A 144,179-nucleotide genomic window follows, 5' to 3' on the forward strand; every position below is an offset into this window, starting at 1 on the left:
TTAGCATATTTTTGCATGAAGATGCGATTTTCAACACCATGTTCTGTGGGAAAAAATGAAGCTTTTGACCTAATAGTGACATAGGGAAAGTTTGGTGCTTTTGTAAACTCTGTCCCCAAAACTTCAAATCATGGGCCTAAGGCCCCTGACTATAATCAACGTGGCCATTCTAGTCCGTGTTGTAACACAACTCTTTGTAAATTTTAGGGACACATCCGAAAATCGTTCGTCCTTTACCGCATCTTAAGTGCATCTTGAACTCGACCTTCTTCGCGCAAGCTAGCTAGATTGCCGTCAGCCTTCGAATTGAGCACCGTATCTTGGCCATAAAATTCCTCAAGTAATTCTGGTAATAATTACCCTACCTTGGGTCCTGATTCAAACAAAATGAAGTTCTTCGCTCGAACTTATTTCTCGAAACAAGACTATATTTGCAAGACCCCTTTTATATTTAAATTGTGAGCTGTAATTTCATATTTGAAAATGAATAATGTTTATTTTGCCCGGATTTACGTAGCTCCATTTAAGTAATTTCTTACAAATTAAATCAAATGCTGCATTCCATAAATAGACTGATATATTCTGCAGGTACGGCTATATTTATAAAGCTAAAATGGGAAATTATTTTCAAACATCCGGATTGCTCTCCCAAGAGACAACCAGGATTACAACAATCCCATCTTCCCAAGCTCAAGACGCTGTATATAACGTGACAATAACAATGGACAGTGATTGGTCACCGAGTTGCCCTACATCTCGCAATGATAAACTTGTCGAAGAGATGACGGATAGGATGAAATGAAGGCGACACTCATCTGCCCTCCAAACGACACGGTTTATACGTGTTTTCGTCGCCAAAAATAATAAACCTTTGGCTGGTTTAGGTCAATGACAAATCAGATTAACTCAACTAATAATCAATCCTGATAATCACGTATGGACAATTCTTTAGAAAATCGATTTCTTTTTTTTTAAATGAGGCAGAACCCTTCCTGTTCTTGGAGCTTAATTAATGATATCTTCAGGAAGTAAAATGAAAATTATCAATAATCAATTCTGATAATCACGTTATGGACTATTCTTTAGGAAATTGATTTCTTATTTTTAAAATGAGGCAGAACCCTTCCTGTTCTTGGAGCTTAATTAATGATCTCTTCAGGAGGTAAAGTGAAAATTATCAATGGAAACGTGTGAGGAAGTATAAGTAGAAGGTGGCAGAGAGAGAGAAAGAGAGAGAGGGAGATGTAGAGAGAAGAAAAAAAAGGGAGCGAAATTGAGAGATAGAGTGATCGAGAAAAGGAAAAGGGGGAGGAAAGAGAAAGGGATGGAGAGAGTATGTAAGGAAACTAAAGTAATTGAGAGAAAGACAGAGGGGGAGCAAGGGATTGAGGGAGTGTAGAAAGAAGGGGAGGAGGACGGGATAACGGTGGTAGAGAGAGAGAGAGGGGGGGAGATAGATTGATAGGACAGTCGGATGGGGGGGGCGGCGATACTGGTGATATATCTTGTGTGGCAGGTTAATTTTACGATATTTATCCATGAAACTGATCTATTCGTAAATAAAGTTTCATCGAAAATAATCCCGAAGATTGATATGATATCTCTTTGCTTTTATCATGATTAACAACCTCGTGATTGAAATGATGGAAGGGGGGGGGGGGGTCGTTCCTCAAGATCTTTACACTTTTTCTTAGAGAAAATACCAGCGCATTTCAAAGTTTACCTGCCAAAATAGGAGAGGTGAATAAAGCGGAGGAGAATGGTATGAGCAATAGCTCCATGGTATGAGTGTGGGCTAAGGGAAAAGATGGTTAAAAAGAAAAACAGAGCAGTCTGCGGTGGCTGTAACAGAGACTATCATGTAAACTGTTTATTATTTTTATTATTCATCTATTCATTCATTCGTCCATTTATAATAATAGTAATACGTTATGTTTTCATAAGTTTCTTCATGCATTTGTCATACGTTTATATTTCGGGATACATTTCAAGAAAAATAACGAGGAAGTATAAGAGTTTTTTAAAGACTGTTGTATATTTGCTATTATTGTAACTTCCATAGAAATATTGATAGTGATTGGCTGCTGAGCCATGTTGCCATGGTAGTTGTCATAATGGCAAAAGTTATAACAGTTGTAACTCACGAACTGGTCGCCGGGTCTCATACTGACAGGGGGGGGGGGTGGAGAAAAGAGGGGCTGGATGGAAGATATAGGGTTTATCATTTGGATAACCACATTTCATTATGAACGAGTGTAGGATGTAAACACTGTCAATCAGAATCTTACAGCAGAGGAAAAGGGAATAGGGTCAAACCATAGTCTAATTACCCAGACTTTACAATAAGATAAAGATACAAACATTTGACTTTGGAATCCCCTCGTTTGGTATACCATAAATAGACAGATGATGATGGTGTTCACCTTAAATAACCATTATTATATGAGTATTAAGATCATCATCTAATCCACCGGATTTTACCCAACTATTCTTAGAGCTCATACTCATTCAAAGATAGAACATAGGCGGAATTTTCGCCAGAAGTCAGACGAATAATAATCATGTGAACTTTTTTTGTCAAAATTATTTTGTGCTCCCAAGAATGATATAGCCCTACAATATAACTATTTCAGAAAGCACAAAATAATTTGACCAAGAAAAAATGTTTTCACTGTAATACAAAAATAGCCGCCCCATCAAAACAAAAATAAAGAAGGGAAATGACACTTCGACATAGTTCGTATGCACGCTCATGGAAGAAAATTAAAAAAATAAAAGAGGGACCTATTTTCGTCGTCACTTCGTAGGAGGCAACATTAAGAGGGGGAGGGGCGGAATTTTTTGAAACTATATTAGTGTTTATGAGATAAATAATCAAAGAATCGTAGGATTAAGAAATAGACCAACGACAAAGGGAAGGTTGGTTAAAAGTTGTATAAACATGATAAATATGAATCTTACACTAAAGATCATTTTAATCATCAGCACAGGCGGATTTATTTATTAATTGTAATCACTATAAACGTTGCTGAAAGTGTGTTGATTATCATCAAATACACTCTACCGAAAGACTACTCGATCTTCAACACAAATCCATGACCTTTCAGTGACCCTAGACCTAAGACTAGCGGTCAAGGAGTTGCCCGAATGTAGGTCAAGATGATTAGTTTGTCCACTCAACAATAGGGGGCGGTATTGCTAATTAGGAGACGATGTCGCCTACAGCCAGCAAGCAAATTTAATTGAAATTGTCTTGTCGATCTTCATCATAAAATACATCTTTGGAGATAACTTTTTGAAATACAGAGGAAAAATTAGCCTATGATTTTATGTGTAGAGGAAAGGTACCTGTTTTGCTACTTAGTAACATACTCATTTTCTCTTCTGCTATTTCTGCTCGTACTTCTATCTACACGCAATCCTACTTTATTTTATTTTTCGCTCGGACTCTCAGAGGGGTAATCAACAATCATGTCACAATATGCGAGCAATAATTGTAACCTACACAATGTCTGGATAAAGCCTATATAATATGTGAGTTATTATTTTTTTCCTATTCCTATACATAGGACCATGGACATATTACAGGTCCATGATAGGACTAACCAACTATGGACGACAGAGGTCATATTCGGGGCGAATGCTATAGAAGGGTCAAACCCTCTCCATTATTATTCTAAAGGAAGTAATTGTGCTCTCATTTCGATTTATTAACATCTTAGAATATTATGGATGCGGTCACTCATCGAAAAGGTTTGGAAATTACGTTACCAGCGTATCGCCTTGACCGCGGTATATACGGGTCATTATGTTTTAGTGACCATTATTGGTAATTCATATTGTTTATGACCCCTATTCCCCCCTTCCCCCCTCTCTCTTTCTCTCTCAGGTAGGAAACATGCATTCCTTTATATATGGCTTTACATTTCATTTAGGCCCTATATTGGTACACAATACTATCAATACAAGTTATTTTGTGCATGCGTGTGAGATATATAGATAGATAGATGGACGGACGGACAGACAGACAGACAGACAGACAGATGATAGATAGATAGATGGATAAATCGATATAGATAAATTGTTTGATAAAAATCATAGATCATGGCGGCCAAACCGAATTGTGATGCATTTGCATATGACTTAATACCAAACAATACATTAAAATGAAATACATAACATTGAATAATGATTATAGTATTAGGGCTATTTCGTATCTGATGCAGGATAGTTTTTTTTTACCGTGATGGAAAAATATAATTATTCATTTCTTTCTGATATATCAACACTCTGATATATCAATTCACAGGGCCTGCATCTCGCAATCAAGCGTATGATTACTTCCACTCGTCTTTTTCGTTTTCATTGTCATTCATTTCTATAATTATTTTTAAAGGATAATAGAGCGTATAATTTTATTTTCGATTCCCAAACCAATTCAAACCTTACCCCGCACATTTCAAACGTGTATGGTTTATCAGAGCGCATCCAATAAGTGTTTCCATTCCGAACCCGTTTAGCCAAACAATTATCATTTATTTATCAAGGGATTTTCGTCTCCGGTTGTGTATAAAGGTGTCAACACATTTTACGGGCAGTTTATTCCAAACTTATCGAGATGAAAATAGCTACATAATTACTCGCCCATATATTAGCGCTGATACTGGTTTATTTAACAAGCTCGTTTTCTTGTTAAATAACGGTCTGGTCATCAGCGCCGTGATGAAACGAAAATAATAGCACATCACCACATAATTTGGGTGTATTTTTCGAAGATAGCGAACACCTTTGACGGTGTTTACTTCAAAAAGGCTTGATAACGAGGGGTATTTGATCAGGTCGGATGGGGGTAAATAGTGTGACGATGTTTGCTCTTTTCTTCTCTTGTGGTTTTTTTTCATCATTTTTTTTTTTTTACTTTAATTATCCACCCCCCCCCCCCCTCTCCTGAAAAGACATGGGGGTGAATTTCATTTCATCTTTTCATACGATCCCCTGTTATGGTAAACATAAGTACGAACAATATGTTTGTTTTTTTTGGGGGGTGCATGAACTTATTCATATTCATGTCGTCCGTTGAGAGAAAAATATGGTTTGTGTAGGAATACACTGTAAGCTATATACAGAGATGAGCGATTTTATTTTCCTTACGCAATAAAAACGTCGTTTTAATTATTGTTTATACAACGCTATTTACTATAATTATGAACCTCACAGTAGTTGTTTAAATAGTTTAAAGAAGTGTTTTAAATCTTAAACAACAGAGTGCAAATGTTATAGGCACCTATAAGTATCAGTAAATTAAGCATGGTTGTTAAAACACTTTAGACAATTATACTGTAAGGTTCATATAGTCAAAAGCGTTGTTTGAAACAGCATTTTTACTGTGTAAGTCCATTCATTTTGATGAACACTGTTTGACTAAACAAAAAAAAGCTATGAGCGAGAAGCGTTCGAATAATTTTGTGGCAAGCGACCCTCTAACCTTTCGAATGATATGTGACAAATAAGGATATACGAACAATATATGAGAAATTGACCGCATATTTTTGGATCATATACCATGCGTTGACCTGGGAATTCACAGGTCAAGGGTCAAGTAGATTTCAATTTGTTTGAGCCTTTATAAGGTCAAGTTAAACCGGTCACGTGGGACACATTTATACGGACCGTGTGTATGCACATACATTGTGATCTAAAGATATATTATTCAGTCATAAACACATAAAATGAAACAGAGCGCATTTGGCCAATATTTTCCTTAAACGTGCCAAACTAAAATATGGGACGATGTTATATAGAGGGGCAAAATATAACCCCACCCCCTGAAAAAGAAGAAAGTTGCAAAGAGGGGGGTGGGGGGGGGGTGACATAGAAGATATAAAAAAGAAGAGTATCAAAAGATAGGTACGTATATATGTAACTCTATATTACTCTCAAAAATCAATTTAGAAAACAATCACATTACCGTTCGATTAATGTTTAACCTTTAATTTAACCGTTAATACTCTTTCAGAAATCAGAAAAACGCTTTACATGAATGTTGTTCGAATTAAAACATTTATGCAATATTCTCAACTACATTTGTCCCAAAAGACTAAAGACCAGCGTCGCGTCAAAATGTAAGTTGTTTTCGGTTTCGTAAATTATAGCGATTTATGCAGGATTTATGACCCGAATATTATTGCTCACTCGAAATATTTATTAAAGTTTTACCCAAACAAAGTGCTTTGGAATCAGGGAATGCAATGAAAATCAAATGAGCGGTTTAGTGATTCATTATAACAAATCACAACTTCGATAATTTATGGATATGAGAATAACAGAATTAAAGAAATTATGATTATAAAGGACTAATTTGGATAAAGAAAATACATATTATTGAACCAGTGGTATGCCATAAGTAAGAACGTATTAGCTTGTATGTCTTGTATTATAACCCAGGGTGACATAAAATGGGAAGTTCACCCTGACAATAATTATTTGACTTTAATAATTGCAGAAAAATTTGATAAAAATATTGGTGAAGGTTTGATGAAAACTCACGAAAGATAAGAGAGTTGTGACTGTTTCAAAATCCCTTTTTATATGTGACGTCATAATTATGCGAACAGCCCCCCCCCCCCCACCATCGGGTAAATATGAACTCCATAAATGAAACTCGTTTTTACTAATACATGTAAACGGGTATGTGTCTGATGATAATATCCACGACACAAATGAAGTCACTTTTATTTCATTGAACAAAATTGCATTTAATATATACTGTATATATACCAAAGGTCTGTGACGTAGCAAATTAATAATATTTCATAAATTCATATCAGTTGTTTTGGCGTCATTGGCTGGTATGACTTCACCATAGTGCTTGATGAAACAAACCATGTCAATCTATTTACCTCAATTTAGATGATTCTCGAGAAAATGTTATCATTGTTTACAATCACGATGGAGATAAAATGCACTTTTATGACTGTCGCTTGATGAATTAACGAGCAATTATTCCTCGTTAATACTCCGGCTATTTAACCTATGTCCACTGTTTGCTGTGTTGCTTAAGATACTAGTCAGGCTTAAGTTGATTCTAATTATAAAGAGAATTTAAGATTTCGGCGATAACCTCTTTCTATAACGGTAGAGTGACAGTTTGATGAGTTCAGATAAGATAAAATCGATTTGTTTTGAGTGAATAGAGTCGGGGACATTTTATCTAGTGAATGAAAAAACATGATTGCACATACCTCTGTACTTATGTGGATCGTTCCTTTATTTAAGGGCAATAGAAATTATAAAATAAAATGTATAATTGATGTGTGATTATTTTCGTTATAGGCGAAGTCATCACCCGGCCGATAAGTTGATTTAAACACAAGTGGAAAATATAAAAAAAAATACTAGTCATGCTAGTGAAGAATTGATAAAAATCCATCCAAGAATAAGAGAGTTACGATTTTTTGATTTGAAAATTTTGACGCCATTATGCAAGCAGCTTCTCCATTATGTACTATAAATGCCATTAATCCAAATAATGCAAATACTTTTCTTATAGAAGGGATTGGGGGTGAAATGATGTGTCTGATGATATATCCACCGCACAAAATATATTTTCTCTTTCAAATTTTTGCGAAAATTGTATTTTGTGTTTATATCACATGACATTGAGCAATGTTGGGAGTAGCTGTTCGTTTTTGACATCACAAAATCAAAATTTAAAAATGTCATAACTATTTGATTCTTTGGCGGATTTTCTTCAAACCTTTAGCAATAATTTTCTTCATTTTTTCTGCTTGTATTAAAGCTACATGTATTTTATTTATCAGGGTGAACTTCACATTTGAGATCATTGAGATGAGTCCTGAAAATCTAAAAAATAATACTGATAATAATAAAATTACCCAAAATATATCGTACATCTTATCATGATATATGCTGGTATATTCCTTTTTTCATTACCAAGTATCAATAAAAATAAGGACTTTTTTCAACTATAATTATTTTGATAAAAGTCATAGAGCTACTGAGTATGCACCATGGGATCTTGCACCTTTTTTAAATTTTTATTATTATTTTTTTTATTGTACTTTATTCAGGTTCTTTCGTTGTTTTCGGGCACTGTGCTAAGAAATCTTTCTTTTTTTAAACGCTTCAGTTTTTAATTTGTTGGTTTCTTTGTTTTCCCCATTTATTATCACACATATTTGTTGATATAGTTTGATTATCAATGCAATGAATGGGGTTTAGATGTATGTTGCAAACATTTTGATGAAACAGATAAGTGATAGGGAAAACGATTGGGGAGCTGAACTTAAACAGGGGTGGGGGGGGGGTCGGATCCGAGGTCGCCCGTCCCTGGAGTTAAGAGCCAGTGCAGCAGGCCAGGGGGAGGGGTACATGCGCAACAGATGGCCAGGGACGCGCAAAATTAACCGAACGCGTTGTAGCTGATTACGTAAGCAATCCCATTGTCTTATAAGAAGCGCATCATTAAAATAATATGCGCAGTTTTAATTAACATAATACGCGCAATCGTTTTCAAAATACATTATTGATGACACGTGAGAGAGGAAAAAAAGGAATCACCCCGATTTTTTTTTTATGGGGTCGGGGCGCTGATCCAAAGTCTTTTCTACATTCTAGGAATAGGATACACGTGCCAGGGGCATCAGTCCGGACCACAATCAGCGGTTTCCCTCGGTAAGGATTTGAATTCCTTCGATAGCTGCCCCCTCTCTTATTGGCTACATTTTTTACCCACATGAAAAGGGTTTTTAAAGCGCTATTTGCTCCAAAATGAATAGAGCGATTGGGATTACGAGTGACCGTTGAAGACGAGGGATTTTTCTGTCATTTATTCCTATTCACAACTGTAAATAGGGGATTTCAACAAGTGCATGGAGAATAAAAAAAAGCTCTATGGCAAACAGAAGAAGCTTTAAAGAAGCGGAAAATGCCCACTTAAATCCAACACCATGAATACAGCCCGTTGTTACATTGCCTGGCTACACGTAACAAATTCAAGCAACGCATCACGGGCACATCACCCAAAGGATGAACTTTGATTTCTTTTTTCTTTTATCTTAGCCATGTGAGGAGATTGATTTACCGGACGACCAGGGATTCGAGTAGGTGATCGACATGTCACGATTAAAGAGCATTGGTCGCTACTCGGTGGATGACCAAACGATTGGGAAGGGGAACTTCGCCGTGGTCGAGCTGGCAACGCACGCAGTCACCAAAACAAAGGTTGGTGGTCCAATTAACATTTGAAGTGACTCATTGGTCCCATCAGGGTAACTAACGACTGTTAAATTTGCCTTTTTATCTTGTCATTATCGACAATAGATAGATTTTATGATGGGTCTTGCAAATATCATTTTATTCATCTGGTTCATAGTGTTATCTGTAAACTCCAAGAATCACGGAGTAACTGTCCTTGGAAAACTTAGGCCTATATGAAATAGAGAAATTGATTGATGTCTACATAAACATGATAAAGGGCACCAATTTCAAAGTTGTTTCCTTTATTTTCTTCATACATTTCAAAATATTAATTATCACATAGGCCTAGGCCTAATGCAGACTAGAATTAAACAAGAGATAATTAGAAATTGATAATCAGAGAAAGAGGGAGTGAGAGAGGAGGGGGGGGGGGGTCGGTAGGAGAGAGAGGGGTGTGAGAAGGAGAGAGAGAGGGGGGGGGGGGAGAGAAACAGACAGACAGAAAAAGATGGAGATATATGGAAACATCATGTAAATTAGTGTTGTTTATGATATTTGTAGAGGGATAATCCCTTCTAATGAGAAGAATCTTTCTAAACTCAGCCTCATTAAACGATGTATCAACATCTCTCCGAGGAATCAAATTACAGTTATATTTAGCTTGACCAGCGGCAAAGTCTTGTCAATTATTAAATTGTCCAGCAAAACATTTAACTAGCTATTAACGGACATCATGGAACACTTCGTCAATCACACCTAAGTTTTTATCTATTTTATTGCCACTTATTTATCTTTCGGCGGAATGTAATCCGTGATTCATCTACATGTATACAGCGGATTTACATCACTTTATTCTTTGATATAATTTGCCGAACAACACGATGTTAATTATTCTTTATTCGGAGCAGTATCATTTGGGCCATTATATCATCATATGTTTACCTTATACGTTCGACCACGACTCTCCACATTTTATTGGATAATTCACTTAAAGGGGAATCCAGCCTTGGCCATTAAATGTTGTGTTGGGAAGGAGAAAAATAAATTAAACAGAATGGTGAAAGTTTGAAAGAAATCGGACAAGCAATAAGAAAGTTATAGCTGCTTTAAAATTGAGATCACTAATACTATGGAGATTTCAAATTGGCAACTGGGTAAGTAAATTATGACAAGGGGCAAGGACAACTTTCCCATAGGCCATGTACTTTATTATCAGGAATTTGTGGTTTTCTCCTAAGTACTAATTCCCCTGGGGCAGTAATCTAAATATAACCCAGGTAGTATATTGTCTTATGTCCTCATGAAAGAAAAATATAATTTGAAATAAAACTTTTGGGGAAAATGACATTTTAGCCATAATATGTATTGGAGTACATTGAAGAGTAGTCCTTGCCTTACATCACTATGACATCCCATATGCGGCCAATTTGAAGTCTCCATGGGTATAGTGATTACCAATATTTACAACTTTTAAAAATTCATAACTTTCTTGTTGTTTGTCCAATATTGTTCAAACCTTCACCGATCAACTTGTCTGATTTTTCTTTTCCTTATAAAATCAAGTTTTTATTTGGGTTGGATTCCCCTTTAATAAACTGACCAAGCCATGACAATTTGAGAGCATGTCATGATTTAATTTTAAAGCAATTTTTATACACAATTTGATTTATATGACTAAGAATGAAAACAACTATTCCTTAAACAAACAAAATATGAATGAAATCCGTCTCAATAATAATGACGATTCTATGCCCTACAAAATAAAGCAAAATAACCAGTCACATTTCATGTATTGTAATTATTTTAGAACACACGTCCTACGATATGGCTTTCATAGATATGCCATTATTATCAAACATTAGTTTATCTGCATCCTTTTATCGTATATCGTTCATGTTACTGTTAGATGACATTCGTTTATTATCAGACGTTAATTCCCTTCAATTCCAGATGATATTTTCCAGACGATTGTTCATTATAATCGCCTACCATGAACTAATATAATCCTATTTTTATATTTTGATAAGGGAAAATCATCGAACATTTTGTTTTATCGTATAGGGCCCGATTTTTTATATTGACTCTCATTTATTTTTATCTTTTACTTCTTTGCAGTTAATGCGGGTTATCAATTTTAGTGCAGTCATTTATAATTCAGCCTTGGGGTTTATGGGATGATTTCTGATGTATGGATAAAGACCATCATAGTTCAAAGAGTGTTGAATTATTAGCGATTGTTTTACGAAAAACACTTTGAACTCGCCAATTTCAGTTGGAACATTGAAATGTATTGCTGGTATAAAACAAGGCACTGTACTTTCATGACTTCGCAGCGATTATCGCATGGTGGTGATGGGTTGCTAAATTTTGCTTTCACTTTCATAATCATCATCACCACCACCACCACTACTACCATGACCACCTTCAATACTAGCACTACCACCACCAGCACTACCACCACCACTACCGCCATCACCACCCCCACTACCACCACGACTACGACCACCACCACCATTACCACACATTCTACCGCTTTCAATACCATCCCCACCACCGCCGTACCACCTCCGCCACTACCACCACCACCATCATCATCATCATCATCATCATCTTTATCAACATCTTCATCATTACCACCACCACCACCATCATCATCATCTTTATCATCATCATTACCCCCTCCACCACCGCCAAACCATCATCATGATCGCCCCAATTAGATTTCTATAAGAAAGTAATAATTTATTAACACAAATTATTTTTTTACATTTTGAAAATAAATAAAATAGGGCCTACACTGAATTGCAGTTTTATTTTATTTGCAGGTCTTTGGCAAATAATACAACGTGAGTACAGATTTCGGGTTAAGATACGAACCGAAATAGAGTTATTTGAAGAAATTTATGTTTTACCGATTTATTTTAGCTTATATCCATGTTTGGTAAACGTTGAATTTCGTCCTTGCGTTCCTCCTCGTGGAATGTACACGATTTAATAGGGCCAATCAGCTGATTCAGTTACCGGGCCATTTTTATCCTATTTACTCTCAATAACCTCCCCCCATCCCCCCTTCCCCCCTCTCTCCCCTCTCCCTCTCTTCATCTTCTGCTCTTTTTTTTTTGCTCCCCCTCTCTTCCACTCTCTCTCGCTCCTCCATTCTCCTTTTCTCCTTTCACCGGTTCTTTCATTCCATCAAAATGCCTTCCTCTGTAATGTCGCGGCTTCGAGAAAGTAGAGTCATCCTTTACTCCCTTTCCCCCTAAAATTTAGCTCGGCTACGAAATCGGTTGTGTTTCGTATAATATTTTTTTTTGTAAGTATAAAAGAGTGATTTATTATTGCAATGAAATTACGTTAATGCCGCTGAATTCAGGTAATAACTTCAAACTCAAATTCAACATAACAGAATCGGTGCCCGAACCTCTGACTGTCCACTATCCGACGCTAGATGGGGTACTTCACGAAATATGAACGGTGATTTATGTAGATAAAAAAAACAAAAGAATGAAAACATGTTTCGGGGCAATAACGTTTATACCACATGAACTATGGTGGGATACTATCCAATATGTTTCATTAATATTTTATTTAAATGGAGATAAATGCAAAACAGATTTTCAATATTTTATTTTTCCTATTATTCCGGATACCTGCATATGCAGGCAATAGACAAATATTGATTATGATTATTTTATAAACAGATTCGCACCTGTATTTCGCAGAAACATATTTTTGACTTGCTTATATATAGAGGAAATGAGGTTTCATTTTTTTCCAGTTTCCTAGAAGTTAAAAGAGTGGGCCTAATCGTTCACAAATGAAACTTTGATTTTGTATTGAATTTCTTATTTCTGTTTTGGTCGTCATTTTGTTCATGTATATTTCAACAGTTGCAATGACTGATTCAGTGGTAATAGTGCTTTGAGTTACGTATTCACGTTCTTATCTATGTTGGATTGATTTTCGTCTTGCATTCGTATAGGTTATTGATTAGTTGATTGATGTATTGAGGGATGAACGGATATTGATTTTAATTAACCTAACCCACTGAGACAATTGTTGACTGGAGGCTGACTAATCAAAATCTTGTATGAAAATTGCATTCTCATTCAGGAAGTACTGATCCCAATGATAGTGAAAATACTAACTCTTATTTACCCACTTAAGAACCGTTTTCCAGAGGGCCCCGCCGCTATGTGCATGTGTTTGGTAATACTAGATCAGAAGCGAACACAGAACCTTTATTTCACGAGGCGACGTTCTACCACTGACGCTGAGCCACCATCCGTTAACTAATTGATTGATTCAGTTATTGATTGCAGGATTGATTGTCCGACTGCCTTATTGGTTGATTGATAATCACAAGCCAGTATTATGGTTTAATCAATTAATCGATAATTACAATATCTTTTTTCATATTCTGATTATATTCGTTTCCTATATTGATAATGATTGATCGTACAATTGATAAACCAAAATGTACATGTATAAATCAATCAACAATAATATTGATCCCCCAACTTCATATTAATGAATAACGGTTTGTTTGTTTGATTGATTGATTCCGTTGGCTGATTGATTGATTGATTTATTGATTTACTGATTGATTGACTGGTTGATTGATTGATTGATTGATTGCTTGGTTAATTGTTTGACTTTGACTGGTTGATTGATTGGTTGATTGATAGATTGATTATTGATTGGTTGGTTGGTTGATCGGTCGATTGATTGATTGGTTTATTCATTCATTGATGATTAATTGATTGATTGATTGGTTGATTGATTGGTTGATTGATTGGTTGATTGATTGATTGATTGATTGATTAAAACTGATCAGTTGATAAATAAATAAGACTTAGTCTTGTACACTGATTTTTTTTTTGCAATTTTTTTTAAATTTTAAATGTAATTCATTATCAAACAAATCATGCATGTATCACAAAACATTACAAGACGAAATTAATATTGCAAATAATTATTAAAGGTGACATTTGATCACATAACATAAGACTAATATTATAAAACATTGTTTTATATTTTAAGTTCTAATCTACGTAATAATTTTGGAGCGTAATACATTTTGACTATATATAGTCAAACTCTACACCCTTGATTGACTGTTTGATTGATAGATTGATTTGTTTTTGTTCGATAGCTGGTAAATGTCTGTAATAGTCTGGTTTTATCTACATTGAATGATTGGCTCATCACTAAGACTGACCATTAAAATGTCAAAAATATTGTAATACATCGATGTATTCGACAAATAATTCAAATATCGTGCATTTTTTGAATGATGAGAAAGTTTCGACTGAAAATGATTGAAAGTGAAAGAGTGCTTGAAGGCAGAGCTATCGAATGGATCATTTTTCACCTAACTGATCTTCTTTCACGTCGTGTAAATAACTCATTTTCCTTCCTTTTAACAAACCCTTCATAATGATCGGGAATCGAGAGTTTTAGAAAAAACAACCGGTCGGAATTTTATGGAGTGTTTGGATAATGAATATGTATCATGATATTCCGGCTATACGTACAGTTCATTTTAGTGAGGGATTATAACCAAACTAACAATTCATTCATAAAAAGACATGTCTTGTGTCTGTCCTACATACAATGCAGCACGAACATGATACAAATGAGAAGATCTTCACAGGGGCAGGGCCCGGGAATTTTGAGGGGGGGGGGCTACCATTTTTCTTAGTTGATATTGAATTGTCGTGGTGATATATATTTACATGTCCAGCTAGAGATCTCTATTTGATGCTCGTCTTTCATATATCTTCCCTTTTTGTTCCTCTGTTGTTCTTTTTATTTATTTTTCACAACTTGACCATAGCGGGAAGGCCGCCCTCTGCTCTCCTTTAATCCCACCCGTGATCTTCATCCGAAAAAAATGAAGAGAGAATTTTTTTTTTTACTTCATCAGAAAGAAAATCGGGTAATGATATAGAGATTACATACGTACGAAGGGAACACTCAAGCAAGTACGTGGAGAAGGGCGGGTGGTGACAAGATGGGGGGGGGGGGGGGGGCTTGACCTTGACAGTGCCAGAATAGTTATGTGTCTTTTGGTCTCGATAAGTTTATGCCCAAACATGGGCAGAGAGTGTGCCAGACTGGGAGGAGAGCCGCTGGATTATATGCCTACATCTACTATTTGGGTCTAGAAACATGCGTACAGAACGCAAAAAATATCGGTGCTGGCAGTGGTCACTCATGATACTATCTCATTTTGTCTTGCAGCATTTTACCCATTATTACACATGTTTTCGCGAACTATTTTAATGAACAATACCTGTAGGCCTACCAAAATTCGTAAACCATATGCACCAATCATTTGAACTTACCATGTAGTTAAAATATCAGAAATCTCATAACTGCATGAAATCATGTTGGTCTGTTACATGATTTCTTTTTTAATTTAGCCTCTTCGTCTCCCTCTCCCTCACACACACACACTCTCTCTTAATTCGTTCTGTTGTATTTTTGAAAGCTCCATGGGGCTCCATGATTATGTCATGGATCTCCTTCTGACAATTTCCAACATAATTTATAAAGTTTGTCCGGGGCAGAATCCTGGCATGCCGGTAGATGCTGTAATATGCCTATATAAACCTAGAATGTCCAACATCATAACTATAATCATAAATTACGTCTCACCATTTCGGATGTATGGAGACTGATCAAATAAACGTTTTGAATTGAAGATTTATTAGCGCGGACCAAGTTTCCTTCGTACGATATAAATTATCCTAATACTGGTTTACGTGTATTTTATTCACACATTATACATTGGGCCTACATCAGAAATTATTATCTTTTAATGGCAATTTGGTGCGCGGACACCCGGATAAACCCTTGCATTTACAAATAGACTTTGAAAGGGAAAGTCACGGATCCACCATGCTTTAAATAGTTATGAAAATCCGATTGAGGGAATGGGATGATTTATTGGAAGACCCCCCTTTCCCGATGCAGGGACAACATGCGAAGTGATTTTAGAAGTAAAGGTTAGAAGTAAAAGTTCTGCAGAGGCTGAATAACTATGTCGAAAGTGCCACATTTATTGAATAACCATGATAGCAACGCACTCGTGAAAACATGTAACACGACATGTCAACATCTTCTACCCCCCCCCCCCAACTCCCCTATCCTTCATTTGTCGTCTGACGTCACTATGGCGTAACATACTGTTACAACAACTGTGAAAGTACTATATAAAAGCCCCCAAATTTTAACCATAAACAAAGTGTCGCCGCAAGTTGCAAAGAATTCGTCGTAAATAGCGTATTTATGTCAGTATATCTGTATATAGGGCCTGTTACAACCGATAATGTCGCAGCAACGCATAATGTCACACCAACGCATAATGTCGCAGATTGCGACATTATGCCAAAAGCGTCCAACGCATAATGTCGCAGTCAACGCATAATGTCGTAGCTTTTCTACTAACGCATAACGTCGCAAGTCTTAACGCATAATGTCGCAGCGGTATTCGCTTCAGCACTCGAGTTAAATATAAGACATAAATATTTTTTCACTGATTATTTGTGCAAGCTCTGTCATCTGAACGTTTTTTTAAGAGCGTGTTTGGTGGGGCAGGTGTGGATGCAGGGGAGGGGGTCAGTATCGAAATCATTGTCAGGAGAAGGGGGTGGACTTTGAAAAATTTTAATGTGTGGACTATAATAGTGAAACGCAAGTATACGCATACCACCAATCATCTGTGCATATCGCTCTACATGCAATTTAACTTATTTTACAAGAGAGTAAAGTCATCTAACTGAAAATTAAATCTAACTTTAATTACATTTCAATGTTGTTTTTGACATTTTAATAAAGAAATTATATTTTGCATTGTTAGTTACTCGGAATGTGCGATCAATATTTAACAAATTTAGCGCGCGATTCTCGCTCGCATATCTTATACTGCCAAAAACTGCTCAGAATGTTCATTGCTTTGGTCTAAATGCATCAAATATCCAAAAAATTGAGCTCGCGCTTCGCGCTCTCATTATCTATTTAGGCAATGTGAGATAGCCTATCTTGTTTGTAAGAATAAAGCTAATTAAGTGTACTTAAGACTTCAGTCTTTAGTTGGGACTACTCTCTCGATCTATAAACCAACAGCAAGAAATGGCTTGCGGCGGACGATCGGGAAAACATGAATGAAAACATTCTGCGCCTCACCCCCTTTTGGCGAAATCCCGCTGTATATATATATATACTGTATTAGAAACACGTATGTATGCGTGCTCTGCCCCTGGACTCCAGCAGGGACCCACTAGTTGGATCCAGCGCCCTAGTCACTGTCTAAGCTCGCGCTTCACACTCCATTTTGTGAAACATGCTAAATAAATTTTGTCCCCCCCCCCTCTTTTCCTTTGCCACCCACCAGTTTTAAGATCATGGTGCCGCCACTGCTCGGGGGCTCTTGTTATTTAAAAGAGAAACGAAAATAGGTTTTCAATGCATGTAAAACATTGTAATGCCCGGGTTTTTTTTAAAGAAATACATACGCATATTTTATTCTGTGAGGAGGAGTGTGAAAGACGAATCTTAAGTGATATTTAATGATTTCGTGCACATTTTATTAAATTTTGTGAAACTCTTCAGTAAGAAAGAAAGGTTTTCACTTTTTCCGGGGATGGGCATTAATTCTGCCCCTCACGCTACTTACCAACGCGTTTTTAATTTATCACGTGCTCCCCTCTCCCCCGGAGGAAATTGGTATAGGACCTATCGCTTATAAAATTATTGTCATACGGTACATTCCGAGTTACAATACGAAATATAATTTCTTTCTAAAATGTCATGAACAACGATAAAATATTAATTCTTTAAAAAGTGACCACTTTTCATCATAATGAATTCAATAATGCCCCCCCCCCCCTGTTTTCGCGCCTGTCCCACGAAACACACTTACTAAAATGTTCAAATGACAGAGCTTGAACAAATTACTGAGTGAAAACATATCTTATATCGAATCCTGAATAAAATACCGATGCGACACTATGCGTTAAGACTTGCGACGTTATGCGTTAGTAATTTAAGCTACGACATTATGCGTTGACTGTGACATTATGCCAAAATCATCCAACGCGTAATGTCACAATCAACGCATAATGTCGCAATTGCGACATTATGCGTCGCTGCGACATTATCGGTTGTAACAGGGCCTACCAAATAATTAGAATTCGTCAATTTCCTTTCTTTGCCTTTGGGATCTTGTACTAATCTTAACTGGACTATTTCAGACCAACATATCCGGGGGGGGGGGTCAATTTGGCCCCCCTCAGATCTCGGCCGTTGATTGCGCGATCGCCGCGAAAATTTGCACGCGCGTAGAGCCGGATGTAAACTACAAAACTATATAGTAAAATTTTCGAAAAGCAATTGCTTATATTTTTTATCAATCAATTATGCAAATAAGCGTATGAAATTTGCATAAATTTTTGTTTTTTGTGTATGTTTTTGCCTTTAACTCACTGTATATAGCTAGTAGAATGCTAATTTTTGGTGAATGTATAAATTTTTATATTTCTAACAAAATTCTATTAAAAAATTGCCGAAAAATAATTGATTTCCTATCTATGTTATTGTTTTTTTATTCTTATGTATTTCTTTGTTTTTTCAAACCTTTGGTTTTTTCCGATGAACTTTGTCGGGGACCATTTTGCGATCATAAATAACATAAATAAATCCATCTAAACCAACAAAAGTAAAAATATTCATACATTTGTATAATAATTTTTGGTTGAAAAACATAATTTACATTGACTTTGTACACGTAAATCACGTTTTTGAGCAATTTTGGGACCGACATGCGCTTACAAAATATTGCGTAATTTCGAAACCGCGTACCTGGGCGTCGCAAATTTGGTCTCAAGCGATGCGCAAGACTTGGAAGTAAAAAGTCAGCGAGTGGCGCGATCAAAAAAATTTGCGCGGCGGCAAAATTTGTCGAGGGGGGGGGGTCAAATATCCGAATTAAAGTAACAACATTTACTCATTTACCCATGTCTTACAGGTTGCCTTGAAGGTCATTGAGAAACGTAAAATCAGCAAGCCCTATGTGAAAAAGAATTTGACCCGGGAGGCAAGGATCATGTCACAACTCAGACACCCAAACATCGTAAGGCTCTATGAAACTATTACGGTATGTATTCAGACATCGTTAGACTATACGAAACTATTGCAATCCAAACATCGTACAAAATATGCATGGAACTGTAGGACTAAACATCGTACAACTGTTATGAAACTAACACGAAGTGTACTATGAGCTGCATGAAATAAACGCGATATGTATTCAAACATCGTACGACTATAGATAGATAGATAGATAGATAGATAGATAGATAGATAAATAAATTTTATTTTCACACGGTAAAAAACCCAAACAGATACAGAGTCTGATTTGCATTGGGGCCGTGCAATGAATAAAATGTACAAAGTAAAAGGCACCCAATCTTAAAAGAAACTAACACGATACGTCATGTACATGTACTTATACAAACATCGTACAACTACATGCAACTATACGACAGTACATATAAACATCATATATGAAAATAACAGAAATAATCGAGAAAAAAAATCGAATGAATTGCATGAAATTAACACGATATGTTTTCAAACATCGCACGACAATACGAAACTATCACGATACGTCATGTACGTATCCAAACATCGTACAACTACATGCAACTATACGACAGTACATATAAACCGCATACATTCGAAGCTTCGTTATTCCGAAGGTTCGGATATTCCGAAGGTTCGTTATTCCGAAGGTTCGTATTTCCGAAGGTTCGTAATTCCGAAGGTTCGTTAGTCCGAAACGAAATGAGGTCGTAATTCCGAAGGTTCGTTAGTCCGAAAACGAAGTGAGGTTCGTAATTCCGAAGGTTCGTTAATCCGAAAAAGAAATGAGGTTCGTAATTCCGAAGGTTCATTAGTCCGAAAACTAAATGAATACCTAACCTTATTTCGTTTTCGGACTAACGAACCTTCGGAACAACGAACCTTAATTCGTTTTCGGATTAACGAACCTTCGGAACATCGAACCTGATTTTGTTTTCGGATTATCGAACCTTCGGAATAACGAACCTTCGGAATAACGCCACAAATGTTCGGATTAACGAACCCTTTTACGTTTTCGGATTAACGAACATCGAGGTATAGGCAATTTACGTGTTTCGGAATTACGAACCTTCGGAATAAAGAACCTTCGGAATTACGAAGTGTAACCCATATAAACATCATATGGAGGATAGCTCTATGGTACAACTGCATGAAAATAACAGAAATTATCGAGAAAAAAAATCGAATGAATTGCATGAAATTAACACGATATGTATTCAAACATCGTACGACTATACGAAACTATCACGATACGTCATGTACGTATCCAAACATCGTACAACTACATGCAATCATACGACAGTACATATAAACATCATAATTATGGAGGATCGTACAACTGCATGAAAATAACAGAAATTATCGAGAAAAAAATTGAATGAATTGCATGAAATTAACACGATATGTATTCAAACATCGTACGACTATACGAAACTATCACGATGTGTATCCGTCATGGTGGGTACTTTGTAAATAAAGTTTACTTTTATTTATTTATAAGTAGTGGGGAGGGGACTAATGACATGACACACACACACACACACACACACACCCTCACACACAAATGGGACACAGACTGCCGACTTCACACCCCACCCTACCCCTCATTCTCTCTTTCTCTCATTTCCGCCCCTCCAGTTTCAGCATACCTCTCTTTCCATCTCTATATCCAGGGTAACGCAAATGAAAAACAAGCCACGCCCACTTTCATGTATAAATCACGCCTCCGGCCAACCCACGAACGACCCAGGCACGCGCACACTTTCATAAATTCAAACAACGAAAAAAGTCAACAAAACTCTTCTTCAATCAATAAGATAACAATTACTTCCAATTGCTTCCAAATAGTTCGAAACCTGAAACTAATACCTTACTCAACTACTTTGGCAAAATTCCCAAAGTAAAACGAATTTATCAAAAATCGTGAAAGGGCAAATGTAACCCGAATCTGAAATCGTTATTGTTTTTATGGCTTCAGTGTGGTATTTCCGGGTTCAAAGAGCCTAGCACACTTGTACTAAGGAGGACTTTAAAGAGGAGAGAGGGAATTAGGGTTCTAAATAAGAATGTTAATTCAATTTTGTATTTTCCCGTATTCATTCATTTATTTATTTTATTTATTTATTTACTTTTTTTTTGGGGGGGGGGTCTAATTAGATGGTCCACATCAAGTCACGATTTTTCATAGCCCCTTCCATAAAAACAATGTATTTGTTTCATTATAATTATTAGCATTATTATTATTATTATCATTTTTATTTCATTGACTGAATCACGTGTAAGTTTGATTTTCTTTTCAATTATATTTGGAAGGAGGAGCCCCCGACCGAAATACAAAATATAATTGAATTTATTTGAATTGGATCGAAATGACATACAGTCATTTGTTATCACTGTAACGTAATAAGTAGTATTTTGCAAATGATGCCAACATAATATATAGCGACATGCCCATCGATTTTTTTTCCTAACTAAATAATACAAATTAGGCAGCCGCACAGGTCCAACCCAACAAAAAGTTGATTTTGATAAAAAGAGAAAAATCCAACAAGCATAACACTGAAAATTTCATGAAAATCGGATGTTATAAGAAAGTTATGACATTTTTAAGTCTCCCTTATTTTCACAAAACAGTTATATGCACATCCGTGGTTGGAATGCAAATGTGGGGACTGATGACATCACTCACTCACTATTTCTTTTGTATTCTATTACATGAAATGTTCTAATTTTCTCCTCATTGTCTTATGTGAAACAAAGTTTTATTCTCTCATTTGCATGTGACTAAATTGTGCATATAACTATTTTGTGACAAATACGCAAAACTTTAGAATGTCATAACTTTCTTATTTTACATCTGGTTTTGATGAAATTTTCAGCATTATGCTTGTCTGATTTTTCTCTATTGATTCAAATCAACATTTTTTCTGGGGTGGACCTGACCTTTAATGAAATGAAACTTGTGAAAAATCATTTAATTATTTCAATTAAACATATTTTCACTGTTTCTGAAAAAAATACCACCATCATTTATAACAAACTTTCTTTCATGAAGTTACTTAATGTAGATCAATATGAGTAGATATCCTTTTTTTTTCTTTTTAGCAAATTGGTTTCAAACACCAATTAAAAGGGAAATGATCGCTTTCATTAGAAAGATTTTGTGATAAGGAGACTCGAAAGTAATAGTAAACTGGCATAGAATTTATCACAAAGCCACACAATATCGAAAACAAGTATTCGTTTTTCTCTTTGTTAATTATGATTGATGGTCATTTAATTTTGCTGATACTCCATGTTTCCAAACAAATGGAATGTTCAAAATGAAAATAAATGATCGTTGGGCGAGAGTGGTGACATATTTCTTTTAAATGTAGAAAACAAAGAAAGCACTTATCTTGTTGCATTGTTTTCTCCATATACCTTTGTCATGTTTATACTGAACGAGCAGTGCAATGGCTTTAGTTCTTGGGTAAATGCAATAATTTTTAACATCAATTGTGCAAGTTTGAAATCTTCACTCAAAATGCAAAAGAGATTTATAATCTGGTCTCTAATTATACTACTCTCGGAATAGGAAGATCCCACTCCATTCGGAGTAAGATTTGCATCTTTTGAGAGTGTATTTACCTCTTTTGGAGTGAACATGTAAAAAAAGATGCATAGTTTACTGTACTTCTTGAAAATAAATTTCTTCATATTTTTTCTTCCTAATTTCTGTTTGTTTAGTCACCTCAACTCTATTGCTTGGTCATGGAATACGTACCTGGCGGTGACCTTTTGACCCTTGTACGGGGTCAAAATGGAGGTCGATTAAAGGAGGGCGTGGCTAGGAGGTTCATTCGTCAGCTGGTTTCTGCTCTCCATCACATGCACGAACAGGGCATCGTTCACAGGTGAGGAAGAACGATGTCGAGTGTTTTGTTTTCTTCTTCTTTTTTCCTCTTTCTTTCTTTTTATTTGTTGAGTGGAATAGGGATGTATGAAATTATGGTTTTACACAAACTGTGCCAGAGCATGGGTGAATTTTTTTTTTCGTTGAACAGTGCTACTTTATAGATGTCTAATCCCATGATTAAATAGATTGACTGAGACGAGATAGAGTGGTGAAAATGAGTTTCCCAATAGTTGGCATTATCTGCATGGTCAGAAGGTAGTTTGCTGTCAATTCTCGAATTCACTCGAGAAAAGTGGTCTGAACATGCAGCCTAAAGTCATGAAAGTCCCCGCCATTGACTTGTGTACAGAAGGCAACCCTCATTCTGAAATTTAAAAAGCAAGTTGTATATGTGCTATTCTTTTGTAAAGAGACCCACTTGCTGATCAAAGTTTCAATCAGGGTCTGTGCATGCAGACGAGCCGGAGGAAGGGATTGAGGTCGTTTAGAACAGGCAGAATATAATGAATTGATAAACAGTGGTCGTTGCAAATGGGACTTCGTCAGTGGGTTTAAACTGCAGCGAAGAACCTCCACTGCATATTTTTACTTTATACATGTCTTTTGTGCATGTCAATTTTAGTCAATATTTAGTGTTCAAAGGTTTTCCGAATATATTATACTGAATTATAACATTATTGTCATTTGAACCTATGGCTGGCTGAAATGTAACCCGTTACAGCGAATTAGCAACAACAAACTCCATTCACCATGCATGGTTATCTTTCATGGAACAATATTGAATTTTAACACCATTGGATTTAAATGAAGATTTTTAATATTTTCCTTAGCTCGATAATAATTAAATAAAATCGTCAATTTTAGTGTTCATGTAGTTAATTGTAATGTTATTGATATTGTCACATCATGGGCGAGGTCTATTTCGCGTAACATTTAACACTACCCTTCCTAGCGGATCATGATGGTTCTGTTGAATTTTGGTGATTATTATTTTCTCCTTGAAAATATATTTTTTCATTTAATAAAATGTTTTATCGTTCTTACCGCATTTCCCTCTTCCGATTCAGGCAGAATTTGCCGTTTAGTATAATGTCAAGAGATCATAATGGTTATCAAATAAATAAAGAAGAGAGCCTTCATATTTCCTGATTATTTCGTATTTCCTTATTTACGCTCCCGAAATCCAGTCAGATTCACTTTCGATTATCATTAAATTATTACAATCCCAATCAGGACTAATCCGTGCATCTGCAATGACAATAGATATTAAAATTAATGATGAATAAATATATTCTATCTCGATAAACAATTTTCAGGAGCAGTAGGCCTATTAATCCATGACTATGAACAATGGTGAATGAAGGATTTCTTCACGAGGGGGGGGGGGGTATTTTCTACCATATTTTTTTTAAATTTAGCCCTTGTCACCCCGAAAAACCTCATTTACAGGGAAAAACATTAATTAGAAAATAAAAGACCACCCCCCCCCTATTTATAGGGGGTGTCTTTCTGTTCACACAAAACCCTCGACATATTATACTGACCATGGACTGCTCTATTACGACGATGTACGAGAGAATACCGAATCATTCATGCGAAGGAAAATAGGTAATACAACTACATTAAAAGATATATCTAAAAGTTGAATGTGCCTTTTTTAGAATTCCTTTGTTTATTGAAGTCTGAAAACATTTTAAGGAATCGAATCGAATTCTGCGCTCGTTTTGACTCCGATAAAAATGAACCCTTAATTTCCACTATTTGTACATCTTTATAAGAAATAAACAATACAAGCAAGGATACTCGACAGAAATAAACAATTTCTTAGATAAAGCGTGAGGGTTGAAGATGATCAACTTTGTAGTAAGCCTATATTTTTAAAGGGCAGCGTGTCCGAAAAAACCGAAATTAAGCGATTTGTTTTCTTTCTTGTTGTGTGTGTCTTCGATGACCGGTCAGTGATGCCGACAGTTTTTCAGAATTTCTCTATTTCATTATCTTTCTTTCAATACATTTCTCTTTAGTTTTCTCTGTATATTTTGTATATGTGTGCATATCTTTTTAATTATTATTTCCATGTACATATCTACACATGCACCATACACACACCCACATGCAACTCTCTCTCCCCTTCGCCCCCCCCCCCTCTCTCTCTCTATAACATTCCACATTCTTTCCTTGGATTCTGTATTGGGGGAGGGGGTGGACTCACTGTCCTCTGAATCGTTTATGCTACTCCTACACTTCTTCTTATATTTAATACCATGTCCCCCCCTACCCCATCCTCCTTCCCACCCCCTTTTCATTCTTTTTTCCTCAAGTCCTTCGTATTTTCTTTGATTTTCGTTCCTACCATTTCTTCCCTTCCCGTCCATGCAACTCGCTATTGCATTATGCTGGTCGTATTTCTATTCCGCACCTTATCGCCCTTTTCGCTTTTTATCTTTCCCCAATAACTATTTTTCACCCCTTTCCCCAATAGTTCTACCTTTCTTCGTCTTCATATTTATGTCCACTGTACTTTCGACACTGGTCACTTCAATACAAAGCAATATAAATCCAATAGCGGCATGTCTAAACCTAATATATTGGCTCAAGCATGCCAAAAGAAGACGCACACCAATCGATGCATCTTCATCAAAGGCTTATTTTGCTCAGGGAAATCTTCTGCTTGTACAGTCCGTTTCCGATCGACTCAACGTGAAATTGAACAAATCTCAAATTGTTTTCTCCAAATCAAAAGGAAATATTGGGTATGCATGAACGATGTAATTCATGTAGAGTTCAGCAAAAGTATAGGATGATAGGACATCGGGCATTTCGGGGATCGTCCCACTCGGAATACGAGTGACGGAGTACATCGTAGAGCAAGTCCACATGATCGCACCTGTTTCGTGGTATACTCGTGCTTGTGCCTATTTATACACTGAGTTTATACTTTATTGTCTATATTGTAGGACTCTAGGCGGGATGGGGGTATTACTAACCTTGTTTTTGTTTATTTTATTTTGTTTTCCACTACAATTATGTCTAGTCTATCTCATATCGCTTGGAGGGTTTAATTTGCACTCTTTGTGATCGCTGCATCTGAAATTGTTAAGACACCTCCTAGCCGTAAGGATATATCTCAATTTATTAATAAGCTTCATGTCATTCGCTCAAGACCCATCCACTCCTACCTCAGCCCCTTATCTGAACCCCCCACCCTTTGAGTCACTCCACCCCTCCCCCCTCTCTCTGTTCTCATTTGGGTCAAGGCTTCAAGTTCACATACCGGTCTCGGCTGCTGTAACAACTTTCGAGGTAACAGCGTCGCTTTGAACTTGAGGCAACTTAATTTCCAAGAAATTACCTTATGAAAACTTCTGATAAAAATGAATTGGCATGATCTAAATATTGTCTATAAATAGTTTCGAAATCTTCTAAAGTCTCCTAATTTTTACTGGAGGCACAGTTTCTGCTGTGTGATAATATCAGAATGGAATGCCCACCTCCCGATCTGTATGTCAATATTGATCAGAATTATTGAAGAATATTTTTAAGAGAAACATATTCGAAAAAACACATGCTATGAGATCCTAATTCGATAGGCGACATTCGTGAAATGTAATGTTGAGAAAGAAATGAGATATTAGCAGATTAGAGGGAGAGGAGAGGGGAGGAATGAATATGGTTTGGAATAGTAACATTTTAATTGAAATTATTTAGAAATCTTTTAGACCCAAACCTATGTACTGCGTGTAGGTTATCATTATGGATGAATATCAAGTAGTCCCCCCCCCCCCCCCCAGTTTTGATTGAGGTATCGTCGATAAATGAACCTAGTAAGTGCAAAAAAAGTATGAAAGTTAATAGTGCGCCCTCTTTTGATTGAATTGATATTTCCCCGTAATCGTCACAATCACAAAAAAGGCATCCTGCGCTATACAGCCAAATGGCTATTTATCAAGGGATTGACTCCTGTCAATTATAACTGTCTTCACTTTTCCCTGAAAATAATGTATAGGCCTTAGCCCTCATATAATTATTATGGCAATTAATCGTTTTGTGGTAATTTATTACACAAGACAAGTGACTGACATGAGAATCAGGCGAGAGCGGAAAGGGTTTTTGCTTTGTTTACTTTTTTATGCATGTAATACCGCACCCCAAATGAAGCTTATGTGATACATGTATTGAGGTATTGTATTTAGAAAAAAAGAAAGTCACTCCTTGGGATAGAAATAAGACAGTAACGTTCTCTTATTCAAATGAAATGGCCTTTAAAACACAGCCACAGAAGATAGCAATTACGAATTCCATTCTTTTCCAAACATCCCTTCCATCATCGTGTCAATCTTGGTAGCTTAGTGGTCAGTTTCTGTCATTCCAGTGGTGACCAACGCGAACAAGTGCTGATTCATCATTGGTGTGGTCGCCATGGTAACCTTCGTCAATCCCTACTGACCTCAGATTATGGTCACGTGACCAATACATTGATTAAAAGTCACAAATGTTTTTGAAATATAAAATTAAAGATACACGTAGAGTAATGATTGGAAATTGATTGTTTTTATTCCACATAAATTATATTTGCGTTTGTTTCAATGGCTTAAACTTTCTCATTATTTTATTTAATTTACCTTACGTGCTCTTTCAAAGAAAGCACGATTGGGTTTTATTAGGTTATGATGTGTCTAAATAATTTAAATGGGAATAAAATGATTAAATTAATGACTGGTTGATTGATTGATTGATTGATAAATGAATTATTGATTGATTGGTTAATTGATTGATTATTGATTGGTTGGTTGGTTGATTGATTGTTTGTTTGATTGATGAATGAATTATTGATTGATTGATTAATTGAGTGATTGATTATTGATTATTGATTGATTGGTTGATTGATTAGTTGGTTGGTTGGTTGGATTATTGATTGATTGGTTGGTTGATTGAATGAATGAATGAATGAAGGAATGCACGCATGATTTAATAAATGAATGGGCGGATGAATGAATGGAAGAATTGTTAAACAAATGAATGGATGGTGGATAGATGAATAATCTAATTGATAAATGGTGAAAGAAAGAAAGAAAGAAATGCAGATTGATTGAATGGCCATACAAGTCAAGTTTCAAAATGTCCACGTCATCCATGGAGCTCCATGCCTCATCTACAGAAATCATTTGAGTATTACCAATGATTACGTGTGGTCCCCTCTACTAGCTGGATGACTTACCACGTAAACCACAAACCAAAAAACTACACAAGAATGTCAAAGAAACAAAGGTCAATAGATCCAAAATTCTACTTAAAAAGATAGAAATACCTGCTGATCATCATCTAATGACGTTCTTTTATGGATAATGATTTTATTATTTCTTATTATATGTATCTAAAAACCTTTAAAAATTGAGAACTATGGTAAGTCGAAATTTGATCATATGGTATTCCACGTTTTGCATTTCTTCTTTTTTTTTCTTCAAGTTTGTTTTCTATTTAATAGCTTTTCTGGCTTTGCATTTGTAAAAATAAATTTTGACTTTGACAGAATATTCAACCCTCACCCCCCCCCCTCTTTCTGTCTTTCGTGTATCTATCTTTCTATCTACAATAGTTACAATAAGGACTCTTTCAGACAGTTTGACGCTCCAATCTTCTATTACAGCCCGAGGTGTTGCCTTTTTCACACTAGACCCGACGACCAATCGCGCGCCAAAGACAACCTAACCCCCCAAAAAAGTAAGGGAAAAAAGACATCTCGCGGTAAAAAAAATCTCGTCTGCAACGGGTTTTGAATTTCATCCCCACGCGCTTCATTTACCTTCCAAGAGTAAATTGGTAAAGAGTCTCGGAGACAAAATACCGAACGAATAAAGACAATCGCCGCATAAATTTCGAGTGATAGATGTAAACCCTTTCCGATGCTGTTATCATTGCAATAAATATGACGCATCGCGGGACTGATGTCGGAATAGTTTTGTCAACGCAGAGAAATTGTGATCTGTGAGATGGCCCTTATTATTTGCAGTGGCGCAGATAGTTGGCAACTTCTGCTCCGGCGGAATAAGGAGCAGGGCGATATAATGGATAATGTGCTACATGATTACCTCCCTCCCTTGGGCATGAGCATGAACTAATCAATAACGTGGGTTTGCGCTGGCGCGAAAAATCACAGTTACATCGCTCGATAATTTCAGTGTGGGTTAACGGGTTAATGAGATGCGAATGGATTGTGAAGTTAGACGCCAATTTCGGGGTTGTGGCTGTGTCGGGATTGAGGACTGCTGACACTTGAGGTGATTTCGCCCATTATTTCTTTATTTCATTCATTATTTTTCTGACCGTTGGATAGCTAGACATCTCGTCTTCTAATGATGACTCTTGGCTGTTTAACAGTTGAAAATTAACTGTTTCCGTAGCCATGGTTTTCGATGTTACATTAACCCACAAATTAATTACTCATGTGGGTGTGTGTGTGTGTGTCTGCTATATCCGTGTTTACAGACGTTTATGAATCAGGAATTATGTACGTCTGGAACCATATGTAACATCACCATCCGAAAGAAGCAACCAGGGCTCGACCCTCTGCTTCAATTCGTTACAGTTACTCCATGTTGCCAGGTGCACGCTCAACGTCAAGTTGTGGCGTTCGGCTATGAGCCTCTCGTCTTGCTCACCCCCCCCCCCCCCCTCCTTCCAGAATATATTGATGCGTTGTATAGAGGGGAAACAGATTTGATATCCTTTGGGCTGCGATAATGACAACGTGATTTTTTTTTTAATATTGATTATATATAACGCTTTGATGAGACACACTCTCGCTCAACTGTCGCTGAAATTCAAACGTAAATTATTATAAAGAAATTTTGAGGAATTGAAGAACGACATTCCATCAAGTAAGATTACCTATAATAGAGACGTACAGACGGACAGACAGACAGACAGACGACCTAGCGATCTCTGGGTGTTGCTCGCCCGCCTGTCTGACGCGTTTGCGCTACCAAATATTAGCAAAACGATTTCAAGTTGTAAAGTGATTCCAAAAAAGCAAAGATGAGTCACTCTGTTATCGCCACAATGGCAGATACTGGCGCGAAAGCGTGGAATACTAATAATCGCGAAATGTGCTGGCGATGTCGTCTGCTGGCCGCAACGCAAGCCGATACCTTTGCTCGGATTCAAAATATCGATCATTCGTTCGTGAGATGCGCGAACCTTTGAAGACGATACTAGTGCGATCAAATTTTATTGGCGACATGAGATCGATTATATGGAATCGCGTTTTGAGAAGATAATAAAACAGATTATCGGGATATCATTGTATTCAACGCAAACAGAACTGTGTTACTGTCTTAATATTGGATGTTTCACGTCAATTAAAATTACTATAGATGTTGTCTTAATTAGACTTTGCCTAGTGCCGACTGCAGGCGCCAAAAGCATTTTAAATATTGAAAACACGTACAGTCGACGTATAGACCTACATTATCACTAAATAATTTTTCTTGTATATTCTAAGCCGTTTCTCAGCATTTTGTACTTTGCCTAGTACTGCAGTTCGGGCGCCAAAAGCAGTTAAATATTTAAAATACGTAGACCTACTTTTATCACTAAATAATTGTTCTTTTATATTCTCTGCCGTTTCTCAGCAAATATTGTAATAGGGAGGGCTCGGTAATTATTGAATGAATAAATGGACAGATGGGTAGGTAGGCAGGTAGGTAGGTAGGTAGATAGAAAGAAAGATAGATAGATAGATAGATAGATAGATAGATAGATAGATAGATAGATAGATAGATAGATAGATAGATATACTTAAATGTATAGGTGCATAGATGATCAAGAAATATCGAAAAATATGTTTAAAGATTTAAATGATTAATTTTCAATAAGTCAAAGAACTAAAACTAATCAATCATAAGAAAACATTAATAAAAAAGAAAGAAACAACAAAATAAAATTGCACTTTTTAACTTTCCATTTTCACCAGAAATCAGCTTCTCGTGTATCGGCATGTCACTGTTATCCGGATAAAAATAAAGTTTTATGACTCTTATTAGGGGACGAAAGTGATCGGAAAACACATCCAGATTAACTTCCACAAGATAGTCTAGCGATTCAGTCACCTTTCACACACAAAAACCATTCCAAAAGTGAGCCCATTTTACATACTGATATTGAAAGAAAAAAATATGCATAAATTTAGATTTACCTGGGAGTTTATGAATGTTGAAACTTTTCTCACACTTTCTATTTATTGTTATTTTTTACCTTATTGGATGATGATGAGGCTTGTTTGCATCGCACAAAAATTAAAGGGAGTAAAATGCTTAAATACACGAAGATTATTTCAAATCTGCCACACAGTCGGTGATACGAGGGGGGGGGGGCAAAGGTAATAGACCTGCTTGGTGTTATTGGTAGCAGGAAAATGTGTCTCTTGATATTCAAGTCTAAATTGAGAGCACATGGATCTTGCGTCACTCTCTTTTTCGGTCAGATAAGATTTTAAAACTACTTTTTGTAAGTTAGACATTTCGAAACCATACAGAAGGGTTGGTAGGGGGTGGGTTAGTCTGCTGTGCAAACCCTTCACTCGAGTTAAGGGTCTGAATGTGCAACCTACTCATGCCTTGTGTGCTGAAGGCCCTCTCGCTGAATTGAAACAGCAAGTTTTGTATGTGCTAGTCTTTGTGTGGAGACACACTTGCTGATCAAAGTTTCAATCAGGGTCTGTGCCTGCAGACTAAGGGTGGGTTGGGAATGGAAGAGGAGGGATTGGATGAGAGAGAATGGGAAAGAAGGAGGGAGATGGGTGGTGGATGTACGAGTAATCCCATGCACCCCCATGCACTGATCCAGTAGAGATGGGACACTTGTTTTTCAGGATCCACGAGTCACTCGACTTTCGGCAAAACAGTCGCGTGCCGAGGTCAAGGGTCAAATTAGATCTTCTCGTTTTCAATCCATCCCATCACTTTGCTAGCGTGATAGCGAATTCCGATTTACATCTTAAATCATGCAAAATAAGCATTTTGGATGGAAAGTGAAATGAACACGGAGAAGGCCGTAATCTACACACACTTTGCATCGTTAAATTAAATGAGGTTTCACATGGTATTTCCTTGTTGCGATTCGGAGAAAGTCATAAATTCGTGTGTTTTTTTTTCTTTGATTACTGTACAGTTTTCTCTAATGTTATAATATATTGTATTTTTCATCTTTTTGTATAATTATTCCAGAGTAGGTTATGTTATGTATCACGACTTATCTCATAAGTTTTGCCTTTAAATGCCAAGGTCATACTGGTGAAGTGGACTCCGATCAAAGAGCTCGCGATATTTTCAATATACCACCAGTCGGTTTAAAATCCGTTTCAGGGTCGAACTATTTAGTTTTGTTGAATGTTTGCAGGCTTGCATTTTGATGTATCTGATCATGGACCTATAGGTCCATGATCTGATGTAACCGAACAAAAGGAGACGAATTTTATTATGATAGCAGAGTTAACACTCTTTCATTCGAAAGTTTAACACCACATGTGAACATAGACATGAAATAGCTAGGGCCTCGTTCTTCAAAACTTTAACCGAGAACTTTGTGACATGTATATTGATTTTACCATCATCGAAACGTCACGAACACTTTTTGGCATGCATTTTAGTAGATTTCTACATTCTTTTTTGCATAATGATGTTTCTTAGTTGAGTTTAGTGGCGCCAATTTTATACAAGCAAAAACATAATTCTTCTCGAAGTTTTGGAATAAGATTTTTTTGTTAAATGCACTCCGAACTCAAGATGCAATATGACTTTCAGCCAATGAGAAGCTTGTATTTGGCATGCGCATACGATTTGATTGTGCAAGGGCCTCCATACTGTCCCTATTTGAATTCACCTTTCTGTTTCAGTGTACAGGTATATAGCTTCTGTCTGTTTTCAAAGGCTGGTGGTATTGATAGAATTAACGTGACCTCAGAGGTCACGATAAGGTCACGGATGTCGCCATAGACGATTAAAGGTGACACGGAAATGACGTCAATAACGACGTCGTTTCCTGCCCGCATAACCAGGGGACCAAGCTGCCAACGCTAGATAACATCTTCCGTAAAACATCCGGGCTACTTTGGTCTTTTTTCTTTGATTGAATTCATGAATCTATATTTAGAGTTCCTGTTTGTGTTTTGACTTTATTTATAGACTACAATTTCCTTACCTGTATTTGATATAATAAACAAACTTGGTTTTATCATTGGCTAGTATGCGTGAGGATCGATGCCAATAAAAATATCACAATGTGAACTTAGTGAAGACAGTCCAAATTGTTGTGTCGTGGCATAGATCAGGAATTACAGTTGCATCCCATTTTATATGTTATGCGAAATAAAGAGGACCAATGAGGAAACTGTTATGTTCGCTACCTTGATACTTCTCATTTTCCAATTCTGATGTCCCCCAACATTGTCACATACGAATTCATTAAAGGGATTTTCTATGTATTAATTTCCTCTGTGTCGGTGTCTTTTTTTTTGCGTACAATTATTGTACAATAGGCCTGCAATGAACTGAATGCAAATATGTAGGTTTTTAAACATGTGGTATATAGCAAATGGGCAACGTTTGAAAAATTACCCGATGAAATTATCACACTTTTGCCATTTCCACCCTTTTTGAAAACAATTGTTTTTAAACTGATGAAATACAGAGAAAGGCGTGGGGTAGGGGAGGGGGGGGGGGAGAGAGAGAAGGGGATAATCGATTCGGCACGCGCCATTGTCATGATTGTTGTGAGTCGCATCCAAACTGAACCTTCTTCGGCGATAATGCAAATATGACGATTTGGAGAGCAAATAAAGATATAATCATTTCTGAAGAATGACAGCGATGGGATATGATTGATCCCTGAACACAATCACCCGTAAATATGCGGTCAGCTAAAAGTGCATAGCCCCAAATATGAATGGTCTACAAATTTCGCTGTGATTCCTTATTTTTTGAGTTATGAATAATGAATATTTACACGTCCTTACTATTCATCTTCAAAGGGAGATATTGGCCTCAATAAGAAGGGAAAACTAGATGAACTTCCTTCCTTTTTTCCCTGATTTGGACAAGAGTTCAAAACAAATAATGGATATCGTTGCTATTAACGTCATCTCTGCCAAACAATGGATTTGATTATTTTGAACACAATATTAATTGTGTCTTTATGTTGAGATTGCTTAAAGATTAAGTGATGCTGTTTGGGGCCATGGAAGTGTTCTATCTTTGGTAATGCAACTCCACATTTTAGTGATTTGGTATAAACTTGAAAACTAGAGAAAGGATGTAAGTGTTGGATGGAATTCGAATTACATGTATAATCTGTCAACAGATTTTCTCATTCGCGGGAAAATTGTACAACAACCATGACAAAGATGCCGGTTTCTTAATGCGTTTACCATGTTAATACTAGAAAATGAAGTGAAAATGCCCGTAGCTTCTTATTTTCCAGAGTGCTTTTCATTTCATTAACATTCTGTCATGCCATTCATAAAATCTCAACTCTGATTAGCCATCTTCGTGATGTGTCGGTCATGACATTGACAATTCGGCATCAAAACCCTTCATACCTTTCTGCCCTACAGCATTATGATGGAACGCATTAATGTTGCGGTCTAGAATCGATTTTCTCTATTGTTGCCCCACCTATTTAGATTCATGAAAGGTGTGCCTGGTCTAGTGAAGGCCTTGAACTTCAGTTGACATCGATCAAGAGAATACACACTTTACATGCTTGTTATTTGTAGCGTATTGAATTTCTGGATATGGTTTCCTCGAAGAGAGTCAAACCCCATTTTTTGGTTAGAGGTTTACAAAAGGACGGGGGCCAACGCGTGCGAAGTTCCATCGCCAGAGGGGCACGCGCTTACCCCCTATTGTACCCCTTGAAGACTCCTTAAACCATTTATGCTTTATTAACTTTGATGTGACTATCCACTTGCAATGCCATGAAAGGGGGCTTACCGTTGAAAGAGGTTTGAGTTGTTGTTGTTGTGTTTTGGAGAGGAGGGGTGAGATGGGTTTGACCTCTGAACCTGATTTGAACCTTTTTGATCGAGTATTTTAGTCGAGAAGTTTTTAATCCTTCTTGCACCTGCCGATCTCCTTTGCAGAGCTAAAAGGTTCGATAATATTCGGGTAAAACTCCCTTATTGATAGGTCACTTCAAGTTCAGATACACTCTTCCCTCTCCCCCCCCCCCCCTCTCTCTACCCCTCCCCTCTTTTATCTCCTTCTCTTCCTTCTCATTCCAACAAACTCTAAAATTAGTTTATTCATGGACCTATTTCGTAATAGGTCCATGGTTTATTCAAGTCAGCTTCCAAAATGTCCCTATTCCTGCTTGTGCCCAGGTGCAGGGTCTAACTAGTAACTCACACGGTTCCAAATGTATAGGGTTTACTACAAAATTAACAATTCCATTGTTCCAATATCAATCTAATATAGGCCTACTCACTATCATATTTTGATGCCATAATTATGAAGGAACATATCCATGCATCCATTCGACGATCAGAGAGCCAAAATCTTATACTAACGTGTTCTCCGGTAGGATGTGGGAGTGGCATTCCTTAGGTGGGCGTGGCACCTGTACGTTTCCATACATTTTACCCTATGCTTGATAGCATAGACCGGATATCTACATTTTCCACGTTTCTGTATTTTACTATTTAAAAAACAATTTGTGAAGAACACGAAGAACGGGCTGTGTTTTGAAAACTAGATTGCATACATTATTCACCCGTATGAACGATTTGATATTTATTAGGTGATGTAAAATCTCTCAGACCATGAAAAAAACCCGTGTTGATTGCAGTTACTCGTTGAAGTGAATGTATGTTTTCTATTTATGCTCCTCATGAATATTCATTGCCGCACGTGGGTGCGTGCGAGCCGATCCAAATTGTACATTGACATATTTCCTTTACCGAATTTTCAGAGGGAGTAAGTTCGATATCCTTAATCACTTCAGTGATCGGGTCAACATGGTCTCTTTTTCTTCAATCTCTGTGTCCAAATTTGACCCCCAGGTAACCCGAATAATGGCCCAATTTCACAGATTCGATCACCATTTTTGAGAGGCAGGAAATAAAATTATCACGTATATCGGTCCTTTATTTCCACTCTTGACGAGGACTAAAAAATTACTTACGATAGTTGTTTATACTTATTGTGTCTATTTATTTGGTATGTTTGATGGGGGATAGGGGCAGTTTCTGTTTCATCCCACCATAAGGGATTTAATTTTCAATTTTAAGCAAACCTATCAAAGACACGGTTGTAAACGAAATAAAACGCACTTGGCGTATTATACTCGCCTAAGAACATTGAACAGCAATTGCTTTATTTTAATATGAAATACAATAATGAAGTCATGATGGCCGTATAGCAACGCATTAAATTTAAAGACTACAATAAGTACATGAATACTACAAATAAATGTGTTTTACAACGTCTGTAACTAGAAACAACTGAAAGAAATGATCTCTTACTGCGATCAATACTAATTTTATTTCGCATTTTTATTGAGGGTAGTCTGAATAAATTATCCACTTGTTCCAGAAATAGATACTCGAGCAGTCGATATTTCTCTGTAATGTTGGTACACTTCTTCTGCAACAAGTGCTTTACATACATAGCGAAAAGGAGAACTCGTAAAGAGGGTGAGCTAGAATGAAGTACAACTACTTCCCTATGAGTGTGATTTTATTTCTTTTCATATGTTGTGCCATTTTCGAACCCTGCCAAATCAGTATCATTACCATGATTACCCATTAATAAATCCACATGGAACTAGTAAAAACTCAACAATAGCCAAAAAATAAATAGATATTGATAACACACATGAATATATTGATGAATTATTAAAAGGAGTTATAAGATATACAAATGACAATGATACTGAATGATATGAAATTATTTTAAATACACAAACTGGAAAACATCTCTTTTTCTCAAACACCATCCTTTTTACCTCCTCTTTCCCTTCTCTCTGTCTTATCCTCACTATTCTGCAGCGACGCTGTCTGCATAATTGTATTTTTTTCTCAACAGTAAAATCAGTTTTTAGCTCGCTTCAAGAGTTCTTAAATGGTAACTCCACGGTGCTTGCAACTCTTCTTGCATTTGGCGCCGAAATCCAAACGCCTGGATGCCTCTTGTTGACCTCGTCTCAAGCAGATGGACTCTACTACGAGACCTGTAGATGTTTTGTGAGAAGTGATCGCCATGGCTACCTAAAGTATCTTTTCCAAACCCATGTCAGGATGATTGGAAATGTTCTACATTTTCGAGGTTGGCCAGCTTAGAAAGAAGCTTTCATTTCACCACCCCTTCTAAAAAAATATATAGAATAACACTTAAAATCTTTATGTCACTGATTAATAGTCATCGACAGAGGACTCGGGATGTTATCACTTTCTCACTCTCTCTTATTTCGCAGACACCTGCAAAACATAATCACTACATCCACTAGCTCCATTTACCCCCCCCCCCCCCTTTAATGCCCTACCCCTTCCATTTCAAAACCACTTCCAGTATAAAATAGAATGTTTTTTACACAAAATATACAATTCTTAAACTACTAGTATATCATTTTCAAATATAAATATATGATATTTAAGGAGAGTGGAGGTGTATAATGTACCACCTTTCTGCCCTTGTAAGGTGCTGAAAAAAAGGGAGTAACAAAAATACAACTTGCAAATCGTATTATACCTCGCATTATATCGTATTATAAATCCAATGTTTTGAACTGTAGTATGATTTGCTCACCTCTTGTCCCGCAAATCACAGCTGGACTCGGTGACCTCATCGAGGTCAACACATACTCTATGGTGTCGCTGAAGTGGCAAACACGTGTTAAAACCTGACGTTGACACCAGACATGCCAGATAGTGTCTGAAGTGGTGCCTGTACATTCTTAGCCGATAACAGTGCAAATCTCCGTGATCTTTTATTATATCTTGTACGCTGTAATGGAGCGTATTTTGGGATAATGACCACTTGTGGCGTTTGGCCTCTAACAGTTCAGCCTTTTGTGTTTAGCATGTTTAGTGGATAAATTCTGAAGATGGTGTCTGGTCACTCAATGGTCACTGGTTACAAGGTTCTGTTGTCCAGAGGAAATGGAGGACATGATCACCATTTTTACCCCTTTTCACACCAAATTATGGACAAAATGGGCAATTCATCCATGAGCTGATGGCAGCCTCTTAACTTACAAATTGTTTGTATTTCAAAGTGATCGAGGATATTTCTTTGTTTGTTACCTTTATGTTTTTGCCGGGTCAAAGAGTTTTAAGGTGGTCTTCATCGAAATGTGCTGGATTTTGGGAAACAGATAGTGGAATAATTTTCTTTAAAGACAGACCTTAAATATCGATCAGTTCCCTTTTTTCCGGACTGAATTCCTATATTACAACACAAATGATAAATATATGAATAAAATAAAAAAGGGCACAACGAATATCCAAGATCAAAGATAGGGACAGTGAGGCTACTCAATATGGCATCAAAAGACATGGGCCTTGGTGGACTAGGATGAATAATTTATGACTTAATGGGGAAAAAACTAAAGTAACTAAATAATGCCATCACCATTTAGGGAAATACATGTACATGGAGAGTTGAATAGCACCTTGTTGTCATAGTGTTCGGGTCATAGTTTATCTATTCCAACTCGAGGGCTCTGAAAGTTATTCTATAAGGGCATCATGCTGTGTTACTTACCTCCCTCAAGAGAAATGAACACCTTTTCCATGAAACTACTCAGAACGAGGTGAAAGAACTCGTCCAATCTTGTCCCACTGTTTCCCCTCCGTATCTTCCTTACTTGCTGAAGGAGGGCGCTCGACTGGTATTTTATACAGTAAGTTTTTATGGTCTTGGTGGCACTAAAATTGCTTACTTACTGTCTGAGCAAATAAGAGGATTTATATCTTAAAAACTTCAAATTCTTCTTCGCATGTATAATTACGTCATATGAATAAAACCAATGAGCTCAACTAAATGCATTGTGGGAAGTTGATATTTATCATCCCACACTTTTCAGGGCCTTCCCTTTCCGCAGCGACCACGATCAAAAATTAAAAATTAATTAATAAAAAAAACACAGCTGTCTCGTGGTGATGGTAGTGGTGATGTAGAAGGGAATAATGGGATGCCGCGGCTAAAGAGTGTGTGAGAGAGAAAAATAAAGCTAGGAAAAGGTGGAGAATTGCGGGAAAAGACGGGATACCGATGAGATGATGAGAAGAGGTCAGGGAAGACGGGGGAGAATGAGGGGAAGAAGATGGAGGATATTAAAAGAAATAATAATGGGATAATTACAATGAGGAGGGGTAAAGGAGGTGAAACATGCCATCGTCGTGATCTCGATGATAGAGGATGACGAGAAGGAGGGGATGAGTAACAGGGGATGGGAGGATGGCGATTTAATTTTCAGATGAAAGGATATACAGATGAAATGCAAAAAGGATTGTAGAAAAAGCAAAACAGAACAGCTACAAAGTTTGTCTATATTATATAAAATAAGATTCATGACACCAACACCAATCTTATTAGTTCGTTTCTTCACCATCAGCCCATACGCATCGCCCTGATCACAGTAGACGTATCCACTCGATAATGAACGTTGAGAGAGGCAAAGCAATACCTCAAACCAAATTGGTTGGGATCTTAACCATTTTAATTGTCCCCAAATGCTACATTTGGTTTCCATTACACCGATACCCAGCATCGTGTGAATCGATTCAAATTGGATTAATAGCTTTCATTTCTACAGCTCATGAAGGATAATGGTCGCTTCCAATTCGTCTGGAGAGTCCCTGTATCTTTTATTAGATTAATTAGCGTCTCTTTCCATTATAGATATATGCTAGTACCTCGTGACGCCCGAGCTTGTCTTTATATAAGGCCTACATTTGGCTTCTGGTAATATAATGCGAGTACATGGAATGAATTTATTGTTTAAGTAATGTCTCATTACTCAATATGTTAATCAAGATTAATCTCCCCTGATAACTCTTGTTTATCAAAAAAAAAATTGGGTCATGGGCTGTAACAATGACAGATTGGAATATGAGCTTGATCGTACGCTGGCCTAATGAGATGATGAAACATGTATCGTTCTCAAAGTATTGTCATATAGTTGCAACATCCATTTTGTTTTCTTCCTTTGATTATCAAAATAACCATTTAGCAAAATATCGCTCTGTTATAGTGGTAATGGTTTTGTAAAGGGTCTATAGGCTTACTTTCATAAATAATATATGGCGATCGCAAGTTTGTTTTTCTTTGCAAATGAATTTTCTTTGTAGTTTAATTCAATTCCAATGATAAGTCTCCTCGGCGCAACCTGAAGGTTTAGTTCATCAAACGATGAATCGTGCTTGTATAGAGTCCAACACTTTTTGACTTTGCGTATGTTTATCATCTAAACTAGCAGGGTGCAGGGATGTTGATGGGGTGAGGGTGGTTTTCTACCCCCGACTGTCTGGGGTCGTGATCCGGGGCAGGGGTGGGTTGGGTCCAGAGTGCAGCGACATATCGTATACCATATGGACCGTATAGGTTTTGTTTTGGTTTTTTTTTATACAAAAAATAGGTATGGTATGATAGACCGACACCTACCTTATCTTCTAATGCTTTATATTATGCCTGGAATGACTGTCGTCTGAATCTCAATTTCTTTCTAAATTCTGTTTGCATACGAGTGGCCCAATACTATTACATATCTAGTCAGTCTTTGCTTCATATATTTGCGAAGAGAACGTTTTCAAGGGCGTTTCATCTCGCCCGTTTGAGGGGGGGGGGGGGGTGTGAAGAGAAAAATCGAAGATTGATGAGGAGCTTTGACAGCGAGTTGATTGAGATGACGAAAACGTGCCACATCCTTACATACCTTCAGTGTTACCAGATATCTATCAACGTCGAAAGGAACATTTCAAGACCTGACCTACAAAATATCGAGTCGAACCCGAAACTGAAAGACAGGCATTCATCCAGAATCTAGTGTGGCAGGTCGGGGACCTCCCTGGGAAGGGTTGCCATGGTAACGGGAATAATTCGTGCCCGCCCGCTGAGGTGGATCGACATATTGTAAGAAGATTTGGGGTGAAAATATTACTATTGGTGAGAATGAACTATTGACCGATCGTTCGTTCACATTCATTCGTTCGCCATGTTCAACTGAAAGAAGAATTATGTCTATGAAATTAAACTCTCCAGTTTCTCTGCTTAATCAGGGATCCTACTAGAACTCCATGGTTAAATCATGCGTTTGTTTCTGGTAGGACTTCCGAAAGTATTTGTTGCGGGTTTCTGTTCATAGAAAACCAGCAACAGAACAAACCCAACACATTAATGAGATGCTGCAGAGGAATTTGTTCAGCAGCGTTGGTAAAAATGGACTGTTAGACCCTAGTTCTTGCACACATTTTGGAATTATATTGAAATACAGCGGGAATCATTAGGGAAATGTTAAACAATCTCGCATCTTTACATCGATGTCGGATAATATGACACTATTTTAGTTTTATATCAATATATTTCGGTGTTGTCTACGTTTGCTACTTGAGTTGCCGTGTCGGCGATCTTGAAATCAATGTACCGTCCTTTGATAATTCAACACATCAATTTTTCAACAATCGTTATGTATGTGCGCCATTTTGCTGATTGTATTTTTTTCTGTTGGCTATGCTAGGCCCATTACAGACCATGATGAGTTTTTTTTTCTAGATTTGTACCCTTTTTACGATCCATTCCGACATGTTTGGCACCGTCAACCCACCAACATACCCCCATGTCCCCCTGAGCCATTGTTTATCCCAAGAGACACGGATATTTTGACAGCTCGATTCTGTACCTGGGTCTTTTCGTCCACTTGAACCCTCTCTGTGCGCGCTTGAACTTTCGACACACGCCCTCTGGCATCCAGGCGGGGGAAGGCATGATGGTATTTTTTGTTGACGAACGTGAAGAGTTTGGGTGTAGCTGAAACGCCCTTTTTGACGTTTTTTTGGGCCAATTTAATATTCAGGTATTTTCTCCCTGTCATGATTCAAAACTGATAATGATCGCCGATCGAACCGAATGTGTTCATTACACATGATTATACATATAGCCGTGGACACTGTGCAAGTCATATATAACAATTCGATAAAAAATAACATTTAATCAATGCAATGATTGACATTTTATTTCATCTTAATAAAAGGTTCCATTAGGGATAATAATCATTGACCACTGTCATTCATTCTCCCTCATTTCACGGTCTACAATACTCATTATTTCGTCATATTTGATATGGTTTAATTTGGTTTTATAGCAATTGATTTATTTTTCCTTTACTCACTCATAATTCTGTACTATCGTCTTTGTTTCCATCTTGTGGGTGGTGTACATCATATCCGAGAATAGACAGGCGATAAAATACTAAGATGTTCCCAAAAGGAGTCGAGTAGTTAAAAGTACCGTAATTTAGAAAAATCAGTAAAGCTCCTACCTATGATATCAAATATAGCTATGTATATGACTCGGAAAAAGGGCAGTTCAGAGCAAAATGAGATCTATGAATGATATCTGGGAAGGACGTCATTATTGACAAATATCTGTCAATGAAACATCCCTTAAGCAAACTATGTTACTACATCGCTATAACCCCCTATGAGCACAAACACAATCACATAGCATCGATACCAAGCGATTATTCCATTCTGTCATCATTTTCTCACGCTTCTAAACAAACAAGTAGACCTAGTAAAAAAGGAAGGGGGTGGTTTGAAAAATAAAAAAGCAAGAGATCGAAAAGGAGAATTAACAAAAATAGTGTTAACAAAAAAGACATGTATTGGTCGTGTCCTTATTTCCACCGCTATTATTCAACTGAAGAATAACTTAAAAATAAGATTCAATTGAATTTATTACCAAATATCACTGTCAGGTACAATTACAATTATACATCACATATAAACAAAACATTTGGTAATTGGAGCTAACATAATATCAAGATGCTAATCGTGGTTAGCCCCAAATATTGTCATTATCATAGTTTAAACAATAAATTTAACTAAATCTCAATATTGTACATCAAATTCAGTACTAATTATACTATTTACTGTTGCAGAAAATTTCGATCATTTTTCATCTTGCCCGACCCCCACGAAATAAGGTATTTTGTTTATTATCTTCTCACTCGAAGGTGTGCCCTATTTCCCCGCCTCCCCAGTTGCATGGGGGGGGGTGGTAAAGGGTGCACTCATCCTTTTTTTCATTCATTCATTTCGGTTTATTGTACAAAATACTTCCTTGTTAAAACAGTCGGGAGACTGATACAAACAAAGATTACAATGTAAACATAAATTTTATAGTTACATAAGTGAAATGAAATAGTCAAATAATATAAAGTAACAATTAATTAATTGATGTCGGTATATTGCACTTACAATGTAATTATAGATGAGAGCACGTTACATAATAAATTCCAAAGATATTTATAAATAAAAGCTATAATATGGTAAAGATAACTGAAATACATGCACTAAATTCAATAAACAAATCTATAAGTTGTGATGAAGGTTCAGATTGGGATATAAAATTAAATCGCAAAGTGGAAGGTTCACATTGAGAAATAAATATGGAATTATAGTTTGCAAATTGGCTCCAATCTTTGAGCCAAAGATGGGGGCACATGCCCTTTGTGCCCCTCACTTCTCTTTCGATCCGGACCAGCTGCTTGATTAGACTATATTTCATGGGTACTATTTCAGCAACAAATATCAATTTTTTTATTGATCATATGAGTTTTTAACGGGTTTTTATTCCCCTGTGACTCTTGATATTTAACCACAATCATCCTGATCTTGATGTCATTTCATTATGAGGGGAATTGCCCTATCGTTGCACTTCTTGCGCAAACATCGGTATCATTTCTTGATGAAAAGAGGTGTTTTTGCAATACTAATTTCTACAAATATCCTATGCCCCCTGACCACAACCAAAACCTTAGCTTAGCCTAGGGTCTATAAATATTCGGATTGGCGGGTGACTTTGTTGTTTTCACTTTCAGAAACTGGATATTCGTGTAAATTATGAACAATAACAATTATTCATATACTGTTTATTGTTGTGTTAGATGACTGGAGAAAACTATAATAAACGATACAATGAAGGACATTGGTAGGGGTAAGAACAACGCTTGGATTTTTGTTCCCGTTGACAGGATAGGAGTCATCGGTATTTCCATGCCTTATTATAGGCCAGTTAACAAATTATTTGGTCTTCTTTTATTTTCTTTCAGAGATCTGAAGATGGAGAATATCATGATGGACAAGAAACGAGATAATGTGAAATTAATAGGTGAGATTACGATTGGTATAGGTCACGTTAAACTGCAACTACTTCTACAAGCTGCACAAGAACCCACATGATTGTCCCTTAAACGCTTTCTCAAAACGATGAACACTTCTCGTGCATTATTGTGTTTTTTTTATTGTTAAAAAGTTTGAGCGCGTAAACCAGCAGGATGGAGTATAATACGGGACTCCTTGAATACTACCACCCCCCCCCCCCACATCATAAATTCAATTCAATTCAATTCATTTATTTTCTCTTTCAATCTTTTTACACTTACAATGATAGTTCAATATACATATTTACAAAATATAACATTTAAATCATTTTTTATAATACAATAATACCATGACATCGAAAGGGAAGGAGACCAACTAAAAAGCAGAGCTTGTAGGGTGAAGGCTCCCTTTTATAAGCAAATTTTATGAATAAAATATAAGATAAAATAAAGAAATAAACAATATAATTATATATATATATATATATATATATATATATATATATATATATATATATAAAATGAATAAAAAATAAACAAATAAAAATAAATAAATAATAATTAAAATAAATGATTCAGTATACACTGTATACAGAAATCATAAAACGATTAAACATATATACAAAGAGAAATTAATAAACACATTTACATATTAAGTTCTGAATTACATTACTTTGGGAAAAAACGATAATCTAATATGAATTCAGAAGATATTTTTTAAATTTTCCTTTGAAATTGTGTATTGAATTACATTGTATAATATCCTTTGACAAGATTCATATGAAACACTATTATCATGAAGATGATTGTAGAGCTTCACTTATAATTTTGAAAATGACCCCCATTCCCCCTATCCCCTCCCCCACCCCTTGCCTCTACACCTTCTGTCCCCCTCCCCTTTCTCTTTCTCCTCTCTCTCTCTCTCTCTCTCGCTGTCTCTCCCTCCCTCTCGCCCTCCCTCTCATGCCATAGATTTTGGTCTTAGCAATCAGTGCGGACCCGATGAACTCTTCAAGACGCATTGTGGGTCGCCCGAGTATGCCGCCCCTGAGCTTTATATTGCTGGTAGAGACTACGGTCCTGAAGTCGATATATGGAGCTTGTAAGTGAAACTTTAGAGCCTCTCAAAATTATTTATATTCAATGTCAAAAATCATGTTCTAATATCTAACATAGTTGTATTACAGGGCACAAATTAGACGAATAAACTGTCATTTGGTTGACGGAATTACATACTGATAATTGCTATTGGAAATGACGGTAATTTTATGACAATATGTTTTTCAGTTACGGAAGTAAAATGTATTTTTACAATCTCCAAACATGAATAGGAAATGAATAAATATGTATTTTTGTTACATAAATCAGAAATACGTTAGTGAAGTCTGCAACAATGAAAACTGGATACATATTCCATTTAAGGTAACATCAAAATCACATCAATGTGGTGTAAACGAGTAGTCGAGTACACGTTCAGTAATGTTTTCATTGAATTATTATGTATTTTATTGCTTGTTCTTTTGTTTCAGAGGTGTGAACATGTTTGCCATGGTAACGGGTAAACTTCCCTTCACCACGCCCCATTCTGAGAATAGAAGACAATATCTACTCCTTCAGATCAGGAAAGGTTTGAAAGGAGTTCATGATAAAGAGATGGCCCACCTTACTGACGGTAAGAAAGGGAGTCATTTCAGGATTGGGTTGTTTTGTTGCCGGCTACGATAATCTACACGTGTATTTTTTTTCATCACAACCACGGATCTTCAATGGCTCCAATATAAAATCGGCATGATTTACTTCAAGGATTAGACAAGATGTGAAGCATATTTTCGGTGATGTAATGCCTGAGGGATCTATTGTACTTTTCAGCGTCATAATATTTTAGTAAATTTTCCCTGAATTCTAGTCGATAATCAGATAAAAATTTCAACACTAACCGTTTTCCAAATTAATAAATTGATAAGATTTATTTTTGTTCCCACACACTATTCCTCAAAATCGTGACGTGTCAAAAACCTAGCCCCCTTAATATCTTGCCTCACTACGAAACTTGATAAGATCGCTGTTCAATTAGTAAACGCTTTCGTGGGTTCAAACTTTGGTTCTAGAGATCTAGGGTTCTATTAGATTCTAGAGAAGAAAAAAATCATATTCATACTATTTCTACTCTTTTCATGTTTGCAGATTGCAAAGATATGCTGCATGGGTGCATTGAGCCGGTCCCTGAAGATCGACTTCCAATTCTAGATATAGAAAACCACGCCTGGATCACGTGTGAAGGCCAAGAACCGTTCTGTCCGTTCCAGGCCCCAGCCCAGGACCTGAAGTTGAGGGCAGAGGTAGGATTAATTTTATTCCAGAAACTAGAGTCTTACCGAGCATGGGGGAGATTGTGCCATTTTGCTCATTAACTTGTCACCATAGTATTTAATCTAGGTTTTGGAATATGAATAACATATGTCATGGTCAAGAAACGTAGCTATTCTGGAACGGATTATTTGTATAACAACAAACTACACTAGTCTACCCCATCCCATTAGTTAACATGTTAGTAGACTGAGGCTTAGAGTTTTCAGTAAAGAATATTTGATGGTTTGATCACTGCTGAATGAATGCATTGACTTGGGTTTACTATCTTCTCTACATTGTAAGGTGATTGAGGAGATGGCTATACGTCTCAAAGTCAAACCGGAAAAGATCCAGGATGTCGTCCAAGAGAACAAACTAGACGATGTGAGTGCCATCTTTAATATCCTCCTAGAGGAACATTTGATCAAGCAAGGTTTGTGGAGTGACGATCATACCAGACCTCCAACGCCATCTGAGAGTGTGCAGACGAGAACAGGTAGACGAGAGAGTAGTCACGCCTCCAGTACCAGACCCGGTAGCGCTTACACAGGTAATGTGATGTTGATAGTTGTTCCGCAAGGTATCTTGATACTCCTCCCCAGATCATCTTAGCCATACTCACAATTATTTCAAAAGTATTATTTAGAACCAGCATGTTATCGTTCATGTTCAAGTGAATCACCTGAAAAATAATTTACGAAGTCATCACTGTTCCTCCTCCCCCTTCTCCCCAAGAAAAAAATATAACCTCATCAGTTTCGTCACCCAAACCTTTACCCAGAAAGAAATCCTTTCAACCCAGATATATCAAATCAAAATGTTTTTTATCACCTCACAATCACCTGGGGCCCGTTGCAGAAAGAGTTGCGTTTAAACGCAAGCCAAAAAATCAATCGCAAGTCCAAAATGCGCGCTGTTGATTGGTTGAAAATCAAGTTGCGCGTGATTTTTAGAGTTGCGATTGATTGCAACTCTTTCTGCAACGGGTCCCAGAACTCCTCTCCGACACCCAAAATATACTTTACTAATTCATCACCTGCATATTCATTTTTGTCACCCCGGCTAATCTTTGTCATCTCATCTCTCACTTTAAACCTCAAGTTCGTCACCCCAGCTATCAAATAAATCTCATCATCGTCACCCCATCTTTTAATTAAAATCCCATCTTCGTCACCCCAGCTATCACCTAAAATCTCATTTTCGTCACTCCAGCTATCAGTAAGAATCCCTTTTGTCACCTCAGCTTTCAAATAAAATATCATATTTGTCACCCCAGCTATCACCTAAAATCTCATCTTCGTCACCTCAGCTATCATCTAAAATCTCATCTTCGTCACCTCAGTTATCATCTAAAATCTCATCCTCATCACCCCAGGTATCGACTAAAATGTCATCTTCGTCACCCTCAGCTATCAACTAAAATCTCATCTTCGTCACCCCAGCTATCAACTAAAATCTCATCTTCGTCACCCCAGCTATCAACTAAAATCTCATCTTCGTCACCCCAGTTATCAACTAAAATGTCATCTTCGTCACCCCAGCTACCAACTAAAATCTCTTCCTCGTCACCCCCAGCTATCAACTAAAATATCATCTTCGTCACCCCAGCTATCAACTAAAATCTCATCTTCGTCACCTCAGCTATCAACTAAAATCTCATCTTCGTCACCTCAGCTATCATCTAAAATCTCATCTTCGTCACCCCAGCTATCAACTAAAATGTCATCTTCGTCACCCCAGCTATCAGCTAAAATCCCATCTTCGTCACCCCAGCCATCAACTAAAATTTCATTTTCGTAACCACCAGCTATCACCTAAAATCTCACCTTCGTCACCCCAGCTCTCACATTAAATATTATATTCGTCACCCCTGCTCTCAACTTTAATCTATCTTTGTCACCCTAGCTTTCGCCTACGGTTCAGACTGTGGCATTCTCACAATTGTCCTATATGTTAAACTATCAAATTACAATTAAATCTCCTAGAACTTTGCCTATAATTCCTCTTTATGCAATACTATCTTTGTCCATTAATCTCATCTTAGTCACTCTAATTATCGTTTACATATTCATCTCTGTGTCACCATCTATCCCTAGATGTTTCTTATCATACTTTCGCCTCTTGTACACTCTGATATTACTCTCTCCGTCTCAAAAGTCACTATTCTCGCGTTAACGTCAACTATTATCGCCGTCACGCTACTCCTTGTTGTAGGTCATTTTCGTCAACCTATATCACCCATGCAAATCACCCCCTACAATACCACTATCTCTTCTTAATCTTCAACAGCTGCCTGTAAAAAGCTATCTGTCATGTGCTACTATTCCTCATTTGATCGTTATAATACTTATCAATGGCACTCAAGTGGAAAGCTCATTCAAATCAACACATTTTACTACCACACAAATAAAAAATATATTGTTTATCAATTGCAAACTTCCATTCTAATTTGCTTACTTCGTACCGAATGAAAATATTCCCATCTCCAACATGTCAGATATGACACCCAATTACCGTAATTGTTGTATTACTTACCACATTTTGTCTTGTTTTCACTTTGTTCTTGCAGATTCTATTGAAGGTGTAAGAACGCCCTCTGTCGTCACTATGGTGCGTCCTAGCTTAAAATCACCTGAAAGGTATGGAATATTTTTGCAAATCATGACTTTAATTAAAAATTTTCTCACTAGAAATTAAAAACATTAGCGATAATAATTTTTCACTTTCTGTTCCTGTTAGGAAATTTCTTTGCATTTTTTAAAAAATTTTCATATTAAACTTAATTTGTTAACACCTTCATTATCATGATAATTTAATATTCAAATAATGGTAATCAAATTTAAGTTAATTTTTTTTCTAAATTTATCTTTAGGAAAAATAAGAAGGTAGTAGATTTTGAACTGGACGTTGTTGAACAGGAGCCAACATCTTGGGCAGAAAGAACTGGGTAAATAGTTTAAATATTGTTTCTGTAATTTGAGATAATTCTATTTCTTTAATAGTTTCCATGAAATCCACTCTTGTATTTCATAGTATTAATTGTCTTTTGCAGTATACTTCAATTATTTTTTTCTCAAATTCTTTTTATTTTTCAGATTGCTACGTGACTTACCACCACTATGGGCGAAGGTGAGAACCTTCGTCATTTTTTTTTCTCCATTTTTTTGATTTCGTCCAAAGACTTTGGATGCTTCCACTTCTTTTGAAATTAAGAGCAATACAAAGTTGTTTTGATTCCCTGATTCTGACTTTCTGCTTTAAAATCTTAATTCATATTATCTTTAAACGTGTTAAAAGCTTTATTTTCCTGCTCGACAAAATTTATTTACCTCGTTACATTCATATTTTCTAAAGGGTTTGATGTCTGAACAGTTTTGTAATGTGTGCCTGTTTGCAGAAAACCCGCCCACTTGGAAATGCCACGACTGCAAACCGCGTCAAGGCAAGGACCTCCTACCGTGCAAATACTCCTGGAACGGACCTGCCGACCTCAGACCAAGAACACACCTACGCACACACTGATCTTCTACACGCATCAACCATCCATATCCTTGTACCAACCCCGTCTTTCGAGAGTCAGTCTACAAGCCAAGTGGACATGGACGACAACAACCAGTCTAAAGACCTAAGGGCAAGGTCGCCGACGAAGGCACCGACGAAGGGTTCTGTGAGAAATGGGGGAAAACCACGAGATGGAGCTGGAAAGATGCAGAAGACGTTTAAACAAATTACCAATGTCCGTGTTTCGTTCTTTGGATCGACTCTAGAGAAGGATGATGTCTTGCAGAAAGAGCAAAAGCAATCACTGAAAGAGAAGAGGAATCCTTGTTTAGATGGAGAGACTACTGCTGGTGCACGGGAGGTGAACGTTGTCGATATGTCAAATAATTTCACTGGAAAGAATCACAACTACCATGGGTACCACGTCGAGGAGACGCCAATAACTACAGATGATGAAGCTTCAGAGACACGCACGAAATCAGCCGATCCGGGTAAAGACAAAGCAAAGGATGTTCGGCTTTGTGTTGCCCATCGGGAATTCTTACAAGAGGGTCAATTACCACCAAATGGCAGACCCGCGGCCACGCCCTACAGCATGCCAAGATCACGTGACGCCGATAACGAACTCGTGCTTAGTACAAAACTGTATCCGCCTGCGCAAGAATCTCACGAACGTACAGCTAATAGTGAGGATGTGACTTCCCCGACGCCGCTGTCGTCGAAGAAAGATTCATGTAGATATATCTCAAGTTCCAAAAAGAAGGAGAGGTCTACAGGGGATTCATCAAGCGCTGGATCATCTTTACATGTCCTTTCTCCACGCTCTCTTCTCCATCCTTCGATCGCTTCAATACATGGCAAGAAAGAAACAGCCGCAATTCTGAGTAATTTCTTACGATGCTCTGAAGACAACGGGGGTCCTTACATGAGAGTGTCGACGAATGGCTCTCCTTTGAAAGCAAATATCCAAGGAAAGAAGAAGAAAGGAAAAAAGGACACGACAGCTGTGAGTTGTAAGTCACCAGAGCAACAGGTCTGTAGGAGGACTACGGTTCAACTGACTGATCGAGAAGTCAGAGGACAGAAGTTCAAAATGTATGATGAGGTCCCCCAAAAGGCTCTTCAAAAACGACCCATCAGGTAATTGCCCTGTATAATTTCGTCATATGAAACTAACATTAGCTTCTTCATTGACACGTATCCTGTGTATGTTTGTGCTCTTGCTTGGCCGGGAAGCAGGGGGGTTACTGCTTTCTCAGAGGCTTTATTTTCTTTTCTTGCCATTTTAGACATGTTAAACCCGTCACGGTTTGCTTGTCTCTTTGTGTCTATATGGGTTCAGCAGACACAAACAAAATAAGTGCAATTTCATTATTGTGAATCGGTTTCCCTACCTATAATCATAATGTTTAGCTGGGAATTAGCCCCATCCAAGGTTAATCTTTTTTTAATGATTAAATTATCCCATTGTCATTATAATTTTTAACTTTGAAATATTGGGACTCTGTGATATTTTCGTCGTAGAAGTAATAAAAAACACATTATACTTTATGTCTACTATTTGAAATACGTTTGTTCTTGCAGACGAACTCCTGATAATTCTCCCCGACATAGCGCCAATATTCAGTACCGTGGTTACCGCTCAGCTCGAGTTAGTGCCCACGTCCTCCCAGCAGAAGGTGCACCATCAAAATTCATCCAAAAATTCGGCGCCAATCGGATGATGCAGGGCGGCAAGGACGGCCATCGGTATTGCCGGGTTCCAAAGTTTGGTTTGCATGACAACGGCAGCTTCACAGGTAAGTACAGTCCGATATTAATATTCCATTGTAGATTTCCTGGTTTAATAATTCATTTCACGACCATGCATAGTAGTTGCAATTTTTTTCTTTTCAGTATTCAATGCACATAATCTATCTTATTTATTTTCTCTTCATCATCCATTGACTCTCAATTCCTTTACCTTTACAAATTTCCGCCTGCCTTGTCACTTTTTTGTATCCCTCCATTCCCAATCTTCCCTTTCTGACATTTCTGTTTCAATATTCATTTACCCCCTTCATCGTTCCTTTTCACCCCCCCCCCCCTCCCTCTGTATTTTCTCCCTCGTATACCCAACCTTCCCCTCATCATTCACTCTGTTTCATTATTCATCTGCGCATGTTTCTTCCTCTTTTTTTCACTATTACATTAACCTGCATGAATATTTTGAAGGCCAATCTCCTAGTCCTAACCGCATGCGATCTGCTACTGCTACCGCCGCTAGATCCACAAGCCCTCTACGGCGAGTTGTGGATATTTCAGAGCAAGCCATGAATAGTCTGGTCAATGAAGCCATTCGAGAGAAGGTAAGGGAATCGAGAGTTCAGGGCAGCATTTCATCAACACTTGTTGTCTGACAAGTTATCAGATCTGACAGTTTTCCTTGATTTTGATTGGCCGAGGAGCACAGTTCCTATGGTAACTGTTGGATAAAAAAGCACTTGTCAGATGAAACGTCCGACAGGTCCTTTCATGAAACGCTTCCTTGTAATGCAACATTGAATGAAAATGATAATAGTGTTTAGATGTACATTGCTTCGTTGACATCATCACTTCCCTTTTAACAACTTCGAGGGAATTTTGCTATTACTCAAGCATTGAATGGCCAAAAATGCATTGAAAAGGAGGGGAAATTACTTTCTTTTTATTAAATTTTAAAAAAATACAGAATTAAATCGTCATCCACTCAGCATAGCAAACCCCTGATGTCACCGTCTACGAGGGAAATTAGAATTGTACAGAATAGATGTTAATAAAATAAAGTTTAAAGAATATATAGGAATCAACGTATGGGTTGTACCCTTTTGGGATCTGTCATGTGGTCTTCATTCCGTTGCGAAACCTTACCGCAGTTCGAATCACTTCCTCAGCTTTCATCCAGTACTCACCAGAATTTGCAAACACATTGAGCTTGAAGTGAAGATGCGGATGACATGTATTTCGAATATGTTGGATGCTTCATTGCCAAAGTAACGGAATGAATATTATGGGCTCTCGCAATAAACCATGATTCTACCTCGGTTTTCGTCCAATGCTCGTTAGACTTGGCATACACATTGGGCATGGATTGAAGACATACAAGACAAATTTTGTAAAATTCTTCTTCCCTTATAACATCTCCCCCAATCTCTCTCCCCTTCTTCTTTTCTTAATTTCTCCAAGTAGAAGAGCATTCAGGATGATTCTGGTGGAGACATCGTCAAGTCCGTTCAGCGTCATTTCAATCAACGTCGCAAAGCCCAGAGACGGTCACCTGCCTATGAGATGTATACACGATTCATCCCGATACAGATATGCACAGAGACCGGCAAAGAAAAGGGTGAATCTTATTCGATTTTAACATTAGTTGAAACACCATGTCGTGTAAACATTTTGTCATGTTGTTTAATGTAATGTGGTGTACCACAAATGGGGCATTCTTCAAACAGATTATTTTACAAAATAACAAAACGTCATCATTTGCATCCCGGGAGCAAAATTCAATTTGTTGTTTTATTCTGACTATTGTTTTCGTTATTTTTGTCAACAGTGATTATGTGATTCAATAAAACATACAAATAAAAAAAACATTCAATTTGTTGATATATATATATATATATTTTAATCGAGAAAATTGTGAAAATATTTATCAAAACGTCGATATTCGGGTACCAATGTGACGAATTTGGGCTTCTGAAAGGAAATACCTCCATTTTCGAGGCTAATGGTTTGGTATTAATGTGCGAGCAGCACCACCAATGTGCTATGATGTGGAAATTTCAAAACCACATTTATACTGCGTAACTGCGACTTAATATGAGTCTTTAAACTTCCCATGTCTTTTTATCTTTCACCATACTCTCACATTCTTTATATTTCTCTGTTACCCCTCACCTGTCTGCCCCAACTCTCTCTCTCTCTTCTTCCAATTAGCACCCTCGTTAAACTCACTCTCTCACCCTTCTTTGTTCCTCAGGTATGATCCGTCCAAACAGTAGCCCAGTTCCCCGGCTGAACTCTCCCAAGGAGACCGTCTTCAATATCATGGAGACTCTGCCCTCCCATCCATTCCCTACTCCACCCCCGCCATCCTCCATTTCGGCTCCTCCTCCTCCCGTCGACCAGCCAGATTCTCCATTAAGAGCTGGAAGGGTTACCATGCCAACGGGTATCTCGAAGCGGAACGCAATGAGTGCCACGGATGCGAGCGACGCAACACCAGGGAATGTTGAGGTGGGTAGTGAATGGCTTTGGTGAATCCTTGCTCCATCAGCTAGGATGACATTGGTCATGTTGATTCATTGAAGATATTCGGAACCACGTTACTCTTCATTGTGAAATTATGACTGAAAAAGTATGTTTATGTTAAAGAATGGAGACAATATCGTAGCAGAAACATTTTTGCTTCTTTGTATCTAAAGATGTATTAATGTATTAATTAATGTATTAATTTTGATTAATTTGGGCCAATCGTGGCTAGTATTATTTTGCCGTTTTTGTAAGGCCCAATTTCCAAATACATTACAGTATACTATTTGATGATAAGTGTACATGACGGCCCTATTGTTCGAGTCTATAAAATTGAATTGAATTAAGGGGCGAGATAGAAATCAGAGATAAAGAATACGTTCATCATTCGTATCAATTCAACTGACAACACTGATATGATTTAATATAATAAACTAAATTTTGTTATCATTATCATTTTATTAAGGAATGGGACGCAACGTACCGGCTGGAGAGGAAAATAAGTGATACGGTGAAGGGAGCCACTTACGTTCGGAATATAAGAAACCAGCAACGAACGCAAGCATGGGTTGCTGATTTGGCATCAGAATTCAGTCCACGCATGGTCGCACAGCAATGAATATTTTATCGGGTTTTTTTTTCCGTACCCCAAAATGTGATTTTGCAGACTTTGAATCATTGGAAAATCATGTCGTGTTCTATACTGGAACTGTTACCTTTACAGTTAGGGGATATATTGAAAAGCATTATGGTTGCCGTCTCATTTCTCTGTCTTTCCTTCATTCTTTCTTTCCTTCCTTTTTTTTTCTTTCTTTCTTTCTTTCTTTCTTACTTTCTTTCATTCTTTCTTTCTTTCTTTTTTTCTTTCCTTCCTTCGTTCTTCTTTCCTTTCGTTCTTTCTCTCGTTCGTTCTTTCTTTCTTTCTATCTTTGCTTCTATGTCCTCTCTCTTTTCCTGGAGCCATTTTGATAGAATTATGAGACAAAACAATTACAGGAGAAACGAAGGAAACAAGATGAGACTAGTCATGGGTGGATTATGATGGCACTTTTATATGAAGTTAGCTCTCGGAGATAAATTGAAAGTGAGTGATTTTCTCGTAGCAAGATCAAGACCATAAGAGAACAGCAAGAGAGTTTGCAACCCAAGTTATCTTATGTTTTCTTCTTGAACATTCATGGAAAATTGGAGTTGTAGAACGGGCGTGGATTTAATGTAATCATGTTGAAACCATGTAAAGGATCACTGAGAAATCAGGTAAAGAAAGATAGCACATCATCCATCTGACCATGTCGGTGAGCAAAGAGAAAAAAACTCATCCGGTTAAAGGAGTATTCTTCAAGTTTTTGACCATGTTGATGTATGGCTTCTGGGGAATGTGTCATGAAGATTGTCAGGGACTTTCACCGACAGATGTTACAAGCTACTAGAAATCCATGTAGCTGATTGGCTAATAGCAACTTTGCCAGTGAAAATCACTGACAGAAATCTTCATGAAATATGCCCCCGTTGTTGATCATGTTGTAAGTAATTATTCTTGTTTTGAAGAATGGCTTCAAAAATTGGTAAAAAAAGGAAAAATATAATCTGGGCGTGCCTGAATTTGTCATTGTAGGCCTGTTAATGCCTAAAACCAAATCATGCAATTAGTACTCTGTAAACACCACTGAAATAAACAACACGTACATTGATATGAAGTACGACATGAGAAAACTACAAAAGTAAATAAATGAAGAAAAAATAAAATAAAATGGTTGTCGCTTATCTTTTGTTTTTGTTTTATCGTAACTTTGTTTGACATGCAAGACACAAGAAAAAAAAGTTAAACATCGCTATATTTGCGAGTTTTCTGTCGTGAATATATTGAAAAGCAAAACAAAACAACAAATAACAAGGTCATTATTTCAAACAACCCCCCTTGCTATAACTCCTATGTTTTTTTACCCACTTATTATAGTCTCTCTCAGAAAATGTCATATTTCCCCCCTCCCCTAGAGCCTTGACCCGCCTCTCATTGATAATGAATAAATTAAGACCGATTGATCTAATCTAGCCATTTTGTATACATTGCATTTAATGTTCAAGTGCGATATGTTCGAATTTCGGAGAGTTGAAGTATTCAAGAATGAGACAAAAAATTGTATTATTCCGTTGTCTGCTAACGGTAGACCTACTTTCAAATAAATGATCTTTGAAGAGTCTTCCCCAATATCCCTGATTCCAAAACCTTCAAAACCCTTCGAAAATATTGAGTGAATTACAATTCCATGACAATGGAAATGGAAAAATAATTACTCTTTAAATCATTTTATGATTAATTTGCTCCATTTACCCACTTTCACTAGAGCATGTGTGTTATTTTATTTTATTTTTTTAAATAGTTTTTATTGACTGACCACAGCTCAAATCATGTTTTCCCAACTTGATTGAGAATGAACTACAAGCAACTGACTCATCATTTCATGACTTCATTTCTTTATGATCTTATTCTTAGAACAGCATCACTTGGCTTCACTGCTTTACGATTTCTCGTAATTTAATATTGAACATAATAACGCAATAACAAAATAATAATTTCAAATAAATTCTTTGTGATTAGAAAGACCTCCATCAATTTACATCTAAAGCACCAAATGCCCAAAACGATTCCATGAGTCCAGGTGCGGCGGAACCGGAGGGGGGGGGGGAAATGAAATACCCTTTTTGAAGTGAAACATTATTAATACATTTTTTGTTAGAAGATCACAAGATTTGTTGCTCGGGCTTCGCGCTCGCATCAATTATTGTTTAGTATAAGGTATTCGTCCTGGCCATGGTTACGAAAATGCATTGAATGTCAAATTTTCAGGTTGGAATATCACACATTTTTGGCTCGTGTTTCGCGCTCGCATAGACTATTGTTTATTAAGGTAATCATTCTGTTCCTGGTTGAATAAAATGCCTAGAATGTCCAGTTTTCTGGTTAGAATATCACAAATTTTCAGCTCGCGCTTCGCGCTCGCATTGTTCGTTTGGTGAGATATGTAGCCCGTATCCTATTCATGAATCACTAAGTGCAGTTTTAAGAGGTTCCTTTTCTGGTCAGTATATTAAAAATTCAGCTCGCGCTTCGCGCTCGCGTTATTTCTTTAGTTAGATTCACATCCCTTTTTTCATGATTATACATAAACTGCTCGGAATGTTTACTTTTCATGTCCTACATGAGATTTCCAACAGTTTGAGCTCGTGATTCGCGCTCGCAAGTTTTACAACTTCAGATTTGAATTTTTTTCCAAACCGCTCGCTCACGAAAAATAAAACCGAAATATATATTTTATCAATCAGAAATTTCTTCAAAAAAAGCTTTGCTCAACTTAATTACTATAAAACACACAACTTCTTCACACATATGATAATCTCATGGTGAAAATATCCGTTTGCACCAAAATGCCCTTTTTGGAATATAAGTGCCCTTTTCGGCTTTGACCCCCCCCCCCCCCAAACGAAAATACATTCCGCCGCCCCTGTCCATGACATTTACTTCGGCGACAATTGCTCCGCTCTAAATTCCACACACTAATCGAATGACCAACTTCAACTCTGGGTTACATACCTTACCCTAAACCTAACTCTTTAAACCTACCATAAAACCCTATTGCAACCCTAAACCTAACCCTACATCTTAGACGAAATTAAGCCCGGGGCATTATTGTTGCAGGAGCAAATGTCGCGTCACCGCCCGAACATACGGTTGCCATGACAACAGAAATGAAGGTATTCCATGACATAAATAGAAATGAAGGCAATCATTCATATAAGACAACAAAATACAAAACATTGAAATACAGTAAATCAAGTAAAACAATGGCAAGAACTTTAAATATATTTAAATAATGATTATCCCCCAATACAATGTCTAGTGGTCCCGAATAGGGGTTTTTCTCTCTGCTATGAACGACGGATTCAAGAACACCATAAATGTATTGAAAATGCCCGCCGAATGACAATGGGCAACTGGGAGGTCTATGTCGTAAATTATTGGTGAACCGGAACGGCAGTTTCGTCAAAAGTTTCGGAGCTGACGATAAAATGCAAATATGTCGTTTGTCCAAAGGCAAGGACGAAATTGCTGTTATGATTCATCAATTTTCGACAAAGACTTCTTGGTTGTTCTTTGTCATGAATGGCATGTGAAAATTCATTTTATCTGTTCTTGAACCCACTCTGTATGCTAAACATGTTCAAGGGCGGAAAGTGCGAGATATACCACTTCGGCCCTCTTCAAAAGTGTTACATTGCAAAAACGCCGGTGTTAATTTAAAACCAGCCAGGTGGGTGTTTCATAAAGCTGTTCGTAAGTTAAGAGCGACTTTAAGAACGACTGGTGATCCTTTCTCGTGGTAAAGGGTCTATTCATTGGCGATGGTTAAGCGCATAAGAAAGGTTCACCAGTCCCTCTTAAAGTTGCTCTTAACTTACGAACAGCTTTATGAAACGGCCCCTTGGTATCTAAATCGGTCCACACTAGAGTGTTGAAACAATACCGGTTTGGCGTTAGGCAAACACCAATTTGGCATTTAAGCAGCCCCAATTAGTGTTAAACCAATATCGGTTTGATTCTTCACTGGTGTTTCAACGCTTCTCTGGTGTGGACCGATATAGATACCAGGCTGGTGTCAAATCAACACCAGCGTTTTTGCAGTGTACATTTATCAAATAATGTGACACAAGGGCATACCCAAATAATCATCAGAACATATAGGAAAGTCATTGTGGAATGGTTATCGGAGGCGTGGACGATGCAACACCCAAAATGCCAAATCGTTATCACCGATCAGGAATAATTTATTGTACTTTATTCCAGATTGACTGTCTACCACTTCAATGCTTTAGATATTTCTTTATAGATCCTTATAGAGGCAAGTCATGACTTTTAATTGGTTCATGTGCTTGTATTCATTTAGGTGACCACCAATCTTTCTTCGCCTCATCACTCCTGAAATTGTGTGAGTAGTTACCCAAGAATTTACCATCTCTTCCAAGTCGAGTAGTAGGAAGCCCATCAACCTCACTCAGTTGAACGCTTCCAAATGACTTCGAGTTGGATGATGACTTCGACGGTGAAACCTTGCTGTCTGTGCCGGCGACCGGGAATCTCGGTTTAAACGACGACGTTGAGATGCCAAGATCATCATCACTCAGAAGAGCGGTCTTTGGCTTCTGTTTCGCTTGGTGGTCACCGTTTTGTGTGACTTCGTTGTCGCTGACATTGTTCGTTTTGGCACCTGTGAACTTGAAACGTCGAGTAGGTAGGTCAGTGGTGGCGTGTCGCTCGCCTGTTTCGATATCAAAAGTCGGGCAAACCCCGTGAAAGGTCATGATTGTTGAGGTAGCTTCCAAAACGCTTAAGTGGATGGAAAATTGCAAGCTGATATTTGTCGATATATTGACAATCCTGGTTTCACATTCCTGGGCTATGCCTTTCCAAGGACTGAACAGAAATGGATAATTGTCGAATTAGTCTATGTTGGACCAGCACTCGGCTCTTGCGTATTTGTCAGCCTAAACTACCCTTAGAATGCTTAGAATCACATAAATGTCCTGTCCGCACCGCATGACTCGAGTTTGTAACATACCATTTCCCAGAGTTCCCTTAGATTGTCGTGACTATGGTCACTCCATTGGTTCCAACTTCCAACCTCATTGGTGAATCAAGAAACGTTGAGAAAGTAACCCCTGTCTGGGTAACTGTGGCAAGAATCCTAGCTAGCTCTCCTGATCGAATGTGAAAACTAGTGCTGCCTCAGTGACGTCACAACGTCATTTTTTTCTTCCTGCTTCCGGACAGGCTCCACGCCAAGTCTTAATTGATGTTGATGAGCCGACGCGATCTTCGGAGAAGACCTAAACAGACAAAACAAATAAAACTATGTAATGTAATATAACATTTATGATTCATGCAGTCTTCTACTGAACACACAGCAACAACAACAACAACAATAATAATAATAATAATAATAGGCATTTATATAGCGCCATCAACCTACAAACAATCTATTCCGAGGCGCATTGTTCATTATTATTATTACCCCGGCTTTAGCTCGAGCTGCCTTTCAGCTATCAGTGCATTCAATGAATTAATCCTGCCAGGTACCCATTCACCTCACCTGGGTTGAGTGCAGCTCAATGTGGATACATTTCTTGCTGAAGGAAATTACGCCATGGCTGGGATTCGAACCCACGACCCTCTGTTTCAAAGTCAGAAGACTAATCCACTGGGCCACAACGCTCCACAATAAGTATGAAGAGTACGGATCACATCTTCACACAGTTCACAACGTCCACAACGTCCACACTGTGTAACACTCTCCTTTCCATCAGGACCATTAGGTCTGGAAGGTATATAATCTAGCAATTTTGAGTGGATCTATGAAATGTTCGTCATTCAAGTGGTCTCGTCACATTCATAATAGCAACAACAATAATGATAATAATTGTAATAATAATGCTGGTGATGGTGATGATGGTGAAGACGATGATGATAATGATAATAATGATAATATTTATAATAACAGTGAAGATAACAATAACAAACATAATGAAATAATAAAAATAACAACAATAACAATAATTTACAGTTAAAAAAAAAGAAGATTTTGTCAGAAGTGGGATTCGAACCCACGCCTCCATTCGGAGACCAGAACACCCATCAATAGTCTCGTTACACGAGATAAGGTATTGACCTTGAGTCTGGCGCCTTAGACCGCTCGGCCATCCTGACATCACATCCACCTCATTAGGGAATAACAATAAATTCGGCCATACCATGGAGCTACATGGGCATACCATACGATCTCAGTCGAAGAGTTCAAGATTTTTAATCTAATTTCGTTCGGAAGATTTTAAGGATGTTGCATATGTACTGTTACATTTTATCTAGATTATGAATTTCCTTTCCTTTCCAATAATAATGATAATAATAATAATAATAAAATAATGATAATAACAAAAAATATAATAATAATAATAATAAAACAATAGCAATGATTTAGAGTTTAAAAAAAGATTTTGTCAGAAGTGGGATTCGAACCCACGCCTCCATTCGGACACCAGAACACCCATCATCAGTCTCGTTACACGAGACAAGGTATTGACCTTGAGTCTGGCGCCTTAGACCGCTCGGCCATCCTGACATCACATCCACCTCATTAGGGAATAACAATAAATTCGGCCATACCATGGAGCTACATGGGCATACCATACGATCTCAGTCGAAGAGTTCAAGATTTTTAATCTAATTTCGTTCGGAAGATTTTAAGGATGTTGCACATGTACTGTTACATTTTATCTAGATTATGAATTTCCTTTCCTTTCCAATAATAATGATAATAATAATAATAATAAAATAATGATAATAACAAAAAATATAATAATAATGATAATAATAATAATAAAACAATAGCAATGATTTAGAGTTTAAAAAAAGATTTTGTCAGAAGTGGGATTCGAACCCACGCCTCCATTCGGAGACCAGAACACTCATCATCAGTCTCGTTACACGAGATAAGGTATTGAACCTTGAGTCTGGCGCCTTAGACCGCTCGGCCATCCTGACAACACGTCCACCTCTTTAGAGAATAACAATAAATACGGCCATACCATGGAGCTACATGGGCATACCATACGATCTCGGGCGAATAGAACAAGATTTTTTAAATCTCATTTCGTTCGGAAGATTTCAGGGATGTTGCATGTACTGTTACATTTTATCTAGATTATGAATTTCCTTTCCTTTCCAATGATTAATGATAATAATAATAATAAAATAATGATAATAATAATAATAATAACAATAGCAATGATTTAGAGTTTAAAAAAAGATTTTGTCAGAAGTGGGATTCGAACCCACGCCTCCATTCGGAGACCAGAACACTCATCATCAGTCTCGTTACACGAGACAAGGTATTGAACCTTGAGTCTGGCGCCTTAGACCGCTCGGCCATCCTGACGACACATCCTTCTCATTAGAGAATAACAATAAATACAGGCATACCATATGATCTCGGTCGAAGAGAACAAGATTTTTAATTTCATTTCGTTAGGAAGATTTTAAGGATGTTGCATGTACTGTTACATTTTATCTAGATTATGAATTCCTTTAAAATGATTGTTACTTCTTGCGATTACATTGTATTAAGCCTTCCAAAGTATGCATAGTCTATCCTCACATCGGCCTCATGTGTCAAGTATGCAGTATGGGTTTCGTTTTGATAAGATCAATTTCCCATTAGCACTTAGTGCATGTCCTTCTTGAATGTTCAAATGGCGTCCATACTATTGTTATCAACACGAGAGGGGATGATAGGATCTCGGAATGGGCGAGTCCGATATATGATCATCGTAACTTATGACGGCGAGCGTCTTTTTAATAAATAAATGTATCGAGACCGAAAAGGGGGTTTTCACAGAAAAATAAAAGCAGTTTGAATGTGATATGTACATACAATGAGCCAGGTGCGGTGCTATGTCAGTGTATACACTATAATTTGTTATGCATAAACTTGAAGCCCACGGGTTAGAAATATTGTCATAAAAACAGCATCCAACCCGAATTGGTTCATAGATGGAGAGCCATTGTGGTTTGTTTGTCTATACCCCCAACCTCCAGCATAGCCTAAGGCTAACAGACAACCAATACTTGCAAACAGCATCAACAACAAAAGATTCAATACCTTCAATCATATATGGTTAACAAGGCAATGCCCACTGCTATCGATCGCTAAGCCCTGGTGTTCTTTCATCCTATTGTTTTCTTTTGTCACTCCCACAAAGGTCGATATTTTCAATCTTCGATCGCAAGGTTGAAGGGGGCGATAAAATCGTTTTCGGCTGTAACAAGTTGTGGTACTCCCATCACCGGTATAATATGCGTAGAGAAAATAGTTTTAATGTTAGATATGCGTAACAAAAAATTGTAAAGGGTTGTAGTAATTGTGACTTGGTTGTTCTGTAATTTGAACATTCCTTGGAAATCATTAAGAAATCACTCACATATAGGATTGGTTCAAAATCATCGAAGTTCTTGAAGAAAAGTTAATGTATAATTATGATAACATATTAGTTGAAGCTACTTTTGACTGGCATATTGCTATTCAAACTCAAAATGGAAAATAGACCCACTTGTGCGATGATTACAAATGAAAACAGAACCTTTGTCAGTGATATGTGATTATAGATTATAGATTTTAAATAAAAATGCATTGCGCATGAAATTTTGCTAAAATGAACGAAAAGCTTTAACTTCTGACAATAATGTGAATGAATTCAGTGACTAGATTACACTCTCCTACCCGCCCCCACACCCACATGAGATCTCGTCAAGATCTGGAAGGCTCGTAATATATATAATATACATATGAAGCTCTAGTATTTTGTAAAGGCTAAAAACGATTCCTTGTTGCAGGGCTTCTGGTACAACGTTCAATCATTTGCCAAACTAGTTTGTTTCTCCAGTAGCATAGCATTCCATGAGTATGTCGGTTTATCATGTTTATAGCTCAGTACATGAAGTAGGGGATGTTGTCTGTCCAGCATCTCTAAAATAATTATACGAAATGCGTTTCGTAGCCAGATAGAAAGGTTGAAGCAAAAGTAAACGTCAGATGTGATGGCGATTATGATTGATTATTGACTGATTGATTATGATGTGCAGGAGATGTGAATGGAAGTAAGGTTACAGTGATCATATAATTGCGAGGAGATGGCAAACTAGAGACAGGTGGGCTTCATACGGGGTCGATCATGATAATCAGCAAGATCAGGAAGATAAAAAGTTTGAAAACAAAATATTGCATGATGATGATATTTGTGGTGGTGGTGGTGATAATACTGATGATGATGATGATGATGATGAGGATGATGGTGAGGATGATGATGATAATTATGATGGTAATGGTGATAATGATGATGATTGCTCATGCATGGACACAGTCATACATTGTCGAGCGGTACTGACTTGAAACAGAAACAAATCGTCTTAATTACATAATCACCAAAGAGCACATGTCAAGCAGTAATAATTAAGCACGTTTTATACATACCTTTCAAACGAAGAAATAAAATATCAAAGATGGTCTCTACTACGAACAAAATGATTCAACCCAATGAGAGCCGATTGAAATGATTCTTTGAGCAGAAATAAAGTTGGGTGTACGTAAAATGTTTAAACTTGAGAATAGAAAATAACTATTCCAGTCGTGATTGCTCGGTGTTGGGTAATGAATCCATGCAAGTACACCAGGCTTCCGCCTTCCGATAGATTCCTCTCAGTCGACCATGGAGCTTTCTTGCTTCAAATAATTAGAAAACGGGGGTGTGAACGAAGAACAAATATTTTCGATGTGCAGGGAGAGTGGGATGTACCACTCCTCCAATATAGGGGTGCATTTTCATATCAAAGTGAGAAGAAGGCAATTGAATAAAAAGTTTATAAAAGTAGTTTAGCTTGGGAAGTAAGTATATATAAGACCATATTGTATGGGAGCTTAGCTTAGTGTATCATCTCATAATGAACAAAACATAATATTCTTATTTTACGACGCTTTTAATATAAAAAAATGTGTTTGTTGTATATTTTCATAAAACCAAATTATTGAAATAGACATGAAGACGAGGAAAAGTGGTAAATGCGATATGATCACCCCGCTGCTTTAATGGGCGGACCTAGTGCATCGAGTGTTTGATAAATCGATCATTTAATCAGGTAATTGTTATAAGTGAAAAATTTCCTGTTTTCATGATCACGATAATTTATTTGTCCCATATCTCGCGGTGGCGTAACAGGCGGGGGGACAGGGGGCAGCCTACCCCTCCCCCTTGCGGAAAAACAGGAAAAAGAAAAAAAGGGAGAAAAAAGGAAATAAAGGAAAGGGGAAAGAGAAGGGGAAAGGAGAGAGAACGGGAAAAAGGGAAAAGAAACCTAAAAAATATGAATAATGGAAAACAGAAGGAAAGCGGGAAAATGAAGGGAAGAGGTACCTACGTGTGAGAAAGAACAAATCATTCCGAACTTCTAATTCATTAGCATGATTAGTAAGAAAGGGAAATAAATCAAAATATGACAAAATTGCAAACATAGACGGAAAATGAAGGTAGAAAAGCAGAAAAGGAAACACGACCGGGCTGCCGTGGATTGAAATAAAGAATGGGAAGAAAAACTGGACGGCATAGAAGTCTATCAACTTTTTAATTTCGTTAAGCATGTGAAGAGAAATTTCTACATGTGACTGCCTCATGGTTTGCAGTGGGAAGTTTCACAATACAACACTCCAAAAGAAATTTATTTCGTGGAATCGATGTTTAATAATTGCAAAAAAAATTATTTCCAATATTCCATCATCCGAATCCCAAGATAATAGAAAAATAGAAAACATATTTTGGGTTACATGTTCACATGTAGAAATACAAGCTGATAAGTTCACATTCACTATGTATTTGCAAAGCCAATATGCGTGGAATTATTTCTTGTAAAATTAATATTGTATTATAACCAAAACTTAAGCTGAGAAACCAAATGATAATGGATGCTAGCTAAATACATGTAGCTTGAAGAACTCAAATCATGATCGAGGATAAAGAGCGGCAGCCACAACGGTCACAATCAGGACAAAAAAGTCCAAAGCCAAAGACGAGACATATCCCCCTATTATACGTAATATGTCCCTACCAAAGTAAAGCTTTACATTGGCAACAGTTACTGTAAAAAAAAGTCTCTTGGCTAAATCTAGAAAGCTACCGGGGGCTCACCATGCTGTAGGGGCTCTACACTTCAAAGGGCTCATAACGGGCGCCCTGTATGGACTCCTCCTGAATTAAACTTTATGTTGAAGCAAAGGGGAAATAAAAGAAAATATAGGAGGCAACGAATTGAAATTTAAGGAAAACAATTAAATTTGTTATTACTGAATATAACTTAAAAACCTATCACTTAATTAGAATTTCTTTTAAAAGGGCAAATTTTTTTCTGGCTCGCTTCACTCGCTGGCGACTTGTTACTATTTTCCAACATTTGCTGTGTTGTGCCCCCTAAAAATATTTGGTTTATTACGTAACTGCGTTAAATTAATGTGTTATCATGTACAAGCTATATATATGTACCCGCGATTTGATTAAAAATATCGGTCATCTGTTTAAGGTTTAAAATGGCCTTAATAGCCCCCGGACCCCACTCGCATGGCGCTGGCGTACAGATGGAAGGGTTTGGGCCATGGCCCCTAAAAGTTCTACAACCAAGAATAATAAAGAAAGGAGGAAAGAAAAGCAAAGGAAAATATATGATGTTACATTCTGAATGTTATATCAAAATATATCTCAAAGTTAGATTCTCGTGAAAATGTGATTTTGTTTTCTCTCTCGCTTTGCTCGCTCGGGACTTATATTAAGCACCTTTTGTCACATGCACCAAATACAGTTTTTACTCATCACCCTACTACCGCGTAGTGCTTCTTCGCGCTCACGCACAATCAGTAAAAAAATAATGTTCACAGTAGCGTACTACATACCCCCCCCCAAAAAAAAAAAGAGGGAAGGTTAAAATATGATATCATTTTCTGAATTTTATGTAAAAAACTATCACAAAATTTGATTTTTGTAATTAATATGTCAAACTTTTTGCTCGCTGGCAACTTTTTTTTAAATTCAACCCGATAAGCCGTATCTGGCCCCCTCAAAATTGTTGCCCTGTTCACAGTAGCGTAGAGACCCCCCCCCCCCCAAAAAAAAAAAAAAAAAAAAAGAGAAGGGTGAAGTATGATATTTTCTGAATATTTTTTAAGAACTATCACAAAATTTGATTTTTGTAATAAAAATGTCAAAATTTTTGCTCGCTCGCAACTTTCTTTTTAATTCTACCCGATACGCCGTACCTGTCCCCTCATTACGCCTGCCTGTTCATACCATGTTATGACCGGGAAATGTTGGCTCTTGCCTCCTGGCCACTGACCCCTGTTACGCCCCTGATAACTCGAGTTATTTTTTGCATAAATTTTCTCTCAATTACATAGCACAGTCCGTAGTCTGTACAAACCAATTATTATCACAGTTATTTAATGATGTCATTGTGTGTGTGTGTGTGGGGGGGATAGGACAACAAAGGTTTTGTATTTTACTACTTAAGTTTTGTTTGCAATCTACAGCTTTCTCCCTCACCCCCTCCCCCTCTCTCCCTCTCTCTCTCTCTCTACCCCCCCCCCCCCGCTCCCCTCTCGTTCTGAAAACAGCTATACAATGAGCTATGCGACTTTTGTCGAAAACTGGAATAAAATCATGTTGAGTTCGCCTGCAGGTCCAGCGTATTTTGTACGAATAATAGTTATGTACGATTTGTTGAACACAATCACTGTGTGTGGTGAAAGTGAATAGGCATGTTTGAAAGTATAAATCACATTAAACGGTCTTTAAGTTGCATTTTGTCAAGTGATATTGCAAAACAATATAAGAACATGGATTGAGCATTTCATGAAACAATTAGTAATTTATTTCCACTGACTATTGTTATCAACTAATGCCAATTCGTGATTTTGCTCCTGCGACATTTGCTCTGGTGGGTGTTTCATGAAAGTTGTCAGCACTGACTAAATTGTGAGTGCTGACTATTTTAGTAAAATCCTTTGTTTTGATTGGCTGAGAGATACTGGTCTCTGACTGTTACTATGGTAACTGTCGGAGAAAGACAACTTTTCAGTGCTGACAACTTTCATGAAACGGTCCCCAGGTCTTAAAGTTGAATTAAGAAGACGATTCCAAATATTGAGATATTTACATTAATAGCAACCTTACAACCCCCAAACACTAAGAGGTGATTCGACCCCCCATTTTCTTTTTTTCAAAATAGTGAATTTGAACGATTTATCCCTACCCATTTTCCCTGAGTTCGCTCCTGCAATGCCTACCGAGACGGGTGTTCTTTGACTGTGACGTCACCGGGGGGTATTCGGTCCCGGTGTAGTAACAAGGCAGTGCCGCTTTGTGTACTAAGCACGTACGCCTTCATATGGAATAACTGCAGTTGAAGTTGTATCTGCGAGCTATAGAACTTGCAAAGAGGAAATTATTAAAATATTTGTGGCCGTACTATTATTCCAAATTTGTAAATTCCCTCAGAATGATACCATAGACCCTAAAGGAATAATTTCAAGGTGAATAATATGAAATTTGATCGAGATCTTCTCACCAGTCGATAACGTAGCAGACGTGTTATTATGACATATTTATCCGCGTGTGACGCGGCTCTTGCAAAAAAACACAGTTGGTTGCGGAATTGCTTTGTGCCGACCGGCCGCCCGCTCCGGCGCAGCTAGCTGTCGAGCTACCGTACCGCATACCTTTCTTGTTTTCTTCAACCATAGATATGTATACTAATTACTATAATATCCCTCTGTCTTCAACTCACTTGCGAATTGCGTTTGTATGTGTGACGGTGACCCCTAGCGTATATTAAATATAGAAAACAACTCAGAAGGCCGAGAAAGAATAATACGTTTGGTTCAAGATTGTTCTGTGGAATGAGCTATGAGTGGAAATGATCCAGAGGATATAAAAGTGGAGTCAAAGACAAAAGAAAAGAAGAAAAAACGCCAGGGGATCGCTGCACGGCCATGAACTAAGTCGACATACCAGACCATAACAGTACACTCAATGCCTGGGTGTTGTGTGTACTAGTATTATGCAATCAGCGCGCGCTGAGCGCGCGAGAGCTGAGCTAGCCGCCGGAATTACTTTCCAGCTATTCACTTGATTGAACATCGTGATAAAATAAATGAGAAATAGTGAAAATATCATTCAATAACTCACTGTTTGCTATCTTACATCATGATTGAAGAGTTCATGATGGTTATTCATACTGTTTTTTATACAGGGAAAGTAAAGATTTGTACATATCAGTCCTATTTGTTTGATTTGAGTTGCTTTGAAAAAAAATTGTAAAATATCTTTCTCTCCCTGCATAGCATTTCTGTATGACATTCAGGCACCTCTTATACTAAATTCCCCCCGGTGACGTCACACTCCGAGTGGCTTTTCTGTACACTCGTCTCTCGGGCTCTGACAGGTGGCTAATTTCATAGACTTTCAAAGCAAAATATCGAGAAGGCAGAGGATTTTTGTGACATGCTATCTGTTTGAACAACTTATATATACTATATATTGTGTGTAGAACCTATATTTATGGAAACTCACCCCCTTCTTAATTCAACTTTAATATCTCACAGGGCATAGGGTTGGAGTTTGGATTTTTATAGACTTTTTGCTTCAGAATAATGTGAAGAGGAGGATGAGGGTTTATTCAGTTTCGGTGGTTAGCTTTTATGTTTTGCTTGACGTGGGGATTTTTCATCAGAGCAATGGTCACCGGAGCAAATGTCATGGAACCGCAAATTCTTTCATCTGATTGGCTGAGAAATCAAGTACATTAATTTTCTTCCATGACGACAAAAGATTGACCGGCTCTATCCTGGATAAAAAAACCAACAAAATATCAGTTTATAATTTCAATTTTAAAATGATTTTATCATTAATTAGTCCACATAATACAGATTACCATTATCAAAATCATGATTGCATGCATACAATGAAAGCATGTTGATTGCTTTGCTTAAAAAAAGAATAAGAATCAAAAGCTTTTAAGAATGTCACGATATGGACATGATGGAATGCCAAACAACGTTTACATGTCAAGTATGAATCCACGTTCGGCCTGTTTCAATGAAATCATATCAACAACAATTTTATTTATTTTTTGTTTTGTTTTTCAACTTTTAAACACATTGCATATCTTGGATTGTGAGACTAACTTAATCATGGTTTCCAATATAGTATTGTTATCTGAAATGAGGGGTAGAGATATGGAATTTCAGAGTTCTATTTCAGGGCTTGAAGTCGAAATGATAAAATGCTGAATTAAAATCGTTCATATTTCATTTCATATCATTCAACACGCTTAAAATGTTGGGCAACATACTGTCCACTGTTTCAAAAAATATATAACATTCTGGGCAACTATTATCCAATTGAGCAATTTTATTACCCAATTATTAGTTTTTATTACCCAATTTATTGACCCAATTTGGGCATTTTTTGCCCAACTATTTTAGGAGTGTATGCGTCTCATCTCCAGAGGGGGGGGGGGGTGGCTAAGGGCATCTCTTTAGCCATCGCATTACTTGATCACATACAAAGCTAAAAGGATGTAGAAATTGTATTAATAAATTAACAGAATACCAACAGCACTTTACTCTCATGACTATAAATCATGGCCAATAAAAGATAAAATAAATAATCCTTTTTAGAAACATAACTTTCAAAGAATGCATAGATGTAATTTGCAATGTAAAGGACGGGTAAGTATCTAAATCAAATATGCACGAACTATTTACAGTTTTGAAAGCAATCCGAATGTTATCCATATGATCAAATACTTTTCGAAAACATAGCAATACCGGCTGTGGCAACGAAGCATCTTCATCATGTTCATCTGCAATAGTACATGTTGTATATAGGGACATAGTGAAAAACTTGGTTGCAAGAACTGGTATTGGTCTTGCTACAGTATCATAACAGAGCATTCGATGGTATTGATGTTCAAACGCGTTTTATACAGTATCGCACATGGGACAACGGTCGAAGCTAACTTATTCATGTTTTCAAGATTGTAGGCACAATATACAAATAACAATATAAAAGCTATACATGTAAAAAAAAAAAGGAGAAGAAGAAATTAATGCATATTTTAAGTCAGTGATATGAAAGTTGATGAGTTGATTCGTACGCTTAAATGCAGATTATCAATGTTACCAATCGTTAAAAAATCATGAATGAAACACTGGCGCCATCTTTTGGGATGCAATCTTGCTCCCCAAATAAATATTTTAAAAAGCACAAAATGCGGGGGGGGGGGGGGGTCGTTGGGAAAAGAAAATACGTCACATATAAATCGTCTTACCCCCTTCCCCAGCGTAATGCAGGGAATTGTTCCCTGCATAATGTATACGTTTGCCAACGATGCAAGAAATATGAAGATAATATGACAATAGTATGTAATGGTAATATCATGGTATAAGAACAAGTAACACAAATATTTCACTCCAATACTGCAACATGAGAACAATGATAAGAAAAAAAAAACAATTGCCAGGAAAAAAAGAAAGAAGACAAATTAAGATAAACAAGATGGTGAGGTTGAACTTGAAAACATTAAAACGATCACAACATTGGGCAGAAACAATATATCATAAACAATACAATTCATTATTTTGCTAAACTACTGACATCAAATAAAGAGTTAGGGTTGACTAGACCTATACGACGAGTTTAATATCTTTAAAAGATATATAAAATAGAATAAATGATGTTTTAAAATACCGCCAGTTAAAATAATGTTTGTTTTTGAAATAGCGAATGGACACAGTAAGTAGTTGGGTGGGGTTGTTTTAATATTAGAGTGTCGATTATTGTTACATCGTTCTTCGTATCCTTTCACCTCATTTAGATCAACATCTTATGTAGAGGTATATAGGGCCCCACTCACAAGCTGTGCTTCTTCGGGGTCCTAGAAAACCGTTCATATTGTGTCATGTATTCTTTTGTACCATCTGATCATTGATTTGTACTCATAATATGTCTGGTTTTTGAATAAATTGAACTTGAACTCCCTACATGAAGCATGCAGTGGATAATAATGTCTCCGACTCCCCTGTAAAAAAAAATGTAATAGTATTCGCTTATACCTTGGTCACATTTGCTCTACGGCGGCCGTACGGCGAGTCGAAAACAGCCGTTTTAACATTTTTTTGTCCAACTTCATATAGGTGGTTTGAATTAAAATTAATAAAACGGCGGTTTTCGACTCGCCGTACGGCCACCGTAGAACAAATGTGACCAAGGTATTACTGTCAACAGAGTTTATGATGCTTCTTCGCGTTTGCGACATCGCGACAGTTTAATGCGACGTGATACTTCACGCCACTGGTTAAAGATTACAATCTCATATCACCTGACGAGAATTAACTACGGACTGGTTTGTTCCAACCACGTAACAGTTTGTCGACATGATGATATAAATGCTGGCACAGGTTGCGTCAAATAATTTCCATTGTCACGTGGTCTCATACCAGGACACATTATTGTTGCAGTGACATAAGTGTTTCAATCATGTCTTGGGCACAGTCACTGTGTTAATGATGCCATAACCAATGTCGACATGATAATGATGCTGGCACAATTAACGTCACATAAATTCAATTCATTTTGATCACGTGGTATATGAAAATCTAGACACGAAAGGTCATAAGATGTCACTGTTGTAGTGACATAATTATTAAGTGTTCCGATCGATTCATGGGCACATCCATAGCATGTATACTGTCAGCAAGGGCAAGACGACTTCTCTTTAACCGTTGGCTTGATGTATGTTACAAGGGATGGGTTCGATGTGTGTCTTTCGATGCCGTTTGATGCCTGAAAGATAAGAAAATAACAGGAAAAAATCGAAACAATGTTGACACAATGTGATATTCTCCTGCTTTAGTTTATGATGAATTTGTGTAAAAAAATATCCATATCTATCAGGTTTGTTGTGTGATGTAATGATTCAGTGTAAACGTAACTATTATTCAAGAAAACGATATCATATTAATTTTGATGATTTCCACCCTGGGAATCTCGGTGTTTGCCAGTTAATGTCACGGTTTTGTAACACCTTGTGATTCGAGGCGAATCTAGCAAATCGAGGCAATTTGGTACTGCATTAATCATCATTATCCTGTCCTTCTGATAGTATTTAAGCTATTGGCCCTGTGTCACCTTGAGCTCGTAACCATTCAAACAAAAAAAACAAAACATGAGAAAAAAACAACCGACAATTGAAATCTTTATTTTAAATGTATTTTAGTGTGTTTTTAACGAAGATATGTTTGATAAAAGTTTTAATTGAATTGAATAATAGTTTGTTGTAAAAGTAGTGCGCCATCTAGAGGTTTACTGAAGATAAGTTGTGCAGTAGTGAGAGAATAAGATGTAAAGACCCTATTTCGAGGTATTTGAACATTTGAGTTCAAGAAAATGTTGATCTCATCATCAGAGAGGTAGAGTAGACTGACTAAACACGTTGGATCTTTTTTTATTATTCTATCGAGAAAGAAAGGGGAATGTTATTAGCAAAATTTATGACTGACGGAAGAGACCTTTATGATACCGAGCACGGAAGATTGACACCGAACATAGGACGAAAATATTCTAATTAAATTAAATCAAATTAAATAAAAATATTTTGATTGCCTGTGATTAAATCAATCAGATCGTCAGGATCTAGATTGATTTGGCCGGGTCCAACGAAGATTCTGATAAACAGAATTCTTTCTATACATATAATTTTCCAGAGCTGTACATGAGGTTTATTTCCAATTCGTCTAATGCCAGTTCGTCCAACTGCCAACTCGTCTACTATCATTTGGTCTACCATCAGTTCGTCCACTCACCACGCGGTCTACTTTTACCATTTGGTCTAATTGGACTTAGTGTTAAATTGTGCAAAATGAATGAAAATGAAATGGATATTAGACCAACTGGTTGTGAGACTAAATGGTGATTAGACGTAGTGATAATTGGACCAAATGGTTAATGGACCGTATGGTTGCTAAACGAAACGTTGATGGACGGAATGGCTTAAGACTAAATGAAAGTAGACCATGTGGTGAGTGGACGAGTTGGCAGAAGACGAATTGACAATTTACCGTACATGATACGTTTACGATGTAGGAATACGTACCTTTTTCTCATCTTCGAGTAGAAGCTTTGCTAAGTGTTCAAATGCTTCGGCTACGTTCTCATTTGTAACTGCACTCGTTTCAAAATATTTCAGTCCGTGTTCCTTGGCAAACTAAAAGAATAAAGAAAATAATCATAACATTATGTTATCTCTATTATCCTCAAACGTTTAGTGTCCAAACATATTCTCACTTTACTGTTGTTTAACAGTCCTCCAAACGCTGATATTCTAGAACCTATAACCTTAAAACTGATTCGTAATTGGTCTAATTTACATCATATTCAAGTAATTTCTGGCACTTTCTGAAACTATACCCTAAAACATGCATGGTATGTGTCTATACTAGATCACACAAAATCCAGAAAAGTTAGTTAGAATCCTTTGTAAATTTTTTTTATAAGTATACTTTCCGTTTTTGATTGTTTTTTAAATCCATAATAGTGTGAACAAAGTCTTTCGACTTCAATACGTGTATACGTTCTTGTGATCAGCTCGACCATTTTGCTCCCTCGCCACGTATCTTCTGGAAGATTAATATTGAAATATATAATTTGTTTTTAAATCTTGAAGATTTTACCTATAGTCCCCCCGGAAAAATCCTTCACACGACATTGAACTCGAAAACCAAGACCCTCGACGAACCTATATGCACCTTTAAAGGGATGGTCCGGGCTGAAAGTATTTATGGCTTAATAAATAGAGTAGAATTCACTGAGCAAAATGCCGAAAGGTTCATCAAAATCGGATAACAAATAACAAAGTTATTGTATTTTAAAGTTAAACAATATTTTGTGAAAACAGTCGTCATGAATATTCATTAGGTGGGCTGATGATGTCACATCCCCACTTGTTCTTTTGTATTTTATTATATGAAATTAGGTTTATTCAATTTTTTCATCCAAGAACTAGAAAAATTGAATTGAGAACTGATTTAGTGCATTGGATATTTATTGCTGCAACTTATTTCAATATAAGGGAAACATATTATTCACACAAGTATGAAATTATGAAAAAAAATATGATTTTATGTAATAACATAAGAAAACGGAAAGTGGGGATGTGACATCATCAGCCCATCTAATGAATATTCATGACGACTGTTTTCACAAAATATTGCTAAACTTTAAACTTCAATAACTTTATCATTTGTTATCCGATTTTGATAGAATTTTCGGCATTTTGCTCAATGAATTCTACTCTATGTATTAAGATATAAATATTTTTAGCCCGGACCATCCCTTTAATACCAACATTGAAAAACATGGAGACCAATATTTAGGTTATCATATAGGGCAAGGTACGCTATCATTAAAAAACATCAATCCTGATCTTCAAGTATGATCAGGATGTGAATTCCAAAGTTCCACTTCCCACATGAAGTGAACGATATGGAAGGTCTTCAAGCAATAAACATAGATAACATTGCAATTTATAAACATACAAATCTAGAAAATGAAGAAATGCCCTGGCAAATCTACTGTGTTAATGTAATGTTTTATGTTCTTTTAGGCCCCCTTCTGACTGTACAATTTTACAATCGCAGTTTAGTAATCATTCTGGCTTTCATTTCGTCTAAGTTGTGGGGTTAGGATTGTGAGTTGTAAGGATTTATGTTAGGTTTAGGGTCCGATATAGTGTTACATCCAGGGCTGAAAATTCGCCAGAGCAAATGTCATGTAATCTCAATAGCACTGACCCCCCCCCCCCCCTCCCCCTGCATGTCTCACAGATACAATGGTTGATTTCAAGCTCGATGGTGACATTTTGATGTTGGTATTGATCTGTTTTTTTTTTTTACATCACCACAGAACTGGTTCTTACCTAGTCTGCTGTGCAAACCCTTCACTCGAGGTAAGGGTCTGAATGTGCAGCCTACTCATGCCTTGTGTACTGAAACAGCAAGTTTTGTATGTTCTGCAGACTAAATCTTACCAGTCGTTGAGCTATTGATAATTATGATTGTGGATCATTTTTATAAACCCGCAATTGGTGTTAGTGCTAGGGATGGTAATTGACTTGTATTTCCAACACTAACACCAGCTGCACCAACACCGAACTTGAAACACTTAATGAAGTGCAGTGCTTACCTCTTCTCCTGCTTGCCGGCTAATGATTCGTTCATCGTCATCTGCATCAGACTTATTACCGATTAATATTACTTTCACATCCTCGGGAGCATACTGGATGAAGGAAGATGGAAGGGAAAAGGGGAGAGGGAGGGGGAGGAGAGCGGGAGGAGGGAGAGGGAGGGGTAGAGAGAGTAGGTGTAAGGGAGATGGATGAGGAAAAGAGGAGGAGAGAAATAGATCGACAGAGGATGAGGAGGGGATGGGAGAGAAGAGATAGAAGGGGAGTGGGGGGGAGAGAGAGGGGGGGGGGGGGAGGAAAGGGAAGTGGGATATAAGAAATGGAAAATCGCAACAATTTACCGTATATCATCTGCTGCGTTAGCAACAATTAGGAATTTAATTGTGATTTGACTGTCATTAAACTTATGGAACAACACATATTGCAAAAAAAGGGTATTATTTTCTTCTGGTTCAGGGGGACTTTCAACAAGAACTAATTTATATATAATATAATCGCGTATTTAAGAAACATGACATAGTAATCTCCTCTCCAATATGTTCCTATCATCTTTATCGAACTCCAACGTAAAAAAAAAATATTGTAAATAGTGAAAAGCGTAAAGATCAATGAAACCAAACTTTTTGAATCAATAACTGTTAGATACAGGGTCCCCTCGGATATATACAACGATTGTGCCATTAACTCTACTATATACGGTGGAAACTCCTAGTTTGAGTGGTTGTTGATCGATAACGTCTCGTTCTAGAAAACAGTAACCGTAGAGATGAAACTTTAAAAAAGTCCTACCATACTGACATCGCCCAGCCAATCAGAAAGCGTTGAGAAGGAGTCTTCAGCTGTGACGTCATAGACTAAGACAATGCCTGCTGCGCCTCTGTAGTAGGCTTGGGTCATAGAACGAAATCTCTCCTGACCGGAAGTGTCCCAGAGTTGAAGACGAATCTCATCTTTATCAACGATCAAGGTTCGAATTTTGAAATCCAGTCCTGGAGGAAATGTTCAAAACATGGAGAATGGCAGTCAGTGGTATCCCGCTTTTAAATGGCGCATATCACGTTATCAATTGATTAGGAGCCAGACTAGAGTAATAGACATAATCAAAGCAATTAAATCAATTAAATCAATGAAATGGATATGGGCAGGCCACCTTGCAAGATCATATGATACTAGGTGGACCAAACGCATCCCAGAATGAAGACCATGGCCATGATCACGAAATCGGGGTAGAGAAAAATTGAGATGGAGTGACGAGCTCACAAAATTCATTGGCATAAATTGGATTGCATCAGCACAAGGCAATTACCTTTGGCACCAACTTGAGGAGGCCTTCGCCTTGCAGTGGGCTGAACATGGCTGATATGATGATGATGATGATGATATCACGCTATCAATGGCGCTTTCTAACGAAGTAGTCAAGAACATCTCGACCCCCCCCCCCCCGCTCCACACACGCACGCACAAATACACGTTACATTCAACATGATCAATTCTAGTAGAATACAACGTTGTTATGTCATAACGAAATAATTTTTTCGAAAGCAAGGCAAATCTCTAAAGGCGATGGAAGGAAAAATACACTTATTGTACTTTAAGCTTTAACAATGTCTGTCTGGAGAAAATTCTAAAGGTCGAAAAACAGAACGGCAGAACAATTTCATTGAATGTCATTCATTTGAAACGATTATAAAAAGCATGAATTTTCATCGGTTGAAAGGATGTTCGTTGAGAATTTGCGTATGATAATAAATCGTGAAATCATTATGCACATTCTGTTACATCACTTGTAACCGTCAACACTACGAGAGTAGCACGATCATACCAACATGACCAAACGCAGGTTTTTCTTTTCTTCCTTTTTTCAATGATAAATATAAATGTCTGGAAGTGATGGTTATGGAATTGAACGAATTGCATGCACAATTTTTAATCGATCATAATTATTTTCATAATATGTGATGTTGCGACTTGAGTAATTCCGATTGGAGTATTTGCATTGCTTCATATCGTTGTCATCATCATGATCAATGCAGTGAAGGGGAAAGATTTCCCTGACTATAAATGTTGGCGAAGTTCTCATCAAAATCCGTCAAAGAATAAGATATTCATGATTGGTTTATTTTCTTTAATTTGTAACGTCATAATCTGATAATTATGAGACCCGCTTCCCCACATATCTACTCCACGAATAAAATCACTTTCAAATAGATTTTTTTTCTTTGAATTTATATCACACAACATGAGAAGCTGGTCTTTTGTGTCGTCATAAATTTGAAATTTTTTAAGGTCATAACTCCGGTATTCTTTGGCGGATTTCAATCAAATCTTCACCAATATATTTCTAAATTTTTCCACTTTTATAAGTATGAATTTCTGAAGAGTGACTAAAAGTCTAGGAAAATAATACCTTTACTTCGTATCTAACATGTCTCGTGTATGATAGGTTGAGAAACCGGTAAAACACCAAAGAAAAAAATCAATTTGACGAGTTGATCTCAGTATTGGGTTTCTTATCGTGTCTCGAGACAGTGGTTGTGTGTCTTGTGTCGGTCTTAGATGACTGTCTGTCACGTTTTTGGCATTCTGGTCCCTCTCTCATCTGAGAAGGTCTTCTGATACTAAACTTTAAACTAGGATAACCTAAGAAAAACCTTTGACAGACTTTTTAAAGTCTGTATTAAAAAATGTCTATAAAAGGTTTGTAAAAGCCTGACTTAAAAACGTTTATCAGAACCTACAGTTAAAAATAGTGTTTACAATATTCGAAGAGCTTTTCGAAATCTCAAAGTTGACATGCGCACTTGTATAATTCTATTATCAATATCATTATCTCCCCCTCATCTGCGAAGGTCTTCTGCCAAACGTTAATTATTTCTTATCCTGAACGTTAAACTAGGACAACCTAAGTAAAACCTTTGACAGACTTTTTTAAAAGTCTGTAAAAAGTATATAAACGGTTTGTAAAAGGCCTGACTTAAAAACGTTTATCAGAACCTACAGTTAAAAATAGTGTTAACAATATTCGAAGAGCTTTTCGAAATCTCAAAGTTGACATGCGCACTTGTATAATTCTATTATCATTATCATGAAGATGATGTTATAAAACACATGTACCACTTAAATGAACGAAGAGGTCAAAGCGATAGTCAATGTCTGAAGGTCAAGATCTTCCTATCTAGTTAATGGTCAAATATTTGCAATTGACTTATTGGAGACTGTCAACAAACAGTGACGATACCTGAATGATTAACGGTGACCGAGAGAGCTCAAGTGCCTAAACTGGAATTGTCTAAAACGAACATAATGAAAATTGTGTGTATAGAAATTTTAAAAGAAAAATAAGGAACAATCATTTTTGCATTCTCATTCCAAAAATGATATTCATGTATAAGCTTTTTTCAATTATCAGTATTATCAAATAATCAAGAAACAGCTTGTGACATGTTATGCAAATTTCTTCATTTTTGTTTTGGAGGCAAAGATCCTTTTTTTTCCCGGCATTCAATGTATAAGATTTCGTATTCTAGTAATAAACGACAAGTTCAAATGAAAATGATGCGATGTTTATTTTCTTGCCTTTTATACTTCCCCTCCGCCCCCCCCCCCCTCTTTCTGCTTTTCTCCATTTTCCATAACCTACCAAGTGTAGCTTTGCTGTTGAGTGGGAACTCTCCCTCCACATATCTCCTCAGAAGGCACGTCTTACCCACCCCACTCCCACCGATGAGCAGAATCTTGTAGGAGCCGTTCGATTCTCCCTCGGTGCCTGCCCTGGCTCTCGATCCCATGTTGCAATGCAGCTTTCAAAATGGCGGCCTGCTCACACTCCTAAAGAATCATTGGTGATGGTATTGCAATATAATAATAATACTTAATATCGAGTTTCGGTTTCTGGGTAGGTCAGATGCTATTCCTGGTGCCTCACAAACCAAGCAGTGAACTTCGACTTCCTCTTTCGATCTGTCCCTGGATTTGTGCAAGAAAAAACAACATCAATGTAACGAAATATGGCCACAATTATCATTTGCAGCAAGTATAGATGTAAATTGTCGCATGCAATTGTAAAAAGAAATTATACCTACATTACTTGGGCTTACATTTAAATGTTGTTAACATCATGAAAAACATTCCTTATGTTTTTACACTGCTCCAAAACAATGTTACATCCGAATGGGAACACGTCACATGACAAAACAGCGTACACTACTCTTGACAAACTGCCATAACAGTCATGTTAGCATAAACACTGACGAAATGTTGAAGGAAAACCTTTGAAAGAACTACCTTACTGTTATTCTTTTATTCAGGAACTAATTATGAACGGTTGTTTGAATCTTATATTCCGCCATATCCTATTCAGCAGAACCTATTGCATGTGTCACAGCTTCTGTCTATTTCCATTTTGAATACATTTTTTATTAACCAAAACTGCATCAATAGTCATTCACAATAGAATAAGATAAATGAGTTAGATTTCAAGCACACAGACCTAATGACAGTAAATCAAACAATTAAAATCGTACGGCTTCTCTTTCAGTAGAATTGTCTCCTGCACTGTAAAAAATATTGGCTAAATTTTTAACCAGCACGAGGGTAATTATGTTTCCAACCAATTTGGGGCAGTATTTAAGCATATTGTCCAGTAAGGTTAAAAAACACTGGATAAATAACAATGCCCCCAAAAAATGACCAATGTTGGTTGGCCACATAATTACCCTCATGGAGCGTTTTTACCCAATATTTTTAGAGTGTGGATAAAAACGGTCAATGATACAATATATAATTGGAATGGAAAATGATAACATTGTGCGAAAGTTTGGGGAATCGACAGTAGCAAGGGAAGATTACCTCCTACAAAATATAATGCGGACGGCAAACTTTCTACTGTGATCACATGATACAGTGTTCTCTGGATGGTATCTAACATAATTCCCTGATCGTTTCATGAATAAATCATGGAGCTATTACAGAATAATAGCTCCATGAATAAATCTAGCCATGCTTGCTGTCAGCAGTGAAATAGTACAATACGATGTGTTTTATCATTATTATGATAATGACGTCATTTAAAGACACTCGTAAACATAGAAAAGATGGGTTCGAGTTGATTGGGTCATGGTGGCGGTGGCAGCGATGATGGTGGTACACTAACTGGTATAATGGTATGTGGTGGTGGTGGTGGTATGTGGTTGATGTTGTAGCGGTGGCGGTTGAGGTGGTAAATGTGGTGGTGGTGGTGGTGGTGATAGTGTAAGTGGTGGAAGTTGTGTCGATGATGCGTAGTGATATGTTGTGATGGTGATGAAAGGAATTGGTGATGATTGACGATGATGACAACATTATATGTGGTGGTAGAGATGTACGTGGTACATGGTGGTAGTGGTGATAGCTAGTGGTCGTAGTGGTAACGATGAAGGTGAAGGATATGAGGATGACATGATGGTTGTCGTGCTGGTGGCGGTATTGTGGTGATGAACGTGATGGCAGCTAGTAATTGGCGGCGGAAGTGTGGTATGCGGTGTTAGTACCTGATTATGATGGTGTGTGGCTAAAGTTGACATGGTTGTGATGTTGGTGTTGGAATGTTGGTGGTGGTGATTAGTGGTGGTATACGTGGTGCATGACGGTGGTATGATGATCGATGGGGCTAAAGATCATAGGTTTTTCTGATGATGCCGATGACCATGGTGGTTGTGCAGTGGCGTAACTACGGGGGGGCATGGGGGGGGGCACGTGCCCCCCCCCCCCCAATCGGCTGGCAAAAAAAAAAAAAAAAAAAAAAACGGGGAAAAGGAGAAGAGAGAGAGAGGGAGAGAAACGTAATGGGAAAAAAGAAATTATTGTTCATTATAATGTTATATAATAATTATGTTATGTTATATTACATTTCAAAAATTTCATAACTTTATGAAACGCAATTTGCTCAGGGCCCAAGTCTTCATTGTTCCTGGTGCTCGCATTGTCTGTTTAACGAGATATATAATCATATTGTACTAAAACCTCCCGTTTTCAAGTCAATATACACCAAATAGATTTCCTCGCACTTCGAATTATTGTTTTATGTAGTGACATATGCTTCTTTTTCATGACTACTTAAAGTGATTGTCCCATATTAAGGTCTTAATATAAAACATTTCCTGCCCGTGCTTATGTTCGCATTAGTGGATTGGTGAGATATGTATGCTCTTCATGAATTCCTAAAATCAGTCCTTAAAATGTCCCTTTTTCTGATCTGAATATTAAAAATTTTCAGCTTGCGATTCGCACTTGCATCATTTGGTTGGTGAAATACGCATGGTCTTTGTTAATTCCTACAAACAAGCCTTAAAATGTCCTCTTCAGGTCTGAATTTCCTATATTTTTCAGCTCGCGCTTCGCACTCGCATTAATTGATTAGTAAAATGCGTATGATAACTATGATTACAATGACTGCAAAAAGTGCTTCATGTGTTTAGGTGTATATAATTGTAACAAAATCAGCAAGTGCTTGGCACTCGCATTAGATGACTATGGTGAGATATGTATGCTCTTAATGGATTCCTAAAATGTAGTCCTCAAAATGTCCCTGTTTGGGGTCAATGTATACAAAAATTTCAGCTCGCGCTTCGCGCTCGCATTGTTTGTTTAGCGAGATAGATATGTATCATGATTACAAAAATTTGCTTATGATATCCCTTTTTAGGTCTGAATATAAAAAAAAATCAGCTCGCGCTTCGCGCTCGCATTATGCGATCAGTGAAATACATATCCGTTTAATGGCACTGTCCTTAAAATGTCTGTATTAGGTCAGTTTATCTGGCAACTGGCTTCGCGCGCGCGCGCTCACTAAGTGACTAAAAAAAATTATGGTGCCCCCCCAATGCCGTGACCCACGGTACGCCACTGTGATTGTGGAAGCTGGTGGTGGTGATAATGGAGGTCTATCAACTTTGAGATGAATATGCATTGTATAAGAGTGGTGGAGTTAGCGACGGGGATTCGTCGTATCTTCCAGTGTGGGTACCTTCATATAGGTTAATTCAGTATTTATTGTTATTGATAGAATATGTGAGAGACATATGACGATAATGGTCATACTGGCCATAATGGTCCCCAACAGTCACTGATTTCTATGATCATTTTATGAAACGGCATATAATAGAAGGAATCAATGATTATGAAAGACAGAAATACCTACCGACTTTTTTTTACACAGTTCTAGATATCAGACTCAGACTAAATTCGTCAGATGTCTGAGGTGTTTTGATAAACGAATCATTCTCCAAGCACAGACAGTCCCGTCGACTTCACAACTGATCAAATGATAATGACTAGTCTATAAAGTCGAGGGTTCTCAGGCAACGCAAACCATGTAACGTCGAAAAATCGGATTTAATTCGATTTCCAATTACCGGGTTAGTTTAACGTTGTATTGTAGTAGGTCCATGGTTTAACAACACCAGTCGAGCCGCAACCTATGTATATCTGTTTCCAGGTTTCCACAACATCCATTCATGTCGACTCTATTGGTCCCGAACAGAATTGGTGAATCCTGAACCACATCGAGGAAGTAGACCGAAGAACTATAACATGAACAGATGAAGAGGCTTTCTGCTGATTCGCGTAACCGAAACCAATCAGATGTAAAGTTGAAATCCAACAAACTAAGCGGAATTAACGTCCCATATCACATTACTGCATAAAATCCATGGAGCTGTCGCATGGCATATCCTACTGCAGCTATATAGTACTATTTTTCTCACGGCTATTGTACGAATGAATGACTTTGCAAAAGATTTGCGGTCTTGTTTTCCCTATTATTCAACTCTGTCCCAAGAATGGAAGTCGCTATTGTCCACGTCGTTTACAAATCGATGATGTCAGAACTGAAAATAAGGCTCGATCTCGCACTGCTGCCTAAGATCAACAAAGATTATGTAATTTGTGATAGTCCAACGTGCTATGTCTTCGGCTTCGGGAGTCCAGAGCAGTTGCTGCAGGAAAATCAACTTGGCAAGCCATTCATCTATGCAACCTTTTGCCCACGGGCCCTTCTGAACCCGTTTGTGAATTGATATACAGCATGAGAACTTCGATAAGTTTCTGTTCAGGATTCAAAGACTACTATTTGATTGTAGGAGATTGAGGAAGGGCGAAGGTTATGTTTACACATAAAGCTCTGATTTAGGTTTTGATGTGTAATTTAGAAAAAAAAATAAAATAAAACGCATAGATAAGCGCGGTATGACTGGGTTGAGTTGATTGTACGTGGTGTGGGGTATTTGTGAACACATTGATAAATCCGGGAAAAAAAATATGATCATAATCTAAGGAAATGCAAATTAATATGATATGAATTTGATATTGCGAAAAAAAATCATCGAATAAGAACAATTTCTGTGCTGATAATTGACATTGCCATGATAACTGAATAGTAATGAAAGATTGGCACTATTTCACAGTTTCTTCAGAATTTTTAGGATGTTGAGGGTAGAATATACGTATACAGGGCAATGGAGGCTGGGAATGGGCTGTCCACCCCCCCCCCCCCCGGTAAGAATTTTTTTTAACTGATGAAAAAAATCACATATGCAAAAGAAGAAGAACGGAGACACTAAAAACAACTGAATATTGTTTTTCGGTCGTGTAATTAATGCAGTTTATGATAAATTATCTTAAGTGCTCCAATCTCTAAAAATACACTTTAGCTGGCGCCACCTCTTAGAGTGAAGAGTGATGTTAAATGTCGGTCTCAGACGTAAATAACATGAAATATGATTGATACACGTCTGTTAAAACTGTAAAAAAACAAAAAACTTAATTTGTATAGCGCACGTATCCACCTTGCTATGTGCTCAAGGCGCTCCTATCAAAGACGTTATATATTACCCCGGCTAAGCTAGGGTGCGTTTATCCGCCACTTTTTTACCCTATAATCATGATTCGAATCATGATTCAAATCATGATTCTGCAGAATCACGATTGCGTTTAGTCGAAATTGAATATAATCATGATTAGAATCACAAACATGAAACACGAAAAAAGGGGCGTTTGGAAAGACGTTTCTGCAGAATCACGTACGAAAATGTTCGAATAAACGATATCGTGATTTGAATCATGATTATATGACCTCACTGTGTCGGGCTACGGCTTTCGGTTTGACTCTTGCCAAGCTCAAGGCTCTCTATGTGCTCATTGTATGTACATGATTACTCTGCATGCATTTCTTGTCATGTTCAAATTCTGTGTTGGTCTTCGCATCGTCCACTACTTTTCATTTTTTGGTCATGTCTTCAACTTCAAGTTCTAGTAAATGAATTAACTGGACAGACAATGATCTCAGTTGTTGTTGAGTATAGAGTGTCAATATTAAATTGGATCTACGCTGAAATTCACTTCCGAACACCATTTTGGATTAACTAACAAGATGAATAGAAGCATATGGACCCTATATGATAGAAGTAAACTTAGGTTGAATTCTGGAAGCAAAATATTTTTCGAGAGCCGAAACACCTGCGAAAAACTTCCTCTGTCAAACTGCGCACTAGTGATGCGCACTGGATTGGCCCGAATCTGAGGAGAAACAGCTTTGGAATGAAGGTCGTCTAAACGCTGATTCTGTGATATCGTGATTCATGTTTGTGTTTTGAATCATGATTCAAATCATGATTCAAATCATGATTCTGGCTTGAGGTCGCATAAACGCAGCCCTAGTCTACCGATTCCGGTGCGCACAGCTTTTAGAGGAATTACTTCCTGCCGGTACCCATTTACCTCACCTGGGTCGAGTGCAGCACAATGTGGATAAATTTCTTGCTGAAAGAAAACACACCATAGCTTAGAATCGAACCCACGTCTTTCAGATTGAATGACGAGAGTCTTAACCACTAGACTGCGACGCCCCACGCCCCCAATCAAGACAGTATACAGGAAAACTATCTTGACTATCATGACTATTTGAGAAAGTTGTAAAGAAACGAGAAAATAGTTTTCATTTTCTTCCCTTTTTAATCACGTTCTTCCATTTCAATGAATAATCAATGTAATCACGGTAATATAAGCCGGGTCGTGTAACATATGGACACCAAAATATATCATAGGTTCTGAAAACCATAGTATATCAAGAGTATGCGCATGGAATGTAAAGTAGGTCTACCAGTATCAATTACAATATAACATTCTGCATTATATCATATCGCATTATGTTATGAAACATTTAAAGATCAGACATTTTTTGTATCGTAGAGTAAATATTGTATATGAAAATTGGTTTTGTAACACTAAAATGTCACTGATTGAAAGAGAGAGAGAGAGAGAGGGGGAGATAACGAGCTGAGCCTGTAGCCTATAATTGGTGTGTGATATTCAGTCTATATTGTTTGATTAAAATTGCTATCAAAACTATGAGGGTCTGTTCAAATTAGCAAAATGTCACATAATGTGTTCGTATATACACCCGTACTTAAACTTTGCTCATTCGATAAAATTATCTAACCGAAGCGGGGGAAATCATATCATATCATAACTGCAAAATCTGTGCAAACACTCCACAAAGCTAGTGTTCACTTTGGGTCTATGATAATTCAACTTGATTTTTTAAATTGATTCTCGGGAAAAAATTAAATTTGATTGAGAAAATGTGAAATATAATCTATCATGTTTTGACACGAGAACAGCAATGTACAGATGTAAATCTATATGGTATGGGAATCCCCGCAGATAAATCATAGAATCTGCTTAGAAGGCTGAAAGTCAATATATTGTGTGTGATTGGTTAATGGCCGGTCCTCGCTTTCAAGGGGGGCACACTTGTGATAGAATGGGATATATTTGTTTATTATATCTATCAAGGGAGGGGGTGGGCACGGGCCGGATGTGCCGTGCCCCCCCCCCCTGGACCTGCAAGTGGATTTGGTTTTTAAAGATGGGTATCAATCAAATATCATTCTTTACGTTCTGGGTGACCTTGAACGTTACCATTCGGTATAGTCGTGACAAGGGCCTAAACCTCCGCATCAGTTAAACCTAGCCTCCACGAGGAACATTATCATACCACATTAAGTTAATTTGTATTTTGTTGTATTTTAGATTGTGGGCATTTTAGGTCATATTACAAATCAGTGGCCGATCCAGGCGAGGGTGCACAGGCCTCGAGCCTGCCCCTCTATATTTAGTAATCACCCATCATGTGCATATTCTAATGGGTTTATTTCCAATTCGTCAAATGCCAATTCGTCTAAATGCCAACTAGTCTACTAGCATTTGGTCTATCATCAGTTCGTCTACTCACCACATGGTCTACTTTCATTTAGTCTAATGCCATTCCGTCTAATAGCCACTTGGGCCAATTAGCCATTTAGTCCATATACCATTTGGTCTAATTAAAGTAAAGTGTTAATTGTGAAAAATGAATGAAAAGAAAAGGGGTATTAGACCAACTGGTTATTAGACGAAATGGTAATAGACGAAATGGTGATTAGACGAAGTGATATCTGGACCAAATGGTTGTTAGACGAAATGTTGATGGACGGAATAAGACTAAATGAAGGTAGACCATGTGGTGAGTGGACGAGTTGGCAGTGGACGAATTGGAAATTTACCTTCTAATGTAGCTAGATCTAATAAAATTGTGGTCTTTGCCCCAGCCCCATGCGCCTACATGTATGTAGCAACTCTGGACAAGACGGCTTGATTCGGTCACAGCTAAGCAAACTATACTCTGTATATTGGGGATGGGGTATCTCGTTTAATCCTCATTTAACCTAGTCCTCTCACAAAGGGGAATCTATGGCTTCATTTCACAGAATAAACAATTTAAAATATTTAGAGAACAACAAAAATCATCGGTGTATTGTCAATATCATACAGCAAACATAAGCCAATGGTATCGGATTTTTCCCGGTCTATTCTTTTAAAAAGTACAGAAACATCAAGTTTGTGAAAAGTTAGTTGTTGTGGGCAATTCAATTTCTATAGCATATAAAACATTCAGAGAAAACCAAATAGATTCAATTTCTTTCAGTAATGTCTTACTGTACTTTCTTTTATTTCTCAACGCGGTAAATGTGGTGAGAATCATTTAAAGGAATTATACGGGCGTTTAATCTTCAAGAATTTCGATAAAAACCGTCATGCAACACTCAGAAATTATTCCTGGCGATATACGTCAAAGATACTACACCTTCAACCATTGGAAGAAGTGCAGTCACTGTCTCCTTCTTCATAGTAATCGGTGCACTTATAGGTAATTGTATTTGTGTTCTACATTACAGCATTACGTTAATATTTTCATTTCATGATGAATACCATTGCACTTAATTTTATTGACTGAACTCTATTCTACGCTTAGGCCAAATGATAATTTTGGTGAATTTTTGTGAAAAAAAGAAAAGTCATGTCACGTATAAAGCCCTTGATAGTACATTCAAAATTCAAGTTTTAGTTCTTCAAGATTTACAACTGCATCCATAGATTATGTTCCTGATTTCCCTTACTATCGTTACCATAGATGATGTACAACTCGATTCACCATTATTCTGTCGCTTATAAGCCAGGCCCTAGTTCCATTTTGCACATGATCAGAAAAAGGTCATTTGAATTAATAAAAGGATGCTCCTGGCTGAAGATATTATATCTAAATAAATTGGTAACATTCACAAAGAAAAATGCTGAACATGTAATAAAAATCGGACAACAAATAACGAAGTTTTATTGAATTTTAAAGTTTAGTAATGTCTTTAGAAAACCATGAAAACAGTTACATGCACGTCGTCATGAATATTCCAGTAGATTAGCTGATGATGTCACATCCAGACTTTCCATTTTCTTATGTTATTACATAAAATCATGATTGTTTAATTTTTTTCATACAATTGTAAATGATGTGTCTCCATTATGATATAAGTTGCAGCAATGCATAAATAAAACACTTAATCAGTTGACAATCAAATTGTTATAGTTCTTGGTAGAAAATTGTTTAACAATCCTATTTTCATATTACAAAATACAAAAGAACAAGTGCAGGGGATATGACATCATCAGCCCACGTAATGAATATTCATGCAGACATGGCTAGAATGTTTCACCAGAATAATATTGCAAATCTTTAAATTCAATAACTTCGTTATTTGTTATCCGATTTTTATCAAATTTTCAGCATTTTGCTTTGTGAATGTTACTCTATCTATTGAGATATAAATATCTTATATTATATATTATCAGCCCGGAGCATCCCTTTAAAATGAGATAAGCACCAACTTTGAAGGAGAGTGGTTCATGTTTTCCAAAGATTTTCTCCTTAAGCCGTTTCAAAGTGGCGCTTTTTGAAAAATTTTCAGTGCATTGTCGTACAATTTATCTTAAAGGTTCGATATGTCTTCTTAATTGTTATTTGTGAGTTGCTCTAGGTTAAGATATGCTTTTATATACTATGCTATTTTTAATTTTGGAGCCTAAAAAACTGTATATAAGACTGGAGAATGTTATGATATATCAATATATATTTATCTTGTATCTTGTCTAACTGGATTCTTCTGCAGAGGGTCAGCCCATGTTTTTTTCCTTTTGTATTCTTTTCTTGTGTTTCTTTTACCTTTGTCATGTTTTGTTTTTTTACTTTACTATTATTATTTATACATACGATCGTCCTCTTTATTTCATGCCATGTTATCCATACTTATTTCCTCTTCCATCATATATCACTTAATTATATCATATTGTTGTTAGTTTATTAGACTTCATAACTGTACATTCAAGCAATGTATTCTATTAGTGTGTGTTTTTTTGTCATTGATTAGTTTTAGTTTGTCTTTTTTGTTTTATTGTTGCATTTTTTTTTTCTTTTGTATTTTTAAAGATATTACATGACAACACTGAATACTATTCAGTCATGTACTTGAAACAAAGGAGACCCTAGCCTTACAAGCCTTGCTTTTTCAGGGGTTCTCCTTGTCTTTCTCTCAATACGTTTAGTTATTTGCTATGTTTCTTTTTTTCTACTGTAACAATGATTTTTGGTTAATTGATTTTTTTCATTTGTAGAATGTGAAATCATACTTGTAAGATAAAATGTTTGTGCAGAATGAAAGACGAATAAATATCTTTATCTTATCTTATCTTATCTAAAGATCATAATTGGTGTCTGGCTGTGTTCCTGGTGGTGATCCGTGCTGAAGACACCGATGTAGCCAGTTCCAGTCTGTACGTTGAGGAGGAGCGATGGTATGGGGCGCCAAGTGTCCGCCAGTGAATTCCGTCCAAATCACGGCATTCCGTACACAAAATGTGTTTTTATTCAGACGAAAATCATTTCGTCATGACGCTTTTTTATTTCGTACACAAAATTTATTTTTTGTCACACAAAATCAATTTCGTCTCGACGAAATGCACGAAATCAATTTCGTCTAGACGAAATGTAATTGCGTTCACAAAGTTTATTTGGCGTGCCATACGAAATGAATTTTTATCAAACGAAATGGCGCACCAAATGTCCGATGGTAAATTCCGTCCAATTCACGCCATTCCGTACACAAAATGTGTTTTTGTTCATATGAAAATCATTTCGTCATGACGCAGTTTTATTTCGTATACGAAATTATTTTTTGTCACACAAAATCAATTTTCGTCGAGACTAAATGTAATTGCGTCCACAAAATTTATTTCGTTGTGATGCGAAAATCTATTCCGTCGACGAAATCATTTTGTGTCAAAACCACAAAAAAATTTCGTTGACGAAATGATTTTGTGTCAAAACACAAAAAAATTTCGTCGACGAAATGATTTTGTGTCAAAAGACAAAAAAATTTCGTCGACGAAATGATTTTGTGCTTTGAGTCTTTTTGACATAAAATCATTTCGTCTCCTCTGTCTCGAAGGGGACATAAGAAGGTCGCTGATTGGCTGCACCTTGCTCAAGCTGTTTTCGCTCCGGGACGATCACACTTTTTCACAGCTCAGATTGGCATGTTGGTGAACTTATTAGCTTAGATTTCACGTTATTCATGCCTACATGAGCTGCATACAACTGCTCTAATCGGTAGGATGTGGACGGACATTGCATTCGTAAGTTCAGCTATGTTTTCGACTTCAAAATTACGTTGAAAAAAAAATGGGAATTCGTTAGTCGTTACCAAACTTGCATTTGCAAAAAGCTGTGTAACAATACTAGTCCCGTGTATTTAAGTTTATGTACTGTAGTCAGCAGACCATTGGGGGGGGGGGGGGGTTGGTCTTTTCTGCACACCTAAAAAGTAAAATGGTTATGAATTATACAGGTTGAAGATATTTAGGCCTTGATCTTAATAAATAATGTAAAATTCATTCCGAGCAAAATGCTGAAAATTTCATTGAAATTGGATGACAACAAAAGTTATTGATGCCTGGCCGTACATGCCGTATGAAACTCTAACGTTAGGCTACTCCACTCAGCACTGGCGTAAATCCCGGGGGGGATGGGGGGGATATATCCCCCCCACTTTTCGAGGAGGGGGGGATGGCCTGTACAAACATCCCCCCCACTTTTTACGAAAGAAATGGAAAAAAAAACATCACAAGAGATAATTGTTTTATTGGTGAAAATTCTTCCTGAAATACCGCTTAACAAATAAAACAATATTATTGAATCATAACATGCAAATAAAGAGCCAGTTCACCATTTCCAAACGAAATACTTCTGTCCTTATCATAACATTGAAGAGAAACTCCCGTTTCTTCCAATTCATCAATGTTGGTGTCTTTGGGAAGGGATTAAGATGGAATGTCAATTTTTTTTAAATGTAATCTCTAATAAAACCATTAAACCATCATGGGGTAAAAAAGATGATAATATTAGAGGGGTATTTGCCATATGGACATACAGTGGCGTAACTACGGGGGGGCATGGGGGGCACGTGCCCTCCCAATCGGCTGACCAAAAAAAACGGGGAAAAGGGGAAAAGGAGAAAAGAGGGAGAAAGGAAGAGAAGCGTATAGTGGGAAAGAAGAAAATATTATTCATTATAATGTTATATTATAATTATGTTATGTTGCATTACATAAGAAATTTTTTTATCATAACTTCATGAAACATAATTTGCCCAGGGCCTACGTCTTCATTGTTCCTGGTGCTTGTATTGTCTGCTAACGAGATATATAATCCTGTTGTACTGAAACATCCCGTTTTCAAGCCAATATAAACAAAATATATTTCCTAGCACTTGAGTTATCATTGTTTTATGTAGTGACATATGCTTCTTTTTCATGACTCAAAAATTGATTGCCCCATGTTAAGGTCTTCTTATATATGAAACATTTCCTGTCCGTGATTACGTTCGCATTAGTGGATTGGTGAAATATGTCTGCTCTTCATGAATTCCTAAAATCAGTCCTTAAAATGTCCCTTCTGATCTGAATATCAAAAATTTTCAGCTCGCGCTTCGCGCTCGCATCATTTGGATATTGAATTACGGATGGTCCTAGTTAATTCCTACAAAGAAACCTTAGAATGCCCCACTTCAGGTCTGAATTATCTAAATTTTCAGCTCGCGCTTCGCGCTCGCAATATTTGATTAGTGAGATGCGTATGATAATCATGATTGCAATGACTACAAAAAGTGTTTCATGTGTTCAGATGTAATTCTTATAAACCAGCAAGCGCTTGGCACTCGCATTAGATGACTATGGTGAGATATGCATACTCTTAATGGATTCCTAAAATATATTCCTCAAAATCTCGCTGTTTGGGGTAAAAATATACGAAAACTTCAGCTCGCGCTTCGCGCTCGTATTGTTTAGCGAGACAGGTACCTATCATGATTACACAAATTTGATTATAATGTCTCTTTTTAGGTGTGAATATAAAAAAAATTCAGCTCGCGCTTCGCGCTCGCATTATTTGATCAGTGAGATGCATATCCGTTTAATGACATTGTCCAGAAAATGTCTCTATTAGGTCAGAATAACAAATTACTGGCAACTGAGCGCGCTCACTCAGTGGTTCAAACATTTTGCTGGTGCCCCCTCCCCAATGCCGTGACCCACGGTACATATCAAGATAATTCCTTGCATATCTAAAAACATGACTGCAAAAAAAAAAACCAAAATATTTCAGTCATCCCCCCCAACCATCAACACGGATTTACGCCAGTGCCACTCAGTGACTCACGCGTATTGCGAGGTTAGTATTAGTATACTAACCTCGCACCATTAACCACGTTTGGCAATGGATTTCTAACTAGTGGGTCACGCGTGCTGTGATCCCACTTCTGGTGTCCACAACACACAACTTCTATTGCTTGATTTTTCTGTGCGCGGCGGCATGTAATGAACCCTTGAGTGACTAGGCCTAAAAAACTCAGGCAATGGTTCGTATAGCCAGCCATTAATCAGTATAGGTGAAGCAGAGGTTAGCAGTAGTGAAGTGTAGTGGAGCTTACACGAACCATCGCCTGCTGTACTAGTATAGTTGTGGTAGCCCTGGCCCCACTCATTACTAGTTCGAGGTTAGTGGCTACATATAGTTGCTACAGTACATGTATAGATCTATAGTACTAACCTCGTACACCGAACTGCATTTGGCCCTGGATTTCTGTGAAGTTGGCAAACATCGCTTCATTACAATACAGAATTAATATTTGCCGAAACTCCTCGCTACTCACCGGGGCGCTTTGCGGTGAGTAGCCATAATACAAAAAGTCAATAGTATATTTTTAATTAGGCCTAAATCAAAATCATATTTTAAAAAAAGCAAATTTGATTACTTTGGAGTTTGGACTAGAAAGTGACTTTGCGTGTCTCTTCTTTTTACGCAAATAAAAGGAAGCCTGATGGTGGCGCTAATAAATTTCACAGCCTTGATTCAGGCTCGCTTCAAATGCAGCTCCTCGGTAATTATGCCCCCGCAGACAAAGTCCGGAGGGGGCATTAAGCGTTGCCCCTGTCCGTTGATTCGCCCGCCCCCCCAATTGGTTTCCGCGCAATATATCGAAATATATTTCGATTTATATATATTGATTTTAAAAAAAATTGGTGTGTAGGTACATGACACCATAGTACAGGCTAACTTTGAATTCGGAGTCTGCAGGTCCAAGGTCACAGCTCATGAAATATCCGAGTTGGTTTCCGCATGATGACTTATGAAATATTCAACAGATTTATAAAAATTAGGGTGTGTAGGTAGATGACACCATATACAGGCTAAGTTCGGAGTCGGCAGGTCAAAGGTCACGGCTCATTAAATATGCAATTTAGTTTCCGCATGATTACTTATGAAATATTCTACATATTTAAACGAATTTGAGTGTGTAGGTAGACGACACCAAAATACAGGTCAAGTTCGAATTCGTAGTCGGCAGGTCAAAGTTCACGGCTCATTAAATATGCAATTTAGTTTCCGCATGATTACTTATAAAATATTCTACATATTTAAAGAAATTTGAGTGTGTAGGTAGATGATACCAATACAGGCTAAGTTCGAATTCGGAGTATGCAGGTCAAAGATCACAGCTCCTTAAAGATATCTTATGAAATATTCAACAGATTTTTAAAAAATTTGGGTGTGTAGGTAGATGATGATGATGCACAGCATTTTTACAGCGGCGTAACAGGGTTCGGTGGCCAGGGGGGGGGGCAAGAGCCAAAAATTTCCCGGTCATATCATGGTATGAATATAGGCGTAATGGTGTAGTAAGGCGACTATTTTGAGAAGGCCAGAACTTACCTTTAAAAAAAGTTGCGAGCGAGCGAAGCGAGCGAGCAATTTTTTTAATACCTTTTTAATACAAAAATCCAATTTTGTGATAGATTTTGACATGATATCCAGATAATAAATTTATTTAATTCTTCTCTCTTTAGATTCCTTTTTTGTCACGGTGGTCTGTACGCCACTGTGAAGAGGATTCTTTGCGGCAGTAGCGTGAAGAGTAAAAAACAAAACAAAAAAACAACGAGGAGCGCAGTATAGAACATGTGCCAAAAGGCTGCTTTATATATATAAGTCCTGAGCGAGCGAAGCAAGCGAGAAAAAAAATCAACTTTTCATGAGAATCTAACTTTGAGCTATTTTTTAACATATTCAGTAATTAAAATCATATCCTACAATACTTTTCCAACAAAAAAGGAGGTAATTCCTTCTTTTTTTTGTTCTTGGCTGTAGAACTTTTTGGGGCCATGGCCCAACCCTTCCATACGCAGTGCTGTGTGTTTGGGGTCCAGGGCAGAGCCCCAGGAACTTCTTGATATCAAAGCCATTTAAACCTTGCAGATTTCCCCAATTTTAATCAAATCGCGGGCATAATATAGCTTTTACACAACACATTTATTCAACCCAGTTGCGTAATGAACCAAATATTTTGAGGGGGCAAAACATAGAAATGTGGGAAAAATTTGTAAAAAGTCGCCAGTGTGCAAAGCGAGCTGGAAAAAATTGCCTATTGAAATTAAAATCTAATTATGTGATAGATTTTTCCATTATTATCAGCAAATAACACATTTCCTTGTTTTTATTCATTTCATTATACGTCATGTACGTTGTCTCCTATAAAATTTCTTTTATATCCTCTTGGGTGTGGAACCACGACCCCCCCCCCCCCGCCTGTATGGCAGTGATTGAACGTGATTGAACGGGGGCGTTATAGAGCCATTTGAAGATTATAAATGAAGAGCCCCTACTTTGTGGGGTCTGGGGCAAAGCCCCGGTAGCTTATTTGCATAAAATTTAGAAAACTTATAGCACAATGTTGTATGCAGTCCATCTTTCTTCCCGCTCTTTAATTTCAATCATCAGCAGCCCGGTCGTGTTATTTTTTTTCTTGTTCCTTTTCTTTGTTTTCTAATTTAGCTCTTGACTAATTACATTCTACCTTCGTTTCCCGCTATTGTTTGCCATTTTGTCATCTTTTAATTTATTTCCCACCGTGCTATTGCATTACATAGGCCCTTTTCTCAATGATTTGTTCTTTTTCAAATGTTAATTCTATCGTACATTTTCCCGCTTTCCTCCCTTTTTTACTAAAAACAGTTTTTTCTTCGTTGTCTTTTTCCTTTTCTCTTTCCATTTCCCTTTCCTCCTTTTCTTTCCCCTTTCCTTCCCCTTTCCCTTTCTTTCTCCCTCCTTTTTTTCTTTTTCCCGTTGTTTTTTAATTTTCCCGGTGAAATCCGCCAGGGGGGGGTAACTTGCCCCCCCTGCCCCCCCGCCTGTTACGCCACTGCATTTTTATAGCACCATATATCTGTCAAAGACATTCAAAGGCATATTGGAGGAGCCAGCCAATCTGGGTCGCCTACAAGGGCGCGCACACAGAACTGTGACCCGCAGGTCTCTCCTCCCCATAACTGGTTGGGGGAATGCAGGTGGACCACTACACAGGGTCATTAAATATGCGAGTTGGTATCCTCATAATAACTTATAAAATTTCAACAGATTTTTTAAAAATTGGGTGTTTAGATAGATGACACCATAATACATGCAAATGAGCCTCGAAATTCGAAAATTATAATATTACATAATAATTCATAGAAAATGAATTATATTGTACACAAGTGGGATAAATCATTCAATAGTAATTGTAATGCACAGAATTATAACAAGTGTTGGTAAAACATCACAAAACCATTCATTTTAAAGTAGTAAAATAATTGAATTGACAAAGATTCTACCACTTCAGGCCATCCAGAATTGGACTCGTACTCGTCGCTTTCAGACCCTTCTCTCTCTAATATACGCATAGAATTTATAAAATCGTGTGTTTCGGTATCTAAAGAGTTTATTCATGATGATAATATTTTGATGGTGTTTGGAATCCTAAAAACCTGTATAATTATCATCATTTTAGGAAGAAAGCCTGTATGGTTTACTTAAACTATTCAAATTTTATATCTGGGGATACCCATCTCAATGTCCACATACATGTGATTTTTTTTTGTCATGAAATGAATTACTGATAATTTCATTTCATCAGCAATTTAATGCCCATGTCTGCATGTTTGAGTATGTTTTATGCATATTTCGCCTCTGCTATTATTTTGATAGGATGTATTTCCAAATTCATCACAATAATTGTAAGTTTTATCATAATTTTACTTTTTGAAAATTATGCTATTTTTGTTCCACCAATAGTATCAATATGACGATATCAATGGATTCTAGTTAATCCTTTTGGGTAAGATTGGAACTAACTCTGTGTTTAATAGATAAAGATATATGACTAACTTGTCCAGGTAATGAGAAATGGGCCCCTGCTGAGTAGGCCTAGAGTTTTTATGCCCCAGCAGACGAAGCCCGGAAGGGGCAGTTAGCGTTGCCCCTGTCCGTCCCCCCACTTGGTTTCTGCGCAATAACTCGAAAAATATTTAATGGATTTTAAAAAATTTTGGTGTGTAGGTAGATGACCACAAAATACAGGCTAAGTTCGAATTCGGTGTACGCAGGTCAAAGGTCACATCTCATTATATATGCAAGTCGGTTCAAAGGTCTAAATTTGTTAATTAATTATATATATGCATATTGGTTTCTGCATGATATTAAGTTCAATCATATTGAATGGATTTCTGATCGCGTTAAAGGGGAATCCAGCCTTGGCCATTAAATGTTGTGTTGGGAAGGAGAAAAATAAATTAATTAACAGAATGGTGAAAGTTTGAAAGAAATCAGACAAGCAATAAGAAAGTTATAGCTGCTTTAAAATTGAGATCACTAATACTATGTAGATTTCAAATTGGCAACTGGATATGTAAATTATGACAAGGGGCAAGGACAACTTTCCCATAGGCCATGTACTTTATTATCAGGGATTAGTGGTTTTCTCCTAAGTACCCATTCCCCTGGGGCAGTAATCTAAATATAACCCAGGTAGTATATTGTTTTATGTCCTCATGAAAGAAAAATATTAATTTGAAATAAAACTTTTGGGAAAAAAAATCACATTTTCGCCATAATATGAATTGGAGTACATGGAAGAGTAGTCCTTGCCTTACATCACTATGACATCCCATATGCAGCCAATTTGAAGTCTCCATGGGTACAGTGATTACCAATATTTACAACTTTTAAAAATTCATAACTTTCTTGTTGTTTGTCCAATATTGTTCAAACTTTCACCTATCAACTTGTCTGATTTTTCTTTTCCTTATAAAAACAATTTTTTATTTGAGTTGGATTCCCCTTTAAGCGGGGGCATCTGTGTCCTTTGGACAAGTCAAATTTTCTTAATTATGTGTAATTGATTTTATGACATGTGTTTACATTTGCTGCAGATTCCCATTCAGCCGTTGGACTGAACCTGTACTGTCTGTAACACAGTATGGATGGTCAATATGAAGCGAGCTTCATTGAATTCCTCCAAGAGCTCTTGTACTCCGTTCTGACCATTTTGAAGATGGTTGCTTTGACAGGACTGGGCAAGTGACTCGTCTTAGACAGGATGCTGTCCCAACCATGTTTGATTTCCTGCCTCGTCTTCAGAAGGTACTAGATCTATATCATACATGTGTTCTAAAGAAATATTTTCTCTGTATTATCTACCTTTGGTTTGATAGAACACTGCTTTAAATATTCCATTTTCAGTAGCCAAATAGAGATGAAAATTATCCTATTTGGGAGGGTAACCATGGACCTGGGCCTATACTGTGTATTTACAGTAAACTCTTACTAAATGAACAAATATATTAAAAATTTGGTTTACCCTACATAATAATCCTGGGCTACTTTGAGATTGCATAGCCCGGGGGGGGGGGGCCTTTTTGGTCCCCCTCTTCAGATCTCCATGCACTGTCGATCGCAACGAAAACCGATGCACACGTCACCATCAATGTAATCTGCAAGCATGGAGCTCGACATTTTTTTGACCGCGTCACTCGTTGACTTTTTACTTTCAAGTCTTGCGCAACTTTTGAGACCAAAATTGTGACCCCCAGGTACAGGGTTCCGAAATTACGCAACATTTCGTAACTGCATGCAGAACCAAAATTGCTCAAAAACGTGTATTTGTGTACAAATCCAATGCAAGTAGTGTTTTTAGCCAACATTTATAAAATGTATCATATTTTTCCTTTTACTGCTCAAAATCAATTAATTTTATCTTTTTTATGGTAAAAAAAAACGTCTCCGACAATTTCCATTGAAAAAACAATAAAAAACAAAAAGTCGAAAAACACAGAAATACACAAGAAATTTAGAAAACAATAAAATACATAAAAAATGAATGTGATGTTGACAACTTTTTTAAAAATTAATTTAATCAGATGCCTATAAAGAGTAAGTGAAACAAAAATGAGCATTTTAGGGGCATTATTTTGTTAATTAGAGCAAACTTATGATTTTACGCATTAATTAACATAATGAGCAATGAGATTTTTCGCAGATTTTGATATTATGGTATTGTAGATAATGCCATGGGTAACGCGCGTGCCAATTTTCGTCGCGATTGCGAGATCAACGGCCAAGATCATAAGGGGGGCTGAATCAGCCCCCCCGTCTTCTTAGGCGTCGAAATAGCCCAGTCTATTTAGGGTTAAAGATAAATCCCTTAATAATTCCCCAAATTCTATGATTTCTAAACAAATGTGCTCCTGAAGAAATGGTAAATCAAATTTCTACTTTTATGTATTTTATTGGTTCTATAATTCCATACGTATTTCTTTGTTTTGGGGCCTTATGTATTTTATAGTTTTTTTTCAATGGGATCACTTCGTGGCACTATTCCAATTATAAAAAGCAAGATTTGATTATTTCCAACCAATTAGTGCAAGAATAATGATGCATTTGTCAATTATGACTGAAAACAGAATTTCCATTGGATTAAATATGTATACAAAATAATATTTTTGAGCAATTTTCGGTCCAACATGAACTCATAAAATGTTGCGTAACTGCGTATCTGGGCGTCTCGAATTTTGTCTAAAAGCTCTGCGAGAATTGAACGAAAAAGAAAATTGTGGTACCTCGTTTCTCATTGTGGACTTATCGTGAAAAATGTGGATGGGGGGGCTTATTAAGCCCCCCCCCCCCCCCAGGGGCTAGATAGGGTTAATATATCATCATGAATATTAAAAAAAAAAAACATTTATTTTGTTGCAAGTCACTGGAAAAGGTTTGATTCCTAAATATATATTATTCTTCATGTATTATCAAATATTTAATTGAAAAATTTAAAGCTATCTTTTCATTCTTCTATCTGTTTTTGTTCAATATTTCTTATATGTTTCTTTTTTTTAATTCATTCATCTCGTACATAATTCACCCAAGCCAAGGAATTCCCCGAAAGAAAGACGTTTTGATTCAGCAAACAACCTCCCAGATACTGCAAAGTCTTCAGCACCTTCATTTCTCGAGGACCACTCCTACTCAATATCAGAAAGTCCAAGAGAGGTAAAGTGGAAGATAACAGCAATAATGGACTGTATTAAGAACTTGGAGAAGAGGCTGAAAACCACACACGAGAAGTCCCGTCGTGTACATTACTTGCTCTTAAGTTTGGACAAACATAACTTGCAAAACTTTACAACAAATAATTACCCCAATGTGCATTCTGATTATTTAAAATAGCTCAATGAAATAGTTTATCAGTGGGCATGTAACAAAAGTGAATTCATTAAATTTGAACGTGTTGCAAAAATGATGTCTTACAGTATATTCATTCTGACTTAGAATGTCAGAAGAGAAAAAAGTTTGTGAAAAGTAGGAATGACGGCAAGATGACAGAAGAATAGAACAGGATAGAGCAAGGGGGACAGATAAAGGACAAGTCCACCCCAAAAATTGTTGATATGAATAAAAAGAGAAAAATCCAACAAGCATAACACTGAAAATTTGATAAAAAATCGGATGTAAAATAAGAAAGTTATGACATTTAAAAATTTTGCTAAATTTTACAAAAGAGTTATATGCACATTCTGTACACAGTCAGTATGCAAATGAGGAGATTGATGACGTCATCCACTCACTATTTCATTTGATATATAGAATAAGGTATATTCTAATTTTCTCCTTGTCATGTTAAACAAAATTTTATTCCTCCCTGATCATGTGGAATTAGCATTATTCAATACTTTTTTGGTTCAGTAAAGTTTGTCCTTATGGTAAAATCTGTAAAAAATGAAATATTGTATAATTCAAACAATAAAAAACAAAATAAACAGTGAGTGAGGGACATTATCGACTGTCTCATTTGCATGTCACTGAGTTGTAAATATTTTTGTTTTGTGAAAAATAAGTGAAAATTTAAAATGCCATAATTTTCTTAGTTTACATCCCATTTTGATGAAATTTTCAGCGTTATGCTAGTTTGATTTTTCTCAATTTAACTGAACCAACAATTTTCTTGGGTAAACTTGACCTTTACTAATGAGCTGTTGGATAGAGACAAAAAGATGAATTGAGATTGAGGGTGATAGAGAAAGAGAGACAGGTGTGGGGGAGCCTTTGATGAATGCCTGAGAAAGCGAACATTACCATAATTTTTTTTTGAGGATTTGGACAGTAATGAATAGTACATGTTTTTTCTGTTGGTATTTCTCAAAATATGTGTATGTTGTATGTAATGAAATGGGTATAATCCTTTTGTAAGATACACTCATTCAGAAAATATTAACTAAACAAAAAAAAAAGCCAAATTATATTTTACTTATTTTCAACTGTTCAGACACTCTCATATCAAAAGTACCCCCCCCCCCCCTCATTTCAAGGTATTGGAGAGAGAGAGAGGTTGGATGAGAAATGGATTGGCTGTCTGCAGAAAAAAATGCAGGGGGAGCAAAACATTTTTAGGATATGTTCAAGGGAGCGAAGCGACCGAGCAGAAAAATTATTCTGGGGATATATGTGAGAGAGCAAAGTGACGAGAAGAACAAATGCAGGGGCCAAAATATTTCGAGAATATGTGAGAGGGAGCAAAGTGACCAAGCAGAAGTAAAAGGAAAGAGGGACAAAAATTGTGGTATGTGTGAGGGAGCAAAGCATCCGACAAAAAAAAACAGAAAGCAGGTCAATCAAAATATTTTTCGAATTTGTGCTGGTGCGCGACACGTTCACTCCCGAGCGATAGGGACTTGTTTAAAAATGGCATAGGAAATATGCGTTTTCTATAATCATGGTAAACTGATAATATGGTAGAATTTAGGTGTTGTAAGAGTTAAATTCTGAATGAACTGTATTGGCTGGTTAGACATGCGCAGAGGATTATTTGTCTTTATCCATTTTTATTTTCACATTTTTCTTTTGTTTGAATTTATTTTCCAGGGGGTAAGCCCCTCCTCCCCCCATTCCTGTGGATACCAATGGGGCGGGGACTTGGAATAGTGCAAGTTAGAGAGGGTGAATCTGAACTTTATAGATATCAAAAGAGAAAGAAAGAATTGTAAAATGAAAATGAATAAAAACAAAGATAGAGAGGGGGAGAGTGAGAAAGCAGGTGAACTTTCGAGGGGCATTAAAAAGTCTCAGATTAAAAACAACATTTTTGTTTTTGTAATTGTTTATTTTATTTACCCAGGGTCAGTCAAAATATTTTGGAATATGTGCGAGGGAGCGACACATTCACTCCCGAGCGGTAGGGACTTGTTTTAGGAAACATGCGTTTTCTAAGAATGGTAAACCCATATTTTAAGGTAAATTGCCAATTCGTCTACTGCCATACAGTCCACTCACCACATGGTCTACCTTCATTTTGTCTATAAATGCCATTTCGTCCAATAGCAATTTCGTTTACCACCCATTTAGTCTAATTCTATTAAGGCTAATGCCATCTCCATTAATCAGTTCGTCCAATGTTCATTTAGTCCAAGCCATGTTGGCTAATATCAGTTGGTCCAATATCCAAATTATCTACCGGATAATTGTCATTTCGTCTATCATTTCGTCCACCACCCATTAGGTCCAATAATCAGTTTGTCTAACAACCAAATCGCCCAGTTCGTCCAATTCTCAAATCGTCCAATAGTCATTTAGTCTAATAGCCAATTGGTCCAATAGCCATGTTGTCTAATACAAATATAATGCATCATCCGGGGGGGGGGGGACGAAATGACTTCTTAAATATACCTTGAAATTCCTGAAGATAAAAAAATATATAACTAGGCCTGCTATCAGGAATGGAATGATGCGGTACAGCATGCAGCCTCCTACCCCCCCCCCCCCGCTCTCTCTACCACATCACGCACACAAAGGGGGGAATTGGAGTGGTTAAAATTGATAAAATTGAAATAGGGTCCTTTGATTTGGAATTTACCCTCATTTCTTTTTTTTTACAAATGCACACCTAAAAATGATAATCATCACTCATCATATAACAATGATAATAATTGTAATAATAGTAATTAATGATAGTACTAATAAACAAGAAATGTACTATAATAATAACGATAACAGCCTTGGACGGTACAAAAAAAAATTAAAAAGAGAGAAAAGTGGGAAAGGATGGGGAGAACATTACATAAAAACATAAAATGTATTACAATGGAGCTTAAAAAAACACTAATAAAAGATTAATCAAACGACAGGTGTAAATTAATAACAAATCACAAGAGCAACAGGAGTCGAGGTAGCAATACACAGGCACCAAACTAGAAGGACTGCTAGTAGGAGACTATTCCTATTTGATTGTAGACGAAACGAATATTGACCGGGATGGCAATTGGACCCATTGATGATTAGACCAAATGATTGTTAGATGAAATGGGTTTAGACTAAGTGACAGTGGATCAACTGCAGTTGGACAAAATGGAACATAGACAAAATGTAAGTAGACTAAGTGGTCAGTGGCCATTTGCCCTTAGACCAATTGGCTATTGGACTAAATGGTAATAGACATAATGAAAATGGACAAAGTGGCTATTGGACAAATTGGCCAAAAATGCAATTAGACCAAATGAAAGTAGACAAATTGGTTATTAGACGAACTAGCTATTGGACAAAATGGTAATTGGAAGATGTGGAAAAGGAACAACTGATGGTAGATGAAATGACATACCATTTGGTGAGTGGACAAAATGGCAGTAGACGAAATGGCAATAAACCTATTATAGGCCTACGGTAGAATTTAGGTGTTTTACGAGTCAAATTCTGAATGAACTGTATTGGCTGGTAAGACATGCGGCAAGGATCTGTGTCTCTTATCCATTTTTATTTTTCAAATTTCTTTTGTTTGATTTCAGTTTTCAGGGGAAGCCCCCCCCCCCCCCCCCCCCCCCCTCCTGTGGAAGCCAGTGGGGCTGGGGCTTAGAATAGTGCACGATAGAAAGGGAAAAACCGGAACTTTAGATATCAAAAGAGAAACAAAGAATTGTAAAAATGGGTGAGCTTTCGAGGGGCATAAGAAAGTCTGAGATTAGAAACATCATTTTTATTTATTTCTTTATTCATTTATTCTGTTTTATTTACCCAGGGTAGCCTCTTCAGTACAAAACTGCTTTACAAGAGAGCACTGCACATCTAAATGTATTTATCAGCATTAATAGTTTATACATAATTTTTAAAATGAGCGCGAAGCTCAGGATAATGTTTGATATTCCAACCAGAAAAATTGGCATTTTAAGCATATAATCCCCTGCCCCATTGGCTTCCACAGGAGGGTGGGCCTTTCTGCCTGGAAACTGAAATCAAAAGAAAAGTGTGGAAAATGGATGAAAGACAAAGATCCTCTGCGCATGTCTTACCAGCAAATGCAGCTCATTCAGAATCTAACTCTTAGAGCACCTAAATTCTACCGTAGGCCTACAATATGTGTTTACCATGCTTAGAAAACGCATATTTCTTAAGCTATTTTTAAACAAGTCCCTACTGCTCAAGAGTGAACGAGTCGCTTCCTCACACATATTCGAAAATATTTTGACCTGCTTTTTTTATCGGTTGCTTTGCTCCCTCACATACCCCAACAATTTTATGTCCTCTACATTTCTTCTGCTTGGTCACTTCGCTCCCTTTCACATATTCCCCAAATCTCTTGTCCCTTGCATTTTTCTTCTCTGTCATTTCGCTCATTTCGGGGGGGGGGGCTGATTCAGCCCCCCTTATGATCTCGGCCGTTGATCTCGCAATCGCGACGAAAATTGGCACGCGCGTTACCCATGGCATTATCTACAATACCATAATATCAAAATCTGCTCAAAAATATTATTTTGTATACATATTTAATCCAATGGAAATTCTATTTTCAGTCATAATTGACAGAGGCATCATTATTCTTGCACTGATTGGTTGAAAATAATCAAATCTTTGCTTTTTATAATTGGAATAGTACCACGAAGTGATCTCATTGAAAAACAAGTGGAACGCCTCTGGCAGTCTCGCCTGCATTACGCAATTTAATATAGCAGCAGTGCTAACTTTGAAAACTACTATAAAATAATCATTCACAAAAAATATTTTGACCTGCTTTTTTTATCGGTTGCTTTGCTCCCTCACATACCCCAACAATTTTATGTCCTCTACATTTCTTCTGCTTGGTCACTTCGCTCCCTCTCACATATTCCCCAAATCTCTTGTCTCTTGCATTTTTCTTCTCTGTCATTTCGCTCTCTCGCATATATTGCAAAATAATTTTCTGCTGTCGCTTCGCTCCCTTGCACATATCCCAAAAATTTTTTGCCCCCCCCCGTATTTTTTTTTTCTGCAGACAGCCATGTCCCGTTCATACTCTCTCTCCAATACATTGAAATGATGGGGGGGGCACTTTGGATATGAGAGTTACTGAACAATTGAAAATCAGTGAATTATTTGGCTTTTTTTCTTTTGTTTAGTTAATATTTTCTGTGTGAGTGAAACTTCCGAAGGATTATACCCGTTTCGTTACATAAAACATACAAGTATTTTGAGAAATACCAACAGAAAAAAAAATCCAGATTCTTCCTGACTGTTCAAATCCTTAAAAAAATTATGGTAATCTTCGCTTTCTCAGGCATTGATCACAGGCTCCCCCAACACCCGTCTCTCTTTCTCTATCACCCCCATTCTTAATTCATCTTTTTGTCTCTATCCAACAGCTCATTCATAACTATCGCCTTGTTCTATCCTGTTCTATTCTTCTGTCAGCTTGCTGTCATTCCTACTTTTCACAAACTTTTTTCTCTTCTGACATTCTAAGTCAGAATGAATATACTGTAAGACATCATTTTTGCAACACGTTCAAATTTAATGAATGCACTTTTGTTACATGCCCAGTGGTAAACTTTTTCATTGAGCTATTTTAAATAATCAGAATGCACGTAGCGTAAATTATTTGTTGTAAAGTTTTGCGAGTCATGTTTGTCCAAACTTAAGAGCAAGTAATGTACACGGCGGGACTTCTGCTGTGTGGTTTCAGCCTCTTCTCCAAGTTCTTAATACAGTCCATTATTGCTGTTATCTTCCACTTTACCCCTCTTGGACTTTCTGATATTGAGTAGGAGTGGTCCTCGAGAAATGAAGGTGCTGAAGACTTTGCAGTATCTGGGAGGTTGTTTGCTGAATCAAAACGTCTTTCTTTCGGGGAATTCCTTGGCTTGGATGAACTCTGTACGAGATGAATGAATTAAAAAAAAGAAACATATAAGAAATATTGAACAAAAACAGATAGAAGAATGAAAAGATAGCTTTAAATTTTTCAATTAAATATTCGATAATACATGAAGAATAATATTTATTTAGGAATCAAACCTTTTCCAGTGACTTGCAACAAAATAAATGTTTTTTTTTTTAATATTCATGATGATATATTAACCCTATCTAGCCCCGGGGGGGGGGGGGGCTTAATAAGCTTAATAAGCCCCCCCATCCACATTTTTCACGATAAGTCCACAATGAGAAACGAGGTACCACAATTTTTTTTTTCGTTCAATTCTCGCAGAGCTTTTAGACAAAATTCGAGACGCCCAGATACGCAGTTACGCAACATTTTATGAGTTCATGTTGGACCGAAAATTGCTCAAAAATATTATTTTGTATACATATTTAATCCAATGGAAATTCTATTTTCAGTCATAATTGACAAATGCATCATTATTCTTGCACTAATTGGTTGGAAATAATCAAATCTTGCTTTTTATAATTGGAATAGTGCCACGAAGTGATCCCATTGAAAAAAACTATAAAATACATAAGGCCCCAAAACAAAGAAATACGTATGGAATTATAGAACCAATAAAATACATAAAAGTAGAAATTTGATTTACCATTTCTTCAGGAGCACATTTGTTTAGAAATCATAGAATTTGGGGAATTATTTAGGGATTTATCTTTAACCCTAAATAGACTGGGCTATTTCGACGCCTAAGAAGACGGGGGGGGGGGGCTGATTCAGCCCCCCTTATGATCTCGGCCGTTGATCTCGCAATCGCGACGAAAATTGGCACGCGCGTTACCCATGGCATTATCTACAATACCATAATATCAAAATCTGCTCAAAAATATTATTTTGTATACATATTTAATCCAATGGAAATTCTATTTTCAGTCATAATTGACAAAGGCATCATTATTCTTGCACTGATTGGTTGAAAATAATAAAATCTTTGCTTTTTATAATTGGAATAGTACCACGAAGTGATCTCATTGAAAAACAAGTGGAACGCCTCTGGCAGTCTCGCCTGCATTACGCAATTTAATATAGCAGCAGTGCTAACTTTGAAAACTACTATAAAATAATCATTCACAAAAACATCATTCATATAATGACATAATACCACGTTCATTGACCATAAATGACATTTGAACGGAGACTTAAGACTGTCAACTACACCCATGTCCACATTTCATTCACTCTATCCATAAACTTTCAAAGTTATGATGGCACTTCAACAATTACCCCAACATGGCCTAAGTTTATTGACCTTAACTGACCTTTGACTTGGTTTTGTGACCTGAAACTCACAGGGGATGTTCAGTGATGCTTGATTACTCTTATATCCCATGTGTTATGAACTAGATCCATAAACTTTCATAGTTAGGATGGTAATTCAACAAATACCCCCAACACGGCCAAAGTTCATTGACCTTTAATGACCTTTGACCATGGTCATGTGACCTGAAACTCGTACAGGATGTTCAGTGATACTTGATTACTCTTATGTCCAAGTTTTATGAACTAGATCCATAAACTTTCAGAGCTAGGATGGTAATTTAACATATACCCCCAACACGGCCAAAGTTCATTGACCTTAAATGACCATTCACCATGGTCATGTGACCTGAAACTCGCACAGGATATTCAGTGGTACTTGATTAACCTAATGTCCAAGTTTCATGAACTAAATCCATAAATTTTCAAAGTTATGATGGTAATTCAACAAATACCCCCAACTTGGCAAAAGTTCATTGACCCTAAATGACCTTTGACCTTGGTCATGTGACCTGAAACTCAGGCAGGATGTTCACTAATACTTGATTAACCTTATGTCCAAGTTTCATGGACTAGATCCATAAATTTTCAAAGTTATGATAGTAATGCAACAAATACCCCCAACTTGACCAAAGTTCATTGACCCTAAATGACCTTTGACCTTGGTCACGTGACCTGAAACTCGAGCAGGATGTTTACTAATACTTGATTAACCTTATTCCCAAGTTTCATGAACTAGGTCCATATACTTTCTAAGTTATGATGTCATTTCAAAAACTTAACCTTAGGTTAAGATTTGATGTTGACGCCGCCGCCGCCGTCGGAAAAGCGGCGCCTATAGTCTCGCTCTGCTATGCAGGCGAGACAAAAACCAATAAAATACATAAGGCCCCAAAACTAAGAAATACGTATGGAATTATAGAACCAATACATAAGATTAGAAATTTGATTTACCATTTTTTTCAGGAGCACATTTGTTTAGAAATCATAGAATTTGGGGAATTATTTAGAGATTTACCTTTAAAGCAGAGAATTCTATATTTAGGCATAAATTAGCATTATTAATTTATTAAAAATAAATTTAAATTCTGTAAAATCAGCGATACAGCCTTAGCTCCATGCTTGCAGATTACATTGATGGTGACGTGTGTATTGGTTTTCGTTGCGATCGACGGAGATCTGAAGAGGGGGACCAAAAAGCCTCCCCCCCCCCCCCCGGGCTATGCAATCTAAAAGTAGCCCAGGATTATTATGTAGGGTAAACCAAATTTTTAATATATTTGTTCATTTAGTAAGAGTTTACTGTAAATACACAGTAAAGGCCCAGGTCCATGGTTAGCCTCCCAAATAGGATAATTTTCATCTCTATTTGGCTACTGAAAATGGAATATTTAAAGCAATGTTCTATCAAACCAAAGGTAGATAATACAGAGAAAATATTTCTTTAGAACACATGTATGATATAGATCTACTCTACCTTCTGAAGACGAGGCAGGAAATCAAATATGGTTGGGACAGCATCCTGTCTAAGACGTGTCACTTGCCCAGTCCTGTCAAAGCTACCATCTTCAAAATGAGCAAAACGGAGTACAAAGCTCTTGGAAGAATTCAATGAAGCTCGCTTCATATTGACCATCCATACTGTGTTACAGTACCGGTTCAGTCCAACGGCTGAATGGGAATCTGCAGCAAATGTAAACACATGTCATAAAATCAATTACACATAATTAAGAAAATTTGACGTGTCCAAAGGACACAGATGCCCCTGCTTAACGCGATCAGAAATCCATTCAATATGATTGAACTTAATATCATACAGAAACCAATATGCATATATATATAATTAACAAATTCAGACCTTTGAACCGACTTGCATATATAATGAGATGTGACCTTTGACCTGCGGACTCCGAATTCGAACTTAGCCTGTATTTTGTGGTCATCTACCTACACACCAAAAAAATTTTTAAATCCATTAAATATTTTTCGAGTTATTGCGCGGAAACCCAAGTGGGGGGGGGGACGGACAGGGGCAACGCTTAATGCCCCCTCTGGGCTTCGTCTGTGGGGGCATAAAAACTCTAGGCCTACATGTACTCAGCAGGGGCCCGTTTCTCAACACTTGGACAAGTTAGTCATATAACTTTATCTACCAAACACAGAGTTAGTTCCAATCTTACCCAAAAGGATTAACTAGAATCCATTGATATCGTATACTATTGGTGGAAAGTACATGAAACGTAGCCTTAGTCACAAAATAGCATAATTTTCAAAAAGTAAAATTATGATAAAACCTAATAATAATAATAATAATCCGCTTTTATATAGCGCTTAATACATCGAATGAAAAGATAGCTTAAAATTTTTCAATTAAATATTTGATAATACATGAAGAATAATATTTATTTAGGAATCAAACCTTTTCCAGTGACTTGCAACAAAATAAATGTTTTTTTTTTTTTATATTCATGATGATATATTAACCCTATCTAGCCCCTGGGGGGGGGGCTTAATAAGCCCCCCTATCCACATTTTTCACGATAAGTCCACAATGAGAAACGAGGTACCACAATTTTTTTTTCCGTTCAATTCTCGCAGAGCTTTTGAGACCAAATTCGAGACGCCCGGATACGCAGTTACCCAACATTTTATGAGTTTATGTTGGACCAAAAATTGCTAAAAAATATTATTTTGTATACATATTTAATCCAATGGAAATTCTGTTTTCAGTCATAATTGACAAATGCATCATTATTCTTGCACTGATTGGTTGAAAATAATCAAATCTTTGCTTTTTATAATTGGAATAGTACCACGAAGTGATCCCATTGAAAAAAACCAATAAAATACATAAGGCCCCAAAACTAAGAAATACGTATGGAATTATAAAACCAATAAAATACATGAGATTAGAAATTTGATTTAAAGCAGAGAATTCTATATTTAGGCATAAATTAGCATTATTAATTTATTAAAAATAAATTTAAATTCTGTAAAATCAGCGATCGATACACCCTTAGCTCCATGCTTGCAGATTACATTGATGGTGACGTGTGTATTGGTTTTCGTTGCGATCGACGGAGATCTGAAGAGGGGGACCAAAAAGCCTCCCCCCCCCCCCCGGGCTATGCAATCTAAAAGTAGCCCAGGATTATTATGTAGGGTAAACCCAATTTTTTATATATTTGTTCATTTAGTAAGAGTTTACTGTAAATACACAGTAAAGGCCCAGGTCCATGGTTACCCTCCCAAATAGGATAATTTTCATCTCTATTTGGCTACTGAAAATGGAATATTTAAAAAAAAAGGAGGAATTACCTCCTTTTTTGTTGGAAAAGTATTGTAGGATATGATTTTAATTACTGAATATGTTAAAAAATAGCTCAAAGTTATATTCTCATGAAAAGTTGATTTTTTTTCTCGCTCGGTTCGCTCGCTCAGGACTTATATATATATATATATATATATAAAGCAGCCTTTTGGCACATGTTCTATACTGCGCCCCTCGTTGTTTTTTTGTTTTGTTTTTTACTCTTCACGCTACTGCCGCAAATAATCCTCTTCACAGTGGCGCGTACAGACCACCGTGACAAAAAAGGAATCTAAAGAGAGAAGAATTAAATAAATTTATTATCTGGATATCATGTCAAAATCTATCACAAAATTGGATTTTTGTATTAAAAAGGTAAAAAAAAATTGCTCGCTCGCTTCGCTCGCTCGCAACTTTTTTTAAAGATAAGTTCTGGCCTTCTCAAAATAGTCGCCTTACTACACCATTACGCCTATTCATACCATGATACATGTATGACCGGGAAATTTTTTGCTCTTGCCCTCCCCCCCCCCTGGCCACCGAACCCTGTTACGCCGCTGTAAAAATGCTGTGCATCATCAACATCATCATCTACCTACACACCCAAATTTTTTTAAAATCTGTTGAATATTTCATAAGATATCTTTAAGGAGCTGTGATCTTTGACCTGCATACTCCGAATTCGAACTTAGCCTGTATTGGTATCATCTACCTACACACTCAAATTTGTTTAAATATGTAGAATATTTTTAAAGTAATCATGCGGAAACTAAATCGCATATTTAATGAGCCGTGACCTTTGACCTACCGACTACGAATTCGAACTTAACCTGTATTTTGGTGTCATCTACCTACACACTCAAATTCGTTTAAATATTTAGAATATTTCATAAGTAATCATGCGGAAACTAAATTGCATATTTAATGAGCCGTGACCTTTGACCTGCCGACTCCGAACTTAGCCTGTATTTGGTGTCATCTACCTACACACCATAATTTTTATAAATCTGTTGAATATTTCATAAGTCATCATGCGAAAACCAACTCGGATATTTCATGAGCTGTGACCTTGGACCTGCAGACTCCAAATTCAAAGTTAGCCTGTACTATGGTGTCATGTACCTACACACCAATTTTTTTTTTAATCAATATATATAAATCGAAATATATTTCGATTTATTGCGCGAAAACCAAGAGGGGGGGCGGGCGAATCAACGGACAGGGGCAACGCTTAATGCCCCCTCCGGACTTTGTCTGCGGGGGCAAAATTACCAAGGAGCTGCATTTCTCAAAATAGTCGCCTTATTACACCATTACGCCTATTCATACCATGATATGACCGGGAAATTTTTGGCTCTTGCCCCCCCCCCCCTGGCCACCGAACCCTGTTACGCCGCTGTAAAAATGCTGTGCATCATCATCATCTACCTACACACCCAAATTTTTTAAAAATCTGTTGAATATTTCATAAGATATCTTTAAGGAGCTGTGATCTTTGACCTGCATACTCCGAATTCGAACTTAGCCTGTATTGGTATCATCTACCTACACACTCAAATTTGTTTAAATATGTAGAATATTTTTAAAGTAATCATGCGGAAACTAAATTGCATATTTAATGGGCCGTGACCTTTGACCTACCGACTACGAATTCGAACTTAACCTGTATTTTGGTGTCATCTACCTACACACTCAAATTCGTTTAAATATTTAGAATATTTCATAAGTAATCATGCGGAAACTAAATTGCATATTTAATGAGCCGTGACCTTTGACCTGCCGACTCCGAACTTAGCCTGTATTTGGTGTCATCTACCTACACACCCTAATTTTTATAAATCTGTTGAATATTTAATAAGTCATCATGCGAAAACCAACTCGGATATTTCATGAGCTGTGACCTTGGACCTGCAGACTCTGAATTCAAAGTTAGCCTGTACTATGGTGTCATGTACCTACACACCAAAATTTTTTTTAATCAATATATATAAATCGAAATATATTTCGATTTATTGCGCGGAAACCAAGTGGGGGGGGGCGGGCGAATCAACGGACAGGGGCAACGCTTAATGCCCCCTCCGGACTTTGTCTGCGGGGGCATAATTACCAAGGAGCTGCATTTCTCAAAATAGTCGCCTTATTACACCATTACGCCTATTAATACCATGATATGACCGGGAAATTTTTGGCTCTTGCCCCCCCCCCCCTGGCCACCGAACCCTGTTACGCCGCTGTAAAAATGCTGTGCATCATCATCATCATCTACCTACACACCCACATTTTTTAAAAATCTGTTGCATATTTCATAAGATATCTTTAAGGAGCTGTGATCTTTGACCTGCATACTCCGAATTCGAACTTAGCCTGTATTGGTATCATCTACCTACACACTCAAATTTGTTTAAATATGTAGAATATTTTTAAAGTAATCATGTGGAAACTAAATTGCATATTTAATGAGCCGTGACCTTTGACCTGCCGACTACGAATTCGAACTTAACCTGTATTTTGGTGTCATCTACCTACACACTCAAATTCGTTTAAATATGTAGAATATTTCATAAGTCATCATGTGGAAACCAACTCGGATATTTCATGAGCTGTGACCTTGGACCTGCAGACTCCGAATTCAAAGTTAGCCTGTACTATGGTGTCACATACCTACACACCAAAATTTTTTTTAATCAATATATATAAATCAAAATATATTTCGATTTATTGCACGGAAACCAAGTGGGGGGGGGGGGCGGGCGGGCGAATCAACGGACAGGGGCAACGCTTAATGCCCCCTCCAGGCTTTGTCTGCGGGGGCATAATTACCAAGGAGCTGCATTTCTCAAAATAGTCGCCTACACCATTACGCCTATTCATACCATGATATGACCGGGAAATTTTTGGCTCTTGCCCCCCCCCCCCCCTGGCCACCGAACCCTGTTACGCCGCTGTAAAAATGCTGTGCATCATCATCATCATCTACCTACACACCCAAATTTTTTAAAAATCTGTTGCATATTTCATAAGATATCTTTAAGGAGCTGTGATCTTTGACCTGCATACTCCGAATTCGAACTTAGCCTGTATTGGTATCATCTACCTACACACTCAAATTTGTTTAAATATGTAGAATATTTTTAAAGTAATCATGTGGAAACTAAATTGCATATTTAATGAGCCGTGACCTTTGACCTGCCGACTTCGAATTCGAACTTAACCTGTATTTTGGTGTCATCTACCTACACACTCAAATTCGTTTAAATATGTAGAATATTTCATAAGTCATCATGTGGAAACCAACTCGGATATTTCATGAGCTGTGACCTTGGACCTGCACTCACCTGCAGACTCCGAATTCAAAGTTAGCCTGTACTATGGTGTCATATACCTACACACCAAAATTTTTTTAATCAATATATATAAATCGAAATATATTTCGATTTATTGCGCGGAAACCAAGTGGGGGGGGGCGGGCGAATCAACGGACAGGGGCAACGCTTAATGCCCCCTCCGGACTTTGTCTGCGGGGGCATAATTACCGAGGAGCTGCATTTGAAGCGAGCCTGAATCAAGGCTGTGAAATTTATTAGCGCCACCATCTGGCTTCCTTTTATTTGCGTAAAAAGAAGAGACACGCGAAGTCACTTTCTAGTCCAAACTCCAAAGTAATCAAATTTTTTTTTTTTTTAAATATGATTTTGATTTAATTAAAAATATACTATTGACTTTTTGTATTATGGCTACTCACCGCAAAGCGCCCCGGTGAGTAGCGAGGAGTTTCGGCAAATATTAATTCTGTATAATGAAGCGATGTTTGCCAACTTCACAGAAATCCAGGGCCAAATGCAGTTCGGTGTACGAGGTTAGTACTATAGATCTATACATGTACTGTAGCAACTATATGTAGCCACTAACCTCGAACTAGTAATGAGTGGGGCCAGGGCTACCACAACTATACTAGTACAGCAGGCGATGGTTCGTGTAAGCTCCACTACACTTCACTACTGCTAACCTCTGCTTCACCTATACTGATTAATGGCTGGCTATACGAACCATTGCCTGAGTTTTTTAGGCCTAGTCACTCAAGGGTTCATTACATGCCGCCGCGCACAGAAAAATCAAGCAATAGAAGTTGTGTGTTGTGGACACCAGAAGTGGGATCACAGCACGCGTGACCCACTAGTTAGAAATCCATTGCCAAACGTGGTTAATGGTGCGAGGTTAGTATACTAATACTAACCTCGCAATACGCGTGAGTCACTGAGTGGAGTAGCCTAACGTTAGAGTTTCATACGGCATGTACGGCCAGGCATCAATAACTTTTGTTGTCATCCAATTTCAATGAAATTTTCAGCATTTTGCTCGGAATGAATTTTACATTATTTATTAAGATCAAGGCCTAAATATCTTCAACCTGTATAATTCATAACCATTTTACTTTTTAGGTGTGCAGAAAAGACCCCCCCCCCAATGGTCTGCTGACTACAGTACATAAACTTAAATACACGGGACTAGTATTGTTACACAGCTTTTTGCAAATGCAAGTTTGGTAACGACTAACGGATTCCCATTTTTTTTTCAACGTAATTTTGAAGTCGAAAACATAGCTGAACTTACGAATGCAATGTCCGTCCACATCCTACCGATTAGAGCAGTTGTATGCAGCTCATGTAGGCATGAATAACGTGAAATCTAAGCTAATAAGTTCACCAACATGCCAATCTGAGCTGTGAAAAAGTGTGATCGTCCCGGAGCGAAAACAGCTTGAGCAAGGTGCAGCCAATCAGCGACCTTCTTATGTCCCCTTCGAGACAGAGGAGACGAAATGATTTTATGTCAAAAAGACTCAAAACACAAAATCATTTCGTCGACGAAATTTTTTTGTCTTTTGACACAAAATCATTTCGTCGACGAAATTTTTTTGTGTTTTGACACAAAATCATTTCGTCGACGAAATTTTTTTGTGTTTTGACACAAAATCATTTCGTCAACGAAATTTTTTTGTGGTTTTGACACAAAATGATTTCGTCGACGGAATAGATTTTCGCATCGCAACGAAATAAATTTTGTGGACGCAATTACATTTAGTCTCGACGAAAATTGATTTTGTGTGACAAAAAATAATTTCGTATACGAAATAAAACTGCGTCATGACGAAATGATTTTCATATGAACAAAAACACATTTTGTGTACGGAATGGCGTGAATTGGACGGAATTTACCATCGGACATTTGGTGCGCCATTTCGTTTGATAAAAATTCATTTCGTATGGCACGCCAAATAAACTTTGTGGACGCAATTACATTTCGTCTAGACGAAATTGATTTCGTGCATTTCGTCGAGACGAAATTGATTTTGTGTGACAAAAAATAAATTTTGTGTACGAAATAAAAAAGCGTCATGACGAAATGATTTTCGTCTGAATAAAAACACATTTTGTGTACGGAATGCCGTGATTTGGACGGAATTGACTGGCGGACACTTGGCGCCCCATACGATGTAAGCTTTCTAGTGAAGGTTATCATTTTCATATCAGTGGATTTGATATACTATTACATGTTATGAATTATACGTAGACCCTAAAGGAAAAAAATAACAATGATAGTTACAATGAATGATAATTATGATGACAATATAGGCCTAATAATAGAACAGTTCTTGTATAGAGCATATACCTATCAAAGGTCTCAATGCGCTTTGGGAAATTGAAGGAAGAAAAGATGAGGGAAAGCTGCTGGTAATGCTATGATGTACTGTAGTTATTATCAGTTAAATTAATATGTCTCCAATCAAGATTTGAATTGCCCAATGGTCAGATGGTATCAACTTGATTTAAATTGTGTTGGATACTATTCCGGAGTTCCAGTGCTATATGCGCAACCCCCGTTCACCATAAAGCTTTGTTTTAACAACAGGTACATCATACAAGTCCTTATGATGACATTTTGACTGTCTGATGAGTCCTTAAGTGATCTAAGATTTCGAACAGGTTTATATTTTACAAGTAACTCAGATAAGAAAGAGCCGTTTAATGAAAGCACTGAAAACCAACGCAATGATCGTAATACAGATGATACAGATTCATGTCTTTTTATTCGGGTCACAGTCCTTGTAGCCGAGTTTTGAATGGCCTGAAGTTTATGGAGTTGAGCGTATGGTACTCCAGACATTGCAATACACTAAGCGGCACATCAGAAATGCATACCAGAACATTTCAGAGGTATCTCTATCAATATAGGGTCGGATTTTCCCAATTTTATGCCATGCATATACATGTATGATGCAGATCAACATTTAGAATTGATGTGATTTTGCAAAGTAAACTAATCATCAAATAGGAAACCAAGATTTCTCGCTGTCTGAACAGGAACATCCTCTATACCCTCAATTTCAAAATGCTGCATGCAAAGGTCCATGGGGGTCGAAAACGAGATTTTATATGCATAACATCTCTTCTCATATCATTGAACTTAAGGCCATTCAATCTTGACCACTCTTTATTTATTTTTTTAATACAAATCTGCACTCTTGAAATTAGATCTTCTATACCAGATAACCTACATGTCATATACATCTTAGTATCGTGTGCATAAAACAGTTTAGAAAATACGTAAGACTCAATACTATATTCTAAAGGTCATGTATAAAATAGTGAAGACCAAGGGTCCGATAACAGACCCCGTGGGGTACACCTTGTGTCGGTGTATATGATGATGATTGTCCATCATTAATAAATACAGACTGAGTGCGAGATATTAGATATGTGGCAAAGCTGTCCAAAGCAAGGCCTTGGATTCCAAACAAATGAGACATTATTGCAAGGTGAAGAAAGAACAGTAATATCCTTGATGTCATTGAATAGTGTGTCCCACAGTTGAGGTCGTCTTCTTGAGGGTGTGCAAAAGAGGGTTTGAGTCCAAGAAGAAAAATGTCGAAAGGAATGAACATCTGGGTGTCGTGGGTTAATGAGTATGTTCTCCAGGAAAGATGCACAGCCACATAAACCTGATAGGCACTTTATGCGAATAAGCATAGCAAGTAGTCCCTACGAGAGGTGAGTGACGACCAGTTAAAGGACAAGTCCACCCCAACAAAAAGTTGATTTGAATTAGAAGAGAAAAATTCAACAAGGAATACACTGAAAATTTCATCAAAATCGGATGTAAAATAAGGAAGTTATGACATTTTAAAGTTTCGCTTAATTTCACAAAATAGTTATATGCACATCCTGGTCGGTATGCAAATGATGGAAGTGATGACATCACTCACTCACTATTTATTTTGTATATTATTTTATGAAATATGAAATATTCTAATTTTCTCCTCATTGTCAAGTGATACAATGATTAATTCCTCCCTGAACATGTGGAATTAGCATTGTTTAATACTATGTGGTTCAGTCAAGTTGGTCCTTATTGTCAAATCTATAAAAAATGAAATATTGTATAATTCAAACAATAAAAAACAAAGGAAATAGTGAGTGATGGACATCATCAACTGACTCACCTAGTTGTTCATATCACCGTTTTGTGAAAAATAAGCGAAACTTTAACACGTCATAACTTTCTTATTTTACATCCGATTTTAATGAAATTTTCTGCACTATGCTAGTTTGATCCACTTCGCATTCGCTTTCTAACGTTAAGAATATATACAAAATGTCCGTCAAAGCACAATGGACAGGTTGGAGGTCATTCTTGAAAATTGGTGGACCGGAACAGCACATTGTCTTAAGTTTCGGACCGGACAAAATATTGCAAATATGTCGTTTGTCCAGACTCCATCACAATACTGCTGTTTTGATTCACCGATTTTCGACAAAGGCTGCTTTAATTGTTTTGAAGGGATTTTGACAACGGATTCACTGCGTTATAGAAAGCGTCTGCGAAGTGACCGTTAAAAATGCCCTAATGTGAAATATTCATCGAACATTACAATGTTAAATGCGTAGTAGTCTTTGAATGCTGATTTTTTGTTGTTGTACCAATTAGAATTTATATATGAAAAGTTTTCAGGCGCGTAGGATTTTAGTTTAAATCTACCGCCATCTATCAGTATAATATTTTTATTTTAACTAGCCATTCGAGTACTTACCTAATTATTTAGTCGTTGTTTATCAGAAATTTACTCTAAAAAGGCTACATCCTGAAATTGTCGGGCCTTTCCATGCTTGAGAAGTTGCTTAAACAAGATAAAAATACGCAGATATTTTTTTTTATAGGTCAGCCCATCGAATTAAACTCTTATGTGAAATCGGTAAATTTATCAAATAACATACATTGTAAGCTTATCTCCTGCATACCAACACCGATATGGGGAACATGCATTAAAATAATTTAGTAATGAAATGGAATTGCTACATTCACATTTGGGCGGTTAATCAAAACTAATTACGGCACAGTAATAGTGATTTCACTCTGTTTTTTTTCAATCAGCAAGAGAATCAAGTGTTCAAAACTTCAAAACCCCATAAAATAACTTCATTTCATTTTTGCAAGAGTTGATCTACATTTTCTTGTTGTCATTGAGACCTTTATAAGGTGTAATGCGCTATATAAAAGCTGTTCTATTATTATTATATTATAGTGCTTTGGGTGCATGTCGAACATTCATATTTCATTAAGGTTTATTTGATATATATGTACTTTGGATTATGGTCCAAGTCTGAATTCAATCTCATTTAATTCCCATATTACAGGTGGATAAAAACGGGGAGAAAATTGAAGCAACCCGTCAGCTGACCCAGAAGATAAAAAGCGCAAATACAACACAAATACAAGTTCACTACTTCATAATCGGATGTGTGATATATCAGACTTTTACATAACTCATATTTGCTATTTTAACATAAGACCCTCATAGATTTCCATTGCAAATCCATCATCTATTTTTTAGGATAAAATTTAAATTTGACAAGAAAAGCAAAACTCGTATTTTTCTTCGCTTATAACATGTATTAGGGCGTGTATGGATCTCTCTTCTTGACTAATTAATACCCAAACGATCAAACAACAAAGTGCCCCTAAAATAAATAATACAAATGTTAACAAAAAAAGTGCATGCGCCAAATTATGGTATCGCGGTTGTAAATGAATGACATGTTAAGTAAAGAGGCTGTAAATACTTCTGGCATTGCCAGTCATGCATTTTCATTTCGTTCTACGGTAAACATCGATCTGCTATGCCGGGAAAGTATGAACCTGTAGGTCGGTGGGGGAAAGTGATATTGTTCATTGAATGTGTAAGTAAAAAACGGTCTCATCATCATATGGGTGGTATATGGAGCCATTTTTTGTGGCGAAACTTTAATCAGACTTGAGAAAATAAGTAATATTTCTAAATATCAAAACAAAGGTCAAGCGTTAGAATAACAAAATTGATCTTGATACATCATTATGATGAGAGAAACCAACGCGCTAAGATGTCTTACTACGCTTATGTTGGACAATCGTGTGAATGCATATAAATGTATACATATCCAGATATCCAACGCGTACTATACAAATATCGTATCTATCCTGACTTCATTTGTTTATTCATTTATTCACACATATTCCAAAAGCTTTGCAAAATCAGAGATATAATTACTGTTTTGCATCTTGGTCCTGGTGGGTAAAATCACAGTAAGATAGTAATTACAATAATAAAACTTTGCCTCAAGAAGTATTAAAAGCTGCTTACATAACCAGAAATATGACATTTTTTCCTGGATCATTTGTTTCGTTGTGTTGTCCAGATTGCTATTGGACAGGAAGGTGCAAAACGTGTGAGCAAGGGACTATGAAGATTGCATCATAATCATTGTCATCATCATCACCATCATCATCATCATCAGCAGCAGCAGCATTATTTCCATCACCATCATCTTCATCTTCATCATCATAATCATCATTATTATTCCAATCACCATCGTCATCATCTTTGCCATCATCATCATCACTATCGTCATCATCTTTGCCATCATCGTCATCTTCATCATCGTCGTCGTCATCATCGTCGTCGTAACCAGTGGGGAGTGTTTCGCGAACTGATTTATCACTGATTTTCCACTGACAGTTGTTATAAACTGAAGTTCTTGAGCTTGTTTTGCTATGAGCATATTTCTCAGTGAAATTTACGGACGTCTCACGGACTACACCGACGAAAGACGAATCGGGGACTTGTTTTAATTAGGAGCGAATAAATAAATGATGGAGAATAGAACATAGAGTGGCCGATAAAAATTGTCAGGTATTGTACATTATTTATTAAACTCCGAACATTTTCGTTAAAGATAAAGACAACGCATATCAGAGAGCGAAAATTGTCTTTTCACAAACAGATCATTTTTTAAAATCAAAATATGAAATTACTGATTAGCCTAAATTGATGAACCATCATTGGTCAAAAATAAATCAATAATACACACTCAAAAATGTGTGAAAAGTTAGTATAGAAGCTGGAATGTAGCGAGGTTTATTTTCAATTGGTTTAATGCCAATTCGTCCAATTGCCATCTCGTCTACTATCATTTGGTCTACCATCAGTTCATCCACTATCCACATGGTCTAATTGCGATTTTGTCCATTCATCATTTCGTCTAATAACCAGTTGGCCAGATAGACATTTAGTCCATATACCAATTGGTCTAATTGGACTACGTGTTAATTGGGATAAACAAATAAAAATAAAATTCATTTGACAGAGTGTAAAAACCAACTAAGTAGATAAAGTGGAAATTAGGCCATCTGTGCATTAGACCAAGTGACAGGGTTTATTTTTATTTGGTCCAACGCCGATTCGTCCAATTGCCAAGTCGTCTACTATCATTTGGTCTACCATCAGTTCGTCCAATTTCAACATGGTCTAATTGCCATTTCGTCCACTCACCATTTTGTCTAATAACCAGTTAGTCCAATAGCCAGTCGGTCTTAATAGACTAAGTGTTTATTGGGCAAAATGAATGAAAACAAAACGAATATTAAACCAACTGGTTACGAGACGAAGTGTCATATACGAACTGGTAATTAGACGAAGTGATGATTGGACCAAATGGTTGTTAGACGAAACATTGATGGACGAAATGGCATTAGACCAAATGAAGGTAGGCCATGTGGTGAGTGGACGAGTTGGCAATAGACGAATTTAAAATTTACTTGTATCGATGTACATGGTGTATGTTACCTGAATCACATTTCATGTTAAAAACATACTATGACGAAAAATTATTTTAAAATGCATTAAAAGTTCTTTGTATTTCAGAGAATGTCTATAAAAGGCATGAATTGGCATGAAATTGCCAAAAAAAAAGGAATAACAAGTAACGAAGAACCAAAAATAGGTATTGTACGCGAACGTTGCGTTATAAAAAAAAAGTATTCAAATATATGCAAATCAAATGTTTTCTATATCAATTATTTCTCACATCAAGGCTGAAACAATGGATCGATTTGTCAAAGAAAATTATTTTAGCCATAACATTGGGAGGCAATAAAAACAATTTCAGTCGTAATATGGCTTTTAAAAATAATTAAAAACAACAACCATAACGAGGAAGCAAAGTTAACACTTTATTGTAGCAGACCCAGTATTATTGCATGGGAATTATAAAAGAATATTGTTTAAACATTGCATCATCAGTTGAGTTTATTTATTAGGACAAGGGTAGCATCATGGTCATAGAAAATAGACAGTTGTCCGATATGCGTCAACTGTCAAAAAGGCACAAGACTTAACACACTTGGCTACTGATAAGCACTACTACTTGGTATCTCATTCTCTCTAATTCCATAGAGACGATGACGACTTTAACTTCGTCTTTTAAGATTTAATATATCTCTATTAATACATTATGTAAAATATACAGTTATGAAATTCGTTCAATCCATGATGCGACACGCCAGCGTGTTCGAGAATAAAAAGTTTGGGTATAGATCACCATTTCCTGAAGTCAACTATACCAACTACCCTCTGCCATTTCTATATCGTGTTTACACACAAATCGGCTTGAGTGTTGAATCCCCAAGCAGGGTCGACCACTGCGAAGACGGCAACTGAGATCGCGTTTATACTGAAACAAAAGAGGCGAGTTCGATAGTAGAATAGACTATACGGATATGCCATGTTTGACCTAGGTAATGCGGGTTCGACACGGCTTTCTGTTTACACACGAAAAAAAATAGGCAAGTATGACTCGGCTCGTGAGTTGAAATCTACGATTTTGGCGGATCAAAAAGCCGTGTCCGACACGGCTCGCGGTACTCAGTGATCGCGTTTACACAGCATAAAATTGCCCTGTTGAGCACGGCTCGCGTGTCGAACCCCCGAGCCGAGTCACTGTGTAAACACGGTATTTGAAAGCTCGTAATTAAGTTCAAGAGCATCTCATGCTCTGCAACAATACAGAATTTTTACACCGCGACGCAGAACGCTTTCAAGAACGTAGAAAATCTATTGTCAAATATCCGTCATAACAATGAGCAACCAAGAGGTCTTTGCCGAAAATTTGTGAATCAAAACAGCAGTTTCGTCTTGGACTCTGGACAAATGACATATTTGCAATTTTTCGTCAGCTGGGAAACTTAGGACGATATGCTGTTGCGGTTCGTCAATTTTGACAAAGACATCTCAGTACTGTACTGTTGTTAATTGTAATTTAACTTTTATTTTCAATAAATTTACTGTACTCTTGAATTCATTCTGCTTTGCGGTGCGAAATGTAGCTGTAAAACCATCCTCAAATGGCACGAGCTAAGATGACGGTTATTGTTAAATAAATTGCTCTCGCTTAGGTTGATCCCGACAATTTGGCCTCCTGCTTAAGTTCTCTCAAAGTCTCCTGATAGTCTTGGACGCTCATGCCATCAGAGAAAGACTGACATCGAAACCCTGAAAACTGTCGAAAGTGATTTTGTTGCCGTTCGAATAGCTCGCATAGAAGTACATCGTATATGACATCCGACGACGGGTGGCTCGACCACCACGTCAAGACGACGACCGATGAACCGACTGTTTATCCATTCATGTTTTATTTTCGACATCTTCTACGATCAACGTTGAGAATCGATGGTGATTGTTTTATCATCTACAACAGCCCGACTTGTCATGTTCCTTTTCCAGTTTGATAGTCTTTGCGTTGGGGCTAACGCATGGATTCAGCTTAGGGTACTGAAAAAAAATGGAGTGAATATGAAATTAGATAGCTGAATCATCATTAGAGAGAGTTATGATGAATATAGCTGAACATATATCCATAAAAACCCACTCTACATATCCAAATTGCGTACTAGTGAAGGGTAACTTCTCATCCTTTTCTGTTGGGGACTATTGATAGTTTTTCACGTGTATTTTCGTTTACTAATAACACAATTTGTAACCAGGTTTACACCTTTCTTTGTGAAAATGTTGCCAAGTTGAAAGGGCCCTTCTATCCCATGTCAAAATCTCCATCGGTAAAGAATTATAGCCCCCTCCCCCCGTGTTTGAATGCCAGGTGAGTTTACATGTGACCCATAAAGGCAAGCGGCGTTCCAGGTCATACAAATCATTGGCCATCAGCTACATTTTTTTTTACATTGAATACATTGAAGTGGTTTAAATGTTGTATAGATTTACCGTATATTTCAGGATTTGGTTGGCAAGAATACGAAACGCGTCAAAGACAAGATGATTCTCTCGAGCGCTGACTTCGAGATAAGGACATCCGAGGCACACAGCAAGCTAAAGAGAAACATATCAGCATGAATTGCGTTAACTCTCGGGCAATAGGGTTTTTTGCTGAGAGACGGGCGGAGGATTCACGAAGAGAGTAAATATATTGTCAAATGCCCTTCATGACAAAGAATTACCAAGAAGTCTTTGTCGAAAATTGACGAATCAAACATCAGTTTTGGTCCTTGACTCTGCACAAACGACGCATTCGCAATTTTTCGTCAGCTCCGAAACTATGGACGAAACTGCAGTTATTTTGGGGGGTCCAGTAATTTTCGACAAAGACCTCCAAGATGTTCTTTGTTAATTGTATTCAATGTATTTTCAATACTTTTAATATGTTATTGAATCCTCCGTCCGTTGCGTAGCGAAAACTCCCTACTAATAGATATAGGTATCATGAGAATAGTGTTAGGAATATGAATGGATGTCAACAAGAAGACGACGGGACCAATTACAAAATAATACTCAAATTTAACAGTGTAACATGGTGATTGTTTACAGTGGCCCGTATTCTGAACTCGGGTTTAAATTAGACCCTGGTTTAAAGTTGTTATTAAAACTATGGAGAGCCAATTGGGGGCACAAATCCCTAACAGTTCACATCCAATTCATTAACTCATCTGACACCCAAATTGTTCATAATTGTCGGAGAATGATAACTGAAGTATTTTTTGTTTAATATGAAAGCAACGGGAAACAAAAAAGTAAACAGAGAGAAAAACAATTTAAACAGATTTTTTGAATGTTTTGCTCCCCATAATTTTAACACAGAGTTAGACCGTGGTCTAAGTTAAACCAAACTTCAGACATGTCAGAATTCGGGCAAGTGTGTTCACAGAGTGGACTATGTGAATATGTGATTCACATTATTAAAAAGGTTCAAATTCAATATTGTGAAGGAAAAAAAATATCACATTGTGTTCCACACTGTGAACATATTGTTGCGGACACGATATGTTCTTTCAAGCAGGGACTTTACTACATAATGTTTAATGAGATTGATAATCTTACTTGCGTTCATGGTTTTGTTAGAAATGTATGCAGAAAGAAGAGATTGACGATGAGAGTGTTGTGGTAAGTTTAAGGTCAATATTTTTTCTTCCACCATTCTTATACCACCCCATCTACGTTGTTTTCAGGCAACGCTTGAAAAGTAAAATATCCTCAGTAAAAACGTTGTTTAACATTTTTAAGAAAGCTGTTATTAACTTTGCAGTAGTTGTTTAATAGTTTTTACAAGTATTTAGAATCTTAAACAACAAATTGAAATTTTTATATTTTAATCGTCAATTAATATAGCATTTCAACTAAACAACAGTATTGTTAAGTTCATGTAGTAAACGGTGTTGTATGATATTCAAAACGGTGGTCTTATTATGTAGTTTATCGGTTTTCTAGAATAACAATTTTTTTCGCTGTTCCAAAACTGAAATCAGATCGCTTTGATAACATGTACAGAAAATTGTTTTAACAAAGTTATATGTTGAATGCAGAAAAGGGGGTAACTTAAGCAATGTAAAGTAAACCTACATGATTATGCAGATTGCTGGTGCGATCACTTTGTAAAGAATGGTATATCCCCCCCCCTCCATCACTCCTCCCGTTCCGATGCATTACACAATCACAGTTTATAGAGGCGGTGCCTGTGCCATGGGGCGGGGGCGAGGTGAGGGGTGAACATGGTGGTGGTGCAGGACGGTTACACTTCGTAATTCCAAAGGTTCGTTATTCCGAAGGTTCTTTATTCCGAAGGTTCGTAATTCCGAAACACGTAAATTGCCTATACCTCGATGTTCGTTAATCCGAAAACGTAAAAGGGTTCGTTAATCCGAACATTTGTGGCGTTATTCCGAAGGTTCGATAATCCGAAACCGAAATAAGATTCGATGTTCCGAAGGTTCGTTAATCCGAAAACGAAATAAGGTTCGTTGTTCCGAAGGTTCGTTAATCCGAAAACGAAATAAGGTTCGTTGTTCCGAAGGTTCGTTAATCCGAACATTTGTGGCGTTATTCCGAAGGTTCGATAATCCGAAACCGAAATAAGATTCGATGTTCCGAAGGTTCGTTAATCCGAAAACTAAATAAGGTTCGTTGTTCCGAAGGTTCGTTAATCCGAAAACGAAATAAGGTTCGTTGTTCCGAAGGTTCGTTAGTCCGAAAACGAAATCAGGTTCGTTAATCATTTCGTTTTCGGACTAACGAACCTTCGGAAATACGAACCTCCATTCCTTTGTTGGACTAACGAACCTTCGGAATTACGAACCTTCGGAAATACGAACCTTCGGAATAACGAACCTTCGGAAAAGCGAAGCTTCGGAATTACGAATGTATGCGGTGCAGGACGCGCGTTTCCGTTTTACACCCTGGCGAAGGCATTTTCCGGAAAAATAGCCACAAAGCGACTAGTGAAGAGTCTACGTCTACGTTTGTTTACATAATCAGCTGGGCGCGCGATCCAAAAGTCCGCACCGAAGATATCCGCAGAACATATACGTGCAAATGCAGCAGACCAAAAGCTTCAGTCTCTGTATTTTGGTTGTTCCGCTGAACTATATACGTTGGCTTCATGATTTTTTTTACTTTATCGCACATGATCGTTTATATGAATGAAAACGAATAATAGCTAAAATATTGAAAAATAAAACACATAATTACTTTTTTTCATAAAAATTATATCTATCCTTATATCTATCATATCTGTCTATCCACTATCTATGTTATAAATCAATCTATGGTACTACATGATATATCTATCTGTTAATTTGTCTATCTACTCTGTCTCTCTCATTCTCTATCTACCTATCTATCTGTCTATCTATCTATCCATCTAACATCTATCTCTCAAATTCTCTATCTATCCATCTGTCTCTCTTTTATTTCTCTCTATCCATCTGTTAATCTATATACTCATGTGCAATATCAACACTCCTTCGACTTCCTTCGGGAGTCTATTTCCTCTCTACTTTTCCCTTTTTTGTGCTCGATTTGATTCAATTACTACTTTATTTACTTGTTACCATTGTTAAATGTCTTGTATTGCATAATGAGTTTTTTTTCCGAAGGTTGCCTCCTATTCTCTTTCAAATTCCACCTCTTGCTTTCCCTTCTCTTTGTCTTATCCCAATTTCTTTCCCTTTTCTCACCTCTTTCTTCTTAATCTTTCATTCCGCTTTTTTCTTCTTTGGTGACACTTTACTTTTGGCCTTTTGTATTTATTTATGATACATTTCTTTTTTATCTGTATGAATTTGTATTGTATTTGATATTCATTTATAATGTTTACTTTATATTTTGTTATGTTTCTATTTGTATGTAAACATTCACTTATTTCAGTCTTTGACTGCTTGTGATTGTATTTTGATAGTTTTTATTGCAATAAAATCCAATGCATATATATATATATATATATATATCTCAAATTCTCTCTATCTATCCATCTGTCTATCTTTTTCTCTCTCTCTGTTTCTCTCTATCCGTCTATCTATCTCTCGAATTCTCTCTATCCATCTGTCTGTCTGTCTCTCAAATTCTCTCTCTATATATATCTATCCATCTGTCTGTCTTTTTCTCTCTATCCGTCTATGTATCTATGATCTATCTCTCAAATTATATATCTATCTATCTATCTATATATCTATCTATCTATCTATCTATCAATCTATCTATCTATCTATCTATCTATCTATCTATCTATCTATATATCTATCTATCTATCTATCTATCTATATATCTATCTATCTTCTATCTATATTTATCTATCTATCTATGTAACTACAGTATATATATATATATGTTAATTTATCTATCTTCTCTGTCTCTCTCATTCTTTATCTATCTATCTATCTATCTATCTATCTATCTATCTATCTATCTATCTATCTAACATGTACCTATCTCTCAAATTCTCTATCTCTCTCTCCCCCCTCTATCTATCTATCCATCTGTCTGTCTTTCTCTATTTCTCTCTATCTATCAATTTATCTAGCTATCTATGTAACTACGGTTTCTATTTATCTGTTAATTTGTCTATCTTCTCTGTCTCTCTCATTCTTTATCTATCTATCTAACATCTATCTATCTCTCAGATTCTCTATCTCTCTCTCTCTTTCTCTCTCTATCTATCCATCTGTCTGTCTTTTTTTTCTCTCTCTATTTTTCTTTATCCGTCCATATATCTATCTATCTATCTATATCTATATCTATCTATCTATAACATCTCTCCATCTCTCAAGTTCTTATCTATCTATCTATCTATCCATCTCTCTGTCTTTCTCTCTCTCTCTCTACTTCTATCTATCTATTTATCTATCTATCTATCTATCTATCTATCTATCTATATATCTATCTATCTTCTATCTATATTTATCTATCTATGTAACTACAGTATATATATATATGTTAATTTATCTATCTTCTCTGTCTCTCTCATTCTTTATCTATCTATCTATCTATCTATCTATCTATCTATCTATCTATCTATCTATCTATCTATCTATCTAACATGTACCTATCTCTCAAATTCTCTATCTCTCTCTCCCCCCTCTATCTATCTATCCATCTGTCTGTCTTTCTCTATTTCTCTCTATATATCAATTTATCTAGCTACATGTAACTACGGTTTCTATTTATCTGTTAATTTGTCTATCTTCTCTGTCTCTCTCATTCTTTATCTATCTATCTAACATCTATCTATCTCTCAGATTCTCTATCTCTCTCTCTCTTTCTCTCTCTATCTATCCATCTGTCTGTCTTTTTTTTTCTCTCTCTATTTTTCTTTATCCGTCCATATATCTATCTATCTATCTATATCTATCTATCTATCTATAACATCTCTCCATCTCTCAAGTTCTTATCTATCTATCTATCTATCTATCTATCTATCTATCTATCTATCTATCTATCTATCTATCTATCTATCCATCTCTCTGTCTTTCTCTCTCTCTCTCTACTTCTATCTATCTATTTATCTATCTATCTATCTATCTATCTATCTATATATGTCTCTATCTATTTATCAGTCTTCTATATCTATCTTTCGGCATCTAAGTGTATCAATCCATCAAACTTCAATTTTCTTTCTATTATGTATCTGTTTATTTTTATTTTGTCTGTCATTCTATTCATTTAGTTAATAATTTATATTTAGAAAAAAAAACTTTTTCATAACTATTCATAAAAAAAACGTAACTGCAAAAGCATGTTCGGATTTCACTCATATGACTGCTCTCTGTACATGAAGTGCCGAGGAACTCTATGCTCTGATCAGTAACTGTGCAGATTGCATGCGGTGGTGTGGGACTCGCCTGTGTCGCACGCTGCAACCAGCGACGTGTGTAGACTCTTCACTAGTCGCTTTGTGGCTATTTTTGCGGAAAATGCCTTCGCCAGGGTGTAAAACGGAAACGCGCGTGCAGGACAAGGGTGCTTACCTCATGGCCAGTTTCTATGCTGACTTCACGCCAATCAGCAAGGTCAACTTTGTTTCCTAGTAACATCCAAACAGCTTCCGGGTCAGCATTCTAAAGAGAGAAAAGTTACAGCATTAACATTGTATTAAAGGTCAAGTCCACCCCAGAACAATTTTGAAAATAGAGAAAAATCAAACTAGCATAACGCTGAAATTTCATCAAAATCGGATATGAATAAATAGCGAAGACATTTTAAAGTTTCGCTTATTCTTCACAAAACAGTTATATGCACAACTCAGTGACATGCAAATTAGACAGTCGATGATGTCCCTCATTCACTTTTTTATTTTGTTTTGTATTGTTTGAATTATACAATATTTCATTTCTTACAGATTTGACGATTAGATAAGGACCAACTTGACTAAACCATATAGTTATAGAATTAAACAATCCTTATTTCACATGTTCAAGGAGGAATTAATTGTTGTTTCACTTGACAATGAGGAGAAAATGAGAAAATTTCATATTTCATATAATAAAATACAAAAGAAATAGCGAGTGGATGACGTCATCAGTCTCCTCATTTGCATACTGATCAGGATGTGCATATACATGTAACTCTTCTGTGAAATTAATCGAAACTTTAAAATGTCATAACTTTCTTATTTTTCATCCGATTTTGATGAAATTTTCAGTGTTATGCTTGTTGGATTTTTCTCTTTTTATTTAAAAAATAAACTTTTTGTTGGATGGACTTGTCCTATAAGTGAATCAAGAGTATATATAGTAATCGGATAATCATTCTGTATACGAAAGTTGCGTAATCAAAATATCAGCAAGTGAGATTGAATGTTAACTGTTGCAAATGTTTTCTTCTAGACGTTCCTTATCTCTGGCCATCAGTGATCCGTTTGACCGTTTCATAAAACTTGTTACAATAACAGATAACCGTGTGTGCAGCTCTCTCATGCGGTGCTCACGCTGGACAATTTTGGCAGAGCATGGGAACTGAGATGTTTTGTAACAGGGTTCTTGCGAGTGGGGCGGGCGAATGAAATTTTTGTCATTGAGTATCTAGAGAACAAATAATTAGGTCTGAAAAAGGGGGTCATCAAAGTGGCACATCCCTGTACCACCAATATCTGGGGTCCCCCCCCCCCCCGAGGTTTGGTCACAGGATCTTGTGTGTACATGCAATGCAATGTCATATTGTTACATCACGTATTGATTGCAAAGTTTTGAACTTCATGTATTATGATTTCAAAAGTTGAATGTTGTATACAGTGTAGCTTCTGGCAGATTCCAGAAAAATTATGGAGTCACTTCCCCTTTTCTGGAGCTGCATGTATTGTGTGGCTACATTTCTAGGAGATTTGAGAACAAAAGTCTGTATTGAATCCTTAGAGCATGAATTGGGCATTCAATTTGCATGATCTAGGGCGTGTCAACTTGGAGGGAATTCAGTCAAGTGACTAGGCGCTCCAGACAGATGCTCTTCGACCCCCCCCCCTTTGTTTTATGTTGTCACATGCACATGTTTCTGTGTACAGTGGATTTTATCTTAAAACTAAATTTTATTTCTGATTACTTTGGACATTACAAATCCCAAACACTTTGAGAGTCTCTCTTTATACAATGTGAACTCATGACCAAAACTGTGTAATACCTTTAAAGGTCAAGTCCACCCCAGAAATATGTTGATTTGAATCAATAGAGAAAAATCAGAGAAGCATAATGCTGAAAATTTGATCAAAATCAGATGAAAAATAAGAAAGTTATGACATTTTAAAGTTTCGCTTATTTTTCACAAAATAGTTATATGCACAATTTAGTCACATGCAAATGAGAGAATCGATGATGTCCCTCACTGTTTCTTTTGTTTTTTATTGTTTGAATGATTCAATATTTCATTTTTTACAGATTTGGCAATAAGGACCAACTTGACTGAACCATAAAATATTAAATAATGGTAATTCCACATGTCCAGGGCAAAATGAAACTTTGTTTCACAGGAGAATGAGGAGAAAATTAGAATATTTCATGTAATAAAATACAAAAGAAATAATGAGTGAGTGATGTCATCAGTTCCCCCATTTGCATACCGACCAGGATGTGCATTTAACTATTTTGTAAATCAAGTGAAACTTTAAAATGTCATAACTTTCTTATTTTTCATCCGATTTTGATGAAATTTTCAGTGTTATGCTTGTTGGATTTTTCTCTTTTTATTTAAAAATAAACTTTTTGTTGGGATGGACTTGTCCTATAGGACTTGTCCTACAGTATAAGTGAATCAATAGTATATAGTAATCGGATAATCATTCTGTATACGAAAGTTGCGTGATCAAAATATCAGCAAGTGAGATTGAATGTTAACTGTTGCAAATATTTTCTTCTAGACGTTCTTTATTTCTGGCCATCAGTGATCCGTTTCATAAAACTTGTTACAATAACAGATAACCGTGTGTGCAGCTCTCTCATGCGGTGCTCACGCTGGACAATGTTGGCAGGGCATGGGAACTGAGATGTTTTGTAACAGGGTTCTTGCGAGTGGGGCGGGGCGAGTGAAGTTTTTGTCATTGAGTATCTAGAGAACAAATAATTAGGTCTGAAAAAGGGGGTCATCAAAGTGGCACATCCCTGTACCACCAATATCTGGGGTCCCCCCCGCCCCCCGAGGTTTGGTCACAGGATCTTGTGTGTACAGGCAATGCAATGTCATATTGTTACATCACGTATTGATTGCAAAGTTCTGAACTTCATGTATTATGATTTCAAAGGTTAATTGTTGTATACAGTGTAGCTTCTGGCAGATTCCAGAAAAAGTATGGAGTCACTTCCCCTTTTCTTGAGATGCATGTATTGTGTAGCTCCATTTCTAGGAGATTTGAGAACAAAAGTCTGTATTGAATCCTTAGAGCATGAATTGGGCATTCAATTTACATGATCTAGGCCGTGTCAACATGGAGGGAATTCAGTCAAGTGACTAGGCTCTCCAGACAGATGCTCTTCGACCCCCCCCCCCTTTGTTTTATGTTGTCACATGCACATGTTTCTGTGTACAGTGGATTTTATCTTAAAACTAAATTTTATTTCTGATTACTTTGGACATTACAAATCCCAAACACTTTGAGAGTCTCTCTTTATACAATGTGAACTCATGACCAAAACTGTTTAATACATTTAAAGGTCAAGTCCACCCCAGAAATATGTTGATTTGAATCAATAGAGAAAAATCAGAGAAGCATAATGCTGAAAATTTGATCAAAATCAGATGAAAAATAAGAAAGTTATGACATTTAAAAGTTTCGCTTATTTTTCACAAAATAGTTATATGCACAATTTAGTAACATGCAAATGAGAGAATCGATGATGTCCCTCATTGTTTCTTTTGTTTTTTATTGTTTGAATGATTCAATATTTCAATTTTTACAGATTTGGCAATATGGACCAACTTGACTGAACCATAAAATATTAAACAATTGTAATTCCACATGTTCAGGGCAAAATGAAACTTTGTTTCACAGGAAAATGAGGAGAAAATTAGAATATTTCATATTTCATATAATAAAATACAAAAGAAATAATGAGTGAGTGATGTCATCAGTTCCCCATTTGCATACCGACCAGGATGTGCATTTAACTATTTTGTAAATCAAGTGAAACTTAAAATGTCATAACTTTCTTATTTTTCAGTGTTATGCTTGTTGGATTTTTCTCTTTTTATTTAAAAAATAAACTTTTTGTTGGGATGGACTTGTAAGTGAATCAAGAGTATATAGTAATCGGATAATCATTCTGTATACGAAAGTTGCGTGATCAAAATATCAGCAAGTGAGATTGAATGTTAACTGTTGCAAGACGTTCCTCATTTCTGGTCATCAGTGATCCGTTTCATAAAACGTGTTACAATAACAAGTTAACAATAACATTTAAAAGCTAATGAAATCCTTTAATCTGATTGGCTGATTGTAAATTTGTGATAGAAATTGTGCATTAGTTATTATAACAAGTCTTTATGAAACGGTACCCATGTCATTGTGGCACAATTTATTTCAATAATGCAGATAGGATAGCAAATATATTTGTTTTCATTTTCAAGATGAACAATGTCAAAAATAAAGGAGTGATGGTTTTTCAAAAGGCTTTATTTCTAAATGCCTTGTGACCAATAATAGTACTTTGAATGAAATTAGAGAGAGAATATTTCATTATCCACTCCCTCCCCGCCTGTCCCCAACAATCGGTGTTGTCCTTAAAGGAAAATGAAAGGATAGATTTATTATCTGGTCATAAGCCAATTACACTTCACTAATTAAAATAAAATTAAAATGAGGCAGAACTGTTTCCTATTTCCCATGATATGCCAAGTCAAAGTTATCAATATTTTGATATTCGAAAGACCCGTGGAGGTCGCCATTTTGCTCATACTCCCCATATCTCCGTGGGGGGTTGTGACGTCAGCGACGTACAACTCAGTGTCCAACCCATAGGTCCAACCCCGGCGAGCGCCTGTGATTGCTAGCGTAAAACAATGCTGATCAGGATGGTATACTGCCAAGCGTATGGCCGCTGAAATCGGTCAGAAAAGGGGAAAAAATGCAGCTAGCTTTTACCTAATTCACGATCCACAGAAGCTGAGGCCAGAAATCTCTCTAAAAAAAAATTGGGTGGCTGCTGCTGATCGTGCGCCGACGTGCCTCTACTCTATACTACCTCTAAGTTAGCTCTGCTCGTTGAGCGATTTCTTCGGCCGAGTAGATCTATTTGTGGCTCGAAGTCGTAGGCTCTCGGCCTTCCATTTCAATACAAGCGTCCGCGATATGTTTTGTTTTATTCAAAATCGACGGTAACAAATAATAAACAACGTTAGATATATAGAAATATAACACAATCAACAATTTCCCGATATTCAAACGGGATAAATAACCAAACTTCCAACATAACACGATCACTCGGTTCAGGGTACATGACGGTCCGTACAGTACGTACAAATTTAGCTTTGTCAAATTTGCCAATTTGGATATCGTAAATAAATTTGTAAAAAATTTCATCAAAACTCATCAATTTGTGTTTTTAATCCATAAAATAATTTCAATAGCTTTTTAATATTATTTCTAAGTGTTTTATGTGTATATTTTATTTATTTCTGGTAAAAAAGTATCTATATTATGCAAACTTGGGGGCGGTTTCAGCCCGTATAGCTAGCTATGCGTTATGCACATGGAAGTACCGATACTACCGAGAGCAGTTTTACGTCGCTGACGTCACAATTTTGAACGAACCCCACAACAATGGCGATCTCCATTCAGAGACTTCGAACCTGAAGAAGCCCAACTTTGAAGAGGTGGTACTCGATACTGGGAAATCAGATTGGGGTATAAGTGGATTCATTTTGATTGTCATGTACTTATCAATGATATTATGTGGTATTCAATTTTGGGTTTCATTCTCCTTTAACTGTGATATCGCAAGTCTGTTATGTCACTTGGGGGGGGGGGGTAAAGGGCATGGCTAGCAGATGAGATGATAATGCTCTTTATTGAAAATTTCTCTTCTCAGTTGCATGAGAATAGCTAGGATTTCAACGACTCCACCATTATTCATATACTTTCATCCTCGGCAGATAATTATCATTGGCGATCGCCCAAACCCACTTTTCTTTTGCTAATGATTTTGAATATTAATTGTTTGTTACAATTATCAGAGAGTTGGTTTCGAATATTCTCTGCAATCATCTGATTTGGTATAGATCGAGCGGAATAAACACGGTATAAAATACATATCTATACCAACGAAATAAACTTAAACTAAGTGGTCCCTTAAAAAGGTTTGAGTACTGACTGAGTACACCGTTCTCTTTCATCCAAACCATTTGATACTTGCACTTGAGGTGCAATGTATTATCACGAGGAATGTAGGTTACGTGTTTGACATTCAAAGATTTCCCACCATGTCTACGTGACTGTATAAAAACGACCCATAACATGTTCTCATGATTTGAAAGCAAAAAAAATGGTGGCATATCTTATATAGATTTGACATGAGAGGGGAATGTGTACCACATAATGCTTCATCGTTATGGTGATATATAATTTTAAGAAGTCAAGTCAGGGGCGGGCAACTATCTTTTTTTTTTAATTCGCATGATGGTTAAACTTTAGAGTTATTCTCTCAATGATATTCCTCTCTGCACCCATCCCTATCCTACCCGACCCCTGCAACCAGAGTACGCAGGAGGGGGTAGGAACGTCAAGCACAACGCTGCATTTATCTCGTTCAAACACAACTATCTAGGAAGTATGTGGTAATTCAAACAAGAGAAGGAAGTATGTTATCTTTACTGCGTCACTATAATATCAGATAGAAACAATTTGTATGACCTGTAAATTGATAATAATTTCCTCGGGTGTTAACATGGTATAAGGCATATACTGAAGTTCATTTTCAATGATGAAATTGAGAAATTGGAGGCAATCTTCTGATTTTTACCATAAAATACAATTCACTAGTCATTCATGTTCACATAACAAAAAATGCATTATTTTCTTATATGGAGCAGCTTTCTCCGTGGTATCCGTACCACCACATCAAATTTGTAACGTATATCACAAGAGTAAATTTCTATTTTTTTTGTTAAAGAAAGATTCCAATCCAAATGAAATTGCAAGAGATTGTTCCTTTTTCCATGTTATTTTTTTCTTCATTTATTCAACACTCTCTCACGGGGCGTGAAGGAGAAAGGACGGGTCATTTTCATTCGTAAAATGTGACCACGAAACACTGAATGAGAAAAAATGTTTTCCCTGTTCATTTTGCATTATTCTTATTTTATTTATTTATCTATCAATTCATTTAAAAATAAATTTATTTATTTATTTATCTATTACTTGATATATTTATTTATTTATTCATTTATTCATTTTTTTATGTTTTTATGAATTCTTAGTTATTTTGGGGGAAGTGGTGTAAAATATTACCTCTATCGCCATGGGAATCCACACCTCCTTCAAATGTTCGAACGAATCCTTCCTTGTGACGTCATAGACCAGGACCACGCCCATGGCCCTCCGGTAGTACTGTGTGGTGATGGCATGGTACCTCTCTTGGCCAGTGGTGTCCCACAGTTGAAGGCGGACTTTGGTAGCCTCCCCTAACGTCAGCTTGGCTATGCTAAAGTCAACACCTTCAAGATAAAATCATTCTGACGTCATGATTATTATGAATAACACGATAATACACAATCAAGGTCTATTAAGAGCAATTAGTTCCCAGTGGCACCTGTATTCTTAAAATAAATATGTAAACAAATATCGGATGAAAATTGTCGGGTTAAGAAAGGGTGCCGTTTTTTTTTTTTTTTTTAAGGGATGATCCAGGCTGGAGATATTTATATCTCAATAAATAGAGTAAAATTCACAGAGCAAAATGCTGAAAATTTGATCAAAGTCGGGTAACAAATAACAAAGTTATTGAATTTTAAAGATTTTCATTATTCCGGTGAAACAGTTCTAGGCATGTCTTTGTGAATATTCATTAGGTGGGTTGATGATGTCATATTCCCACTTATTATTTTGTATTTTATTATATGAATTTAGGTTTATACAAAAAAATCTACCAAGAAGTAAATCAATTTGATTGACAACCGATTAAGTGCATTAGATATTTATTGCCGCAACTTATTGTTACTATAATGGAGAGACATCATTTAAACATATATGAAAAAATGAAACATTTATGATTTCATGTAATAACATAAGAAAAAGGAAAGTGGGGATGTGACATCATCAGCCCACCTTATGAATATTCATGGCCATGTACATATCACTGTTTTCACAAAATATTGATAAACTTTAAAATTCCATAACTTCGTTATTTGTTATCCGATTTTTATGAAATTTTCAGCATTCTGCTCAGTGAATTTTACTCTATTTATTTAGATATAAATATTTTCAGCCCGGACCATCCCTTTAACTCTTGCCAAGATCTGCATATCTTATTAGATATGAAATATAATGGACGGGGTATATTCATGTCTTTAATCATCATGATCATGGTGTCAAGGGCATTTAAATTGTCCTCTCTCGCATGTTTTACCTTTGGTAAGTATGAGAAAATATTCAAGGCTGTTTTACACCTCGGTGTTTATGGATAGCCCTATTAGAATATGTTGTTATGTTTGAGTTCATTTCAATCACGAGGATCAAAATATTGATACGGGCATCGACTGTCCCCTCATCATTTTCAACCGCTATTACAATGACTCGCTCCCAACATGTTGGATACCACTCATTGTAATATTCTTTAATAATCTGTGGTTCCAAAGGGCGACCAAACAAACAGAGTTTATTGAAAATTCCTGAGGCTAGATGAACAAACAAAAGGACGACCACTTGAATAAAGGAATATGCGAATCCAAATAGAAAAAACAGTATGACGAATGTATACATGGCGTAATTCTATTCTAATCTACTTCTATTTAGGTTTAGTGTACATAATATTTATGCGTTATACAAACAGACTTTTCCAAGGTCATATTAGAACTGTATTATACGAGTTGGATGAATTGTGTGAAAAGTTAATGTAAATTAAGATATGCCTGGGCTATATGATCACATCCAATATTAACATCTGAGCATTAGAATTATTTTTGATATATAATTTCCTGGCATTATCCAAATTTCTAGCATCTCATGTGATTAAACTTCTAACTTGTAGTGAAACAAAAAAAATCATCTATAACAACACAATTAGTAAAATGGCAATATGTAGATAGGGGTGGGTTTCAAAAAATGTATGACTTTGGTTGATCGCAGTAGTATTATCATGACTGGTCGGTACGCAGTTTTACTACTTAAAGGGATGGTCCGGGCTGAAAATATTTATATCTTAATACATAGAGTAGAATTCACTGAGCAAAATGCCGAAAATTTCATCAAAATCGGATAACAAATAATAAAGTTATTGAAGTTTAAAGTTTTGCAATATTTTGTGAAAACAGTCGTCATGAATATTCATTAGGTGGGCTGATGATGTCACATCTCCACTTTCCGTTTTCTTATGGTATTACATAAAATCATAATTTTTTCATTATTTCATACTTGTGTGAATAATATATGTCTCCCTTACAATGAAATAAGTTGCATCAATAAATATCTAATGCACTAAATCAGTTGTCATTCCAATTTTTCTACTTCTTGGAGGAAAAAATTTGAATAAACCTCATTTCATATAATAAAATACAAAAGAACAAGTGGAGATGTGACATCATCAGCCCACCTAATGAATATTCATGACCACTGTTTTCCCCAAATATTGCTAAACTTTAAAAATCAATAACTTTGTTATTTGTTATCCGATTTTGATGAAATTTTTGGCATTTTGCTCAGTGAATTCTACTCTATTTATTAAGCTATAAATACTTTCAGCCCGGACCATCCCTTTAAAAATAATGACAGCTTACACAATTTTACAACAGAGGTCGGTCTCTTCAAATAAACACAATACATGGCAAATGGTGTTCATTCTTATTATATAACAGACCGTGAAAGCCATTATGTTAAATGAATGTATAGAGAATACTACGCTTGATTAGTTTAATCGTGAGAATGAGGTCTGAATACATTCCCGCAGTGATCCAACATTAAGTACCCGAATGGAGAAACATAAAAGAGGTTTTAAAAATATCGATTTTTGGTGACTTTGCGAAATGAGCTTCATCGTAGTATATGGATTCCGCTTGTGCAATAGGATTTAAAATCAAAACCATGAAAATGCCCCCCCCCCCTAAATGGGTGTCGTGAGTTTAAATCATAATAACGCAATGATGTTTAAGGTGTTGATAATGTCATTATGTACTGTAACGATTTCGTAATTGTTTGTATCTGGTGTTTATTATGACAGTGCTTTAGTACCAATCTGAATACATATATGAATATCATTTTGTTTGTGGTGGTGGTGGGGTGATAATACTGATGACGATGATGGTGACGACGATGGTGATGACGATGATGATGACGACGATGATGATGATGATGACGATGATGACGATGATGATAATGATGATGATGATGACGATGATAATGACTTTGGTCTTTTGGTGAATGTGTGCTATGACTGGTGGTGATGGTGTTTTTCGTCAAAAATGTGGCGTGCCACGGGCCCGTCCCCTGATTATAATGCGTTAGATAGCCAACATACCTGTTGTGACGATGGGCTTATCATCAAAGTTCTCGCCAGAACATCGAGTTACAATGGAGGACTTTCCTGTCGCGACATCTCCAATCAAAATGGCGGAAAGGAGCAAATCGTCAAACGTAAACGCCATAAGTGAATCTTATAAAGCACCGAACTGTCATCAGCTCCCTTCCACGGCCCCATACGTAACAAATGATGCCATGAAAGTGAACACTAGCTTCCAGAAATAATATCAGCTGTAGTACTGTATCCGAAGAAATATCGGAGATCATCGAAGAGCAATGTGTCAGAAATTATTATCAGTGCACGCGAATGCTATCATGATAATTATCGACTTATGTCTTACACTGTCATTTTCCTAACACTTTGTTTGTACTCTATTTTCCTCAAACTGTCCGCCTCATGTGGGGTGCGCCAGTCAAAGCCGAACAATCAATATTGATATGACACAACCAAACCTTGATAAAAGGATAGATACGGCTGGGTTTCCAGTATTGTAGGCGTATATAGCTCATTACCCGTGCGTATTTCTGTCTTCAAAAGAAGTTAAATCTGCCAGCAGACGACAAGACGAAACAGAAGGGCGCACAACTCCGTCGTCAATATTTTTCAGAACTTCCCGAGGTCAGAACGCCAGAATTTCTTCGCGTACAACCTTTTCTCTTCTATGCCTTGGGACGACACAGAAATGCTATCTTGTTCTATCTGTAGACACTGGTGTCGACCCAACTGTCACAAAGCTATCTTGAATGTTTAGCCCCTCGGGCGTTTGGTGATTCCAGGGCCGATGACGCTATCACATGGATGGGCTCATTATCACGTCCCAACACACCTTTATGACGTCATCGCAGAATAATTTTCTTAACTGAATTAAAAATGAGACTCATGTTTTTACCCTCTATGAATTCGAACTCAAATCGTTGTCCATCATTACGTCTATTATGTTATAGTAGTTGCATCGTTCGAAAAATTCATCTGCATCAGACATTCCCCAGACAATATAGTTGATATTGATTACGTAATGACCTTATCCTTCCGGAAAGAATCTGCAAAGAGAATTGAACATACAAACAGTTGAAATATTCTTCTAAACTATTGATTGAGTTTTGCAATACAAATCATACTCATTCAAAATTCGGAAAACCTTGATAGTCTGTTGGTTGAGCAATATATTTCCAAGCTAAAACCATTAAAACTCCCATAATAGTTTACGTTGTTATATATTTTTTTTTTACTTTTCACACATACCGGTAGCAAAATGTACTATGAAATTATTACATAACTCGTAAAACAAACATTAGACGTTTTAGCCCTGAAAGCTGTGTGTTTAGATCATTCTACGAATATGGTTACAAATTTCAGAGAACAATTCAGTATAGCCGACATTCTGCAGAAGTCAGTATGTGAATTATGAGGTGCAAAGTGAAATACAACTTACTATTTTCCGGCTTCTATAAATATAACTGGCATTAAATTTTATGTCTTAGCAATGTCTCAGTTATAAAACAATATTATCGACCAACCAGCAACTGTGTCATTCTTGTTCAATTATTCGAATAATACATACCATGAATATGTAGTGACTGATATAAAACTGTTGCGTTGCCATACCCGCGATATATAGAATTTCAAATTTCAGCTTGTATTTCATATTAAACAAAGAATTATGATTGACGGGACATGCCAGTGCAAAATCGAACTACAGGCATCAACTAAAGTGTATCAAATTTTCAAACAAGAATTGATCTATTTAGTAAAAATCGTCGTTACTATATCTAGGTTTCTCAAAAAGTTTTAAATACAATTCGGAAATTCAAATGTTATGTAATGGAGTCACATGATATCTGTATCTGTAGAATACAATTCTAAATCGAAATGTAGACCTCCTACATGATTAATCAAACCCAGCAGGTAAAGCAAGAAAGTAAGTATATAAGTTAGAATTTCGAAAAGATGAAATATAGTTCACTGTGTGTGGTGCAAAGATAATTCGATATGTCTATGGCTCGAGTTGAAGTTAATAATTTGTAAACAAATGTTTGGCATTACTCCTATGGGTTTTTAATAATTAAGTCGATAAGTTAATAATTAAGTTAATAATTGTCATGAACTGTAATTTCAAGAAATCTGTTCGGCCTTGTATCTAAAGGTTTATCAGTAGAAACTTATCGTGCTAGCTTGAAAATTGTCATTGATTATGGAAAGAGATTTAAAGAAATGAACGGTATTAACCCTCTGCAACCTGTATTATACAATACTTCCTGACATTAAGTGACAGTGATAATGAAAATGTCCCTTTCTAGTTTGTTAATGAATCACCAATGTCCTCTCCAGGAAGCCATGTTCAGGAAAACGGATAGTCCGCGGATAAATTGGATAGAAATGATACAAGACTAACAAAATCTTTAGATTATAATTCTATAGAGTTGAGGCCTTGGATTGGAACTTGATGATAGCAGCAAACGAAAATTTAGTTGATATTTCATATGCAGAAAAATATATTTAATGTCATTACCCACCGCGGCCTTCTTCATCCCAATATGTATGTTCTTCCAAAAACTATTAAAGCAAAACAAACGTTGGTAAGAACCCTTCACAATATTATGTTTAAAGGTCAAGTCCAACCCAGGAAATTACTGACTTGAATGAATTGAGAAAAATCAAACTAGCATAGTGCTGAAAATTTCATCAAAATCGGATGTAAAATAAGAAAGTAATGACATTTTAAAGTTTCGCTTATTTATCACAAAACAGTGATATGCACAACTAGGTGAGTCAGTCGATGATGTCCATCACTCACTATTTCTTTTGTTTTTTATTGTTTGAATTACTAGTATACAATATTCAATTTTTCATAGATTTGACAATAAGGACCAACTTAACAGAACCATATAGTATTAAACAATGCTAATTCCACATGTTCAGGGAGGAATTAATCATTGTATCACTTGACAATGAGGAGAAAAATAGATTATTTCATATTTCATCTAATACAATACAAAAAAAGTGAGCGGATGACGTCATAGTCTCCTCATTTGCATACCAGCTAGGATGTGCATATAACTTTTGTGAAATTAAGCAAAACTTTAAAATGTCATAACTTTCTTATTTTACATCCGATTTTGATGAAATTTTCAGTGTTATGCTTGTTGGATTTTTCTCTTTTATTCA

General features: G+C 36.8%; 3 protein-coding genes, 2 long non-coding RNA genes and 4 other non-coding genes across 9 annotated transcripts in view; 2 read left to right on the forward strand and 7 right to left on the reverse strand.

The window, feature by feature from the left end:
• Nucleotides 1–44,456: 44,456 nt before the first annotated feature.
• LOC129279831 (serine/threonine-protein kinase MARK2-like) lies at nt 44,457–56,477 on the forward strand. Its single transcript, XM_064112155.1, has 13 exons — nt 44,457–44,649; nt 45,614–45,743; nt 46,171–46,313; nt 46,826–46,980; nt 47,294–47,540; nt 49,560–49,629; nt 49,863–49,937; nt 50,086–50,119; nt 50,388–51,631; nt 52,076–52,290; nt 53,699–53,852; nt 54,489–54,745; nt 55,227–56,477. Exons 1-11 carry the CDS (start codon nt 44,457–44,459, stop codon nt 53,713–53,715), a joined length of 2,523 nt encoding a protein of 840 aa, XP_063968225.1. The 3' UTR covers nt 53,716–53,852; nt 54,489–54,745; nt 55,227–56,477.
• Nucleotides 56,478–61,396: 4,919 nt separating this feature from the next.
• On the reverse strand, nt 61,397–61,520 carry TRNAL-CAA (transfer RNA leucine (anticodon CAA)). Its single transcript has 2 exons — nt 61,483–61,520; nt 61,397–61,442 (listed from the first exon to the last, which is right to left on the reverse strand). It is a non-coding gene; the product is annotated as a tRNA-Leu (tRNA).
• A 288-nt stretch (nt 61,521–61,808) lies between these two features.
• On the reverse strand, nt 61,809–61,932 carry TRNAL-CAA (transfer RNA leucine (anticodon CAA)). Its single transcript has 2 exons — nt 61,895–61,932; nt 61,809–61,854 (listed from the first exon to the last, which is right to left on the reverse strand). It is a non-coding gene; the product is annotated as a tRNA-Leu (tRNA).
• A 297-nt stretch (nt 61,933–62,229) lies between these two features.
• On the reverse strand, nt 62,230–62,354 carry TRNAL-CAA (transfer RNA leucine (anticodon CAA)). Its single transcript has 2 exons — nt 62,317–62,354; nt 62,230–62,275 (listed from the first exon to the last, which is right to left on the reverse strand). It is a non-coding gene; the product is annotated as a tRNA-Leu (tRNA).
• Nucleotides 62,355–62,623: 269 nt separating this feature from the next.
• On the reverse strand, nt 62,624–62,748 carry TRNAL-CAA (transfer RNA leucine (anticodon CAA)). Its single transcript has 2 exons — nt 62,711–62,748; nt 62,624–62,669 (listed from the first exon to the last, which is right to left on the reverse strand). It is a non-coding gene; the product is annotated as a tRNA-Leu (tRNA).
• A 7,745-nt stretch (nt 62,749–70,493) lies between these two features.
• LOC129280601 (ras-related protein Rab-15-like) lies at nt 70,494–84,719 on the reverse strand. Its single transcript, XM_054916604.2, has 6 exons — nt 83,824–84,719; nt 80,287–80,612; nt 77,436–77,635; nt 76,646–76,738; nt 74,559–74,669; nt 70,494–73,249 (listed from the first exon to the last, which is right to left on the reverse strand). The coding sequence occupies exons 2-6, from the start codon at nt 80,432–80,434 to the stop codon at nt 73,157–73,159; spliced, it is 645 nt and encodes a 214-aa protein (XP_054772579.2). The 5' UTR covers nt 80,435–80,612; nt 83,824–84,719; the 3' UTR covers nt 70,494–73,156.
• A 6,764-nt stretch (nt 84,720–91,483) lies between these two features.
• On the forward strand, nt 91,484–101,739 carry LOC135157332 (uncharacterized). Its single transcript, XR_010296338.1, has 3 exons — nt 91,484–91,685; nt 98,853–99,063; nt 100,843–101,739. It is a non-coding gene; the product is annotated as an uncharacterized LOC135157332 (long non-coding RNA).
• A 4,962-nt stretch (nt 101,740–106,701) lies between these two features.
• LOC129263886 (uncharacterized) lies at nt 106,702–116,561 on the reverse strand. Its single transcript, XR_010296324.1, has 3 exons — nt 116,328–116,561; nt 109,884–110,089; nt 106,702–107,083 (listed from the first exon to the last, which is right to left on the reverse strand). It is a non-coding gene; the product is annotated as an uncharacterized LOC129263886 (long non-coding RNA).
• A 4,420-nt stretch (nt 116,562–120,981) lies between these two features.
• Nucleotides 120,982–144,179, reverse strand: part of LOC129280805 (ras-related protein Rab-13-like) — a 25,014-nt gene continuing 1,816 nt past the window's right edge. The window contains exons 2-6 of the mRNA XM_064111911.1: nt 141,012–142,054; nt 137,792–137,997; nt 130,833–130,922; nt 125,305–125,409; nt 120,982–124,857 (exon numbers count right to left, since the gene is read on the reverse strand). Coding sequence (XP_063967981.1) covers nt 124,771–124,857; nt 125,305–125,409; nt 130,833–130,922; nt 137,792–137,997; nt 141,012–141,138 — 615 coding nt within the window. The 5' untranslated portion in view covers nt 141,139–142,054 and the 3' untranslated portion in view covers nt 120,982–124,770. The remainder of the gene's footprint in view (nt 124,858–125,304; nt 125,410–130,832; nt 130,923–137,791; nt 137,998–141,011; nt 142,055–144,179) is intronic.

This window comes from Lytechinus pictus, chromosome 17 (assembly GCF_037042905.1).
Source record: "Lytechinus pictus isolate F3 Inbred chromosome 17, Lp3.0, whole genome shotgun sequence".
In the NCBI taxonomy this organism is placed as follows: domain Eukaryota; kingdom Metazoa; phylum Echinodermata; class Echinoidea; order Temnopleuroida; family Toxopneustidae; genus Lytechinus; species Lytechinus pictus.

Excerpts from the sequence above, each read along its gene's own strand:
- LOC129279831 (XM_064112155.1), top strand. The coding sequence starts at position 44,457 with ATGAAGGACATTGGTAGGGGTAAGAACAACGCTTGGATTTTTGTTCCC. Across the intron at positions 45,744-46,170 it reads GAAGTCGATATATGGAGCTT|AGGTGTGAACATGTTTGCCA; the intron begins GTAAGTGAAACT and ends CTTTTGTTTCAG. Across the intron at positions 46,981-47,293 it reads ACCTGAAGTTGAGGGCAGAG|GTGATTGAGGAGATGGCTAT; the intron begins GTAGGATTAATT and ends CTACATTGTAAG.
- LOC129280601 (XM_054916604.2), bottom strand. The coding sequence starts at position 80,434 with ATGGGATCGAGAGCCAGGGCAGGCACCGAGGGAGAATCGAACGGCTCC. Across the intron at positions 77,636-80,286 it reads CAACAGCAAAGCTACACTTG|GACTGGATTTCAAAATTCGA; the intron begins GTAGGTTATGGA and ends CATTTCCTCCAG. Across the intron at positions 74,670-76,645 it reads GCCGGCAAGCAGGAGAAGAG|TTTGCCAAGGAACACGGACT; the intron begins GTAAGCACTGCA and ends TTATTCTTTTAG.